Source organism: Melospiza melodia, chromosome 2 (assembly GCF_035770615.1).
Source record: "Melospiza melodia melodia isolate bMelMel2 chromosome 2, bMelMel2.pri, whole genome shotgun sequence".
Lineage (NCBI taxonomy): Eukaryota > Metazoa > Chordata > Aves > Passeriformes > Passerellidae > Melospiza > Melospiza melodia.
Genome location: NC_086195.1, coordinates 7,205,936 through 7,327,831, shown reverse-complemented (window position 1 = coordinate 7,327,831; position 121,896 = coordinate 7,205,936). Strand labels below are relative to the sequence as shown.

Here is a 121,896-nt window from a genome sequence, read left to right as displayed (position 1 = left end):
GTGTCACTTGACAAAAGGGGGAATTCTTAACCATCAGCAACAGGTAGTTAACAAAAACGACAGGGGATTACAACAACAAACAGTTAGAACTCCACCCTGGCAGCAACTGGCCCAACCTGTGAACTGTGCAACCTTTTAAAAAAATGGGCAGCTTTTCTACTCATAACATCTGCAATACTGAATTTTGAGGTGTGATCTGCCAGGATCTGACCCAGTCCTGGGACCTGGCTGATGCAGCTGAAGCATGTGGGCTATCCTGAAACAAGTCAGGGATTTTGAGTGCAAGGGTAGGAATGCAGAAAAGCAATCGCCCTTTCCCAGAAAGTAAAGCCAAACCCTGTTCCCACAGGAAATCCTGCTCCTCTGTTTCACAGAAATCAATGGTGAAAGTGTTGGGGCCTCTGGAGTGACAGCTCAGGTCCTTCATGATTGTTTGCCTTCAAAAAGGAATTTTGCTTCATTAGGATGCTGAGTCTTTCTAATTCACATACTTGATTTGCTTCGGCTCTTGTGTTGTCTTCATTCCGTGCCTGACAACAGGGAGTCAAAGGGGCTAACAGGGAGTCAAAGGGGCATCTCTGAACCTGCTGGGATGCTGTGAAACTTTACTGGGGAGAGTTTAAATGGATTCTCGAGAATTGGCTGGGGGGAGAGAGTTCATGGGATATTACAAGTGTGATGTGTGGGCTGAGAGGAGGCAGGCACATTCCCGATGGAGTGCCCTCTCTGTTTGATACCATTGTTATGGAAAATTGAAACTTGAGGAAGGCCAGTGAAATGGAAACGCCAGGAAGCCTAAGAGAGACCGTTTGCTCACTCCTTACCAGGCCCTGCAGAACAAAATGTCTGAGTTTCTGCCTTTTGGAGCTTTCCCGGGGTCCCGAAAGCCAAACTCCCTCGTAGGTGTAAAGGTCAGGAATCCAGCAGCAGGGAGGTGAGAGACACGAATCCCAGCAGTCACTTGAGATGCTTACTCTGGAAACAAACTCTCACAACAAAAGTGGCTGGAACAGGAGACCTGATGCAATGGCAAAACAGATGAAAACTGCGTGCTCCATCCCAGGGTGAGGTACCCACTGGGAGAGGGAGTGCAGGAGCAGTGGCTCTGTGTGTTCCTCCAGCTTTTCACAACCACTTCAACCCAGATGGTGAGGGAGAAAAATAAAAACTTCCTGCATTTTGATGAGTTTGAGCAATATGATTTTAACAACACAGGGAGAAATGTCTTCCAGCAGCAAAGCAGGACACCAGATAGAGGTTGTGGTTCCTTGCACATGAATTTGCTAAGCAGAACAGTGCCTTACAAACTGCAAAATGAAGTTCTTTTGGACAAAGTGCTCATTTTTTATTGAAAATAGTTAAATTAGTCACTACACCCAGTCCCAAATGGAAAGAGGCTTGAGCTACAAACACTCTGCTTGTATAGAAATGTCCAGGTGAATTTCCTAAAATTCATTTAGCTGTCAAAAAAAAAACAACCAAAAAACAACCAAATAAAACCCCCAAAAAAACCAGCACCAGAGAGGTTCAAAAACTATGGACTCTAGGCACTTCAGTGAGGATTTTCCTTCAAAATAATAATAAATGTAATAAAAATAATAGTAGAAAAAGTACACCGAAACCCAACTCTAGAGAAGATTTTGTTCCTGTTTCTCCCGAGGGAGAGGCAGGGTGAGGACACCACCAGGCAATGCAATCCCTTCATGTAAATGATTTCCAACGGGAGCTCCTGCCCTTGCCTGCAGACAAAAGCAGAATGCATCACTGTTGCCAGACCACCTGGGACACGGGGAGGAGAGAAAATTTCCAGATGGGTTTTAAGACAATTCATTTATATTTATATAGCCAAAATAAATGTTGGGGTTTTTTTTCTGCGATAGCATTTCCCTTTGCTCTATCCAGACCACCAAGAGAAGAGGGAGGCACAGAATTTCTATTGCATTAATAGTCCTGGTGTTTACAGTTTTGGCTTTTATGAACTTGTGGGAGCTGTTTATTGAGTCATAAACTCTACTAATGGGAATATTATCTCTAAATTATAAAAGTACTATCGTATTTGGGTTAGTTAAAAGAAAGGCTTAGAACAGATACACACTTACAGTACATCTCAATTACCAACATGATCCCATAATGGGAATTTAATTGCTAATTGCTGGCTTATATTGTAGAAGAACTGCAATAACAACACACAATATATAGCCTATAAACATGTCCAGATAGTTCTATATCACCTCCTTTCACTGCTACCTTCTTATATGGTTGGGGGGGGGGGGTTATTACAATGATTTAATTCCTAAATCCCTCAAATTAGGGATTTCTCTTTGTTAGGAAATCATTTCCAGCAGGGCTTTGTGTGACAGATTTTAGCAAGCTGCCTGTATACACTTGGGTGGCTTTGAACAAACAGGACAGCCTTATGCACACGCTTAAATACTTGGCTAAATTAGATTCTCAGAGAGCTCTAACAAAAGAAATTGTCGTTCCATTTAAATCAACCCAGATACTCCTGTTTACCCAGCTGGGGTGAAGCTTGAGCAATACCCACCAGGCAGAGTCAAGCCCAAGCACAGTCAGATCCACCTGATAAACACAGCACTGAATCTGCTCCTCCTGAGCTCCAGAATATCCCAGGAGAGGCATCCTGTGCACGCTGGGTGTGGACTCCTGGTCTCATGGACTTGTGGTTCCATGGTCTCATGGACTCTGCCCCCTCCACCCTGCCCAGCCCAGACTATCCACAGCTGTCCATCCTACACATCAGCCGCAACTGCCCATGGGCAGGGAGCAGCCTGGTCTCCCTGCCTGGCCTCAGAGCTCCTCTGACAATGCCAGTGGACCCCAAGGGTGGCACTCACTCCCCCAGCAGCGATGCAAACATCTGCATTTAGCTGGTTGTTCCAATCACGAGAGATCTCTGCAGCCAGGTTGTGTAACTTGTGGTTTATTGCAAAGGGCCCGGGGGCAGGGCCCTGCTGGGAGCTGCCAGCCACAGCTCAGAGCAGGCCCCAGAGAAGAGAGGGGCAGAGAGGGTGAGAGGGTGAGAGCGTAAGGAATTAAAAAAGGTAAGAGCGTAAAAGGGTAAGAGAGCGAGGTTCCTGTTACAATGCAACAAATCTTCTTCTGTGTTGAATATTCTAATTCTCACTAACCAATCTAGTACAAGATACAAATCCCATAGCATTTACATACAGCCTATAAGAATCATTACATTACCATGCTGTGTTATATTTTAAACCCTAAAAACTCCTCTTTGGGCCTCTTCTGCCAAGCTGTAGGGTCTGCTCTGACCCTTGGACCTGCCTGCAAGCAGAGGGTATTGTCTAATCAAAAGGGGATTACCTTCAGCTGGCCACACCATTGTTTTCCCATTGTTCAGTAACTAAGGGATCTCAAAGCTTGCTTTCATTTCAGTCTTGCTTATAGTTTCCATATTCTCAAAATGTTTTGCCAGACAATCATATTTATAAGGCTTTCCTGTTTCATCTTCCCCAACACCCTTCAGTTGGTGCAGAGGGATGGGCAGGGATATCAGGCATCCCCTGAATATTCCTGTGGGATAGTCACTGTCCAGAGGTGCTGATTTCCCTTCCATCAGCAGTGAGGGATCCAGAGAGCAAGGGCAGATGCAGACACTGCCCTGCCAGCATCTGAGGGCAGGGGACATGAGTGTCACCCAGAGACATTCTAATTTGGGGGTGGCCTTGTCCCTCCTGCAGCATGGCAGCTCTGCAAAGGGTCTTCCTCTTGTCCTCCAAGGCAATGCCATCCTGACAGATTTGCTTTGGAAGTGGGAGTTTCTCCAGTGCTGTCAGGTGATACAGTGAATTTTGTGCTGCTGCGGATCATCCCACCACGCTGCTTGCCAGGGATCTGCATCAGATTTCGGGCAGGTTTGTGAATCAGCTCCTTTACTTCTCTTTGTTCATAGTTCTAAATATGAAACTATCCTGATGAAAGAGGAGAGCAGAGAGGACAGATGGCTGGGGTGAAGGGCAGATGAGGATAGCTCGTTCATTTGTGTGCAATACATACCAGAAGAAACTTCCAGATGATTCAGAAATGACCAGAGAAATGTGCAGAGGAAGAATTCATTTAATCAATCCAAAACCTTAATATATTATAGCTGTATTAACTTCCTAAATCTTGATTATGCTTCCTAGTTTTAAACATTGGAAACTGGCAAGGATGCGGATGTTCCCCCACACATCTCTCTGGCTTCCTTGACTATTGCCCAAATCAGGAGTGCTGCTTTTTACTGGGTCTGAGTCACTCCCCCAAACAAACTACAAGAAGAAATTGATTTAGAGCAAAGAATAACTTTTAAAAATTTTTTTCCAGATAATTTTCTCTTAAATGTTATCTATACTGCCCTCTAAAACCTAAAAATTATCTGAGCTCAGATTGTGATACTTTTTTCCTCCTGATGTTGTAAATTCTTCACAAACAAGCCACTATTCTGTCTTTCTCATTGCACTGCAGCTTGATGAGTAAATGGCCTTGAAGAGGAATAAATTCTGCAAGTAATTATACAATAGTTTAGTTACTGAGGGTACAGGACATTATTGCTTAAAGAACTGATGCTTCCCTCCATGACACTGTACCACAAAATGTTAACAACTGGAAAATTCTTCTATCAGTTTCAAGTCTCAACCCACAGAAACACTTAGAAGGGCCCAGCAAGCTCACACCTGGTGAATTACTGCTAATGATACAAGGATTGCTGTTCTCTGAATGCAGTCAAGTGACTGAAAACATCCAGTATTTTGGTTATTGTGGAATTAGGATCCCTGCAGCTTTCCCACAGCAAGTTTTCCTTTGGGAGGCAGAGATGTCTCCTGGGCTAAAAGGACAAAACAGAGAGAGCAAACACAGGAGCCAACTGAGCCCAAACTTTTTCCATTAAATAGGATGAACTCACACCAGCACATGAGAAACAAATGCAGGACGATTTTCATCCTTTCATTTATGCAGATGAACATCTCTGCCTGATGTTGGTGCAAGTGGCTCTGCCTGGAAAAATACAGTAGCTGGCTGTATGATGAAAAAATATTTGCCTGGTGAGGAACACCCATGTCTTGCCTGTTGCCACATTTCTCTTCACAGAGAAAAGCAAGGAACAACTCTTCCCAAGGATTTCTGAGATTCACATTCTCTGAACCTCAGCGAAAGGGAAAACACCATTCTTATCACTTGCTGTGCCTGTGTTGTGCCAAAGTAGAATGCAACATGGAGATTGTTTATCCAAAGTGAGGATGTTTTGTTTGTGTGTGTGTGTGTTGGGACTGCCGGGTGACAGCCACGAGATTCTGTGCAGTGTGAGCAGCTGTGTGCAGGGTTGAGTGCTTGGCAGATTCAGTTTTAGATGTATAGAATAATATAGTATAATAAAGTAATTAATTGGCCTTCTGATATCCATGGAGTCAGATGCTTCGTTCTCTCTCCCTCAGCAACGTCAGAGTCACCATTGATTTGCAATATCTTGCCCACAGCAGATGCCCCACGTCCGAGGGAACTCAACTGCAGGTGACAGCCCAGGCACTCTGAGCCAACCTGTTTGCAGCCATTTCCTTCCCAGCAGCAGCAGCTATCCCAGAGAACTTGGAGCCTCCTCTTCCCAAATGCCGGGCTGAGGAAGCAAACATTAACACTGAGCACACAAGGGGGTGAGCGGGGCTGTAACGTGAATCCCTGAGCTCCTGCCGGGCCAGGGCAGATATTTGAGGAAAGGAGATACCCCTGGCTGCCCTGCAGAGATCCAGGGCTGAGATTAATGGCAACTGTGGGGGCTGCCCTCCCCTGTGCCAGGCGTGCTTTAAAGCCGTGGCCTCCTGCCATCCCGAAACATAACCCTGTGGTATTGTCTTCATTCAGGCCCCTCATCAGCAATGTGAAAAGAGAGAAGAAGCTGGTGGCAGGATTAGAGGAGAGGTTGAAATATTCTGGGCAGCATATGCTGTAAGTCACATTATACAAAGAGGATTATTGGGCTGTTCGTTGGCCAGGGCTTTCCATTCTGGAAGCAGTGCTGCTTGTCAGAGAGAAAACCTGGTGAAAAGTGTTTATAGCATGCTGGACCACAGTGTATGACACACTGAGCACAGTGACAAGCAATGAAAATATTTTTCAGGCCCTGTCTGGCCTCTCCTAGGAGATTGTTTTGTGTTTGTCAGGGTTATGCAAGATGCATGGGAAAAAGGGAAAACCAGAAGTGAGACCAATAATTCAGAATGGTGTCACAAACCTCCTAAAATTACCATCATTAGATGAACCCATCTCAACCTTAAAACTGAGTACATCAGTCCTGGAAGGCAGTTTGAGACCCTCATTGTTTTAGAAGTGAGAAACACCTTCTGTTGTTCAGGTTTAATTTATTCATGGCAAATTATACCCATTTTTTCCTTAAGACTACCTGTGTTCTTACCTGAACCAGATAATTTTCTTCACCTGGCAAAAATGTATTTACAGAGAGAAAGGATATTGATTCAATCTGAGCCTTCATTTTAATACACTAAATAAATTATGCTCCTTCAGACACCTTTCTTCTCTCCATTCTCTTGGTCACCTCTCCAGCTCTTCTCTGCACTGGTTCCAGTTTACAGTCCCTTTTCTTGACCATGACCAGACAAGACCAAACCATGACTGAATAGATCTATGAACATGGTTCCACATTAAATTATAAAATATTATATTTCTTGAACTGTTTTTTCTTTAAAAAATGCTCCTTTTGTCTCATACACATAAAGAGAAAAAAACTAAAGGGAATTTATCTTCTCTACAAGCTACTGGAGAGGTTTTCAATGTTCAGAGTCTCCTCTTCTTAGAAACCCTCAGCTGTACATGATTTCCACAACTGAAAAAAGTCCTTCTGAAGTCCTGGGAACATTAAAAATTTACAAGGAAAACTGCATTCATTTAGAATCAATCTCAGGCTTGGTGGCATGTCATAAAAATATCCAGCTTTCACCAAAAGACAAATTTATGTTTTGGATCCTGACACTGTCCCTGTGGTCAGATATATTTTGTCATATAAGGAACCATTTTCCTCTTTTGAATCAAAAAGCAATTCATAGTCTTTTCTACAACTTGGAGCACTTTAGTTTTTGCCTTTTTCATTTTGAGCCTCTGGATACAGAGACTCTTAGCCCATTTTATTGCTACCCCTCCTCAGCAGCCACATTGTAATTATGCCTTGTCTCAAGACGTTTTTTGCTGCAAAAAAAGGCAAAGAGCTTTCAAAAGATTTATATTTTGCCATATAGTAAAAAAGAATAAGAATTTCTTTTACATTATCATGCTAAGGTGTAGGAAGGTATTCCTATATGGAATCATAATTGGAAGGTGGATCTCCAATTTCCCAAAAAATTACTATTGTTTCTTCCTTAGTTTGGAGATTTAGATACATTGAATTATCATCTTTCTAAGTCAAACAATTCCTCCCCAAAACTGTAATTTCAGATTAAAGAAAAAACAGGGTTCTAAGTCTTCCCAAGCACCACAAGAGGTGCACTGGCTCACACCTCATCCCCTTCCCCAGTGGAATCTCCTGGATGAATCAGCTCCACCTTCACCTCAGCTCTTCCATTCTTCAGAGTGGGGTAATTACTCCTCTCCCAAAAGCACAAAGTAATTCCAGAGCCAGTTATGGCTTTGAGCTGTTATAAGCTTAAAAAGATACAAAAATGCTAACAGGAGCTCCATTAAGCCATGGAGAAAGAGAAGGGCATCAGTGAATTTTCAAAGAGCAAGTACATTTCTGCTGCAAGAATGCTGCACACTGGAATTGCACTGAAATCCCTTCTCTTCAGACATGTCCCACCCAAGTAAAGCTGGGTGGGACTAACCTGAGTCACATCTAGAACAAAAAGCAAGAACTGACAACTTCTGTGCCGTGCCTGCAAAACATTTGCTTCCACTTTGGAAGGCTATAATTATCTCTGATACCAGAACAGCTTTATAGTTGTGTGCAAAAGCCTTGCTGGCATTTCCTCCACAAAATAACCAACTTTGACATGAACAGCACTTGAGCATCACCAGGGGGATAGAGCAAAACCACAGATAAGAGCTGCAGAGCAAGGGAGGAAACGTGAATGGAATGGCATTATTGTGCTAACACAGTCAAACCCAATTCTGAGAGGTCATCCAACAAGGTTTGTTCTCAGAACAAAGCAGGGTCAGTCAGATTTTGCAGTGTTTGACTCAAAGATTGCTCAATACTCACAAATTCTCCATGCAACCAGGCAGATATTAGAGGATCTAACTTTAATTATGCTTGTATAAGTGTGACAGAGTGCTGTTGATTTAGAAAGAGTTCCAAAAACATACAAGTATACATCTCTGTTGGAACAAGAAATTAAATGCTGTATCTACTTTTTTCTCATTATACAAGAAATTTTTTTGGTATCTTTCTAAGTAATCTTCAGAGCTGAAGCACCACTCTTAAATCACTGCCTTGCACAAATGAGATTATTCTTCTTTGCCAAAGAGATCATCCAGAAGAGGAGGGTATCTGATCCCAGTCACAGGAGGGGATCGTGGTAGTTGGTTCCAGATATCTTCCCTCTGAAATTAGTAACCCAGAGAATATCTTAGTGTGAAATAATGAAAACAGGAATCATTACAAGCTGGTCAACATAAGATTGAATGAGCTGCTTCAATTCCACAGACAAATCTGTGAAAAATTGGGTCTTTATAAAGATATCTTCTTAAAAGATTACAACATGCACTTTCTTGAATGTTACAAAATATTTTATTCAAAATATTTTCTATTACTAGCCTTCTTGCAGATTTTTTAAATTAAATAATGCTACATTTTCTTCATTAAAATGCTTATGCTTCAAATCCATGTCTCAACCCCAAAAATCATACAAAATAATGGGATAAAGAGAAGGAATAATAAAAAAAAGCCAGCTAAACTAAACTAAAGCACAGCTCTGCTGCTGAAATTTATCTGTCAAACACAGGTACTGTAGCCTCAAAATACTGCTATTCATTCATGGTAAGTCATGCACAGAATGACAATTGAATTCTAAAGCTGAACAAGATTTAAAACTTTTCCTGTCTCTGAGTTTTTTTCCATTTCGTAGTTACCTCTCTTAATATATTAAATATTAAATTATTGCTTAAGCAATAATTCTTCTGTAAAAACAAAGAATAAGCAAGAATTCTTCCGTAAAAACAAAGAATACTCCCTCAACAAAGCCTAATCAACACCATGATTCTCAGGAGTGCTGTATAAAACATGTGGGAGGGTTTTGATTTTATCTGTACAAGACAGAAAAATTCTTCACAAAGACAAAGCAAAAATAATCAACCATGCAGAACCATGCTCTCCAAAGCAGAGCAAACCAACAGCCCTGGGCCCTCTTTAGACACCACCAACAGTCTGAGATGCTACAGAAGAAAGTCTTGGTAAGGCAGGCAGGAGTGAGGAGTCAGGAGCATAGTGCCTGGTTTAAACTATGCCATGAGTGAACTTGAATTTAAAGGAATGCTGTGTTTCTAAATTGTCTGAACACAATCAAACATATTCTGTACAACACATTGGTCAGGCGAGAAAAGCAAAATGATGTGTTGGCAGAAGTCTTTGGATTTATTTGTTACAAAGTATTTAAAATTCAGCATAATTGCCTTATGGACCTTCTATTTTAAAATGTTCCACTCAGCACAAGATGGCAAGATCAGATTAGTCTCTGCTGTTTGTTGATATTGCATTTTTTTTTACCCTGAGTAGCAGGCTGAAGACATACAAAGTTTATCCATCATCTCTTCTCTCTGTGCACGCCTACCAGAGATGTGGTGTGCTGTGTACAGGTTCCTGAGGAGTTATACAAAATGCAGAGCTATTTTCTGCATATGTCTCAGTGGAGCTTAAAGTATTTTCTGTCTACCTCAGCAAGGGAACAGATCATTTGACATGTGACAATGATATTTGTGGGGGAAGCAGTACTCATGCCCATTGCCCATGGATAAGTACATCTGCTTCCCCTTCTCTTTTATTCTTCTATAAAATGTCCCAGGGATGTGATACCTACCAGGCACCTCCTCATCCCTGTCTGACTTCTCTGCTTCACCCTAATCTCCCTATTAAAGCTATTAAAAATAATTACTTAAAGAAAACAGGTAAATACACAAACAGGAAAAAATACTGTAGTGTGTGCTGGCTAAGACAATCATGTTAAAGTTGGAGAAATTATATTGAGACATTTTTTTACCTTGGGTTGCTCCTTTTCCTCCACAAAAGCACGGACTTGATTCTCTCTCCAGTTCAGTGCATGAACAAACTTTTTATAGTCTACTTGCTTTTGGTTATCTTCAAACCTGAGAAGAATATCCATAAGATGACTCAGGGTTAAAGGGAATTTTTAACAAAATTATGTCATGTTATCTGCAGCATACTAATAATTGCATTTGGGATAATAACTTTTATACTACTTTATTCCCAAACACTGGCAAGAGTGAAAAAAAAAAGTACAAAATGTCAGGAACAGCTATATTATACATTCTTTTCCATATTCTTACACCTTATTATTGTCTCTTACAGAAGAATTCAGCTTCTTCAAGTTTGACTTCATTTCAGTTATTTTCATTTCAGTTTTGAAGCACTGCCCAACATTTCCAACACTGGTCTCACAGCTTTTGATAAACACAGAGTTGGGATGATCAGTGTATGATTCCTTTGTGTAGAAAAGAAACAGAATTACACAGGAAACCTGTGCTGTAACACAACTGACCTGCTCTACTATGACTTCTACAATCCTCTCCTAAAATAAGTAATCCTTCAAAAATGCTGTTTGCACACACCTTGGGATCAATTTACAATTGACAAACAGACAGCTCACTAATGTATCAAATAATAGCCAGATTTTAAAATCATTGGGTACCAGGTTTATGGCATTGTTCTTTATTTCTATAGATAAGTAGATATATCTGTATCAGTTGTAGCTGTCCACTAAATGCATATAGATGCTGCCAGCAGATATATATGCCAGAAGATATATGTGCTGCCAGCTAAGGTCTGCAGGTCTATAGGTACATGTGGAAAATGCTATTTCCCTCCCTCAGATTTCTAACATCTTTACCCTGCACTAATAAGCCACATGGGAATAGATTTATAAGTCACTTCATCCTTCTGCCATTGATCTGGATGAAGCAGCTTCAGAAATAGAAGTCCTCAGTTCAGCAGAGCACTGAGGTGACTCTTGGGCACCACTGTTCTTCCAGTGTCACCAGACAAATGTTGAAAGACCCTTTGGGCTGAAGCTTGAAAAGAGCAGCTGGAATGCCCTGCCATAAATCCAGCACTGGCAGATTCTGAAGGACACCTGTCTCACCCAACACCTCCCACCTGCAAAAGGGACCCAGTTTGGGGACAAAAACATGGCCTGGAAGTGTCTGTGCTTCACTGGGGTCCCTGGAGAAAAACAGACACCCAGCAAGGCTCAGTATCTCTTACCTGGTGGCAGACACCAGGTTAAACAATTCTGCCCTGCTATCTGGTGAGACAAAAACTACTGCACAGGAAACAAGTGTTGCAGAAAATCATTTTTGCCTTGTCCTTAATGAAACAGCAGTGCACAAAACACAGGCCTCAAAACCCTTCAATCACTACAGAGGGTTCTAACAAAAATTACACATGAAGGCACTTTTAGGGAGAATTTACAGCATAAACTTGGAAAACAATACTGGAGGAGAAATAGATCCGGTGACAAAAATAAACTGCAACAAACTGCAACTCATCCTTTCCTCCTCCTCCCCCCACACCTTTCATTTAATAGTCAGCAGGAAAGATAATAATGAAATATACTGAGAGCCATAAACAGAGATGGCAGAGATAAACTGGAATGTTAAGTACAGTGAGTTATGCTGAAGATGAAAGCAAAGTCAGAAAAGAATGCTACTGCTACCAGAATTAAATGAGTCTGAAACACTGCCATGAGAAACCCTCCCATGACAGCCTGCTTCTTCACCACAGTTCACATGCAAGTTAATATTTCCACAAAGCCTTACTTTTGGGGAATATATCCAATACACAAGGAAATTTCCATTCCCACTTCCAGTGGGTTCTTAGTTTCAGGTTTTTGGGGTTTTTTTGCAGGTGGCAATATGGAAGACAAACAAGTTTTGCATGAGATATAATAAGACAATCAAAAAGCTTAAATAAAAAAGCTTTTTCTCTTGGAAAAATAATGGCAGACAGATTGGTATTTCAGAACAATCAGGACAAATGATTTTTCCTTCTACTATCATGTAGTTACCTTTTGCTCATTGTGAAAAGTCAAAAGATTAATTCTACCACCAAGATGCTGAGCTGTATAAGCAGGATTTTTAAACAAAGACCAAGTGAAGGTGTAACTATTTAAACTTTCTGTTAAGGAAAGCATTGCTTCTGCTTTTGACACACATTTACAAGGAGAAAAGTCCTTTGATGTGACAGCACTAGTGAGCTGAGATGACAAGATGTGTTTGAAATTATCTATAACCAAGAATTTTAACATGGGCAGAGGAAATGGGATTCCTGAATTTCATAATTAAATAGCTACAAAAAGCATCTTAAAATACTACTCTAGGATAACCCAGAAAGAAAATAAAAAATCTACTCTTTAGATCTTTTTACTACTGTGACTTATTGTATCAATCTACTAAAAGCAGACACTAGAGATTTGGCACAGAGCACCCAGATGGACTGAGGAGATATTATCAATTTGTGCTTTATTAGGACAGAGTTGTCATACATTTCAGAGGCTGGAGTTAATAATGCTGAGACAGTGCTCTTCAGAAAAGGAAATTAGATTTGTCTTATCAAGAAGATGTGCCTAAGATAGCTTTAAACCACCCTTCTCTTCAGTTTTCCCCTGTTGCTTCACCAATGCATGGGATTTTAGACTATGAAAGTCACTGCTCCATCCCTATCACAGTTTGCAGGGCTTTTTATTTTCTTTATCATTACAGAAATAATCACACATTTCTGCTTATAAAAGTGCATTCATAATTAAATACTTTAGATAGGTGAAAAATCTGGTCAAATCACATTATGATCATTCCTGAGGATGCTTTGGTGAGTAAAAATTACTTTCTAATAACTTTTTCTTTGCCATCAAGAAATCTATACCCCAAAGATTTATGAGAAAGTTTAATGTATGTGCAGAGATTTTTAATTCCTTCATTTCAAACATTTATTAACAAGTTAATCTGATAATAACAGAGCAGAAGCATCTGCTGCTGTAACCTTAGAGAAAATGTTGGGATTCTTCAGTCTGTTTGGTACTCTCTGTGCAATACAGTTCTACAGGGACTGGATTGCCACAGGTGTACACCTAAATTGTCATAAATTGCTCATAATTAAAGGACTTAAACCAGCAAGCATAACAAGTCACTATTAAATAATAATGGCTACCATCTCCTTTTTTAAAAATTGATATTTATCCTACATTTATTCATGTCTTGAACAACTATAAATTGAACCATCAGCTCCTCAGCAAACTGAGTAACAGGAATAATTTGTCTTAAGAGATTAAAATATGAATTTAGAGCTCCTTTTAGTCACAAATGGCATAAGGAGTCTCAGGCACCAAAGGTAACAAGAAGGCAGCAGGAGAAAGATCTCCTGATCATTTCCACTGCTGCTCCAGCTACTGGACACTTGCTGTAGCAGGAAAAGAGGGTTTCATCCTGAAAGAAAAAGGTCAGCCCTAAAAAAAAAAACATTACAGGTAGGAAACCAGGTAAAAAAATTGTTACCCAGCCACAGTCCTGGGGAAAACTGAGCAGGCAGGAGTGGCCTGGCCTGGCCTGGAGGTGAATTGAGAGCTGGGATCACCACGTAGGAGCCCCTCTGTCACCAGGCACTGCTGCCTGAGAGACTGGAGATTCTCCTTCTCAGAACAAAACCTTTCAAACAGACTCCCCCCAGCAGCGCAGAGAGGTGAAAAAAGACTCAGCTACTTTTAACAGAAATTTAAAAACGTAATTTAAAAAACTAGGGACCTATAATTAACAACTGAATTAATGCAGAACAATCAATGTGTAGTGCTTGTAAACTTGTCATCCATTCTTTCTCCTCTCAATTTTCCCCTTCCTTAGCTACCAGCTGTTTATAAATCCTCCAGGGAAAGATTGCTTCTTTTTAAGTTCTTGTTAGGATCAATTTAGCATTGCAGAAAATAAAAATAACAGAAAAACCCCCTAAACTCATTACCTAAGCACTTTGCAAAATTTATTTATTAAACAAACTGTAATTGTTCATTATGCCTGCATAAATTTAAAGACATGTTTATAATGACTACTGTAGTTTTCTGGCAGAAACAACTGTGTACTGTCTCCATTTTTTAATACAATGTGATTAATTCTGTATTGTTCTGTGATTTAAAAAGTAAGTGAGAAAATGCTGATGGACAAACAAATACTTTTTAACATGCCAGCTCAGGTAAATTGGAAAAACATTCACATTGTTGGGTACCGAAATCCTACTATTTCAACATCCCACAATTAAAAATATAAATTTACACTAGATGCACAATATTAAAAGGTCTTATGAAATCCCAATTTTTGTGCTAATTCTCCCTTCACTCCATGGCAACTGAGTGGTCTTTGAGTACAGTAAACAAAGTTCTGGGTCATTTGGAGGTGACCACAAAATTAGACATATATTCCTAGTCCCATCCCATGCTTGTAATAAGTGACAGATCATTGCAGTATAATTTCCAAATGTAAATAATAAATACTTTAAGAGTACTACCTTTCAAAATGGAAAAATAGAGTCATTAAGTCCTGGAGAAAGTCTTTGCCACCTAATCTCAGATAGCAAAGCTGAATAAACACAGAGCTTCAGCCTTCAGCTATTATCTGATCACATTGTCCAGCATCATTTTATAGCTGAATGGGGTCCAGCTAGTGCATTAGCTATATATACTGATTTTGTGGGAATCAGTCCAGCAGCTTTTATTGTTCCAGTTTCTTGCTTCATAAATAAAGATTCACAGAGTAGGACCACCACCACCACTTGTTTTAGACAGAAATATCAGTGGACACAAAACTAGATGGTTCCTCATAAAAATAAAAATAAAAAAAAAAACAGAAATAAGGAAAGAATGCTGGACTACTGTTGACAAACTTGGCCCACACTGAATTGCAAACTCCCCAGGAATGAGACTGCTTTTCATTAACAATAAACCTGCCTGTTTCAGGATTCTTCAGTGTTGACGAAAACTACAGAAAGCAGAAAGAAAGGAAAAATTTAAATCTCATTAAGATGACTCACCTCTTCAATTTACAGACTATTGGAAATTAAGTCCTATTAAATAGAGTTCCAAAAAATATTTCCCTGGCTCTGCACCCTCATAACACAACAAACTTCCCAAGCAGTGCCAAGTGCACACATGATGAAGAATGTGACAATTCCTCATTACCTGCAGTGCTCTGACAGCACCTGAACTGCCACCTTTGAAGCAGCTGATGCTGTAACTTAGAGGTGCCTTACACAAGGCTCTCTGTCAAATGGAGCACTTCCCACACTGATTTCTGAGGCCCAGCTTCACACCATTCTCATTTACCTTTCTCACACAGAAATCTGTAACACAGGCTGGCCTCAGCCCCTTTAGAACTAAGGAAAATGGATGGGAATTTGGAAATGCAGCTCTGATGCAAGCTGAGAAGATAACTCCCTCCTCCACCACCTACAGAAAGAACCTACAGCAGCTGAAACCTCATCCAGCTATCATGGGTACCTTGCTAAAGTAGGGTGAAATCCAGCCCTTGATCTCCTCCCTGTGTTCTAAGCTTATCTCTAATTTTCATTATAGTGTACTGGGCTTTTTCTTTTTACCTGCCTACACTCACTCCTTAGGAAAGTACAGGTTCAGGGCACAGAAGTTTTCCCTGGTATAAATTCACAAACAACAAACATGTCCCTAGAGCCCAGGATGTGTCAGGCTTGTCTGCTTGTTATCAGAACTGAGTTAGTACATAAAGGAAAACTTCCAGTGCCTTGCTGTGCATTTATTCAAGTTCAGCCCTTAAGAAATGGACTCTGTGAGAACTCCTTGTGTAACATGGGATGTCAATTGTCGTTCAACAATTGTGTTGGGCAGCTTGATGGGAGTTCTAAAATGTCACTTGTAGATTACTGTTAAAATTCAGACATTTCTGAAGACTAACGCATGTAATTCAGTGTCAGAAGTGATGAACAGCAGCACAAGCAAGCTTTATATAAATGGATTTCACATTTCTGCCTGACAAGGGTCTTTTCATTATTTACTAAACCCAGATGCTTAATTTGCAACTCCTCCTGAAATCAAGAAGAGGACAGAAGACAGGAACAGGTCTTGTCTTCTGTCATGTTTAGATGCTTTACCTGAAAGCATCTAAACATGACAGAAGACAAGACCTGTTCCTCTTTTTAACACACTATGAAAGCACAGATAAAACATGTGATTTAAGGATTTCCCTCAAGGGAAAGAAGAAACCAACAAGCATGCATTTAAGCCTATTACTAGAAAATCTGGCCAGGAAAACCAAATTCAACAAGACATGAGTGTTCAGAACATCACAGCTTACTCTGAACTCTAATCTTTAATACAAGTGCACTAAATAGTAGCTCTTTTTACTTCTATTCCCATTAATACAGCTAGCAAAGCAATTTGTCTCAAAAAAGCTAAATGTGATATGGAAAAGTACCAAGGCCATGCTAACACTCCTTTTCCTTTTTAAAAATGGCAATAAAATATGTTTCAGGTGAGATTAACAGGAGTAGCAAACCAATTTTGTTTACTACTGATGCTGTCAACTTGATAAAGACACTTCATTTTATTCATGTTAGTGTGTTCCTTGAAACTCACATGATGTGTTTTCATAAGATTATTGTTTTTACCTCACATGTATACACAGGAACAAATAAAGCAAAAAAAAAGTGAATCTTATTGCAAATGATAAGCATCAGTAACTGACTCTGGAAAGATGAATTCCACAGAATTGTGCCAAACCCCAGATGATTTACTATGCCAGGCAAAATGAAGAGAAGTTGCTAAGATGGATGCATCTCAGTTGATTATAAATATTCTATAAATAGGAAAGTCTGTGTGTGTAGGAACAAAATCTGCATCATTAAATGATTCATATTAGATAAATGACAAATTCTGAAGATTTGTGTCTGCAGCAGATATTTAGCATTGATTTGCACCCTTGCATGTAGGTCACCCTCTCTGCCCTTAAGTTACCTGGCCAGTAAAGTTTCTAGAAGATCATCAGCAAGTGGCAACTTAAAGGATTTGAAAATAGTCCTGCAGGTCTCATTGGGCAACAATCCACACCTGTACATAAGAAAGAGAGGGGTAGAAATATACATTAGGTATTTTCCAGGTTTACTTCAAGTGAATGTTTCTGTGCATAGGAAAATGGGTGAGGAACATCATGATAGAGAAAAAGACAACAAAATTTTATGAAATTTTGCTATTACAAAGCTGAGAAACTTGAAGGCCACATTGTAGCCTTTCTCATACTGAGATCCTCAGTGATTCTCTGTGATTCTTTATCTGTGACATCAGAGAACAAAAAGGGCAAATGAGTCACATAAAGATTCATTCTTTCCTTTTTTTCCCCTTAAATCACTATTTCTCCTCTTTGATTTAGAATCCTGTGTTTTGCCCATGAGCTGGTATCTGATGTCACAGAATGCTCAGTACAGCATCTACAATACATGTACAAAATATAGAATAGGCAAATAAGCTGTCCTCTTCTTGTCTATTGTCAAGTGCTGAGAGAAGCTTAACATTACACATAATATTTTTTGGCCATAATAAATCACTTACTCAGCAACAAACAGAAAGTAGGAGGGTTTACAAGAAGAGCTTCTCAAATAACAGTTTGGGATAAAGACAGGAAACTTACTTTTCTCTGTCATTGTACAAAAACACTGTAATCAGTTGTTCAAAATTTTCAAAGGCATTTTTCTTTAGTTTTTCTTGAGCCATTGAAAGGAGGAGGAGCAGGTCTGTTTGACTGTTGTCTCTGATGCCATAGTGACGCCCAAGAGTCATAATTTCATGTTCTGAAAATCCTCCAGCAGCAACATTGACTATCCAATTTCTGTGCACAAAAGCAACAGCCTACATTAGTTTAAGTAAATAAGTTAAAACCAGTTAACAATCACTAATTTTGGATGAGGATGTCCAAATTTCCTCAGTAGCTGTTCTATACATACAAAAATGTATCCTAACCACGACTGAAGTGTTTTAGGAGAGATGCCATACAGAGAATTACACCAAATCAAAAGTTCTCCTAGCAAGAATGCAGGACAGGAGGCAGCAGCAAGAGCAGCTTACACTTGGATGCTGTAAGTAGAAAATGAGATCCTATGCAAAGAGTGGGTCTGGGATGTGCTCTCCCAAGCCTGTCTCTGCTGCTCAGACAAATTTGCCCAGCTGATTTGAAGAAAGAAAGAAGAAATTTCTTGTTCTAGAAGTTTTCCTGAGATCCATCTGATGGGACAGTGTCAGCTCCCTCAGTGTCAAATCTGGATTACTGTAACTACATTGGCTCTATGATCCCAAACATCTGCCTCTGGTGCACTCACATTCAACCAGGCTTTTTAACAAGCAAGCAGCAGCAGAGGCCTATGTGTTTCAGTCAAAATTAGATTAATTATATATAATACTTCTGGATAAACTGCACTAAGAATAAACTTCACTGTAATTGCTGGTGCAATTAGTGCTGTACCTTGTGATACCCATGAGGACACTGAATCACTGTGATTAAACTCCAATCCTTGAAAACAAATGGAAGACATTAGTAGTGATGCACAAAGTTCTGACACAAGAGCTAAATGGCTGCCTGGAGAATACTTGAATTGTTGAATTAATCTGATGAGGGATCTCTTTAACATCCACATGTGAACTGAAAGCACAGAAATTTAGGACCCTTCCAAATTTGCAAACTTTTAATAAGAACGATAGTTCTTCACTTGCTTGTGTGGTGCTGTTCAAAGAAAAGGATCATTTCATACAATAAGATTGCACTTACACAACTATTAAAGAAAGGTTAAATACTGTAGAGTGTCTACTTAGATTCAACTACTTCTTTATCCATATTAAATGACTCAGAATGATCTTTTATTTGCAGTGGCAGGAAATAAATACAAGGAAGTGACAAGCTGTTGACAGTAGCAAACTTTATTTGAGATTACACAAACTTAATGACCAAGACCTGGTCCATCTCCATCTACTCATATTATCATTATCTTGTCAGTATTATTTTTTCACTTACTGGATATTATTATTTATATTGCAGCAGCATTCAGAGATCCAGCCAAAGCTGGAGCCTCCTTCCAGCAGCCTGCAATAAACACCACTGCACACACAGAGAGGACAATGCTGCTGATAAGCCTGGCACTGCAGTGCTTGGGCTGGCAGAGCTGGGGGCTGTAGATAACATCAGCCATTTCCACAGACTGCATTTCCATACATGGCACAGAATTTTCCACTGTCAGGATTTTAAAAGTCTTTTATTTTCTCAATCCAGTCAGTGACAATCAAATCACTAAAAGCCACAGATAAAATTATTTCACTTGGGAATTAAGGAATATTTTAGGGATTGTGAGGGACTAATGAGTAAGACCCAAGACTCACAAACAGAATGACATCTAAACTCTCCCTGACCAAAAAAAAAACAAGCTCCAATAATTGTTCCCACAGCTTAGCTATCTCTTGTTTTACTTCTTTTTTTGTTCTGGAAGAATAGGACAGATTGCAATCTGAATTTATTACAGAAAGAAGTCATAATTAACTGCTCAAGAGAGCTGCTTCTCAAGCTGAATTGAAGATAGGCATCTTTGTTAGACCCACATGGTTCTTTGTCTCTAACAGCAAACAGTCTTGCCAATAGCATATGAGAAAAAACAGCCTGGATAGGGCTGTGTGATTCATCTAAGTTTTAAATATTTTTTAATTCTCTTTTTAACAAAGATTTCAATAGTTCTAATGATAGCTTGGGGGATAGCTTCAGTGTACATTATACATTTGTTTCCTGGATGAAGTAGTGAAGATTTGGGTTCTGAAAGCAGTTAAGTAAATTGTATAATCACAATTTTCTTCACCACATCATACTTATAGATGGAGTTTTACATGCAGATTATATAAAACTACATAGGTAGAAAGGAAGAAATCTGAACAGCCAAATTCAGAGCTGAGTAAAACCTCAGCTGTATTTAAGATAAGGAAAGAGGATTATCATTGAAGCTGTCACTCAGATAATTGCCTGCACTAAAAATAATCATTTGTTGTTAGTTATAGTAATCAAATGTCATGGCAGATTGAAAATAAACAGAGATGTACACAATAAGAAACTGAAAGAAAAAACATTATATTCACATAGAAGTATCTTGGAATTTTCATAGATGTAAAGAAGTGCTCGTTTTTGTCATTAAAAATGCTGCTTTCTTTCTAAAATAAAATTCACAGATAATAATGAGAACCTTTAGATTACTGGATGTAACAAACTAACAGAAACAAAACCTACTATCAGTATAGAGCACAAATGTTCAAAGGCAAATTCTTAGAGGCAGATTCTTCCTCTGGCAGTGTGAACATCCCCTGTTAGACCCCAGGCCTTCCCCCATTGGAGGGATGGGGACCCTTAAAGGGTGTTGAGACTGGCCCAGATGAGCACTGAGGCCCAGAAAACTCTGATTATTTGGGTTCCCCAGATTTCCTGCTCATGGAGAAGGCTCCTGCATTTTTTGTGGCTGAAACCAAGTCCCTCCATTCCACGTGGTCAGACATATCTCTCTCCATGTCACAGAATAGCACCACCCTAAATTAAACCACTGAGCTGTTCACAGCTGCACAGATTATGTCCATGATTAAATTTACACCCAACTGAGCCTCTTCTGGATAAAATAAAAACCTTTGTCTGCCATTTAAAAGCACAATCATCCCTTCTAAAAGTTTGCTTCCCTGATTCTATCATACAAACGTTCCAAACCTTTGAGTTGCTCTTAGTGCATGCACAAAGTTTTGCAGGTGATTATTTCATAATTTGAACTAAAACAGTATTTTCTTTATTTTTAACTAGTTACCATGTACATAAATTAAAAACCTTTTCCAGGTGCCAGGAACTTTCTCCCATTAAACATGAACTTTCAATTTTCTCTCTTCTTATTCAAGTAATAACATCTGCCCTCTTAATGCAATTAGCAATTCAAAATCTCGCTTCTGCTGAGTAAAATATCTGAGTTCAGAAATATTTTGACCAAAAGCTGCCAAAAACTGTGGCCTCTTTTAGTTTAAATCCTACCTTTAAATCACTTATTTTTCATTTCTGAATACCAGCTTGTTTTAATTTCTCACTACTTTCACTTTGAATTGCTGAAAGAACCTTCTGCTGATCTATTTCTCTTCTGAGATATTTCAGAAGCAATTCCTGCCTTGGTTAGCATTCCTATGGAGATGACATTCCATGCAATATTCATCTACTTACATGCCTTAGTTATTATGACAGTTCCTAAATACAGTGTATTACTCCTGTGAAAACCAAATGCTTCTAAGCAAAGTTTTCTCCTCTGTTTCACATATTAACCAGTACTGTGCCCACCACAGTTCATACACTCAAGTATTCTGGCTGTGGGATAAACTGAAATCAGTTTGTATTTGAACATGATTTTCTCTTTCAAGTATCTCTACATTTGCCCATTGCCATATCTGGATCATTGCCAGAATCCAGATTCTGCTCCTTTTATCTATGCTTAAATTAATACCCAAGCATTATGGTTCTCACTACTGCTTTCCTATCTTTTTGAAACATGCTTAGCACTGCCTCCTATAATTTCAATACACCTCAGTTCTGTAAAGACTGGTCTTCTTTACCAATGGTTCAAAGACTGGTCTTCTTTACCAATGGTTCAAAACCCAAACATCATTTTCAGGAGGCAATTTGAACTTTCCTACTTGAATTTCAAAGCCCCTGTTTGACTCTCAGGATGGATTTTTCTTTACCTTTCAGCATCTATATTACTGCTGACTTGTGCCCTTCTTCACAACACTCTGTGTCAGCTCCATAAAAGGCAGACAGATTTCTCTTGTGCTTTTCAGCTTACTTGAAACTATCACTTTTTTTTTTCCTGGAACATGGATTTACTTTCTTTTTCACGCATAACCTCCAAGTAAATGCAAAACAAATCTATGCCATTTCTCAGCTACTGGGCAGAAAGCATCAAAACCCAGTCATGCTTTATACATTTTGGGGGAATGTGCCTTTATTCAATATTAAAACCCCAAACCCACTGTCTTACCTGAAAGTGTCATACCCAATCACATTGGTATGCTCAGGGTCAGTAACAGCAAATGCCTTTCTGATTTCTTTGCCACGAGATTCAGTCATGCTCTTCAGTTTGTTGAAGACAGCACAAATATCAGCCATGGGGAACTTAAAAGAGCAAAGTAAGACATGGATTAATAAAGACCTGAAGCACAGGATGCCATCCAGAGGGACCTGTCCAGGCTGGAGAAATGGTCCCATGGGAATTTCAGTAAGACTATCAAGAATATAAACAATTAAACAAAAATCATCAGATCATGCATTCTCAGAAAGTTTGGTGCAGCAGCATAAAAGAAACCACTTTTGTTTGAAACATTGCATTTTTAAAGCAGAAGTAGAAACATTTAAAGTACAGTCCTAATAACTTGGTCCTCATTTTATGTTGGTGCACCTCACTGAATTCTCAAGTCATAAATTTCACCATGTTAAAGCTAATTTTTCACCACTGGCTCCAGAAAGGTCCAACAAATATTCTCATTCATTTTTGGACTACATTGTCTTACATATTCAGAAATAGCACATTGGAATTTCTTTAGGAACCAATTTTACCAATTTTATAAAAATGCTTACATGTATATTTCTTCCTAAATAGACCATTGAAATAAATTTGAACTCAGATTAAACAGAACTCAAGCACTAAGACTTTCAATCTATATTCAGATTGTTGTGTTAGTCCTCTACCAAAGATTTATTTGCTACACCCATTTTTAATATAAAACATAGAAGTATTTAGTCATTAAATTTGGGGGGACTTCAAGTATGATTATCTGCTATGTCTTTATATCTGTCATGCTCTATCTAGCTTAAAAAGCACAATGAACTGCCTGAAAACACTTTTCTCCCATTTCTTCCAACAGCAATTATTTGAAATTTGGTATGACTAGTATTGAGGACCAGGACATAAAAATCAGGCCTCAGCCCCAAATGTGCTGAAGTGTGTCTACACTTTGTAACAGTTCAAAATGCTCTAGAAAAGGGTATTTAAAGTCCCTATGGCACTGCCAGAGCAGTACAAATTGATCCAGGTTTAATTAATACATCGGCTCTTGCAGGTTTTTCTCAGAATTGGAGAAGACAATTTCTGCCTCTGCCAAAAGCCCAGGTGCAGCCCTGGCAGGCAGTGCCCTGCAAGGCAGTGGCTTGGAGCAGCTGGACCAGCAATCAAAGAGTTTTAGAGGCAGCAGCTTTTCCAGGCCCCTCTCCAAGATGTTTCTGTTTGGGGCATGAGCACAGAGCCTTCTGCTGCTCAGGCAAGGAACAGGGAGAAAAGACTGAGCAGAAGGGTTCAGAGAGCAGAGTGTTTCAGGATGGACAAAGTGTTCTGAATATTTGAGAGCCTGTTTTCTCTACATTATCAAAACAGCTATTTTTACATTTTTTTCCTAAACTACATATTCCAAACACCTTTACAGGCATTGAGTGTCCAAGCAGCATGGCAATAATTTCACCAGCTTTCCCCCTTCTCATGTAACTCCTGACATGTTTCTAGTCATAGTCTAGTTTGGTTTGGCTGCCTTGCTTAACTCAGAGGTGATTATGCTGAATTCAATGGAAGTAAAATCCCTTTCTATGTTTGTGCTGCAGCACACAGCAAAGTTAGAACAATTGATACAGTTCAGAGATGCTGAATTCCCTTCCAGTGATACCCTGTTTGAAAGAGTCCTCCCCAAACCTGAATAATACCAGTAGGACTGTGCACAAAACACCTGTTCTATTTTCCAAGCAAATCTACACTTTCTAAATAAATATTTTTTTCCCTCAAATTGAAAAGTAAACCAGAAGTGCTGAAAAGTTTTAAGCTAAGTCCTTGAAGTTACTTTCAGTAAAGGTGGCAATCAAAATGACAAGACTCTGTGATTTTTCTCTTCCTTTAACACACAAACAATACAATAAGTATAGTTTTGAAAAAGAAAACTAAAGCTTTCCAACTATCTTAGATGGTTTCAAACAAATTTTCAATATTCGCCTGCACCATGATTACCAATCAAAATTTCATCTAAATCACCATATGCCTATAGAACTGTGGTCAAAATTTCCATTAAAATTTCCATGAAAAAAATTACATACAGATTTCTTTTACCAGTTTTAGAAAACATACTGATGTGTTCTGCTGGAAGGAAATCTCTTGTCTATTCAGAAGGAAAATTATTTCTTTTCTAATTTTAGAAACAACTAAAAAATAGCCATATTTATATTGTTACCCCCTTTTTCTAAACCATCTTCCAACTCTGATCTTCTCTAGTAATTGCTGAAGTTGATGTGATTTGAGTATGTGATCCCCTGATGAACTGAGGCAAACTTGTGGAGCTCTAGTCAAAGGATGTGAGTGAAGCACCTACCTCTGGGAGAATCATTTTTTTTTTTTCCTACCAGCTGCATGAAAACCTTAATTGTGCAAAGAACCTTTCAAAATTCACTTTCAGGACATATTTTCAGTGTTGCCTCTTCACATTTTGCAGATTTTATTTTGATATTATACATTCATTCAATCTGGAGAACTAAAGTCTCATCCATTTGATCAAGGACAATCAATGCAAACAACATTCCAAAGAACATTTACCATCTAAAGATGAGCTCTGAATTTTGGAGAAAAGGTTTGGTTTTGATTCTACCAGGAGGAGAAACCATTCAGCAGGAAGGAAACACACTGGATTGCATTTTTGAGGTTTCAGCTTTGTATGTTACAGTTTAAGCTTTTAGCAGTCTTAGCATTTTACATCCACAAGCATTTTGCAGATCTTCCTCATTGTTCCAGGGAAGGCAGATGGTGCTAATCCACATTAATTTACAAAAAAAATCACCATTCCACTAAAGTGTAAAGCAGCAGAGACACCCCAGCTCCCAATTTATTGCTCTCCCCTCTGAAGGCAACAAGAAAAGACACTGTAAGCTTGAATTCCTGAATGGGATATGAATTTCTAATAATACAAGGTTTTGGCAGAAAATGTGTATGAACGCAAAAAATCAAATTAGGACATAAAATAGCCTCATCAGTAAGACTAAACTGGATGTGTCCACATCTTGAGTACTGAACACTGTTCCAGTCTCCACATCTCACAGTTACTTTGCAGGACAGACTAAAAAGGGTGAGACTCTTACCTGCACAGGATTAGGCTGAGGGGGAAGAATGTCTTAGATTTACAAAATTATAAAGGTGGTGCATAAGGTGAATGGGATCTTCCCCAAACCTCAGAACAGTATAACTGGCCTTGAAACTAGTGGGAGACTGGTTATAAACAGATAAAAGATACTTCTTTTTTCAGATATTTGTTTTTCATAGCAGGCAGTGAGCTTTTCAACCTACTGCCACAGAAAGTTGTGGAAGCTGACAGTATCTGTAGGTTCAGCAAGAGTTAGATCAGCTCAGGGACAAGAGGTTCATGAAGAGCCTCAAGAAGGAATAGGCAGGGATATCCCTTGTCACAAACCCTAATGCAGACTGAGTGGGTTCTAAGGAAAGGGAAAGGGAAAGGGAAAGGGAAAGGGAAAGGGAAAGGGAAAGGGAAAGGGAAAGGGAAAGGGAAAGGGAAAGGGAAAGGGAAAGGGAAAGGGAAAGGGAAAGGGAAAGGGAGGAAAAGGAAAAGGAAAAGGAAAAGGAAAAGGAAAAGGAAAAGGAAAAGGAAAAGGAAAAGGAAAAGGAAAAGGAAAAGGAAAAGGAAAAGGAAAAGGAAAAGGAAAAGGAAAAGGAAAAGGAAAAGGAAAAGGAAAAGGAAGGAAAAGGGAATGGACAGTAAAGAGTGGCCAAACTTGCATGCACTCCCAGCTGCCATCCCCTAAATCCATTGCTAGACAGAGGGCACTGGGCTGTGAGCCTTGGGTGAGGAAACAGGATAAATAATTCTGAAAACTATATGGATAAACCACAGTCCTGAGAGATAACAGAAATTAACAAGAGCCTGCTTCACCTCATTTGCATTCTTCTCCATGTAGTTGAACGTGTATTCATCAGCATCCACCAAAAGAAAGTTGTGACCATGGAAACAAAGTCTGGCTCCAACAAACAGATCCTGAGCCTGGTAGTATTCAGATGGCTCACTCTTAAAGAGTTCCTGCCCAGGCTTCTTAATGCGACTTCTTTCCAGGAACTTCCCACCAGCTATCCCTATGGGAGTAGAATTAAAAATAATTAATTATGGCTTTACTTGGGAAAAAAACCACACACACACAGAAAACCTGCAAGCCATCAGCAAAAAGACACCCCAAATTAGATTATTTGTATTTAAATACCACATTTTGTGCTCCAGTTTCCTGTGTCAGAACACTCTCTTCCCCTCCCTCTCACTGCTAAAAGGACTGTCTCTGCCAGTGTCCACAGCAACAGTGACATTGAGCACATTCTGTGACATGTCTCATTTGAATGCCTGCCAAACACCTTCCCTGCTTTGCTTTTCTTTCAAACAGGACAGAAATGTGCCTCTTCAAACTGTTCCCATAACCCTGTCGCCAGCCTTGGAACTGGCCCTTGAGAAAGCTAAGATCCAAACACTAAGATGCAGGCAATTAAACTGTTAAAAGCAGAAAAAGGAAAATAAAAATCACAACTTAAGAGAGCCCTGTCCTACAAAGATTGTGAATTCTAATGTATCTTAATTCTAACTTCCTTTAAAGGGCTTTTGAAATTTTTTAAAGATGTAGGAATGACATGATACTGTCTTCCACACATTGTTCTGCCAATGCAATCTACCTGTGATCTGCTCTTTGCTTTGTGAGGTGGGGATGTCACATAGTTCCTTTTCACAGTATAATGATTTTATTTGTGTCACTAGAAACTGCACAAGGTGCTCAAGGGTGGGTAAGATGCTGAAAGGAACATTTCTCTTTCCTCTATTAACTTCTGGTGTACCACAGGAACTACATTACATGTACTAAGCTTTCTGGAAAACCTTATGTCACATGTTTAGTTTCACTGGGATATGTGTCCTACAACAACTCTGGGGTTTGCTTCCTGTTGATATTTCAGCTTCCAAAAGCCAAAAATCTTCCTTTAGTAACATTTAATAGTGCCTTAATACCAGGTACTGATGCAAGTCCAGTAAAAGGCTGATGAGCAGTGTAATCAAATGGCTTTTATAGTCAAAATTATAAATGAGTGTGAAACCCAAACTACTTATTAAACCATAGTTTGGAGCAGATGTCTGTCTTAATTGCTTTATTAGCACCATAAAAGACAAAAAAACTCTCCACTATGGTAATTATCAGATCTTGCTTGAATCAAAAAACAATTCAAATCACTAATGTGACTCTAATGTTAACACATTCCTTTTCACCCAGCTATAAAAACAAATAAGAAATTTTTAGGTTATATAATCCTGGCAACTGTTTTTAATATTTAATAGGTCTCTGTAAGATTGGAAATTCACTCTTGCCTCTCTATTTCCCTGCAATTGTGCACTTATATTGGAAACCCACTTCTGTCCCATAATGGTTTTTTAAATGTTACAGGTTAATACATTACAAGTGGTATAAAGAAAAATGACTGAAAATATCTCATTAAGTTAGAGATTTTACACTGAAACCTGATAAGGAGTTTTGATAGAAATCTACAAAAGCCAGGCTCAAAGCACAAAATAAACACCACCACCAAAGACCCTATTCCATTAAGATCAGATCAGAGTTTGCAGGTGTTTGTACAGCTGTTGGCTGGGTCTTACACTGAGTAAAAAAGGGGTTGTGATCTTCTTCATGGGGAGCCAAAGTTCTCAGGCTTTGATCCCCATCTCAAGAAGTGCTTCAAGATGTCCAGCCCTGTGAATTTCATAGAGTTTCAGTGTTACTAATATTACAGTGAAGTAGTTCTCTGAAACCTTCAGGTTGCTGAAATGAGAAAACTGAGAGCAACTTACTACTTCCCCTTTAGGACTGGGATTTGAAGTATTGGGATTTGAAGCATTACTTGCCAACTTGTACCAGTTAATGTAAATAAAAAGGTAAAATTTCAGCCCTCTGAACCTGTGCACAAAAGGGATGGCCAGGTTGTAATTTTGGATGTCTTACTCCTTTTTCTTAGCCACTATTACCTGACCTCTAAAAAACCTTCCCATTCTTAACACTGAAGAAACTTATTCACTATTCCTTCAGACATGGCTAAAATGAGGGAGGGATAGTGACAGAAAAGAAATAGAAAGAAAAGGAAGGTGGGAACAAACAAACTTGTGCAGACCCAGGCCTGTCTCCAACTGCTGCTCTACCTCCTCCACCACATTCATCGCTTCTTCAATGCTGTTCTCACTAAATTCTCCAGTGGCCAGTTCTCAGCCATATCCTTTCATTTCACCTTTCTACCACCTCTAAAAGTCAGCTACTCCATCCATTTTAACAATCCAGGGAAGTTACAAGTCCACTTACAGACACATGCCTTTCATATGAGCCTTGAAGCATTTGTTACTATTAGTGGGCAAATTTGCCCATTTATTTGACCAGCAATTTTCAATGTACTCCCAGATGAAATCCCAGCACATATTCTCATTCCAAAATAAAAGGAAGGCAGGCAGCAATCTCTGGCCTGGCACTCATGCTGCTGATGGCTTGACCAGCTGACCACAGCTGATCTGCAGTGTGTGGTTTGACTCTTCTCTGGGTGCTGCAGTATAAATCTGGAGTCACAGCTATCATTACTGTGTGTTCAAGGCTCTCTGGGGCCTTGTCTGGTTGAAATGGTGCAAAGGAGATCTAGAAGTGACTGAACAGGCAGTACACATGGTTGGGGTGCAAGATTCAAACTGTTCCCTGGACTTCTTCAATTTAACAGTGCAGCTGTACCTTTAGCACCCTTTATGTCTCTGGACATAAAAAATGCCAATCAGACATGTCATTCAGTGGTGGAGAACTGAGCTGCTCTTGAGCCTCACAGCAGCATTACATATTAAATATTTGTACATAAGTGTGTGTGTGTGTTTAGCTGCAACAAAAGAAGTTGCATAAGTTTTAGGCCACTGGATCCCAGAAGTGAGTAAAGTATTGATAAGAAGACACTGCTGCCATAAAAGTGCTAAATCTTGATGCTGTAGTGGAGTAGGATTAACTGGGAATACTCATCCAAGTCCCAAGCAGGTACTCTACACCTTATCAAAACAAATCTCAGAGAATTGCTCATATTTTAGCTGGGGTTGAGGTCCCTATTTATGCACTCATAATATAGCTGGATACAAGCAGAGATGCCATCAGAGGTTCTCTGGATTGAAAAGGCACTTCTGGAGGTTAACTGCTCTGAAACTGTTGCTGAAGATGTTTAGTGGGCTTCACAGAAATACACTCATCTCTCCACCAGGGTCATGCTCAGCCAAAGCTCCCCCATCTCTCTGAACTACAGAATGACTTCCTGACATCCTTCCCACTGCTGTCTCCTTCCATCCAGCCACAAGACAGTTCAGGGAAATAAAAAGATGCTTGAAAATAACAAAACCCTTCATATCCTCAGCTGGAGGCAGCCTAAAACAGACAATAGAGGCCAAAAGAATTTAAACACAACAACATTTGGTGAGCATGCTCCAGCAATAGGATAAATGTGGTCAAGGAACCAAGAAGTAACAAAGCATTTTTTTGTCACTTCAGTACTGTCAGTTTGGCTCTTGGAATACAATTCAGTTTTGTACACAAACACACATCCAGACTCTAGCACAGGGCAATCTTCCCTCTTTAAATGCTCAGCACTCTATGATTAATGGTAAAATGTGTTAGAAAGTGTCCCAGCTGTTTGGCTTTCATGAGCTGCTTCTATACAGTGGATGCTATATAGGTTTCATAACACAGTTTTGCAAAACAAAGGATTTAGTTTTTCATTCTTGATATCTTGTATTTCCTGTCTCTATTTATCATCAGTTACAATACTATTCCTGTATGTTATCCACAACAAAAGCAAATGTTTAAAGGTCAGATTTTCAAATTAAAATGTAATAAAAGTTCTAAGGCATTACACTTGCAGTTCCCAAAGGATATTGTGAAGTACTGTCATGCAATGAACAATGTAATCCTGAGTGAAAAAGATCATGAATTACTATGACATCCAGCTAGTAGATAATAATAATACAGCAGGCCTGCTGATGTAATTCCCACTGCATTTAAAAATCCATATCCCTGCTCCTGCTCCTGCTGAGTCTGGCCACGATGCTTACTGCAAAGTCCAACCAAATGAGCAGGGGAACTGGGGCTGGTTAGAGACATTGCCACCTCTTACCTGAGTTTCTCTCTGCATATTCAAAAACAGAAATGGTGTCATCACTCAGGAAGTAGGAAATGATGAATTTACGGTCCTTGTCCACGGCGATGTCCGTGATGAGTTTGGCCGCGTAGCGCAGAATGAAGCTGTCCATGCCATACCTAAACGAGCAAAGGAGCAGGTAAGGAATCAAAAACAGAGTGTGAGGAAAGTTTTCACCCCTAAGAGATGCCTTCTCCTAAGTTTTGTAACATACATTAATTGTGTTATTACTGCACCAAGAAGGAAAATGGCATAAGATTCACTACTTTGTCAAAACCCATTTTCAGCTTAAATTAACAGAACCAGATAGAGTTGGTCAGACAGAAAGGAATAACTTTCACGGGAAAATTACTTCTCTGCCACAGGTCTGGAATTAATTTTCATTCAAGTTGAGTTGCAAATCAAGCCCAAAGTTACTTTCCAGAAAATTTTTAAAGGAAGAACACATTTAGCTATGTATATTTTCAAAGCAAATTCTGAACAGCAATTCATACAAGGATTATCTCCCACAAATTCAGGTCCACCAGATGACCTTACTAGCTAGATATTTATTAATATATAGCTAGTGTTTTAAATAACTTGCAGTGTTTGTATACACTCTATCAATACATTCCCAAGCCTTTTTTAACTGCTTTCCTCTTTTACAAAGATTCTCCAGGTGAATCTGTAACAGGAGACTTTGCTTTTGTGCTTTGGCTTCCACAACTGCTGCCTAATAAATCATTTCATAATGGAAAGTAAAGTGTTAAAGCTTTAGTAGTGCTACAGTAAACTGCATGAAATTCAGCAGATAAAAAAAAATAAGTAAGTATCAGAAAGTCAAACAAAAACAAATCTGTGTTGGTCTGCTGGATCATCCAAAATTCCTGACTAATGCCTGGACTAAGATTTCTGTCAAACTCCCACTGAACACAGCAGAGGGAAGGAGGTAGAGGATGGAAGGGTCATAATCTTTGCCTTCTCTAAAGAGAAATTTTACAGAGTTCACAGAAAATTGGAGTACCATTTTCCAGGCCTCATGCACCTGTCCCTTAAAGTCTGATGAGCTGCATACTTTGCTGAAAAAAAATTACATCCCCACATAACATTTATCTCCTTCACAAAAATACATAATTTAAAAAACTAAAGTAGTTTTTCACACAAAATACCTGTCTTTCACCAGGAATTGCCTGTAATCCTTATGGGGAGTCTGGATGACCACACTCTTACAGGAGTTCAAAGAATCTTCTTCAGTACCAAATCCATTATAAGGAGGAATAATTTTTTCTGGTTTTGGAGGTGGTGGAGTCTTATACTCAATTGGGGTGAAATCCACTGCAGCAAAGAGAGCAAGACTAATTTGTTACTGCTGTGATGAAGGCATTTTACCAAGCATTTAAACTTCCAATATGAACAGTTATTAGCCTACTTCTGTAACAGCCCACAGATCAAAGTCAAACCAGGACCCCTCCTACTGTTACAGGGTAGAAAAAGACTCCATAGAGCCAACAGCAAAATTATTTCTTCAAGGGTTTCAGGATTTCATCTATAATCTCAAAATGTTTGAAAAATATCATTAAGATACACGGGTAAAAGGAAAGACAAATACAGTTTCAAAATGGGATAAAATAGTAAATTAAAAATTCTAAATTAATTTTTCAGTTTCATCCTTTGAGACAACATGATTAAGTAAATAACTGTCCTATGAGTTTCCTGCCCTATGCTTTTGGCTAGAGGAAAATAAATACATAAATAAATAAAATTTTATTCATTACTTAAAGCAAATATATATTAAAAATCTTTGGTACACTAAAACCAATAACTTTAGCCCACAACTCACTATTATCCAGAGTTTTGGGAAGCTTTGTTTTTCCTCATTTTCCCCAGACTCAAGTCTTGTCCTGCAGAGATCAGTGGTCCTGACACAGGACAGCAGAGGCACATCTGGCCAGGGACCTGCACTCAGTTCCCACAGAGGCACCTCCCAAAAGTGCTCATTCCCTGATTGTCATTACTCCTCTCTTGGTGAAATTCTTGTCCCATTTGGCCCCTTGCTGCACCCCTGCACTGCCCTTCTGCTGCAGGACAGCTTCCAGTGTGCTCACACAAAACTTCAGAGAGGAGCTCAGTCTGCTGCTTAAATGAGGTTCATGGAAAATGGAAAGGGGAGAGGAAAATGAGGAACTTGCATATGGGAGAAAGCAAATGGGCAGATCTGAGGCAAAAGAAGACAAGAGCCACAGGAACGCAGAATAACTCAGGCTGGACAGGACCTTGGGAAGTCTGCTCAGCACAGGATCTGCCTCAGAGGAATATAAGAGATAAGAGAACAGTGTATTTCATGGACCCCATGAAATAAAGGGTTTTTTTCCTTTAAAACTTAGCTTTTCTACCCAGAACTGAAGAGAGATGGATGACCTAAACTTGTAGCATGGGTTTCAGTGCAAATAGAGGAGGGTGACAAAACTGCTGGTACTTTGAACACTGAACTGGTTTGTGATTAAAATGTTTTAGACATGGCTATATCAGGAGATCAAAGAACAACACTCATAAAATCTGACTTGCCTAACAGCAGTGTGAGTTGAAAAATAAAGCAAGCATTCAGATGTCAGAGTTTTCTTTAGCCTGAAAACAATGAGTTCTCCTTTAGCCTTTACCTCTCAGAAGAATATGGTCTGACTCAAAAAGCTGATATTTTCACCTGAATCAGTCAAAAAGAGTTTTGCAAAACCACACCAACATTCTTCTCCATAAAAACTTCATGTGCCCTTTCTGGGACTCAGAAGCAAAAAGGCCAAGCCCAAAGAAAGACCATTCAGAGATCTTCAAAGTAATTTTCACCATGAAAGAGTATGTGTGTACAAACATGCACCAAAATCACAGACTCATAGGATCATAGACTGGTTTGGGCTGGAAGGGACCTTAAAAATAATCTCATTCCAACCCCCCTTTCATGGGCAGGGACACCTTCCACCAGACCAGGTTGCTCAGAGCTCCATCCAGCCTGGCCTTGAACAACTCCAGGAAATCACAGAATCAATCAGATCATCTGAGATCATCAAGTCCAACCTATGACCAAACGCCACCTTGCCAATCAGACCATGGCACTGATTGCCATGTTCTATCTTTCCTTAAAATCCTGGTGGTGACTCCACTGCCTCCCTGGGCAGCCTATTCCCATGTGTAATCCCCCTTTCTGTGAAGAATATCTCCCTAATGTCCAACCTAAACCTCCCCTGGAGCAGCTTTAGACTATGTTCTCTCCTGCTGAGAGGAGAAGAGCCCAAACCCCACCTGGCTCCATCCTTCTTTCAGGGAGTTGTAGGGAGTGAAAAGGTCACACCCCCAGCTCCCTCAGTCACTCCTCACAGGACTTGTGCTCCAGACCCTTCCCCAGCTCTGTTGCCCTTCTCTGGACCTGCTCTGGATGGGGCACCTGAGATTTCTCAGGACAGTCTGTTCCAGTGCCTCACCCTCACAGCACAGAACTTCCATTTAATATCTAATCTCGGCCCACCCTCTTTCAGTGTGAAGCCATTCCCTCTTGTCCTGTCACTCCAGGCCCTTGTATACTCTCCATTTTTCTTGTCTGTTCTCTTCAGGTACTGAAAGGCCACATTTAGGTCACCTCAAAGCCTTCTGAACTGCCCAGTTCTCCAAGCCATTGCTTATAGGAGAGGTGCTCCTTCCCTCTGATCAGCTCGGTGCCTCCTCTAGACTCCGCAACAGGTCCATGTGCTGGGAGCCCAGGGCTGGATGCAGAGGGTGGAGCAGAGAGGCAGCATCCTCCCCTCCCCTGCTGCCCACAGTGCTTTGGATACAGCCCAGCACAGCCCTGATCTCTGGGCTGAGAGGGCACAGGGCCAGGGCACGTCCAGCCCCTCATCCACCAGCACCCCAAGTCCTTCTCTGCCTGGATACTCTGGATCTGCCCATCCCACAGCCTGGATTGATACTGGGGATTGCCCCAGCCCAAGTGCAGCACCTTGAACTTGTTCTCATTAAACCTCATGAGATTCCCATTAAACTGTATGAGATCTCCTATTGTCTAAGCACTGCTAGTGACCAAAACACCACATTTTCACAGCTGCACAGCGTGTGCTTGACACAGGCAATTCCTGATAGCATAAACAGGGAGCCTGTAGATCGGCATAGACGGAGCAGGAGGGTAAACCCCAATGCCTGCAGGTGCTGAGCACCGCAGGTAACACACAGGATCCGCCGGCGAGATTCCTGCTGGATTCTCCGCTGGATACACAATTAATTCCCGGCGAGATTCCCGCTGGATTCCAACTAAATTCCCAGCTGGATTCCCACTGAATTCCCGGCTAGATTCCCACTGAATTCCTACTTAATTCCCGGCTGGATTCCCGCTGGATTCCCACTGAATTCCCGCTGGCTTCCCCGCTGGATTCCCGCCTAGATTCCCACTGAATTCCCGGCTGGATTCCCACTAAATTCCCGGCTGGGCTCCCGCTGGATTCCCGGCTAGATCCCCACTGAATTCCCACCTAATTCCCGGCTGGATTCCCACTGAATTCCCGGCTAGATTCCCGCTGGATTCCCGCTGTCTCTCCCGCTGCATTCCCGATTCCCGCGCCGGGAGCGGCGGCTCCGCGCTCCCACAGCGCCACCCGGTGGCGGCGCGGCGGAGGCGGCGCGGGGCTGACGCTGCTCATTAGCCCGAGCGCTCGTTTTTAATTAGGGATTATGGAACGGCGGATTTTGGCTGCCACAAGCCTCGCCTCTTTGCTCAGGTGTCACAGGTCCTGCCAGAAGCACGTACCAGGTACTCTCCTCGGGGCACCAGGGCACCTGCACGGGATCCTGGCTGCAGAGGACAAGAGCTCCTGTGTTTACATGCTGGTCACAGTCTGCATATTCACACCCATGCATAAGGCATTCATTAAGAGTTGCTGAAGCATTTCCCCTTTTGTAAACTTGAGCACATGTGGGTGAAAATTAGATTTATAAACTAGAAGGAAATTGAAAATTAAGAGGAATAATATTTTGTCCCTGGAGGACGTGTTGAATGCCTCTCAAGTGAAGCTTGGAGTAAGTGAAATCCAAAGGGAAGTTCAGCCCTTATAGCCCTTTGGTTCTCATCTCAATGAACTTGTGTCATTCACAGAATCATAGAATTACTAATTTTAGAAAAGACCTCTGAGATCACCCAGCACTGTCAGGTCTACCACTAAACCATGTCCCTAAGTGCCACATCTACACATCTTTTGAACATTTCCAGAGATGGTGACTCCACTCCACTACTTTTCTGGACAGTCTGCACTAGCTTGACAACCCTTTCAGTCAAGAAATGGTTCCTAATATCCAATATAAACCTCCTCTGAGGCTTTTTCATATTGTCCTGTCACTTGTTTCCCAAGAGACAACCCTCACCTGTCTAGGTTCACTAAAGAGAAAAATACAAACATCCAGCCTTGTGTCACCTATATTTTCCAGGATTTTAAAGGACTACATATTCATATTCCCTCCCGTGACTGAGGAAATTCAGAAAGAAATTGCCATGGAGAAATACAGGTTACAAAACTAGTCAAAAACTAATTTCTGGAACTTGTGAAGAGCCAACTACACTAGCTCAAAACTCATTTCATCTTTGCTCTGCCACACAGCATTAGAGCAGAATCAGACAGACAGGTGGCACTTAGATATAAAATGCACTCTTCTCAGGGTGATCTCTGGTGTTTAAGAAAATTACCTCTGTCCAGTCTGGAAAAGGAATCAATTCTCACTTCTTCCAGGCTGTAACATTTTCAGTGTAAATTTACAGTGGGTAAAGAGTAAAGTGAAAGTCTGGGATTACAAATTTTACTTCCAGAAAGAATAGCACAGGTACTTTTGCCATGCATATTTTCATCCCTTGTTACTGCAGTGACTTGAGGGTTATTTCACCTTGTTTATCAAACATGGGCCACATACTTGTAGATTTCTCACAACTTCAAAACCTGAGTGAGATTGGAACAAGCACTGGGAACAGCAAGAAACAAAACAGCTCCAGCCACATCTTTAGCATATAAACAATTTGAAGACAGCAAAGCCTTCTTAGTAAGAAAAACTAAATTTCTCACAAAGAATTTGTTGCCAGAGAGGCAGCATTAAACCAGCTTGAATGAACTTGTCAGCTTTCAATTTCAATATATATTCTGAGATTTTGGTATAGAGTGTGAGATTACCTTCTGCCCTCATTGAAGAACTGCAGGAAAACCCTCATGTGTTAGATAAGACCATATTTCAAGGAAGAGCCAAGTGTTACATACTTTGGATTAGAATGATAACTACACTGAATATCAGGGTACAGAAGCAGGAAAGAAATTCAACTTCAGAGGAAGAGGACAGGCACCTCTGAGCAATAAAGCCAGAAACAGGAAAGAGAAAGAGGTGGTGATAACCTGGGGAGATGGCAGTAAGCATAGTGTTCTCTATACATCAGAGATGTATGACAAACAGCTGGGACTTTCTAGTGATAGTCTGATTCACAACTGAGGTAAGAAGTAAAATAAGAAGGCAAAAACCCCCATGTCTACCAAAAAAACCAACCATGTCCACCTTTTACATGCAGGAATAAAGAAAACCTAGTGCTCACAGAACTGTCCATGCAGCTGAAACATCACAGTGTCCAACCTGATTCAAAGAAAACCTCCATTTACAGTCTTACTTCTTAATGATTATTACAGTTACCTGGGGAAAAAAAGGAATCTGTACATGCACAAGTACATTTAGAAGCTGCTGCTCAGTCTCCACCACGTGTAGTGCAGAGGTTGAACACCAGAGACACTGACCTCTGCCGAGCCCAGTGAAAATTGGCAGCAGGCTGCGGTGCCCCGCGGAGGGAAAGCAGGGAAAAGCAGGGAGCCAGCTGCTCTCCCGATCTCCAGGAGCAGCTGCTGGCCAGCAGCACGGAGCCCTGCCCCGGCAGCGGGTCAGGGCCGGAGCCTGAGAAATGAGGGGGTGGGAGGGGTGGAGAGCCGGCACAGGAGAGGGATCGCAGGGTGCTCTGAAAAGCCTCAGCAGCAAGGCTTGGGAGGTGCTGGGACAGGGAGGAAAAAGCTGTAGGAAACCAGATTTTCCTGGTTTTGTTCCATCTTGAGTAATGTGTTATTTAAGAAAGAATACTTTCTACTCTGTGCTAAGATATTGTATGAAGTGAGAAGGACAAGGACCAGCTTTCCCCACTGTACATCAGCCTGTTTTCCATTTCAGCAGGGTGACCACAACACCCACGTGGCTACCGAGTCTTTTTCTCCTCCTCTGAGGCTGCACTAGCAAGTCTGGACAGATAATTCACACATTAATGCACTTTTTCTTGCATTCATAGTATTTCTAGGTGACAGTAACGTCATCAGCTTCCTACTGAAGAGCATTAGCTACATTCATCAATGGAGAAACTCTGCTTCTCACAAACATATTAAAGTAGGGAAACCCCAGATTAGAAATACATCACTTTCTTCAAGAGAAATCTAAACTACTCTTCATTCTCCTAAAAGGCAAATTCTGTGGGCAAGCAGCTTGTGCTGAAACTGCAGACTCAAAAATAAATGTCAGCTTCTCTAATGGCTTTGGCAGAAGAGTATAAATTGAAGGGGAGTAATATAAAAACACAATAACAAAACACCTGGATTGGTGCCATGAGGTGCTGAGTAGTGTGCCTTGATGTAAGAACTAATTTATCCACTTGCTTACTCTTGCTCAAGTAAATGGTCTCCCTGGACTGGAACTGCAATTAAGTCAGTTCCAGTTTTAATTGGATGGGAGTGGAATTCTGAGCACTTTGTGGGACTGAGCCCACTGAGAGTACCTTGTACATCCACAGACACACACAAAATGTGTAAATCACTAAAAGGTGAACATTCTCTAGTTCTCTCTAAAAACCTGCTTTTAAGCCAAAACCTACCCTGATTCTACTCCTGGTCCCTTCCAGTTAAAAAGTCATACCTACATTTTTTTCAATCCTTGTGGGGAAAGCAGGAAAAGAATTTTACAGCCAAGGGTGTGAATCCCTTAGCTCTAAGAAAGAATTGTCTGTGAACAAGACAGGTTGCATCAAGATGGATGGTTTTCCATGTCAGCCAGAGTCTCTGCCATCATATATCCTTAAATGTATGTGTAAAGCACTTCCCTGTTCCCCAAAGGTCTCAGCTAGAGCACATCATTGTGTGTTTTGTGTCAACAAGGCAGAGAAACTGGAGAGAGCACTGAGAAAAATTATCACAGATAGAAAAGAATGGACTATAAAGAAAGACTAAAATGTTTTCCCTTAGCAGCAAATGGCCTGGGAGGGGGGCAGGGGAGTAAGGTTTTGAATTGGAATCTTGTACAGATATGTACAAGGTTATTAAAAGAGAGTACTGAGCACTTGCTCCCCATGTCCAACAGAGATAAGAGAAAAAATTTACTCTCTCAGTTTACACAAACCAGCTTCAGAGTAGTTTTTAAGCAGCATTTTAAACTATGAGGTTAGGACAAGATACCTCAGGAGGCAAAGAAATCTCCTTTACTGCAGAACAGGAACAGACTAGACCACCTACAGTTCTCTAGAATTCTGCACATCAGCAACTTCTGCATTCCCCTAACTTGCAAACCACCTAACTTTCAACATCCAGAGACATAAGCAGTAATTACTGAGCCAGCATTAGGGAGGGGAAGGGCCTTTGCATTTGTGTGTCACTTGGTTGTTTGATCCAGGATGGTCAGCTGCATTTCATTTATTGCCTGCCCTGAGTAAGAAATCCCCACTCTCTGTTTGGGATAATTTGCTCAGACAGAGGATATTGCTGCCAAAAAGCAGCAGTGGTCTTGGCTGAAAAAATTCCCAGAGCAGAACCCCCTATTTTGCATCTCTAGAGTAAAATTTGCTATTATTACAGGTAATATCATGGTTATTGAATGTGGCTTCCTTACACACTGGCAAGATCAGGATTACTTTGGTACAGACATGCCAGGGTATTATTGAAAAAGTCCTAATGAGAAATATTTTGCCAAATAATGAATCTAGTATTAGAATGGCAATGCTACACCATTTAATTCCCACAATGCAGCAAAGATCTGATACACACGCATCTATCTGACCACAAGGTAACAGAAATAGTCTGTTCAGGTGTTTTATTTCACAGTGGCAGGGAAAGGCCACAGCAGCATTCTTCCAACCATCTCTGAATGCTCAGCTATGTTTATTGAATGAATAAACTGCCAGAAAATAACTAAGTCATTTTTGCAGGAAGATGTCCATGATGGAACCATTAGCAAGTCTGACTGGAGACACTCAAAGACAGATAAATGAAAGCCCCTATTGTTATTCATTTCCAAAATGCTTTTCCATAATGGACATAGTTGCTAAATGTTTCCAGAATTTAGTACTGAAATTTCACAAGATACACACTCTAATGGTCCAGAATACACAAAACTGCATTGTAAAAACCAATGATGTGACAGACTAAAACTGTCATGTCAGAAAATCTTATTATGTGAGGATTCTAACACCCATATAAAATGAAATTTAAGGGGGAATAATTGAGCTCATTCTACTTACCCACTTACTACATGCTCTTCATTATTTTCTGACTGCAAACAGCTATTGGAAGGGGAGGGGGAAGGAGAGAAGAAGAAATGCCAGTCTATCCATATGACTGTTTTGTCACTGTAGTTTTCAAATAGAGGCATTAGGAGCAGAAGAAATACATTATATGCTAGTTTTCAAGGGAACAATGTATAAGAAAGCCCTTCTGGATTACCTGCAAAATTACTGCTTTGCTGCTAACAGCCTACAACAGATTGTTATTGCTAAAGGTTTTAATGAACATGTTTTGTCAGTAATAAAATTTGAAGACAGCTCTGCTAAATTTGGAAGTATAGAAATGCTCATAAGGAAAGGATAATGATCACTACTTACCAATTCCATACTTTTTCCTGTAATGTTCTTTAGTGAATTCATCACAATCACAGAGTAATATTTGCCTTCCCCAAACATTAATTACTGCCCCTATTTTCAAGTCACTGTCTTTGTAAAATTCCTGATGCACTGCTCCTGTCTAATAAAAAAAGGAACATTTATACAGCAGTTTCATAAATCTCAGAATCACACAACCTTTGTTAAAGCCCAGGTCATTTAGAGTGTATGATTTAACAACCTTTGAAGTCCATTGGTAAGTGTATTTCACCCTATGTTAAGCTCCTTCACTTGTACAAATGTGGAATTTACATACAGTAAATCTCAGTAGCTCTCATTTGAGCCACTCTCCAGTGGCAACACAATTTCATAAATAACTCTCTTTGTTGCAGAGGATAACAACCATAGAAATTACAAAAGCTACAATAAAGATATTCAACATCTGGAGGCACTCAATAATTCCTGACCTGCAGAACATCCCGGATGTAATAGCCTTTGTTTCTTCCTGGCTTTGCCAACACATTGAGCAGGGTGTAATTGGTGATGGTGCCTGGATGATATGGAGCAGTGGGAGCATTCTGCAAGGAAAGAGACCAGCTCTTCAGAAATATGGGTGACAGTGAAGAAAGAGAACTCTGCTACCTTGGAACCAGCAGGTTTGTTATACACTGGCTGTTATTGTAGTATTTTCTGGGAGATTTTTTAGTGAATTCTAAGATTCTACTACCAAACCTAAAAGCCAAAAGTGTATATTCCAAAAGCCAGAATGTATATATGCCAGAAGCAGCATTCAGAATCTTACTCTCTCTCCAAGGGTAAAGTCTCCTTTCTCTTGGAAGCAAACAGAAAGCCAAGGTCAGCATACCCAAAGTACCACATCATTCTCAACATCTGCTCTAAAGGATATTATTTTGATTGGTAATAATTATAAAAACATGCAAAGGACCATCCAGGATTGGTGCTATCCACTACACAAACAGAGGAGATTCAAGTCAGCATGATTTTGTTGGCAAAGATGTGTTTTTGTTTCTGTTGTTAGTTTTAAAATTACAGAAGTAATTTATCCCAATAATATCAAACTTAATATATATTTATGTCACATTTTTTAAAATTATGAATAAACTGCTGATGCAGAGTAATCAAAATTAGTTACTTTGTCTTACCACCTCTCCTGACCCCTCAACTTTTGATTCCTCTGCTGCCATTCTCAAAATTTCCAGAGGAAAAAGCCAGTCCTTAAAATTGCAACATGAACCTCTGTGGTTGAAGGGGTCTGATATCATAGAGCCACTGCTAAATCAGCATCTCAGAATACAGGACTTACAAGGTGAGAAAAGTGTAACATTTTGCTGGTAGGTTTTTATTACAAAATCTCATGTACATCTATGGTATCACAAATAGATTATCAGTGTTAGAAGGAAAGGAGGAAAAGGCTCCCAGTATTTTATTTCATCCCTTGGCTGATGTTATTCTATCATCAGGATCTGTCAGGAGTGATCCAGAAGTGTATCCAGATCAGTAATTTTACAATCATAACAGGTTACAGAGGATACAAACCCTTTGAAGATTTCTCTGAGTGAAGCCTTCCCCATGATTAATTCCCAAGAAAGATTATTGATGGAATCCTATTGATTTTAATTGGCTTTGCTTAATGTGCCAAACCCAGAAACTCAATTTTAAGAAATCACACCAGGTTTGCTATGAAGAGACGTTACAGAATACTAAAACTGACTTTTCCAAAGGCTGCAAATATAAGTCATAGATCAAATCTGAATTCACCTCAGTTTTACAGAAGCTTATCAATATTAATTTTCTTGTCTTCCAATATTGCAGAGTTTTATTAATATAGTTACCTTAATACATTAATATAGGAGAAAGAAAATCATAAGACATGTCTGTCACTAAGTGCTCCTTTTAGTTTAAGCATGAAAAGCTTAAAAGACATTTTTCCATCACTTATTAATTTACTACACAAGTATGTGTGCAAAACCTAAATCATGCAATTATGATTAATACTCTGAAAACACTTTCTAAATATCATTACAATCTTAATACAGGATTTTCAAAACAAGGCATTCAATTTTTCTTAATTAGTGGAAGAATTTGAAATTTTCACTGCTCACCTTTGGAAGCTTGTCTCTTTTGAGGAAAAATGGAACCACATCCCGGCCTGAGTTTGGTGGTAAAATTTCTCTTATATCAATGGTGTCATCAGACAAATAATAACGGAGAACAAGTTCCCGTGGGTCAGGGAGCTTCGACTCTGGGTCATTCCACACACAAGAAAACCCCAAAACTTGTCCATCAAACTCCAGGAATTGTTTCAAAGTGTCAAAACGCTCATAAGGGTGGAAAGGATTTGTGCTCTCCAGATATCTCTGGTAAAGGAGAAATTAAAAGAATTTTAATTAATGTATTTTTAATTATTTATTTCTAGAAACAGGATTACAACTCCATGGTGCTGTCTAACCTTAGAACACAGGTTTAGGATTTTCAAATTACACCTCACCATTACAATACATGAAATACGATTTATGTCATTATCAGAGAAGTATTTACAGGGTTGCTGTGCCCTCAGGAAAAAAAAAAACATTGAAAACCATTTTGGATTGGTTTTAATCCTTGTTTTTCTTGCAACAAGGTCCTCTAGATCAGAGAATTATTAAATTATTTACAGTACAGCTCATATTTTCAAGAAACTGCCTGTGGTAATCAGATGACTAGAACGCCAAATAGCATCACTCTTCCTGATTTACTCCCTTAAAAATGATTTCTTACAGATAATGTGGTGTAAAGAATCAATTTATTCTTTTCCTTTTGGTATTTTCTGTTGTTCAACTTTAAAACATAGATTTTAAACTTTTGATTCATGCTACACAGTTGGCAGGTACTGGGTATGTTTGTTCTCCTCTCAAAACACACCCATGGGTCTGAAAAGGAACAGCAAATGTTCAATTAAAGAACTTTCCAGCTCATGTGACAATGTGCTTCCTGCAAAACCAGTAGCACTGGGTTAAACTGGGTCCCAGGATGATGATCCAGTCCAAGGACTGCATTTCTGTACTGTTAGTTCACATCTACAAATGATGACCTGAACAGAGTGTTTTTCACAAGTCCAAATCCACATGACCAAAGTGCATGAAAAGGGATGAGATAATCCTTCTCATCTACAAAATTGCTTGCAAAGAAGAATGGTGACAGACATTGATGAGACAATGTGAACTGAACTGTCTGAACAGAAAACAATGTTGACTGTAGACAACCTATATTGTTGTCTAAATTTCTCTTTATCCACTAACACACCTTCTGGCCTTAAAAATCTGTGAGAAAAGGTCCATTCTTTCAGAGCATCAAATCTTAAAATAAGGAGAGCAGAACCAAGTTATTTACCTTCCCTCCTTCCTGACCCTTGAAGATGCAACAAAAGACAGCCACAGAACAAGGTAACACCATTGTCATCCATGGAATACCATCTCCAACAATACAGGAGGAATTTCTTCATGGAAAGGGTTCTTAAGCAGTGGAAGGGGATGCCCAGGGAAGTGGTGGAGGCCCCATCCCTGGAGTTGTTCAAGGAACACATGGATGTGATATTCTGATCTGGGTGACAAGGTGGGGACTGGTCACAGGTTGGACCTGATGATCTCAGAGATCTTTTGTAACCTAAATGGTTCTGTAATTCTGTGAAATACGAGTCTAAATGGTTTACTGCACTTTCCACTGGCCTCATTTTCTATCCCATCCCATTCCTTCCTTCACACCTTCATTTTCTGGCCATGTACTAGGAGTCCAATGAAAACCAATTTAATTTTGCTCAAAGTAGCCTAGAGCAATCAAAAAAAAAATTACCTTCCACAAATGGTGGTAATTTTTTCACAGAAAAGTGAAAGCATAAGGCAGCCAGAATCTGCTAAATAACTTTTCTGGAATTTCTCAACAACTGAGAAGACATAGATTTTTGTAATTTTTGGTCTTCTGAAGCTCTTATTTCTCAAACCTTTTTTCCCTCTCCATTCTCTTTTGGGATTGATATGCCCAATTCTTGAATGTTTTGCTTGTGGTTAAAAAAAATTAAAACCAAAGTGGGTTATGCAGTATCATACAAAATGTTGACAAAGTCTGACAGTATCAAGACAACTCAGCATGTGTTTATATACACAGCTGTTACCTACAGGGGCTGAGTAAGGGAAAAGAAACCCATGGCCAGGCTGAGTCACCACAACACAGAACCAGATGTGTTACAAATGTGCTTTTCACTGGGGACTGCACAAGCCTGGCTGCATGAATGAAGAGAAATCAACTTGTTGGCCAGAGAGTGCCTCAGAGACAGGGAATTGTCCTACACATCTCAGTCACAGTCACCTTCCATTACTGCTGCTGAGGCCCACAGCAGTTTTCTCCCTGGGAGCACTGAGGATGCCACAGACACAGGGAGGATTTGCTGCTTCCAGAGGACCAGCTGGATCTGTCACAACAGGCTGCATATGGTGGGCCAACAGTCCTAACAGTCAGGTCAAGTGCCATTTGCACTCATATTAATCAAGAAAAACAGAACTGAGGGAAGCTTGTCATTTTTCACAACAGAAAACATCACTCCCATTACTATTCCCAGAGGTGAAAAAATATAAATAAAAACAAACAAATCCTGCAAAGGGGAATCCACATAGAATCTAGGAGTTGTGAGTGAGACTTCTGGAGGTGTGTGTTTGTGTACATGTGATCCCATACGTTTACAAAAGACGGAGGCAAATAAAACCTCACAAGTCTTAAAACTGCAGAACACTGGGTTCTGTATGGTAAAAGAATTTTACACATACTTTACACAAGAGCTGTTAAAAACCTCTTGGAGTAGAGATGAAAGATAACATATGAATAGAAGAAAGGAGTCTGCAGGTAGCCATGGGTGGGTTGGAACCACAATTCCAATTAGATCGTCCTTTAAACACTTTAAAAGTGTTTATCATCATTAGATTAGCTCAAGCAAAATCATAAGTAGAACATGTAAATTATAGTAGAACATGTAATAGGTACATCTTTTTTTTATGTTCATATTAATACTGAAAGGCTTATATTATTTTTCCTAATTAATTTTATTCTGTTTGAAAAGGTTTACAAACACATCAAGAGAAAATTATGTATATAGTACAACAAGGCACATACCAAAATGCTTAAATCCAAGTTTTCTCTTGGGATTTACTATGTTGAAATAGCTACTTTCTATTTGATATTAAAGAAATAATGTATGTAATGCATATAAGTAATGTGCATTGAAATCAAGTTTTATTGAAACCAAGTTTTCACCACTGCTGCCCCTCCTGACCTTTTGCCGCTCTGTGGTGTACGGGTCGTCTGGACGGCTGGCAGGAGGATTTAGTCTGATTCCTATCTTCCTCAGGAAATTTTTTGTGTACAGGTCACAATCTATAATCTTATATTTTCGGCCATAAATGGTTATTTCTGTGTTGATATTGAAATCATACATAGTATAGAACTGATCCTCATTAGGAGGTGGGAGTGGAACCAGGCCCCGTCGTAAAATAGTTCCTGGAAAACAGAGTAAATTCATGAGGTAAACAAGATTTGCTCTAAGGATCCCAACAGAACTAGGCTTAGAGAACAAAAACCTGCCTTAGAAGGGAAAAAAGTTTGATTATCAAGGGACATTGAACTGATATTGAACTGAGCTTCCTTAAGGAGCACATGGAAAGTAGAGACAAGAGAGGTGAGTTGGGCTGATTGCTGGTCTGAAGCAAAGAATCCATCTCAAAAATACAGAGCCACAACTTCACAACCAACAGTCTCACAGAAACAGTACCCAAAAGAGAAAGAATGAGAGGAGAGGAGAAAAAGGAGAGATATTTTAACTTTGACAAAGTAATCAAATACTTAAATTTTGTTATTCATAGTCCTTAAATGAAAGGACTGTTATCCTGACAGCACTGAATTTTATTACCTTTTGAAGATTAAAAGACAAGGAAACTGCCATTGGCCTATCAGTTGAAAACGCTCAAATACATTGATGAATTGGGTGATGCTTCAAAAGTACTCAGTGCTTGTGAGCAAGAGACTGGAGCATCTTTCAAATGAGGAAAGGTTGAGTCTGGAGCAGAGATGACTCGAGGTGGGGGAAATGTATCAAAGTTTACAGGGACCTGATGGGAGGGAATGAAGAAGATGGAGCCAGGCTCTTCTCCATGGTGCCCACTGGCAGGATGACAGCAAATTAAAGGACACAAAATTCCAGCTGAGCACACAAAGCCGTTTTTTTTACTGTGAGGGTGATCAAATACTGGAACAGGCTCTCCAAAAGGGTTGCAAAGTCTCCATTCTCAGAGAAACCCAAAAGGACATGGCCCTGGGCATCTGGACATCTGATTCTGCTTGGAGCAGGAGCATGGACTGGAGAATCTTAAGGTATCCCTTCCTACCTCAGTGATTTAGGGATACCACAAATATTTCAGAAATAACTTACAGGAATTTTAGAACCAACTTAAGGGGCCTGGGGAGAGAGGGGATAAAGAGAAGCAGAGCAGAAGGGAGAAAGATACCACTGTGTCTTTCTTGGTGTTTGAAGGGCCTTGTTCCAAGGTTAGCCCGTGGAAATTCTTTATTTTTCACTTTATTTCCTTGTAGACTAATTTCTATGAAATACCTTTCTTTACTACATTATCAGAGTTGCTTGTTAAGTTCTAATTCCTACAATGAAAATATATCCTTAATTTTTCAGGGGAATAAAGCAACAAAGCAGATTTACTTTATGTTCCCATTAAAATAATTATATAAGACCCATTCATCATCCTGATGTTTCACATATACTGAATCCAACATTCTGGTTACTGACCTTTGACTGTAAAATAAACTTGAACCTCCATCTGCTTAAGCATATTAAACACCTATTTAGGATGTATCCTCATGAAAGGTGTTAGAAAATGTGGGATGTAGCACATTTTAATGAGATTTAAAACTGCATTGCATTAGATTTTAAAAACCATATACTTTAAAACATTTTACCTGATTTTGGCTAATTCTTAGGTCAATCAACAGATAATGAGGTAAGTCAGAGCATGCAAATCCTCTGGAATCATCACTCTAGCTAAAATATAATGGTTGATGATTTTCTAATATGAGGTGTTTTCAGAGATTATATTCACTTCAGGTTTGGTGAATCAGTCTCAGCTTGTTTTTCATATCACTTTTAAGGGTGAAACACAAATATCCATTTTGTTCTGAGGGAGAAGAATTTCTTTCCTAATGGAAAATATCTTGTAGAGATATTATCTGTAGCAATCCTTTGCTTTTATTAGGTATCACTGTGCCTGATGTACACATGTAGAGGGTACATTTCATAATGTTGAATTCGAAATTTAATAAAACCTGATCAGCTGGGGTTAGGTCTCATCATTTTAAAATTGTTCTTCCTTCTGGAAAATAATACATTTCGCCTAGAAATTTGTTGCAAGCTGTTAAAGGAGCATCTGATTGTGCAGTTTTCAGGTTGCAAAGGATGGATTGCTGTTCCTGATGGTTCTTTGCTTGTCAGTTTATTGAGCAGGACATGCTACTTCACCACCAAGCATTGATTTAAATATTTGCATCTGGTCAGATAAGGCCCTGCTCTACTGTGCTCTTGGAAAGGGACCTGGGTACTGCTTTGCTCTGGCAGTGGTGGTGGCACTGAGCTCCCACACCATAATTTGTGGCATATCTTCTTTGCTCTTGGGGCTTTGGGTTATTTGGCAACCCCAACAGCTGCTTAAGGAGATCTCACTAGTAGTGAAGGCCTTTTGACAATGAAGCTGGGCAGAAAATGATTTGGTGTCTGCTGCTTCTCTTCTCTGAAGAAGATATTAAATGTTATCCAGAGTTTCCTCAGCACAGCTCTCTGACTCTGCACAGCTCGAGAGTGCATTAGAGAGAGGAGAGGAATGAGTAATACCTGGAGTTTGTACATGCTTTGTTTGCACAGAAAGGAGGAGAAGCCTCCACTATTCACAACAACACAAAGAATTAATCCCAATAAACAAGGAGGCTTCTTACATTCACTTATTCACCCTTCCAGAACATAGCAAGGTCATGATTTGGCCACCATCAAATACGGCAAAATCACAATTATTTCAAGGCCTTGGGGGAGGCTTAAACTCTTAGATAATCTGTTATAGTGGAGGAGCTGATGCAACTTCACTTTCCCACTTGCACTTTCCTCTCCAGCCAGCCGGCCTTGGGAACCCAGCCAGGAGGCAGCTCCACTCTCTTTTTCAGCTGGCTGACCTTGGGGAGCCAGCTGCTCCACTCTGCTCCGGCTTGCAGGGTCTGGATTGCACTGGAAGCTACTCATCCCCACAGGAACAGAAATGACCTTTTGATAAGACAGTATCAGCCAGCCACAGTCCTGTTAACTGGGAATTACATGTACAAAACACTTACAACTGCCATACATAGCCTGGCTCTCTATGGGAGAAGTTTTTTTCTTATACTGAAAGAGTAATTATCATTCTGGCTGTGGAAGAAGCATTTGAAGTTTGTCATGTGGTCAGGTTTTCTGTCCTCCTCTCCTTATCTTGACTTGGGCCTTGTGCACTGTGATTGTCCTGCTATTTCTTGCTTTGATTCTGGTTTCTCAAGTTCAAGGTCTCTGCATTTCCTCCTCAGTACAGATTTCCTCTAATGCTTCTAATATTTGCCATATAGCAAGGCAGTATCCAAAATTAAATGAAGTTTAAATTTAAGCTATTTAGTAGCAACCTTGTAAGTCCAAATTAATGTCCAAGTACAGCAGCCAGTTTCATAAAGCAGTTTTTAAAGTCACTGAAACATTTCCCACAGATCATTTACTTCGTTAGTTTGAGATTTTGATCAATGGTAAAAACATGTTTTCTCACTTTTTTTCTCTGAAGCCAATTTGTTTTAATTTTGTAAAATCATAATTCAATTTAGAAATTCTTCTAACTTCTTTGACCACTGTTCCTTCACCAGATCTTCCTGCAGTCTGTAAGCCTGTCCAAATTTCCACAAAGCCACAAGCACTACAAGGGTGCAATGGGAAACTACTGCATTTCTCCAGTCCCACCATTCAGAACATCAAAGTCTCATTTGTGGGTTATGGCACAAGCACTGGTAATCCCATGGCCTCAAGGCATTAACCAGCCAAGATAAGATCTACCCTTGATCTACCCTGTCACAGCTCTACCTTCTCTCCAAGAAGCCTCCCAAAAACAGCCATCCCAGCTGTCTGGTTTACATCTTTTTTGACAGGGCAAACATCCAAGTTAGTGTGACCAGCACCCTCTGCCTTCAACAGTTCAATTCTACTTTATCCATCACTGGTTTTTGCTGTTCCTCTACACAGCCCCTTTCCTGGCACTGCAGCTCTCAAATTCTCCACACAGACCGAGCCCATCCTGCTCCTGATGTCCTCACACATTTTTCTTCATGCACCTGTGATCTTTTGTTCAGTGCAGTTTGCCTTTTAGCAACCCATGCTCTCCTACAGCTGAACTCTCCTCTACAAATCCCTGGAATTTTAATTAACTGAAAAGTTGTATTTCAGCAGATGTGCAGAGAGCAGCAAAATGGTCAGGATCCTGAACTTCAGCTCAGTTCAGCTCCTCACCCTGTTATGACCTTTTCTGTATGATCATGGGTAAGGTTTTCATTCCTTTGTGCTTCAGTTTACCAGCTCCACAATGCAGACACTTCCACTCCTGTTGTTCTTGGGCTTAAAAATTCCCAGTTAGGATAAAAACATTTAAACAATGTAAGATAGATAGATAGATAGATAGATAGATAGATAGATAGATAGATAGATAGATAGATAGATAGATAGATAGATAGATAGATAGATAGATAGATAGATAGACAGATAGATAGAATTATATTAAAAGAGGAAATGGGACAATTCTTTATTGAAAATGGTAAGGTTAGCAGTTAATTATTTAGTATATATTTTTAAGAAATATTGGTTTTGCTTGTATTCAACAACAAATATTTAGAGCCTTTAACATAATAACTTTGTCACTGGTCTTCAGTTATGGAGCATGAAGTCAAACTCCACGTGCATTTGAGTAGAGAATCCTCTGCTGAGTGTCTCCATCACCTCTTTCACTCCACATCATATTAATTTCTAGGACAACAAGAATATTTATGTAGATGTTTATGATAAAGTATAGGCCCTGTATCTATGCATCAACTGTGAAGCCCAAGCACATTCCAAGTAGTCCTTGGGCCTTTCAACCTACAGTTTTTCTTCCTTCCTAAACACAACCAATACACAGAGCTTCTTCACCAGATAGGTACCAGTGACAAATAAATTAAGAGCACTTTGGAGATCCTGGAACATTTATTTTTAATCCCTCAGGTAAATATGTTGCATATACATATTTATCCCACATAAAGTACTCAGACAATCTCATTGAGACTTTCAAAACATCCTTGCATGGAAGACTGAGAAAATTCTTGTTTCTCTCTAATACTATTCAGTTAATTTTAGGTCCACTATCAAAGGTGATTCCAAGAATCATTAACACAAGATAGAACTGAGGAAACAAGAGGAAATTGTAGCCTTCCTGTCACCAAAAGAAAAGGATTAGACTGCCAAGAACATTGGGGCTGAAGAGGCAGCCTGCACAACTCATAGTACAAAAACAATGAAAATAACTCCTTCAAAGGAATCAGCTTTGAATTTGCTTTATCCTGCTCTAAAGAATCTGGCTTCCACCTTGTCTCTCAAAGGCATCACCTCTGACTCTCTGTACTTCCTTTGTCAGGGGACATTTCCTCTAAGCCACAAACCCCAGAAGCAGCTGCTCCCACTCTTGGGGCACACAAGTCAAGGAAAACCTAAACCAAATGATGCCTCCCACATCCTACATAGGTGTGCAGGCTGGGGGTAAGGGAACAAGCCCCAACATGATTTTCTTCACATGAAAAAGCACTTGCCCAGGTAGGAGTAGGACAAGGTTTCATTGCATTCAAAATCAGTCCCTGTTGATGAGCTTAGAAAACTTCAGGCAGGAACTACTCAACACAGGAACAGCAGCACCTGAAATACTGTTTTGAGAGATTCACAGGCAATTTATCCCAGTCCTAACAGTAACGATGCACATAACACCTTTAAATATTATCTTATTCTGTAGACAGAGAAATTGATAGCATCTGCTGACCTGGGAAAAGAATAGGGTAGTTAAATGGTCAACTTATTTTTCAAAGTTGCTGTGCTAAGAATGTATAAAATGTACAAAACATCTTTGGGGACTGGGAGGTGCATCCATCCCAAGACATCCTGCTTCTCTGGATTATATCCCTTGAAAACTTTTAATTCTGGCAACAACCCATAAACACCAAGAAGCAGCAGCTGTGTTCCCCCTGTGCAACAGGATGTTGACCGCTAGATCACATTTTCTTAATATAAACCAAGTCCAGTAACACCCCAGTAAATCAGCACAGCAAACCCTCCTCCTGAAGCCCTCAGGCTGGCCCCAGAGCAGGGCTGTGACACTGAGGCAAGGCAGCTCCTCAACTTAAAAGGCATCAAGGAAGAATTACTGTGCCAAGGGCACTTTAATCATAAAAGAGCCAAAAGCCAGAGGCACAGAAGACTCTTGTCCTCAATAATGGCAGAGACACTGCAGTAGCTCATGAACAATTACAGAGCTGCTGCCACAGAGCTCCCTGTCACTGCCAAGAGGGGAGGAGGCAGGCTCAGGAATGGAGATCTAGAACACAAATTGTTTTTGCAGGACTGACACAACACTGACAAAGACCTTACCACCTTGATTTCAAACTACCATATTAGAGAAAAAATTGTACGTTTGAGTATGGGAGAGGTTTCAGCCTTACAAAACCCACATCTTGAGAAAGGACAACAAAAGAATTCACATCATGATCTGTAACAAGAAAAGACAATTATACCTGTGCATTTACACCCCATTTTAGCTATAAGAACTCCCATTATATATCCTTTGGAATGGACCAAGACTGCAGAGAAGAGAGATATAAAGGGGAGGAAAAAAGGTGCCAATAAAAACAGATACCTTGATTTATGCCACTGTCTTTCACTACAGGCTCTGTCACTTGAATTGTATCATCTTCAAGGAAGAAATATATTTTACAGTGTCTGATTCTATACAGCTCTTGATGCTTTTCAGGCACTTCTTCTTCAAAATAGGCATCAAAACACAACACCTATTAAAAACAATAAATAAATATAAAGCAGCAAAATCTCCAACACTTTTGCAAAATAAACTTGTAAAGGTCATGAGTAACTAAAGGTATGGATTTCAGGAGGTAGATTTATTTCTCAGAAATGTAAGAACAGAAATCCACATTAAAGCACATAAATATAAAATTCTTTGCTTGGCATTTTTATTATCACAACATGTAAGCATAGATGGGACTCTAAAGTAAAGAAATAAATCAAATACAAAACTATCAGCAGGTTGCTTGGAAAATCTTCCAAACAAAGCATTTCTGATAACACAATGAGCTTCCCAGGTACTGAAGCAAATTTTAGACTGTTATTCTATGAATTATAAGAAAATACAGTGCATGATGACAGCAATGGCTTTACCATCAAGGTAAGTGGAAAGAGTTATTTTTAAGCAGATCCTGCAAGTGTTCAAATGAATGGTACTGAAGGCTATCAGAGAGAAATGACATTTTTCAGGAGGCATTTACAGCTGTGCAATGCTGGCATTTCAAAACTTCCCTGGTTCTGCAGTTCAGTGTGTGGAGAAATCACACAGAGTGTAGCAACTTCTCTTCATGGTCTCTTCTAACAGCAATAATGCAAAAAAAAAAAAAACCTTCACAGGGGAAGTGCTCACTGTGCCTCATACCTGGAACTCCCAGATCAAACTCAGGCACCATTACACAAACTTTGCACTTCTTGGTATCAGTTTTTAACCACCAACACCAATGTTAAGGGACCATGAGAGATGTATCTACTTCCTAGGGCATTATCTAGCAGGATGCCTGCTTTGGTAGTGTGTGCAGGAAGGCATTAATTAAAACAGGCTTCTATCCTGTCCCCCCAATACATTTGAGTCAAATGACTGTTAATTTATACTTAATTTTCCACACTGGTTATATTTAATAAATGCAATTACCTTTACTCTTGATTCATCAGACAACCTGAAGCATTGAAAAAAAGACAGTTTAACCATTCCCTATGTTTCAAAAAGCATCTAGCAGACCATGAGCTGGAAATGTTTGAAATCTGATAAGCTGGCTTTAATAAGCAGAACACCCTGGTTAATTGTCTGGACTCCTTTTGCTCGTGCCTTTGGGAATCTCAAAGTACCTCCTGGAGTACTCAGGAGTGCTCTGTCATCCAGAGATTTTATAACACCTCATGGACAAGAACAACCTCCTTTTCTAGAGCTGGACAGACAGAAGTAACAGCCTGCACACAGCAACAGCCACCCTGTGTCCTGCTCAGCCTTCTCAGTCACATCCCCTTCCCTCAGGCAGGGTAAGTGCAAGATGAGAATAATTCTGTTTCCAGAAATTATTTCAAAGGCTCAGATCCCACTGATTTTCAGTAACCATTGAACAGTATGACAGACACATTTTTGGCATCAACTCTCCTGCACTGTGACCCTTCACCATTAGAGAAATAAAGTTTAAATTATAATCAAATTACATAATCATTACCTGTTAAACCTCATGGCATTAGATCTTCACACAAAGGAATCTAGAAAACTCAGTTACAGTTTGTTAAACTAGTACAACATGCAAGTTTGTGAACAATGTAGAGATTTAAAAATATATTTTAAAAATTAATACTTGTCCACATTTTTAAACTGTCGATTTCACTGTTTCATGTATCAAACACAAAACACGGGACAAAACATCTGACATACAGCAGAGGCAAAACAAACTATCAACCTGCAACATCTCTTCCTCTTTCCATTTGTCTAAACACTGGTGCAAAGTGCCATTTTTGGTGACCAAATGATCCTTCCTGGCCTCCAGCTACTGCTCTGGAACGACCAGGAGCCCTGTATAAATCTCTTGAACATGCCAGGGGACATAAAAGGGCTATGATAGAACCACTGTATCCCATTCTGAACATCCTGGGCTTCAGCTGACAAGGACCAGAACTTCATTCCTCATCCAGCTGCTGGTAACCCATGAAAACACTCAAAACATGGAAACTTCTGCACCCTTTGTCCCTATTCTGCCACTCCCACTAGAATGCTCTTCAAGAGCTCTGCTTCATCACTAATTGTTCTTAATTTTGTCAATGATCTCTTCTGAGAGCAGTTGTCTCATGAGACACAGCCAGGCAAAGCAGTCTGCTTGCACAGAACTCCAAGCCCAGTCACATCTTTAATACATTGGATTTATTTCTTTCTCTGAGCACACACCTATGCCCTGGTTTATCCCATCTGAGGAGCTTGTGCAGGTTCTTTTGCACTCACACTTTATTCTCTTTACACCCTTATCAACATGCTAGTGTGTGACAAATATATGCAGCAACCAACTGAAATTTGGCAGATCAAAGCAGATGATTTGGGAAGTGTGAGGAGGGGAAGGAACAGAAGATGACTTACTTTTCATTCTGGACCAAAATTACTCTTAAAAATACTCAAAATGTAACACTTACTACCTGGAGTCTCATCTGCAGTACAGAACAACAAAGTTCCCATCCCATTCCTTAAAAAATTAAATGTTACCTATGAAAACCAAAAATAACAAATATTGAATAAACTCTGCAGCACTTTGCAAAGTGCCACAAAGTTTTCCCTGGCACCTGTGATAGTCAAATTATAAATATCATTCCAAGCCCAGGAGGCCTTGTGTGTGTACTTAATCATAGAAGAAATTAAATTTACACCTGCTTCCTATTATGCAAGTGAAACCACAAAGACAACTTCTCAGCTTACTTAATAATGAAGTTTTATGCCTGTCCTTCTTCCAGTTGCTATGGTACTACTGAAAGTTATCAGCCAAAGTGGTGAGAAAGCAGCTTACATTTCAAAAGATAAACACCCACTCAAACCTTTTTTCATTAAGTGCATTCTGCTGAGTCCCAAACTGCAGCACTGGAGGACAGAGCAGCATTCCAGGCTCTAAACTGGGGAAGCTAAATTACTTGGAGAGTGAGTGCCCTGTAACAAACTGCCATTAATACAAACACATGAGCCCTCCAGAGGCCAATTCTGAGCCTGCAGACTCCTGTCCTGGACTGTCCTGTGGATGGATTAATCAGGAATGGCCAAAGGGCAGCAAGCTCCTCTCACCAGCCAAGGCCAGGAGCTGATGCTCACTGGTGTGGGAACCCAGAACATCCCTCTGGCTGTCCAGGACACCAGGACCCCTGCCAGGGGGCTCAGGGACCCTGGCACAGAGCCCAAAACACCTGTGGGTTTGATTATGACCTGTGGAGCAAATTACCAACCTTAGATGAAGATCAGCAAGCCACAACAGTTTAGGTAGAATAATATGAAGTTATCATAGAGTGGAAAAGTAGATTTTGGGGTTTTTGGTATGGTGGTTCAGGAGGCAAGATGGAGGGAACTGGGCATGTCCAGCCTTCCTCCTTCTTCTTCTTGGCCTCCATCTTCTGCTGTGATGGTGGCACTTTTGGATTGGTTTAAAGTAGAAGCTCACTGTCTAACATAGGTGATAGGTATTGGAAAGTAATTGTAAACATTGCACATGTAGTTTTTAGTATAAAGACATAACACTGCCCTGGAGGCAGGCAGAGTGCCTGGAACTGTCCTGCTGGATGGACCTTGGCAGTACAGGAGAAAATCTTTTATATTTAAGATACAATAAGCAACCTTGAGACTGAGAAATGAAGAGCTCTGACTACTTCTTCAAGGGCCAGGCTGGGAAAAAAGACTTTCTAACATTTCTTGGGGTCACTGTGACCAGCTAGAGATCCCAACACACTGGAAGGTCCCTCTGCCTCCTACTGAACCCCTTTGATTCCACAGGCTTGGATCCAAGGCCTGAGGAGGACACACAGCCTCCAAGAAGGGAGTAGGAAAAGCAAGTCCAGGTCTGGCTGAAGCTTTAACACCTGGGCACCCTGGAGCAGGTCACAGCCAAGCCTGTTGCTCTAGGAGCAACACCAGGGATCTGAGAGGCAAAGCCAACCAAAGGCATGTGAGCTGTTCAAACCCAACATTTTCTTGTTGTAGTTCTGCTCTGCCAAAAATGAATGTGTAATTGTACTCCAATTACCTGCATGGCTTCTCTTTTAAAGCCAAAATTATGAGATTTGCCTTTCTTCTCAATATTTAAATACCATAATCATTTAGTCATGCAACATTTCTGCTATCTGCTGCATGATTCCTTTTTCTGGATCATTTTCCTTCCCTGATTGTAGGCTTTTTGCTTTAGAAATAAAACATCTCTAAGTAGAATTTAATGTGAATTTAAATATAGCAAGCAACAACACTGTGCTACAAAATTCCTGTCATCACAGGTTACAGTTATTTGATAACTCTCTAACTTAAAAGGTGACACTAAATTCTTGCAAAAAAAAAAAAGAAAAAAACAAAAAAACCCCAAAAACAAAACCAAAAAAGCAAAACCAACCAAACAAAAACAAACAAAAAAACAAGCCCTAATTTTAAATTTCTGTGTATCAGACACACAAAATTATACAATAACAAATCATACAGAAGTCCAGAAGTCAACAGGACTTTGAGCATACAAGTATGATGGGATGAGTGAATCTCAAGCATGGAGCACTCCACTGAGTTTAATGATTCCCAAGTGCCCAGACACACTTTCTCCTGGACTGAGGATTACCTTACCTTCATTCTCACCAGCTTGCCAAATAATTCCCTTATTGTCATCATTTTCACTAAAAAGAAATATGCTTCCCAACCCCTTATTTTTGTTAAATCCTGTAGGAGATGTATCCCAATACAGAAACATTTTTATAGATTGTTTTTATGTTTATATTAATTTTCCAATACATTAATATAATGAAAAAATACCCACTACCACTATTTTGTCTATCTAGGAGCTTTTTTTGCATGCACAAAATAATCTTCTGAAAATCTAATGGAATGTCATTGTTATACTCCGTCACATTGTGGCTATTCATTAAAAAATATATATATATTTCTACATACCTGCTTGTCAAATGCTATCCAAGAAGGAGGACCACTTCCTGATGCTTCAGGATGCACACTGCTGGTAATTTTCAGGGGCTGACCAGGTAAAGGTTCACCTCCTATTCCAGGTTTATCTTCAAACAGCCTCCGAACATTATTGCTGTACCCACAGATCTGTGATCTGTGGAAGTTTTCTCCCCCAATCTGTCAAAAGTGCAGAAGAAAAAGAGAAAAAAAATTTCTGTGTTTTTGTTTTTAAGTAGATGATAGCTGACCATCCAGGCAAGGAGGATTAATCATGCAAAAGTTTCTTTATATTTACTTTTAATACAGACTCTAAAAATCTGTAACAACTGGAATGCTGCAAGTGACATTTTCCAGTGGCAAATTTGCCAGTATTATAGACAAAAATGGAATAATATTCAATAATTTACCTAGGCTGAGAGACTGGACAGTAGCAGATGTTTAACCTCACACTCCTTCCCTGCAATAAGGATTGAGGTGGTAGAGAAAGAATCAAATCACCTCAAGAACTGCTGTAAAAGGTAAAGGGGAAAGGCCTTTCCTACAGCTCTCCAGAGGACAAATGGAAACAGCTCAGCAGCACTGAGAGAACAGCCTGCTCTCCTTGTTCATGTCAAAGATCTGATTTACACTTGCATCCCTGAGTGCAAATAAATTCCTCTGCACTAGTGAATACACTTGAATTTTGAGAGGCTGGACCTGAATCAAAAGGCAGATATTCATTTCATCTGGGAGTATTTCAAAAAAAGGTCTCTGTAGTGATTCCTCTGTATTGTTACTAATTTTTCAGGCAATTAAAGATGGAGTGCTTAAAAATATAAGAACAACCAACAGCAAAGAAAACCATCTTGCCCACTCAAATTTCTTGGCTGGGGCTGGAGCCAGTCTTCAGTGACACAGAAAAGCTTCTGGGCTGACACAAATATCACTCCTGTCCCTGGGAATGTCCCTCCTCAGAAGCTGCCTGCTTTGCTGGGCTTGGGCAGCAAGCCCCTAATGACCCCACACAGCAGACTTGTACAAGAGGACAGGGAAATAGGAAATGCCAATAGAAAACTCCACTTCCTCCCGTGAGCAACAATCCTGACTTGTTAGCTCCTCTCACTCTGCTATTCTTCCCTTTCTTGCCCTCTCAAATCCTCAAAATACTTTATCTGGGGAAGCAGAGAGGGGCCACTGCACCCTGGCATGCCCATAAAGAGGAGAGAGGCCATCAGAGCTGTGCCCTCCCTCATCCTGGGGCTGGGGGAACATGAGGGAAGATCAGGCTCAAATGGGAACTGATGTTATGGCTGAGAAAAGCCAAGGTAGAGGAAAAGGTTGGACAGCAAAATTTTTCACAGCAGCACCAGAGCAGCATGTCAGTCAAGCAGCAGGGGGACAAAATTGCCTCCCCACTGTATTTGGAAGACTGGGCATCACTGATTATCACATGCATTTGTGTAAACCACGACTCCCCCAAAAGGTGTAGACAGTTCTAAGTTAGCATCATAAATCAAAAAATGGTACAAATAATCCTTTTTCATGATGGCAACGTTCAAGTGATCCAAGATAACACAACACACACCCAGCAGAGCAGTTCTGGGAACAAGTGCAAGCAGTGAAGCAGCAAAACCTGAGAGTACTCAAGCAGTAATTTCATTCTGCCAGTATGAAAGAGTCAGGAATTGAAAGGCAGGGAAGCAGCCTCATGGCACAGAATTATCAACACCAGCCTGCAGGAACTCTGCACATTGGGGTCACAGGCTGAACTGTTCACCTGCCTCCAGGTGCTCCAAATCCAATGGCACAGAACAGAGAGTGCTGACACAAACAGCCCAATCACTGCTTTAGCTGAACCTTGCTTAAAATCCTTTTGCACACCACTTTGGCAAGGACAGCAGTATGAAAAACTATACTTACTATTTTTACAAATCATTATTTTTAATACCATGATAATCAATGCCTATACCCTTGCTTAGGTTAAAAAAAGCTGAGCTAGCCAGTGCCATTTGAAACAGTTATTGCAAAGGAATAAGGTTCACATACTGGGGTCAGAAACAATCAGAGCTATGAGAGCTCACCCCCAAAGAAGATACTTTAAAGGTAAGCAGTATTTTGAACAAAGGTGGATAAAAGAGCATGCAGGAAGTATCATAATTTAAAGAATTATATAAAGGAAACAGAAAATTTCTCCTCAAGATATAACTCAAGAACAAGAGTTACTGAATAAAAGAGAAAATCAACAAAAGGAAATGCTTATATGCAGACTAGGAGTTCATGGGGCATTGCTCAAGCCAGGAATTTAACCACTCCCATTTGCAGGAATGATGCCCAAAATTAAATATTTTATATCAGCACAGATTTGTGAGCTGTGACATAAAATGCCACACTTCAGTGGCCATCCCACCTCTCCCACAAGAAGTGAGGACAGCTGCTCTCCTGGATCTGGAGCAGCCAGGCACTGACAGGGGCTGGCACATCCTTGGTAGCACATCTGCACACTTGGGATGGTTTCCTCTCTCTCCTTTGGGTGCTACTGAACTTCCCTTTGTTCTTTTGCTTCTTTTAAAAATAATTTTGTTCCTCTGCAAGCTGAGAAAGAGCTGGGGAGAAGTCAGGAAGGAAGGGAGCTTTCTGCATTTATCACTTCAAATGCACAATAACTACAGCCAAGCTGAATTTTAAAAGGGGATTTTCTAGGCAGAAACATCTGATTTATACTGAAGGTGCTACAGAACAGATTCACTTTTTGGTACAGCAACTATTTAATTATTTTCCCTCTATTACCAGAGCATGTGTTAGGGAGAAAGGCACAGTTAGCAAAGCACAGTGAGGGTGGCAGTTTTCCTGAGCAAAGGAAAGCTTTTTCATGTCCTCAAAACTTCTAGAAGCATTTGATGTTCACATGTCTTTGGGGTTTAGCAGCAAAAATATGGCAAAGTGTTCATCAAAGTAATCCAGGAATGATCCTGCTGGAATTTCCAGAATTTAGGGCTAAAATCACAACATCCTTAAAATTTTACATGAAAAATACATGATGAAACAGCTTTAATTTTGCTAAGAATCTTTTGTGTCATTCCTGTAACTTTTTAGGGTTTGACAAAAAGACTATTTTAGATTCCTAATCACATAATTACCTATCCCCTTCTTCCAAAAAACACCTAGATCCATAGACAAAACCATCTCTTCTCAAAATCTGTGCAATTATTTCTTAAAAAAAAAAAAAAAACAACAAAAACAGAACAATAACAAAAATAGAAAGTTTAAACAAAGATTACCTATCCCCTTCTTCCAAAAAGCACCTAGATCCATAGACAAAACCATCTCTTCTAAAGCACCTAGATCCATAGACAAAACCATCTCTTCTCAAAATCTGTGCAATTATTTCTTAAAAAAAAAACAAAAAAAAACCAAAAAAAAACAAAAACAGAACAACAATAACAAAAATAGAAAGTTTAAACAAAGATTAGTTAAAATTGAGGATTGCAAAAGGAGAAAAATCACATTTGGGAAACTTCAGCTAAAGAACTCAGACCACATCTGGCCTAAAATAGTGACAGAGCACCATGCCACCTCCACATTGAATGACTTCTAACAGAAAGCTTTCAGAGAGCAGGGCAAGAGCTTGAATGTGTGTGCTGTGCTAATGCAGCTCAACTGAGCAGGCTGTGGATCTGCTGAACAAAGCTGGGCATTTTCTGTGTGCTGAGCCTGAAAAGTATTGAGGCTCCACTCAGCAGTGACTAATACAAAGGTCAGGGCTCTGCACTCTCAGCCCCTGCAGCCCTTGGGGGACGCTGCTGCCTCGTGCTCACTCTGGAATGGAGTCACAGCAAACTCCCCAGGGAGCTGCACATTCCAGCTGAAACAAAGCTGGAAACCTTCCAGCACAGGAGCTGCAGTGGTGGGAGAGCCCTCAGTGAGCTCTCAGAAGCCACTGAGAGAGAGTTTCTAACTCGGTCCCACAGGGAGCCATGGCAGGAGTGGCAGCACAGTTCTGTACCCAGCATCCATCTGTAATTCCCACCTTGAGAACAGCAGCTGCACCCTGGATGTCCTGCCCAAATCCTGCATCAGGAGGAACTGTGGCACTTCTGAATTATTCTAGGCTGCTGATAAAGTCTGCTTCAGCTCAGTGATGGAAATAAATGCAAATGCTACACACCGTACCAGTCGAATTCATGTGACTGATTTCCAACTCTTTTATCACCCCCTGCTTGCTGCAGAGGTCTCAGGATGTTCAGGGTTAAGTGGAAATGGAAAAGGAGGAACACCCTAAGACATTGTTGCCAGCAGCTCTGGTGCCACTCTAAAAACATCACAAAGCAAGCTGCATCAACACCAATTCCAAGCTGCTGCAATAAACAGGGAAGATGTGGAATTTCTGCTGCACCACTGAAGTTTGCAACAGAACTTTTTCAGTTTTTTAAGGATGTAGTTTCTCCCTGAGATCTATAAACTTATTGTCTGATTCTCTAAGAAATGCCATGGAGTGTGGATCAGTACAGAAAAAGGCACGGATCTGTTGCTGCAGGTCCAGAGGAGCTCCAGAAAAATTAGCAGGAGGCTGCAGAACCTCTCCTGTAAGGACAGGCTGAGAGAGTTGGGGTTATTAAGCATCCAGAGAGACCTTACTGTGACTTTTCTTTAAGGGGGAGTATAAAAATAAAAGGGACAGAGTTTTTAGCAGAGCCTGCTGCAACAGAACAAGGGGTTGTAGCTTTAAGTGAAAAGAGAGCTGGTGCAGGCTGGGTATAAGGAGGAAATTTTTTACAATGAGGGTGGTGAAACACTGGGACAGGCTGCCCAGAGAGATGGTGGATGCCCCATTCCTGGAAATATCCAAGGTCAGGTTGCCCTGAGTGACCTGATCTAGCAGAAGGTGTTCTGCTCATGGCCTGGATGACCTTTAAAGGTCTCTTCCAGCCCCAACCATTCTGTGATTCTGGCCTGCTCTTACTGCCTGGGAGAAGACAACAGAAGGATAAAGGAAAGCCCCAAAATGCAGCCACAAGGGGCAGCTACAGGAAGATTCAGGTTTGGGGGTCATGAACAGACAGATCTGGGGGAGCAGGGCTGAGGGGCAGGAGGTAGTGGAAGGAATTCAGGGAGAGATGGCCAGAGAAAGAAAGAAGAGCAGACACAATTGCTTATAAAGAGGTTGGGAAATGTTCTTGGTCAAGAAAAACTAATGTCCTGTTTTGTGGGTTACAGAGCAGCAGAAAATATTTCAGGCAGGAAACACAGAGCCACAGCAGCACAGCTGAGGGCAACTCCACGGTGCTGCAATGAACAAGGAAGATGTGGAATTTCTGCTGTGCCACTAAAGTTTGCAACAGAACTTTTTGCAGTTTTTCAAGGATGTAGTTCCCCCTGAGATCTATAAACTTATTGTCTGATTCTCTAAGAAATGCCAAGGAGAATTGTAGCACAGAATTTTCTCTCTGAGAGGGATTTCAAACATCAGGCAAGAGAATGCACTGGTCAGCCAGCACTTGGCAAATGTGACCCACATGAATACAGGTTTGTCACCCTCCTCCTCAGCTGCTGACACAGGCAAGGACATCAATCCACTGTCAGAAGGAGCAGCTGCCTTTGAGAGCAGGAGGCAGATGAGGAGCACTAATAAAGGCAGTACTTGTGATGTAACCAGTGCCAGACCTGACTCAGTCCAGGCTCCAAATGCACAAACTTTTTCTTGCAGTAATGAAGCAAACATTTTATATGCTGTGTTTCCACCATGTGCTAAAATACCTGTATTGTTAGATTTCCTCATCACCCACAAACAAAAAACACAGACACTGCTGATGAGCAGCTGATCTTTGAACTTCTGTTTTAAAAGAGGTGGAGGGTTGGTTTGTTTTTTTGGGTTTTTTTTATGAATGGACTTCTGTGTACACAAACTACTGTAATTTTGATTTTGAACACTACCTGAAAGCTCTGATTTTCTGGAAGCAGCCCAGCCACCTTTTTAAACACATCCAAGGCAGATAGAATACATCTACTCTCCTTCCATGCCCTTTGTGGGTCTACAGATGAGGCAGGTGGAAGCATCAGGAGCAGAGACAAGAGAATTTCACTAGGAGCTTGAGCAGCAATGAGCAGAATTAATACCCACACAGCAGTCTCGTAGAAGAGGACAGGGAAATAGGAAATGCCAATAGAAAACTCCACTTCCTTCCATGAGCAGCAATCCTGACTTGTTAGCTCCTCTCACTCTGCTATCCTTCCCTTTCTTGCCCTCTCAGATCCTCAAAATACTTTATCTGGAACAACTTTATAGGAACAACCATCCCCTGTTCCCTGTGCATCCTTCTTCAGGGAATGCTTTGCCACTGTTGTTTCTGTGCAATAAGAGGCATTGGTGCTGATGCTCACAGTCCTGACAGGTGGAAACACTTTCTTCCTTCTCAATTTATCTATAGCAGTGACACCTTTTTTTCTCCTTTAAATATGTTATTTTCAGCTTCTCATTTGTGGAGGTGAGCTGTCATTATTAACTCCACTGTTTCAAGGACTGACAAAAAGAGCAATCTGGAGCCCTCACAAGGGTCTAGCCATGGTTTTATAATGTTGTCTTGTGGCACTTTGTGACAGCTTTCACACCTTTAGTTTTCATAACATACTCACTGCATGCACCTCAGCATGGGGAGTTCAACACTGTAATTCTTCCCAAACACGTGAAGTTAAATTAAACCAATTAAGTTAAATTGAAGTTTGGAGAACAACAAAGCCACAGATATCCCTGAGCTGAGCTATTCTGCTTCCAGTCAGCAGGTACCAATGGCACACACCTATTCCAGTGCTGCTGATACACCCACCTCTAGAGTGGCACACACAACCAATCCTCAACAAAACAAATCTCAACTCAGCAAGAGACTGAGTATTCACCACCAGACCTTTTTTAAACCCCTTCTAAAACAACAGCATCAAGCTGTTTCCAGGGAAGAAGATGCCTGTGATCCTCACAGGCTGTGCTTGCAAGAGGTCCTGTGTTTGCACACTTGTGCAGTGCTGACACACAGTGAGGCTGAGAGTCCACATAATTCTACACAATTTCATGCTCCCTGTACCTGGGCAGCTTTGTGTCTACCTGCCTGGTGTCTATCACAGAATCATAGAAAGGCCTGTGCTGTTAGAGATCTTAGAGATCATTCAGCTCCAACCCCCTTTTCATGGCTAGGGACACCTTCCTCTAGGGCAGATTGCTCAGAGCTGCACCTGACCTGGCCTTGAACACTTCCAGCAGTGGGGTACTGACATGTTCTGTGGGCAGCCTTGGCCACAACATGTCTACAGCATGAAGATGACAGATTCTCTTCCAGGTATTTTAACACTATTAACAACATTAAAATACACTGTTTAATTTGCCTCCTGAAGGCACGAGCTAGAGTGCTGTGCATGAATTCTGCCTTACCCCCTGCACTGCTTCACATTAGCGTGTGTTCAATGAATTCCTAGCTACCCTTGATGAAAAATTTTGAAGTAGTGATGGCAGCCTTCTCTTTTGTTTGTGATAAAATAACCATCTTGTCTATTTTGCCTGCATTTATAGTATTGGCAACCCTGAAACAGCACATCAGCATTTCTGTCACTGTCCTCTCTTGAAAAGCCTTTTTGGTTACTTATATAGATGGTATCTCTCTCTCCCTATTTTGTTCTGTTAGAGTTGTTAGAGCTCAAACTGCCCCAAAGCAATTGCCAGATCACAGAATCAGTGAGGATGGAAAAGATCTCTGAGATCAATGAGTCAAACCTGTGACTGACCATCACCCTGTCACCCAGCCCATGGCCCTGAGTGCCACATCCAGGATCAGCACTGTGTCACCCAGCCCATGGCGCTGACTGCCAGGTCCAGGATCAGCACTGTGTCAGCCAGACCAGGGCACTGAGTGCCACATCCAGGATCACCACGGTGTCACCCAGCCCATGGCCCTGAGTGCCAGGTCCAGGATCAGCACTGTGTCACCCAGCCCATGGCCCTGAGTGCCAGAGCCAGGATCAGCACTGTGTCAGCCAGACCAGGGCACTGAGTGCCACATACAGGATCAGCACGGTGTCACCCAGCCCATGGCCCTGAGTGCCACGTCCAGGATCACCATGGTGTCACCCAGCCCATGGCCCTGAGTGCCACATTCAGCCTTTCCTTGAACAACTCCAGGGACGGTAACTGCACCACCTCCCCGGGCCCACCCCGATGTCTAATCAGCCTTTCTGTGCAGAAACTCCTGCTGGTGTGCAGCCTAAACCTGCCCTGGCGCAGCTCTGGCCTCATCTCTCTTGTCCTGCCGCACCTCACCCTCACCCGCCGCTGAGGCCGGGGGAGCTCAGCGCACCCAGGGGCGCCTCCCCCTGCGGGGCCGGCAGGAACGGCCCCGCCACACCCGGCACCGCCTCCAGCGCGGCCCCCGCGGCCCCGGGGCAGGGCAGGAGGGCGGGCGGGAGGCGGCCCGGGCGGTCACTCACGTTGCGGCGGCGGGAGAAGCCGGGCAGCAGCGGCAGCGCCATGGCCGCCCCTCAACCGCCTCCACCGCTGCGCGGAGACCGCGCGCCGCTGACGTCATGCGGCCGTGATGTCACGGGGCGGGGCCAGGCGCGCGGCGACGGCGGGGGCTCATCCCGAGCCCTCACGCCGAGCCCTCATATCGAGCCCTCATATCGAACCCTCATCCCGAACCCTCACCCCAAACAGTTCATCCCGAGCCCTCATGCCAAACCCTCATATCGAATCCTCATCCCGAACGGCTCCATCCCGAACCCTCATCCCGAACGGCTCCATCCTGAACCCTCATCCCGAGCCCTGATCCCGAACCTTCATCCCGAACCGCTCATCCCGAACCGCTCATACTGAACTGCTCCATCCCGAACGGCTCCATCCCGAACCCTCATCCCGAACGGCTCCGTCCTGAACCCTCATCCCAAACTGCTCCGTCCCGAACGGCTCCATCCCGAACCGCTCCATCCCGAACCGCTCATCCCAAGCCCTCATCCCGAACCTTCATCCCAAACCCTCATCCCGACCCGCTCCATCCCGACCCGCTCGTCCTGAACTCTCATCCCGAACCGCTCATCCCGAACCCTCATCCCAAACAGTTCATCCCGACCCCTCATCCCGAACCCTCATCCAGAACCACTCTGTCCTGAACCGCTTATCTCAAACCCTCATCCCGAACGGCTCCATCCCGAACCGCTCCATCCCGACCCGCTCGTCCTGAACTCTCATCCCGAACTGCTCCATCCCAAACCGCTCCATCCCGAATTGCACCATCCCGAACCACTCATACTGAACCCTGATCCCGAACTGCTCATACTGAACCCTCATCCTGAACCCTCATCCCAAACCCTCATCCTGAACCCTTATCCCGGGATATGGCCCAGGGAGATGCAGGCAGGTCCCGGCTTTCCTCCACAAAAGCCCCACCAATTGCCAGGGGTGCCTCAGGGTGGGCCCAGAGTCAGCAGCAGCAAAGTAGATATACATCCATTCCTATTTATATATAGAATTAATATGTATGTATAATTATCAATTCTATATAATTAATATGTATAATATTAATAATATTAATTAATATGTATAGAAATATATCTAAATATTATATGTATATATAATTTATATAGTTTTTATTATAAATAAAACCACATTAAGTATACATGTATCATAATATATTAAGTATATGTATAACATTAACATATATGTATATAATATTTATTACACATCATTATTTACCGAATGCTTAATTAACATCATATCCAACAGTAGCATACACTAAATCAATTTTTTCAATTTTTCAGGATTAATGGCCATTTTGACAATAAGAAATTTAGAGAAAAGGAGGCTCAAGGGTGACCTTATGGTGCCCCACACTCCCTGACAGGAGGCTGTGGCCAGGTAGGGGTCAGGCTCCTCTCCCAGGGAACAAGTGACAGGAGGAGAGGACGTGGTCTAAAGCTTAAATCTCCAGGGGAGATTTAAGTTGGACATCAAGAGGAATTTTTTCATGGAAAAGGTGATTAGATGTTGGAATGGGCTGCCCAGGGAGGTGGTGCAGTCACCATCCCTGGAGGTGTGTAAGGAAAGGCTGGATGTGGGACTCGGGGCCATGGGCTGGGTGACACCATGGTGATCCTGGATGTGGCATTGAGGCCGTGGGCTGGGTGACACCATGGTGATCCTGGATGTGGCACTCAGTGCCATGGGCTGGGTGACACCATGGTGATCCTGGATGTGGCACTTGGGGCCATGGGCTGGGTGACACCATGGTGATCCTGGATGTGGCACTGGGGCCGTGGGCTGGGTGACACAGTGCTGATCCTGGATGTGGCATGGGGGTCATGGGCTGGGTGACACTATGGTGATCCTGGATGTGGCACTCAGGGCCATGAGCTGGGTGACACCATGGTGATCCTGGATGTGGCACTCGGGGCCATGGGCTGGGTGACACCATGGTGATCCTGGATGTGGCACTCGGGGTCATGGGCTGGGTGACACTATGGTGATCCTGGATGTGGCACTCAGGGCCATGAGCTGGGTGACACCATGGTGATCCTGGATGTGGCACTCAGGGCCGTGGGCTGGGTGACACGGTGGAGTTTGGTCACAAGTCAGACTCAGTCTCAGAGATCTTTTCCAGCCTAAGGGATTCTGTGAAAATTTACCTCCCCTGGCAAGGAGCAGTGACTCCACTGGACATGGACACCCTCAAATACCTCTGGAACTGGGGTCACAGATGGGACAAATCCCACCACATTTGGCATTTTCTGCACCAATTAATTGTTAATGTTTTTCATTTTGTGACTTTTACACAGCACATTTTACTCTGGGGCCCTGTCAGGCAAGGGGGGAGGGGGAGGTGGGATGTTTTTACAGCTTTTTGTTTGGTTTTTTGCATTTTAGCCCACTGGGATAGGGAAACTGGGTCAGTGGGTTTCCACCTTCTGGTTTCCCAGCGCTGTACCACACATCTGCATTTGCATTTAGTATGGAAAGGTAAACACTTAAAATATATTTTAATTGAAAATTAGAGAAACCATCATTTTAATCACATTCATTTCATACAGTGGGCGGCATTACACAGAAATTTAAATTTCAAACAGAAAATACAGTGAGAGTTTCTCACGGATGGCTGGTGGGGGGAAGGGTTGTTGTTCTTTAATGGAAGTAACATTTTCCTTGTTAATAAGGGAAGATGCATTCCAGATCACTTCCAAAGCCAGTTCTAGAGAACAGCAACCATGCTATGTTCTGTTCCTCCATTTTACATAAAGCTGTTAATTAATATGTGTTTTTTAAATTAGACTGCTTTTTACAGAAAAAAATTAGTTTATGGATAAAATAGCTTAAACCAAAATATCCCAGTTCTGATCTGCCATCACCCTGTCTCAGAGGAGCTGTACTTCAGCTGCTGAATGTCCTTATTCTCATGGATTGGAGTGGGTCTCCCCTGCCATATTTCGTACTCTGTGATGCATCAGACCATGAAATTCCCATAATGTGTCATCCCTCCTCCCCCAAGCAGAGGCTCGTGGAACAGCATGGGAGATGTGCTCAGTCTGAGCAAGCCTGGGAGAGACTCCCCATGCAGTCCCCAGGGAGCATTTGTGCAGAATTCACTCTCTGAATTGGAATTTCGCCAAAAATGTTCCAATTTCCAAAACTGTCATTTATGGGGAAATTATTTTGGGGTTGTTGTGTTCTTTTGGGGTTTTTTTGCCAGATGTTTGAAAAGGAAGGGAAGGGGGAAGGGAGGGAAGGGAGGGAAGGGAGGGAGGGAGGGAGGGAGGGAGGGAGGGAGGGAGGAAGGAAGGAAGGAAGGAAGGAAGGAAGGAAGGAAGGAAGGAAGGAAGGAAGGAAGGAAGGAAGGAAGGAAGGAAGGAAGGAAGGAAGGAAGGAAGGAAGGAAGGAAGGAAGGAAGGAAGGAAGGAAGGAAGGAAGGAAGGAAGGAAGGAAGGAAGGAAGGAAGGAAGGAAGGAAGGAAGGAAGGAAGGAAGGAAGGAAGGAAGGAAGGAAGGAAGGAAGGAAGGAAGGAAGGAAGGAAGGAAGGAATTGGTATCTCCTGTTTAGTTTTTGTGGCTCATTGCATAACAGGGTGGTTGAAGTGTCTTAATATTCCCTCTGATATCAATAATAAACTGTTATTCCAAGGTTTCAGGCAGTAGGGGCAGAGGCTGCATGTGAAAAGCTTGCAAAGGAAGATCAGTGAAATGCAGAGTATCAGTAGAGTCCAGTGCATTTCCAGCAGAAAATCCTGTGAATTGTCCCTAAACCCTCAGGTCAAATCTTTCTGCACTTCTGCCTCCCCCAGTAAAGAATCCACAGGAGGCTGTGGAGATGGGGAACATCTTCCTTGTGCACCAAACCACCACTGCAATTTGATGTTTTCTACCAGTCTTCAATTATTTTGTTTTCTTTCAAATGAGAAAAAAAAAAATAGTGTAATCTACTTTAGAACACAATTGCTTCTTTCTGCATTACCTTCTCTTTGGGGTTTCTCTCACATGTTTATCTGTTTTGTTCCTTGCTGTATTCACTCAGTAGTACAAACTGAGTGAAAACAAATTAATTTTAATGCCTTTTCTAGGAAAAATGAAAGTACTCCAGGAAAACCAATTTTGATAAAAGCTTTTTATTAAATGAAGATTGTTAATGACAACAGTAAGCAGTTGGCAGTGGTAAATTAACCATGTGTTCTGACTACTCTGCAGATGATAGTGGTGGATGTACATAGGACTGCATTAGTTGTGCAGTTCAAAGGAGAGAGAAAGCAGGAGGGGAGCTAAAGCTGGGGAAAACATGGAAAATGCTGTCTTTGTGATAAAAAGACAGCTATTATAGTCTCTTTGTGTTGAGATTGAATTTTACTGGCAAACTTGAAATAAGTAGGGGAGTACAAATTGTAAAGTGAGCCACTCAAAACTTTCCAAAGAGGCTTAATTAAAAAAAATATATATTGGCTTTCACTCTGACCAAGTGCTGCAGGCTCTAGGCTTAATCCATTTGTCTGAGTGGAAGGCCAGGTCAGACCAAGTTCTGTCAGTTTAGAGCAGGAAAATTTAGAAAAACAGAGGAAACCAGGAAGGTTAGACTAAAATCAACATAATTTAGTGTTGCTTGTCTGTGGAGACGTCTCTGCTTCTGTCATATGTGTGACTTATCCTCTTCCTGGGACTGGTTTTACAGGCCAGGTTAAGGCTGGGCTGCCCAAAATCAGATTGTTCCCAAGCTTCCCAGTTGAAAGTGAATTATGACCCTGCATGGATCATCATACAACACAGCAAAACCTGAACCATGGCATACACTTAATTAGGTACCAGAAATTAAGAATGGAAAATTACCACATATTAATACCCTTTTCCTTAGGCCTGTCTTAGAAAAATATTGAATGCTGTAAGAGGCATTGCAGAAGTCAGGGAGGGGATTGGATTAGGGGAATCAAACACTGCCTGTGGCCAGCTCATGCTAGGGGAAGGAGAGCAAACTCCAATGTGGGTCAGCTGCTACCTTCAGTGAACAGCCCTAGAAATACTGATTCTTTGTTTTCCTGTCTTCTATCACCTCCTCCATTTTGTTTTTACCAGGCAATGAACATGTAGCCCATGAAGATAATTCTTCATGGCCAGAAAACAGTGCTGTGATCACAACTATGGAATGCTCCAGACAACTCACACAGGGAAAATCCAGCACCTTTGTGGCCATGGATCTGTGCTGGGCATGAACCACAGGGATACCTGGAGCATCATTCCTGCAGCTGCCTCCTGCCCTGGGCAGGCAAAGTGAGAAGGGTGAATTTCCACATCTCATGGCCTGGAGCCTTTTCCTCCTGGCAATGCCATGGGGGAGAGGAGACCAAAAACCAGTTAGAGCCATTTGGGTCTCACTAGAAGGTTTCCTTAGCTGGAATGAGCTTTCTATGGGCAATTTGTCCAATTCAGCCTGTTCTACTGAGGCACATTTTCACATGAGCCCCTCAGTGAGATTCTCAGCATCGTTCTGGGTCGCTATGACCCCAAGAAATGTTAGAAAGTCTCTTTTCCCAGCCCAAGTGCTTGAAGAAGGAGTTGGAGCTCTTTAGTTCTTGGTCTCAAGGTTGTTTGTTGCATGTTATCTATAAAATTCTTTCTCCTGCCCTGCCGAGGTCCATCCAGCAGGACAGTTCCAGGCACTCTCCCTGCCCCCAGGGCAGTGTTATGTCTTTATACTAAAAACTACATGTACAATGTTTACAATTACTTTCCAATACCTATCACCTATGTTAGACAGTGAGCTTCTACTTTAAACCAATACAAAAGTGCCAACACCACAGCAGAAGATGGAGGCCAAGAAGAAGAAGGAGAAAGGCTGGACATGCCCAGTTCCCTCCATCTTGCCTCCTGAACCCCCATACCAAAAACCCCAAAATCTACTTTTCCACCCTATGATAACTTCACTATTTTTCTACCTAAACTGTTGTGGCTTGCTGATCTTCATATAAGGTTGGTAATTTGCTCCATGGGTCATAATCAAACCCACAGGTGTTCTGGGCTCTGTGCCAGGGCTTCTGAGCCCTCTGTCAGAGGTCTTGGCCATCCTGGACAGCCAGAGGGATGTCCTGGGTTCTCACATGAGATGGGCCATGCCCTTTGGGGACAGAGGTATTGGGCAGGGATGAGGGATGCAAGCACAGTATCCCACAGGTGCTGCCTGGCACAGCCTGGATGTGAGGGGCCCTGCACAGGCTGGTTTTCCTGTCCCTGTGCCCCCATCCCACAAACTCCTCAGCCTCTGGAAACTTGACAGAAGAAGTGCTGTGTCTCACAGAACAAGCTCAGTGGGCAAGTTCCGCTTTGCTGAGCCTGTTTTTGAAGTGTTTTGAAGTTCCTACTCATCTGATACCCAGCTCCTTTACATAAGGTGTGAGCTTCTCAGGGGATATTTGCAATCAGCCTGACTTCCGTGTCATGGGAGTCAGGAGACTGTGAGGGGCCACTTCCCTAAGTCCCCCACACTTCTGAAAGTACAGAAAAAGAGAAATATTCTGGGCCTGGTAGATACCTTTGAGTAGCCCCCGCTGCATTTATTCAGTGAGATCTGCATCAGGGAGTAGCTGTTCAGTTCCTCTTCACCCTCCTTATGGGGGCTGATTTGAGATGCAGGCACACTGGTAAAATGAACCTGACAGAAAAGCCTCTAATTTAATTCAGAGCAGAATGCAGATTTTTTTTTCCCCTCTCAATTAAGCTATAGACATGCATTTAACACAGCATGCAGTTTTAAATGGGAAGAGTTGGAAGAACTTGTAAGTAAGACACCTAACAGTGATGGGAATGAAGTATGAGCTTGGCAGTCAAAGTTCAGCTGAGGCCTCCCAGCTGTGTGTCACCTCTGCAAGAGCCTAGCAGCCTTCCTCCCTGCAGATAGCATCACTTCTAGGGTGAGGAAAACTCACTTGGGAGCACACAGCCCCCGGGCAGGGAGGCACAGTGGCTCTCACAGCCCAGACAGTGCCATGGGAGTCAGGGAAATGCTGCTGTCACTCAGGGGCAGCACCCAGACCCTGTCACACCCTGCAGAAGGGATGGGGAGCTGCTCTCATGGGGACAATAAAGGAAGGGGGCAGCTATTACCCTCTTGACTGGACTTATTTTCCTTCCTTCACTCCTGACCTGTTTGGCATGTTAATGGGACTGAGCTTATGCAGGTCAAACATTTCCTGGCTTTCCTCTCACGCTGCTTTTCTGACAAAAACGAGGGGTTTGGCTCAGCAGAAGTGCTAACACACCTTCCCTCCTTTCCACCAGGGTGTAACTTGCCAGTAGCCTGACTCTCCATTAAGAAAACTCTCTCATCCAGCCAAGGAGGCACTTCAAGCCCTAAGAAACCCCAGCCCTGGCTCTGCTCAGCCAGACTTACCAGTCTGCTCCCTTCTGCCTAGGAAAATTCTGTCAGCATTTCCCCAAGTCTTGCAAGTTGCCTTGAGGATACGCTGTCAGCTGAGGCTGCATGACTGATCAATTCCTCCCTCTTCTCCCATCCTCCATTTCCAAGCTTCATCTTTGTAGCTGATGGATAAAACAACAACAACAAAAAAAAAAACCCACCAGCCATATTTAAAATTCCCATGGCAATAAATAGATAGATGGATAGATTACAGTCAATTACCAGAAACTGCTATTGATCAAGGCTGGTTTAGAATTATACCCACTTTCACGATCAAGCTTACAGTACAATTTGCCCTGCATTCATCATCTGTTTCAATCAAAATGAGAGGGGAGGAAATGACACTTATTTTAAATAAAAAGCTTTCAAGTTATTCTTGCAGGCTGCTTTGAGGATCTAGGACAGATCAAAGCTGCTCTGAGAATTCATCCATTCTCCTTCAGATATGATAGCTCATTGTCCATAGGAAAAAAAATTAAGGCAGTGTAAGTTATCAAAGCAGCAAGTGGATTTTGGGTTTCCAAGAAGTGGTCTCAAAATTGGTGAAGCCTGCCAGGATAATAGCAGAGCAGGAGTGACAGCAATCCCCTCTGTCACAGAGACCAAGATATTGGCAATTGCAGGCACTACACCAGAAATGGTTTCTTAATCAAGCTCTGTCTCAATGGCACCTGGGTCATCTGTATGGATCAAAAGCCTTGGTCAATACCAGCTTCCCCAGAGTGCCCGACATTGGTCAATTATGAATGGGTTAGGAACTGAGGTTTACCCCAAACCTAATTCCTTTGCTGATTAGGACTTTATTCTAACTTCCAGCCTAAGGGCGCTCTTAGGAAACAGATCCTTTTGATCCTTGTTTTGGCATTGTCTTTTGAATAATATATCTTTTTTTTTTTGCCATCCAATGCCTTCTCCTTACATAATGGTAGATAACAATCACATCTCCCTTCAGCTTTTGGCCAAGTTTAGTGAAGCAGACTTTTTGGCACGCTGCCTGTGTGATAGTTCATGTTTCTCCTGAACTCCCAACTCTGCTTTTTTCTCTGCCTGTTCCAGTCCGAGTTCGTCTTCCTTGAATAAAAAGCAGCAATGCACAATAACCTAAAAGAACTCTCTCTCACCAATGTGCTGCACTGCTCCAGTTACTCTCATCTCTGCTTTCCTCTGCTATGTCTTCTCAATATTTCTTTTTCTTTTCAATATTTCCTTCCCCTGCCTTCCTGCTTCCTTAGGTTTGTGATTCCTCCTGGCCCTTCTCATTCCCACTTGTTCTGCTTCTTTTCTTCACTGCTGCTTTTCTCATAGAAGGCCAAAATAAGTGAGAAAAGTGTCGGGTCCTCCTTTCCAAACCTGTTGATTGAACGTGCTGAAGAATAAGTGATCTGCAGGGAATAGGATTTATTGGGCTGTTAGCTTGAATGGAGACGTCTGGCTCAGCCTGCCGAGTCTCTGAGCACAATTTCTCTCTGCATGGCTCCACTGCTGCTCTTCCCCTCTCTAAATGCACTTTGAAGGGCTTTGCTTTTGTATCAGTGTGTGAGGAGTATGGGTAAGACCTAATTTCAGGCATGGGAGAAGCAGACTTCACTATATATCAGAGGTGGTTTCATGCCCTTATAATACATTTTTCAAGGCAACTGATCCTGATGCTTCATGGCTAACTTGGCTTCCATCCACTGAAATCCAAGCTGCTGTCCTGGTGGGGCTTTGTCTCTTTGTTTGGAGGCAACCTGTGATAGCACAGAAAGAAATTTCTTCACCTGGAGTTCATTCTGAGCTTGTGATTAATATCAGTTCTTTTGATGAACAAGATACCTATTTTGCTGTTTCTGCCTTACAGATGGGCCAAACTCCAGATTCTGTCAATGAAAGGATAACGAAGAGAGAAGAAACCCTTCTGCCAGGCCAGATGTTTGCTGGTCACTAGCACATTCCACACCACGGCAAGACCATATTTATTTTTGTGTGCTAAATGCTGTGGCAAGGTTACTCCACAAATAAATAAATAAATGAGTAGAGATTTAATATTTAAGAGAATTTCAACTGGAACAAAAACTACCGTTAAAGTTGAGACTGTAGCAGCCTCGACAGTGTCCCTTTAAATTACACTTAATAAATAGCAGGGAGCTGAAGTGTTCTGTGGTTGTGCATATATTTGTAACAAATGGTTGCACAAATATTTGGCTCCTAACGATGAACTAACTGGTATGACATTTGCCAGGGAAAATTAATTACTTTAACGTGTGTTGTATAAAATATGAGATAATCATGTAATGTATGTGTGTGCTGTAGAGTGTTGCTGAGTGACTAAGTTATTACCAAAGGAAATTTATGAGAAACAAACAAGAAACACTCAGAGATGCTGTAAATGTCATGCTATGCTCAAGGGCCTTTTGCGGCTGAATAATTTTTATGTGGATGAGGAGGACGGAATCATGCTGTGAAAAATCAAGTTAGAATGAGTTAATCTTTGTATTTGCACATAATTTTATTGGTATTTAATGTAGCTGTGATGTTTCTGTTTCAAATTGTAGGGACAGTTCATAGTGAAGATGACAAGATCGAATCAGACTGAGCTGAGTGATCTCAGCATCAAATTTTGAGCGGTCTATGTTCAAGAAGAAAAGCTGCCTATTAAAGAAAAGGGAAATAAAGTGGTCCTGATAGTCAAGTCATGGCTGCTGGTTTGTGCAAAATTTTACTGCCTAATTTATGTGACTTTTTGGAAGGGTGAAGTAATCTCCCTTAGAGGTCTTGCTTGGGAAGAGGCACTCGCTGCTCTGTGCAGCTCTGAAGCAGGGAAGGGTCAGGGGCTGCCAGGGCTCTGCCCTCCCCTCCCACCAGGATGCTCTGCAGGGTCTGCATGAGGCTGTGGGCAGCAGGGAGAAGTGGAAAGCAGTGAACTGAACTGGAGAAATAGGAGCTGGCGAGGGAAAAGCAGACACACACATCCCCTCTCAGACAGGGAGTGTGGAGCGTGGTAAACCTGATCTCTAAATGTTAGCAGGAAATAATGCAGTGAAAATCACATCCATTACATTCTGCCTCTTACCCCTAACTAAAGAATTCAGAGAGGGGAGACTCTTGAGCAGATAACACAGTCATTTGACAAAAATATAAAACCTCAACAAAGAAACAGAGCTAATTGGTTTGAGGGGGTCTTTAACCACCCTCCTAGTTCTGAGAGACATGATAAAGTAGGGCACAGCCCTTGGTGGGTGTCACCAGCATTTTGCCAGGCAGCAGCACAGAAAGCAACTTCCCAGGTGGGGATCCTGGAGGGGAGAGGAATAACTTGGGAATGTGAAAGTGAAGGACAATGTCAGTGAGAGTTACAGGATTTGTAAGCCCCAGGGAATGTGGGGAGGATAACACCAACCTCAAGGCAAAGGGCTTGGAGGCAGCAGACTTGATACGGAGGATAAATTCCTGTGGGAATCAAATCCATGGAAGAAAGGAGTTCCAGAAGGAATTGATGGTTCATTAAAAGTAAGTAAATAAATAAATAAACAAATACTGTAGCGGCAGAATCGCAAAATATCCCAGTGTGTAAAAAGGATAGGAAATGCAGTCGGAGATATCTGTGAAATCACAAGCTCTTCTATGATCTCTAGTGCAAGAAGGGAGAGTACAGAACATAGAAACTAGGTCAGATAGCTAAAAATGAATGTAAAAAAATAGCTCAGCATGAGCATACAGAGACAAAATCAGAAAGCACAAAATAAAATACTTTTCATATTCTTTGCTTATACTAATAAGGCACTTTCAGGGTATTTTTTTAGTAACAAAAAGGGAAAACAAGGGAAGAATTACTCCATGGGTAGGAAAATCAGCAGATGATGCTGAGAAACTCAGAAAGCTTAGTGGCTTTTTTAAAGAAGACTAGAAGGGACAAATCTAGTGCTTCTGTTAAAAGAGGCAGGGAATTGTAGAGCCAGGGAATTAGAAACAATAGGGTCAGTGGGATGTTGCAAATGAGTGTGTGCATTGTTTCTCACCCAGGATATCTTGGTGTGCCCCTGCAGTTACAGCCTGGCAGCAGCCTGGAAAGGTGAGGGGATGGATGGCCTTTCACTCATGGCTATCTGGCTCATCAAGGTGCACATTCAGGCTTCTCCCTGTGTCCCCTTTGCCTTCTGTTCATCTGGCAGCTGTGTTCTCACTCAGAACTGGCTGAGGAGATCACAGGAATATCCAGAGGGTGGGATGTTTTGTCTCTGGAGGTAGCTGGGCCAGACATGGTGGGAAGAAGCACAGAATCTGTGTGAGGAGGTACCCAGTGATTAAACTGTTTGTTGGTGAAAGAAGGGCAAATGAGAGAGCCCAGCTTCAACATCAAGTGAAGCTGTGATCTGACATGCAGCAACACCAGCCCTGGGGCTGCTCCAGCCCTTCCAGCACAGCTGCTGGGTGTCCCATCAGCTGAGGAGAGGACGATATTTTCTTTAATCCTGCAAGGCTGTCAAGGCAGTGAAGTTTCATCCCCTCATTGTGTGGAACAGCCTTCCTCTCTTCTCAGCCCCTGCCTCTGTGTCACTGGGGAGTTCTGCTGTCTTACTATTAAAAAGTCAGAAGTGCCAGGTCTGCCTGCTCTTGGTTTTCTCAGCTTGTACAGTTCTGAATGCTCCCTGGGTAAATCAGCTTCCTTAGTTTTCATTTGGGTTTTTTTTTTTTCCCAACTTCTCTCACAATTGTCTGGAATCATGCCTTACATTTCTGTGTCTTGATAGAGAAAGGGCTGCCTCTGTTTGAAGGAGAAACCCTGGTTATTCTGGAGGGGTGCTGGAGGAGAGTCACCTACCCTGAGATCCTTGAAATATCTCCTAGGAGAGAGCCGGAGCCCATTCCTGTCTGCAGAGAGATCTGAGTAAGCTCCTTAAGCTAAATCAGCTCTTCTGAGCAGGTCTCTGCAGAGCATTAGGCTGACCAGAACCAGACCCACAGTTCCAGGAGAATCACTAAACCTTCATGGCACTGAAATGTCACAACATTGAACCTGTTCTCTATTCCACTCCAGATATCCCCCAACATCCTGTTTGGGATTTCACCACTGGTTTACACTGAGCTTCCAGGTGAATTTCCCAATCTTTCCCTGACTTTGCTGTCTGTGGTTTAGGACCAAGCACTGTGCAGAGAGCTTCAGGTCACTCCATCTGCTGGACATGATTTTGCATAGATGAGAACCAACTCAGCTTTATTGTCCCACTGTTTTCATGCTCAGACTGGACAAAACTTCTGGGAATTCTTTTCTCTCCATTGGCCCAGCCTAAGCCAGATAACTTTGTCTCACCTTCAAATGTTGCTTCCCCACCTCTTTCTAGATCACAGTGAGATACTGCAAATGCCACTCATTGTTTTATACAATTCATTGGCATACAAGTACAGGCTCTAAAAAAAACAAAACTGAAAAAAACATTCCAATTACAAATATAGCAGATGCCAGGATTAAAGGTTCTTATGGCATTGTGATTTAGTGATTTAAATCCCTCTGTGCAACAATAGAGATTTTAGTCAAGGGTATATAAGGGCATTCCTGGGTTATGTCTTTCAGTGCTGCATGATTCCCATCGTTAGGAAGTTTTCTGTATTTGCTGTCCTAAATCTTCTTTACTTCAAAGCTGATTTGTTCTTGTTCTTGTTTTGATGGACATGATGAGCAAGTGATGATAATCCTCTTTATAACAACCTTGTACCTACTGGAAGACTGGGAGACAGATTTTCTGAGAACCTGATTTCAGCTTTAAAATAACTCTTCCAAATTATTTTGCTTTTGTACCACTTGACCACAAAATAGGCAGTTTTCATAAAAGAAAGAGACAGGAATGACCATTTGAAAACCATCTCTATCCCTCTGCAGCACAGGTTTAGCCCTTTGGAGGTAACCTGTCAGACATAAAATTGGTACTCTCATTTACCAGTGCCATGTGCAATCTGTAAATTCTTTCAGTGATATAAAGGTTTGCAATTTTGTTCCAATAAAAATGTTGGGAGACTTTAACTGTCTGGTGCCTCTGATCCCCTACTGAACTTGCAATGGCCTAAGTCACTGATTGCTGAGCCAAGGAAAGTTACATTAGGTAATCTGAGTAATAACACCACAGACTTCCTACTTCTTACAATGCTGGAAATTAGGAAAAGCAGCGGAGATAAACAGCAAACCCAAAATACACTGATTTTGGAATCACTCAGGAGCATTTTCTCATTGTGGTGGGACTGAAGCTGCCACTTCAGCTGTGTGTGCCTGGCTCTGGGTGTGTCTTCTCCTCTCTTCAGAAAGAAACTCCTTGCACAAAGCACCTTTTGCCTTCTCTGAAGAATGGAGCCTGCTTTTCAAGGAACAGGAGCCCCCTCTGACATCCAGGATCAGTCAGCACTGCTGCTCCTCCATGAGAAGGGCTGGCAGGCTTTGAAAGGCTGTGTAGCACCTGGGGATGCCTCACACCACCATTCCAGATTAGATAATGGCTCTGGGGAGACCAATTCCATCACTGCTCCCTGTCCTGAAGGGGATCAAGGAAGAAGCAAGGAGAAAACAAGGCTGTGAGTGTCTCCCAGTGCTGAGCAGGCTGGAAGAAACCCAGCCCCAAAACTGAGAATAACACATGCTGCACAGGAATGGTATCACTTTCAGCAACTTGAAGAAATACTTGTGCTCAAGTTTCACTAAGCAAACACCAGCGTTGCATGTCACACAGCTCCTGAGGAGCAGCAAAATGATGGGTAACAGCTGTGGGCATTGCCTTGTCACCCCCAAGTCAATAAGAATCAGGGCAGTGCCCATCTGTGTGACCTGAGGAGTAAACCATGGTTTTACAGGCTTGGAGGTCTTTCCCAAAATCCCCACACCATAACACAGGCTTGGTTGTCTTTCCCCAAATCCCCACACCATAACACCACACCAAGAACCCAAGGCCCAGCTCTGGCACAGCACAGCTGTGTAACCTCGAGTCAGGCTCTGAAAAACCCCCAAAAATTCTCTGCACAGATGAGAGAGGTACAGCTACAGAGGTGGGAAAGATGAGAGCAATTTAGGGTGAAGCTCAAGGATTCAAGAGGGAAAACACCTGCAGGGAAACATATTGAATCCTTTAAAATAACAACAGTAAAAAGGTGAGGCAGTTTGGGGACTGGTCCCCAAATTAGGAAAATTAAGGATTATTAGAAATTAGGAAAATTAGAAATTAGACATGATCAGGTTGTGTTTTTGGTGTTACCTCCCATTGTATAACCAGATTTTTTTGGGATGCCTGTTGTCCCTTGAGGTAAATCTGCTCTGAGCTCCTGATGTCCCTGCCAGCCTCAGGGGTTCTGCAAAAAAAAACCAGGGGTATGGCTGTGTCTTGTCCATGTTCCATGGTGTGGAAAACCAGGAATTGACCTTGACACCTCGAGGCGAAGCAGGGACTCAGATGGGTCACAGAGCACAAAGCCCAGGGGATGGTGCCTGCTTGGACACACAGGTCAATTCCATGATGCCTTTAACTTTCCTGAGTGCTGAAACTCAACCAAAGATGAGCTTGGACATCCAAGCTGGCACAGCAGGTGCTGAGCAGAGCAGAGGGGTGATGGAGGATGAGCTGGTGCCCATGGGGAGCTGGGGAGGAGGGCAGTAGGGCAGGGCCTGCCCAAGGTCCCAGCTCGAGGTGTCCTGTCAAGGGTGGCCTTGGCAGCTCTGTGGCCTCTGCAGTGCAGTCCCATCGTGTCCCCCAGGCTGGGGAACCACACGAGGATTGCAGGGTCTCTGAGGGTTTCACCTGAACCACACGAGGATTGCAGGATTGTCACAGACACATTTTATGAAAAATCCTTTCCTTGAGATTTTTTCTCCTGAGAAGCTGAGAGGCCTCAGGAGCAAAATGTAAACAATGATTATCTGCTGCTGTGGAATGCAACAGGTGCATCTGGGATTGGTCTCATGTTGGATGTTTCTGATTAATGGCCAGTCACAGTCAGATGGCTCAGACTCTGTGTCTGAGCCACAAGCCTTTGTTATCATTCTTTCTTTTTCTATTCTTAGCTAGTCTTCTGATGAAATCCTTTCTTCTATTCTTTTAGTATAGTTTTAATGTAATATATATCATAAAATAATAAATCAGCCTTCTGAAACATGGAGTCAGATCCTCATCTCTTCCCTCATCCTCGGACCCCTGTGAACACGGTCACACAGGACCTGTGTGGAACCACACCAGGACTGCAGGATCTGTGGGGGTTTCACTGAACCACACCAGGACTGCAGGATCTCTGAGGGTCTCTCAGCCCCCTGCAGGGATGGTCCTGTCCCTCTGACACCTGTGGGGTCTGGGCCTGCACAAGGCCTGCAGAAGGAGCCCCTCAGGCAGGGGCTGTGTCAGTGCACTGGGCAGGGTGGCTGCTGCAGCTGGGGTGACTTTGTGTCCCTGAAGGCTGCTCTCATTGTCCCCGTGGGGATTATTCTGCTCAGGCTGCTGCTCCCACAGCTCCTGCCTCTCTGGTTTGCTCTGGCCAGCCCAGTCAGGGTGTGCTGCTGTGCTGGGCACTGTGGAAGCACTCTGGGAAGCATCTTTTCCACCCTTTCCTTGGCATCTTCTGGCAGCTGATTCCTCCTGCCAGCTGGACAGGGACTGGTTTATCCAAACCCTTTCTGCAGAGGCTGCTCCGCTCAAAAGGTTCAGATTTTCCCATCCCATTTCCTCATTTCCTTATTTTCCCCTTGAACAGAGCTCCCTGTGGTGCTCCCCAAGCAAGGAGCTGAATGCAGCCGTAGGAGAAGGTAAATCAAAGACCCTTACAGCTTGTGACCTTCCTCCTGCCTGCTCTCATTCCTTCAGCCCTTCTTCATCTCAGGCTGCTCCAGGCTGGGAGGAGGATGAGCCTGGGCTGTCAGTCCATGCCCTGCCACCCTCACCATGGGCATGGCCCACAGCTCCAGCCCCTGGATGGATGGGGATAACAAGATCTTGCTCCTCTGGGCAACACAGGGTTCACACAGCCCACAACATCAAGCAGAGAAGTTTGCCTTTTATTTTATTTTGTTTTATTTTATTTTATTTTAAATTTTATTTTACTTTTTTTATTATTATTATTGGCAGCAGTTAAACCATATTATAAAGGAATTGTGTTTCTTTCTAAAACGCATCAAGCATTCCAAAGGTGTGGAGACCAAAAAACATGTGGGTAGGTATAGCTTATGAAGGATTTTTATTCCTCTCCCTTCTTATTCAGCCTGTGGATGAGAAAATGCAGAGTTCACATATTTACAGAGCTTTGCAAAAGTATTTTGTTTTATTTTTATTGTCAGCAGTTACACTATATTATAAAGGATTTGTGTTTCTTTCTAAAATGCATCAAGCAATCCAAAAGTGTGGAGACCAAAAGAAGGTGTGGGTAGGTACAGCATATGAAGGATTTGTATTCCTCTCCCTACTTATTCAACATGTGGATGAGAAAATGCATAGTTCACATATTTACAGAGCTTTGCAAAAGGTTACCAGTCACTTCCTCTCTAATGTCCCTAATGTAGGGAAAAACACCATTTGAAATTGTAGGAATGTCAGAAACCCTTTGCAAAAGTAAATCATAAGCATACCATTGCTCTTCTCCTATTGTCAAGAAAGGATTTGCACTGAGAAATCCTATTAATAGGGATTATTTGCATAAATCTTTTGTGCAGCAGACTCCAAATAATTTGTATTAAATACTTCTCCTGTGGCATGTATGCTAAAATGGTGTCTTTTTAATAATATATTCATGTTGTCACTTACAAATCTACACAGCCATGACTCACCAGTGTCTGGTTCCTCCTGGGGTCAAGTGCAGTCAAGCTTAGAGATCTGTAAATGCCCAAACTTCACTAAACACTCACCAGTCCTCAGTAATTCCCATTCCAGTAAGTTATCACAACTGTCCCACCAAAGCTTTCCAGCATCTCCCACTCCCTTTACAATCCTGGGATGTGATTTATTACTCCAGTCTGGGTGCTCGGAGAACTTTTTAATAGTACTAATTGCCTTATTATCCACTCCAGTGCCAGAGTAAAACCTTTTGACATTTTCCTTCCTTCCCTGAGGAAAACAAATCCCAGTTCCTGGGATATTGCCTTCTGCTCCCTTTGTGATTACTGGGGCGAGGAATTCCTCCAGGCCCTTTGCCTTATCAGCCTCATCTGTCACCAAGTTCCCATTCCCATCTCTCTTGGTGCTCCCTAATCACTTTGCATCTTCCATTATTCTGTGTTATTTTTTCCCATCTCCTCTTATTTTTTTTTTTGCTTCCAGTGTCAATCTTCATCACATATTCTATTCCTTATTTTCTATCGATGTGTTTTTTTCACATCAGGCTCTGTGATACTTACCTTGCCCCAGTTTACTATTTTTAAATTAGTGTAGGAGTGCCTATTGAAAAAAAAAAAAAAAGAAAGAAATGCTTTTTTCTGGTTGTTCCATATTTAAGAATTTGCTGCAACAGCTCCAAGCAAACCACACACGTGCACAAATTCCTGTGTGTCAGCTACCAGAGGATCTTAATTTTCTAAAAGCAAAACTAATACCATCAAAATACCTGGCAGGTCTCTAACATTTCCAATGCTGAGAAAATAAATAAGTGGGGTTTTTTCTTTCTTTTTAAAGTGAAAACCTGGAATTAATTGCAGTGCCACACCCCCTCAGCATCTATTTTTCCTGCTGTGTGTGAACAGTAAGAAGAGAGTGGCCACAGAAAATGTTTCTGTTGCATGTTCAGATGTGAAGGAGCACAAGGCTAAACCCAGGAGAAGGATGGAGATGAAAACACCTGATGTTCCCAGGAGAGAAGCACTGGAGCTCTCTGCTCACAGCAGGATGGTCGGGCAGCATCCAGGGCTGTGTTAGGTCAGCTTTGTTCACTCAAATCCTGTAAATCCCTGAGGAGGGAGCACCCACAGCCTCCCTGGGTGAGCTGTCCACTGCTGCACCACCTTCCTGCTGGAAGATCTTTTCCTGATGTCCAGTGTGACCTTCCCAAGCCACAGCTCTTGTGGCTGCTGCCCCTTCTTGGGAAGGATTTGGCTCCATCACCTTTGTGGCTGTGGCTGCCTCAGATTCACCCTGAGCCTTCCCTTCCCCAGCTGAACAACCTCAGCTCCCCTGGTAGCCCTGATGCTTTAGACCCCCCCAGAAAAACACCCTTAGTTGTTTTTCTCTGGACCCTTTCTTCTTTCTCAGCCTCTCTCCCGAACTGGAGGGCCCAAATCCATTCATGGTATTGCAGGTGAGGTCCACCAGGGCTGAGTACAAACAGGCAGATAAATTTCCATAACTGCTGACCATGCTCCTCCTGAGGCACCTCAGCCTGGGTTTTGTGTCATCTGCAGTGACTCCAGGGTTCCTTCAAATGCCAGGTCCACACTAACCCCCAGGCCTTCCCCAGCAGAGCTGCTACTCCTGGTACCTCTGCCTATGGGGTTCAAAAGGCCAAGGAAAAATGGGGATTGTTCAGCTTGGAAAAGAGAAGGCTTTGGGGTGACCTTATTGAGGTTTCCCATAAAGGAGGCCTATGGAAAAGTGTGAGTCTGTTTGGAGGGGCATGGAGGAGCAGGACAAGGGGGAATGGCTTCAAACTGGCAGAGAGCAGGTTTAGATCAGAGCTTAGGAGGATTCTTCCCTGTGAGGGTGGTGAGGCCCTGGCAGAGTTTACCCAAAGAAGGTTTTGGATGTCCCATCCCTGGGAGTGTCCAAGGCCAGGCTGGATGGAGCTCTGAGCAACCTGGGCTGGTGGAAGGTGTCCCTGCCCATGGCAGGAGGTTGGAATGAGATGAACTTTAAGATCCCCTCCACCCCAAACCATTCTGTGAGTCTGTGATTCCCAGTAAGGCAGATTTGCCACAGAGCATGGACATAAGCAGGATACAGGGCACCCAGCCTGACACCCACATTCTGACAGACAAATTCCTCTTCTTGTGCCTTGCCCTTGACTCCCTCACCGTGAGCACTCCCAGGTTCCCTGATTCTGTGCAGACTGCCCAGGGGTCTCAAACCTAACCAGAGATTCCTGTAAAAACATAAAAAGAGGAGAGACTTGTGCATCCCTTCCCTGGTTTGTTCTACCTGGGCTTTCACATACAAACCAGTGAGTCACTGAGGCACGTGCCTGGCTGTACTTGCACACACAGCCTCAAAACAAATCTAAAGAACCCACATGCAATTCAGATTTTAAGTTTGAAAACTAGATCTCATATGTCATATATTTATATTCCACATAAATAGAAAAAATATTATGTTGAACAAAGGCATCTTCTCAATGTTTTTAAACAATTATACATTGTTATAAGAGCATTAAGAATATAAGAGTCCCTGATTGCTGTTAATTTTCCTTCTTCCTTTTTATTAGCCCAAGTGGATTTTGAAATACAATTTGGCAGCTCTAGATTTTCAAACATTCTTTTCATACATCTGTAGGGCTTTCTTACATTTACAGATTAATTCAGATGTATTTTGGCTTAGATTTCTGTCTCAGCAACATGTAGGCTATCAAGGCATTTGATTACCTCACTGGAGAGGATTTGAAATCTGTAAATAAAAATCTGAAATTTGGCTGTAGTAGGAGTTTGGTGTCTGTTAAGCACACAAGAAAACAGAATAATCTCTACTCCATCATTAATACTTCAAGAAAATAATTACAAATTACGAATCATGCTAAATACATTGGTCCTAATTCTCCAGGTCCCATGAGTGTGTAATGGCAAGTGTTTGAATGCCTCTTGTTGTGACAAAAGTTCAAATTATCCATGTTAAATGGGAATCATATAGTTCAATACTCAATTCTCTGTGTGGTTTAACATTTTCTAGTAAGTATTTTTTTAAAATATACAGTCCACATGTGCAGAAATAGGTTTTTTAACAGATTAGGGCTAGGAGGACTTGAATTTGTGTGGTTTGGTGGTGAAATCAAAACGGCCTTATCAAGGACTGAATGTGTAACAATATATTCCAGTTCCCGGGTAAGCATCCTACCAAATGGACAGCAAAATATCCTGGCTGTAACCCCTGCTTTCCTTTCTTCCTGTTGGAGCATTCCCACCTCAAGCAGCTCATTCAGCTGTTCACAAATGACTTCAGGAAACTTTGAGGTGACCAGACCCAAGTTCCTGTCCATGCTCCATGAACAGTGGGATACATCCACACCCCAGAATGTGTCAGGGTTATCTCATGCCAAAACACCTTATGGTTTGGGAGGCAGGGCACTGGTCTGGGAAGAAGGAGAGGTTTCCCAGAAATAGGTAACAGAATGTGGCCTCCAGCTTCCCTGAGCTAAGCCAGAGGCTGAGCTGTTGGGAAGTCCCACAGCTGAGCTGATTTGGGGCATTTATTCCCAACTTCCCCTCATTTTGAAGCACTGCATTTCCTTTTCCACAGCTCAGTGTACGATGTGGTGCTCTGTTCCTGGGAGCTGTGGAAACAACAGAAGGCAGGCAAAACTACAGCAGGGAGGCAGGAACACAGACTGCTCGAGGAGCTGTGAAAAGGGGAGAGGCTGAGGGAGGCAGAAACCTCTGAGTGCAGAATCCATGGACTGTGCAAATTTGTACCACTGCACTGGTTTATCCAAGCTATGAGGTGGAGTCAGCCTAGGTCCAGCAAGATTTCCTAGTCCAAGCCTGGCCCCAGCTGTGCTGGAGTTTGCTGTGCTGTGTCCAGCCCAGGCTGTGAGCACAAAATCCCATCTTACACCTCTGTGCCACGTCCTGTGGCACTCCAAGATTTAAATGCCTCCAAGCTTCAGTGTGGGACCAAACACAACCAAGGGTTCAGCACCAGATGTTTTGTGCACACTCACCCCATGATTATCTTAATTAAAATTGGCTTCTGGTCTTACAGGTCCTGATGAATGTCAGCTGAGTCACTTCCCAAAGCGCCCCAAGGTAACACCATCTCTCCCACACGTCCCAGTCCTGGGATGTCACCACACTGCATCAGACCTTCAGCAAGGGAGAATGGCACCTCCTTCCCCTGGAAGGTTTGACTCTTATCCTTCCCCACCACCATGCACAGTCCTAGGGTGAATAAACCTTTTTTCTTTTTTTTTCTTTCTTTTTCTTTTTTTTGTGCCCAATCTCCCTTCCAAAATGTCATGTTGTTCTAGTTTGGGTGAGCATTATTTTTTTCCACTATCACCTACAGACCCCAGGGAGCTGCACACCATAAAAATTTGATTTTTTTTACTGTAATTTTTTGAGATTTCCACCAATTTTCAAAAGGTTAGGGGGAGGTATTACTGGTGTTTTTTCACATTACTGAATTCACAGTAATTTATGGAGTCTGCACAGGCAGAATTACTGAATTACAGTCCTGACTCCTGCATTTTACTGTTTGCCTCTCCCCCTCTTAAGCCCTCATGACAAATGCACTTGAATCTGGGAGACAGCTCTATCTTTTAACTCCAACATTTTAATTTTCAGTCTGGCTGCTGAAGCAGAAACAGCCTTCAAAGTTTTAGCCAAACTCTGGCCTCTTAAAATTCAGTAATAAGATCATGCTGGCATCTCACCTTAAATTAAAATGTACTGCCCAATGCTTCTTTCACTAAAAATAAATAATTTCAGGAAATACATCATCACATTAAGGTAACAGTAAACAAATAGATGATTTATTAGCCATCTCTGCCCAAATGCAGTATTTAATAAGCTTTCAAAAGCTGTTCACTAGAGGGATATATGCCATGCCTTCCTCAATCATTAGCTTAGCATTCAACTTTGAAAAGTGGCTGCCAAGTTAGGGGAAAAATTTATACAGGTCTGTAGAGGGAAGAGGTAGGATCAGCTGGAATTTTATCATGAACTGCACCAAACTATGGCCAGAGGAATCTAAAGTGGTTCTTCTCCACCTTTAGATATAACTGAGATTCTTGCAATGTTGCCCCATCTTTCCCTGATGAAGGGCTCGTCCTTGATCTCAGTAGCACACAACAGAAATGAATTCCACAGACCCACTGGGCACCATGGAAAGCTGTTTGCCACTGCCAGGTCCATGTTCTCCACCTGTCAGTTCTTCAGCTATACAATAAAACCCATAGAAATGCTGACTCAGCCTTTCATTAATTGAAGCGTTTCTAATCAGCTTTCTAAAACTGATCTCCCCCCCCCCCACCCTGCAAAAATGCTCTCCAAAAATTTTTATTTCATGTTTTTCCTTTAGAATCATGGAACCATAGAATGGTTTAGGTTGGAAGAGACCTTAAAGATCATCCAGTTTCAACCCCCCAGCCTCAAGCAGGGGCACCTTCCACTGTCCCAGGCTGCTCCAAGCCCTGTCCCACCTGGCCTGGGGCACTCCCAGGGATCCAGGGGCAGCCACAGCTCCTCTGTGCCAGGGCCTCACCAGCCTTTCTCCTCTGAATCTTCTTAGCCTGGATTGTTCTTTGTCAGAGAGGGCAAGAGTAACTCTGAAATCATCCCAGAGAAGGCTTTATCCCCAGAAACCAAATATTCCCAATGGGGTTACACTCCATTCTGTTCCCAACCCCACCAACATCCATGTTTTGACTGTACCTTTGCAGAGCATTCCCTCACATAGGTGAGACTGGTCTGAGCTGGCACATTAAACAATCTCAGGTGTTTGCAAGAAAAGCTGCTCTTACCTTGGTGCTTTACCTCAGCTGCCACTGCACCACCACCTCACCCTGGCAGCTGTGTCCCCTCTGCCTCAGCAGCCCAAGGAACTGCATCAGCAGGTCCTGCTGTGCCAGCAGCCACTCTCCTTCTCCAGTCAGCACTCCAGGACATGAAGCCAATCCCAGCACAAACCACCAATGTTCACCTTTCCAATAACACCATTTCTCCTTGCCTTCTTAGAGTCCCTCAGACAATTTTACATTATGTCTCTTAAGGCTTAAAAAATGAAATCTAACTCAAAAAATAAAACTATGGAAGCCTCAAATGTATTTCAATCAATTCCTGATCCATTGATTGAAAATCTCAGATGATGCCAATAGAAGAGCAGAACAACTTTCCTCTGCAGAAATCAGCCTTGCACCCTACTAATACTTTTGGTTTTAATTCTACTTCTAACAATTAAGTAAATTCCTTGGTCACATGAGCAGCCTTTTTAACAAGCTCACTGAAGGATGCTCCCTTGAAATCCTTTCACAAAGTGCACCAGAAATGCACATTTACAGGTTCATGGTACTGAAGTGGTCACTACACCCCCAAAGCCCTTCAGGACACCCAGCTCATTCCAGTCAGGGTGGATGACTCATGTCAGTTGGCTTCAGTACCCTCTGGACGTGCCAAAAACCCATGAGCTTCATCAGCAGAAAAAAGCTGACTGGTTGTACCTTCCCATTATTCTTTGGGCTGAACATCAGAGCAGAGGTTTTCATATTTTAACATTTTCATCTTTCTTTCTTTTACTCTAAATCCCAGACAACCCAGCAGACACATTCCTCCTTGGGCTTCCCATTTCCAATAAACTGCAACTGTGCTTATATAACTTCAGATAGTTACTTTAAAACAAAATATTTAGGATCCATGGTCATGCATGTGCCTTGGGTTTAGTTTGGGGGTGTGTGTGCTAAGATTTATTTTCCAAAGTCTTAACCAGGCTTGATGAAACCCTTAAAGCTCAGAGATTTGCAGGACATGCTTCATACCTTACTCACCTTGGCCACAAGCACACCACAAACATGAGGTCAACATGTAATAAAAACCTCTGGAGCCCAGGGATGCACAAATCTAAATATTTACAAGGTTAGTATGTCCAACATCCCATGTCCTCTGCATCCAAGCTCATACCCATCCATCCATCCATCCATCCATCCATCCATCCATCCATCCATCCATCCATCCATCCATCCATCCATCCATCCATCCATCCATCCATCCATCCACTGCTACTGAACCACTATTGCTGTTCAGAGAACAGAACAGCAACCCAACAGAACCCTGGTGGGAGAGATTCCAGTTCACATTCACCTGCTGCTACAGTAAAATCCAGAGAAATCAGGGCAGAGCAAACTCTTCCTTGGGTAGGAATTTCTGAAATGTTCAAGTCTGAAATGCATCAAAATGCACTGTTTGGATTATCAGCTTCTTGAGAATAACTTGGTAACAAATCACTAAAACCACCTTAAAAACCAGGTCCCTGCAGGCTAAAATTGAGAGACTTTCTTATTTTTTATGTACACAAAGGCCAAAGTTAATTTTCACCTTTAATAAGCTCATGATTCTTTGTTATTTAATACTCTGTAAAAAGGTATTACAGATTATTGCAGTGACTTCTAAAGAAGATGGACAGCCAAGAGGCTGAAACCACAATATCATATACAGTGTGTAGTCATTGATACTACCTACTACAGCATGAAGAAAAATACTTTTTAAATAAACAGTATTTAACTGAAAACATAAAAATGGAGCTTTCATTCTTATAGTATGGTTACACAGCTATATTCCAAGAATAACATTTTAAAAAATGCTAGATCTTGAAAGGCCATAGATAAAAAGAGACATGATGAGGATGAACCAGTTTTGCCCAGAAACGCTATAAATGAGCACACTGCACAGTTTTTCAGCAAATCCTAGTTTTACCAAGCCTCAAGAGGCAAAAGCCTGAAATGTAAAAGCTCCCAAGTTGTCTAGCTAGTCCTCCTGTGTTGCTCTGGCAGGCCCAGTGAGCCACACTGCTGGCAGACAGCGTGTCACAAGTGATCCTGGCTGACACGGATCCCATCGGGAAGAGACGCCCGGCTCCTTACGATGCCAGCCCCAACAAAAAGCCTCCAACAAAGCCACTGGACACCACGATGTTCTGCTTGATAAACTCTGTTGACTGAGAAGAAAAAGGATATTCATAAAGTTAATTGTGTCTGATGCTATTATTTAATATTTATCACAACAACAAGAACACTGGACTTGTGGAGAAAGGTGCAGGGGGAAGCGATGTGACTAAAACCATATAAAAATAGGTGGCACCAAGGTACTGCAAACGGATTCTCAGCTGTTTTTAAATATTTTCACTGTATTTTAATATTTAATATTAATTTTTAATATTTTAATATTTTAAAACACAGTGAACCTTAAAAAGGAAAAATACAGAGGAATTATTACAGCAATTTCATGCCAATACCACTCTTGTTTTGATTAAAGTAAGACATGTTTTACAAACTACCTTGTCAAAAAAAGCCTGAGCATCACCATGACTTCAACTGCAATCACATAGTAATTGCTTAGAAGAAAAAATACTGCTTTTTGGAAGATCATTGGAAAAGCCAGTTTCCTAACAACTTAATCCTAGGAAAAACCACTTTTGCATGATGACATGGGTGTAGAGTATTTCATGAAGTAGCAGCACAGAGTATAACACCTTTTATCAAATGTGCCATTTCATAAACCCTCTCCTTCAAACACTCAGACTGGTAACTAAGACACAGTTACAAGAAAGTCATATAATCTGAGAGGAAAAAAACAAAGGAAAACCAAAAGCTCCATCCTATTCCACCCATTTCTGCAGGGCAATAGTTAAGGAGAGGCTGAGCTATTTAAGGTACAGAAGCAGCAAGAAAACCCTCAAATCTTGATCTTTCAGTTCATATTCACATTAAAATTTCAGGAAATTTTTATTCAATCTATATGCAACTCCATACAGACTAAATGTGAGATGTCAAAACTCATTAATTACAGAACACCAGTGTGGCTGCTGTTTCACTGGCTGCAGCACATTCACAGTCAGGATTCTCAGTTATTCAGAATGAAACTTAGATTGCATGCATGGAACATGAAAAATATGTAAAAACAGTCTTTAAAAAAACCCCAAACAGCCACAAAATTGATGAAATGGAAGTCTTCAAATGACAGGGTGAAACAGCCCCAGTGACACTGATCAGTATCACAGCCACCTCTTCTCAACATAGTAGGCAACTGGCAGATTCTGCAGCCAGATATTGTCCAAAATGTATAAAAGTGAGATAAAAATCACAACTCCTGTTACAAAATAGCTACAGCTTTTCTGCAGAAAAGTCATTCTTGCCCAGACAAGTAATTTTATTATCAGGAGTCTAAGATTTGGATTTTGTCTTCGTAGTTACCATGTTTTACCCACACCATCCTGAACTTGTTACCATGTCATGACCTTACTGCCTTTGTCACCTGCCAAGAACAAATTCGTGTGTCATTTTTAACAGTGACCAAACCAGAAAGCTGAATGAATAAAAGACAGCACAATCTGATAACTTTAAATCAATTATAAAACCAAACTATTTTTGACCAGTCCCAGTTTTGCATCTGCATTTTCCACTCATTATCACCTGCAGTGAAGGTAAGAAAATCTGACTGGTAAAAAGGAGTTTATCACCTCAGACTCACCTCTTCAATGAGAGTGTTGATTTCAGGAGCTGCTTTATTTGCACGCTTTTTTAACTGTTTCTTTGCTTTGTTTACATCTTTTTCAACTCTCTTCCAGTCAACTTGTACATACCCACTATGACTAGCAATCTAGGGAAATAAAGGCAGTTAGTACAGCTGCAATTCACATTTCATGAGTCAAAATACATTGTTTTGGTGCCTATAAAATAGTTTTATTTGTACTTATTACAGATACAGGAAAAGACATTCTTCCAATTTCAGCAGGCTCTCTGCTTCAAACCTTTCCTCAGTGACTGCAGTTCAAATTAGAACAAGCAGTGGCAAAGTTCAAGAGGAGACTCTTGTTAATTTGACCAGTTCTCTGTTTTTTAGTTACAAAAGCTTTGCAATGTTTTTCCTTCAGCATTTACTGTTACTTTACTTGTAAGAAAAATACATTCATAGGACAACAATGAAAAAACTCTTTTGTTTCAGCTTCTTTCAGTTTTGTAGAATTCTGATTTGTGGCAGAGTATCCAGGGCTAATTAAAATCATCATTAGAAACACTGAAAACTCTATTTTATCCTACACAATTTAAACTGTCCAACAACAACAAAAAATGTACTCATTACAAGAGAATTCTCACCCTTCTTACAAAACAAAACCATTAAGTATAAAAATAACACAGCCTGAGAACAGCACAAGTTCTGTAAAATCAGAAAAATGAATACATTTGAGGAGACTGGTTCATACCAATTTAAACATAAACTTCCAAATTTTTTAGCCTGTCTGACCCAAACCTTTGCCTTGTTTCTTTTACTAATTTTGATTGGTGAATGTTCTAGAAAACAGTTAAACAACTCATTATTTGGGGAAAAAAAAAGGAGAAGAAAATCAAAATTAAGGATTACTGGTTATTTTAACTGTTAGGACAAATAGCAATAAACACTAAACTGACATATAAATGATTATTATGCAAAAACTCTCTGTAAAGTGTGAGATTTCTCAGGTACTTCTCAAGGTCACATGTGGGTGGGAAATCCACCCAATTACCCAACAGCCTTGTATGCAAACTGCCCAGTTGGTAAACATAAGTCACAGACAGTGAACTTTTGTGGAACAGATATTTAAATATACAATTTATTAGGTTTAGCCTAAATACAAAATTTATTATGTTTACTTTCACATCACCTACAGGCTCTGATGTTTGACTTTCACATGGATCTTTCTACCAAATAACTGAAATTAGCCCATCAAGCTTGTACTACAACTGCCACAGTAACTAAGCAACCTATCTCACCACAAAGTGAGGATTTCATAATCCAGAAAATAATAAAATTAAACCAGTGCCAGACAGATTTTGTCTGAATTCAAACCAAAACTTCTATAGAAGATCACCTCTGCAAGAAAGTCAACTTCAGTTTCCACCTTTGCAGAATTAAAAACCCAATTCACTGGACAAATGCAAGATGAACTTGGTATATTTTAAACTCTCTTTTACTTTATGCTTCCAAATGCAATTAATAACAAATTAATTGACTTTGCCTGTCTATAAAGCCATTTATTCACATGGGCACTAGTGCCAGGCAGGGACAGCTCATTAAGGGCTGTCTGTAAAGCATGAAAGCAAAAAATCTGTTTGAAAACTGTACTGGCTGCACATCCAGCCACTGGATGACATAGCAGGCAAAGAGAAACAGCTGCACATTGTGGCAATTGTTATTCTGTGAATTTAACATGACCACAAGAATTTCAAAAAGGCCCCAGCATTGAATTGGTGCCTTCTCAGTCACACAACTGAAAATTAAATGTGACTGATCTACTCAGTCCAACACAATGTAAGAAATGCTAATGTATCTGCTTGCTTGTAAAATGCAAATGGCTCTTGGAAGAAACATTTCATTAAGACAACTTTAATTAGCTCAGTTATCCAGAGAGCACAAAGATGAGGCAGAAGTTTTTAATTAAGATCTGTTTGGAACTACTGCAGAGCTTACACTTGTATCAAAACCAGACATCTTTTCTCCCTGAACTTTGTAGCCCTGAAATAAGAGTTTCCAAATTCTACTTATTGAGTGTTTATAAAATAAGCAACAGAGGGTAATGTTTTGAATATGAATTTTAACTGAGAAGAAAAAAACCCTGTACTTTGGCAGTGACAGAACCTCTGTCATATCTACTTTGGCTGCAACCCCACTAATTACATAATTTCATATAGAAGTGCAGAAATAATACCCCTGAACTCAAATGCTGAAAAAGTAGATTTCAACTTTTAGACTCCAATGTATCATAAAAATCTGCTTGCTTATAACAGCAAATTTACATAATGCAAATTCTCAAAATTTACTATTTTTTTTAAACTCAAGTCCTACAACATCCAAGTAAAATAACAATAACCCATTATCATATCCATATTTGGATATATTAAGGGGTCATACAGGTCTATACATATTAATTGCACATATTATTAAAGGGACCTGTGGGGGTGGATTTTGGGGTTATACATTAATTTCTCTATATATGATAATAGAATAATAGATATATTATATACTTATCTATATATTCATAGTCCATTATTTGTTCAAGACCTTCCAAAAGTGTTGAAAAAATAACAGAATTTTTTTCAAAAAGGCAATTGAAGAAATACATCAGTGCAGGAACACTAAAAATGTGTTATCTTTCTTTAATCAAGGAAAACTGAGAATTTTCAAGGGCAGACCTCATTTTGGGGGTGACACTGGAGAGGCACACAGGTACTTTGTTATTGTGAAACACTAACATGAATAATGAGCAGAAAAATGGTTTGGAGCAAAAAATTGGTACAGCAAAATGGGATATAAGAATTTTAATTTTTTTCAAGGCAAAATTGAATATCCCATTGAAAAGTGGGATATTCAACACAAAACTGAATCCAGCTCTTCCTCACTAAGCCCCCAGCCTCAGAAGCAGGTTGGGCCTTCCCTGGGAGTGTCACTGGGATGTCACACTGGGGTGCAAATGGTCCTTAAGGTCCCTTCCAAGCCAACCCATGCTTGGAACCCTTGATCATCATGGTGCACTGTACAAGATAAAGCCAAGGACATCTCAGAGTTTATTCTGTTCCTTGTGCTGTTTTCACATATTTACCTTTCCTAAATTAGAACATAATTGAATAAAGAATTCAATTTAATTCATCAATGGCATATTAATGGACTGAGGAAAAATGTGTTAGTGAAAGCACAAATAACAGAATAAAAATCCAATTTCATTATTAAATAATAGACAATGCAGGACAGAAAAAGCTGTAATTTGTATGCTCACTGCAGAGCAAAAGACAGTGAAACTGCTCTTGAGGATTTAGGATTTTAAAAATAAGAACAATTATTTTTAACCAATTCATTCCAGTAGAACCAAGAGTACTTGAGTTTGTACCTCCTACTCCAGGATTGTACCAAACTGTGCTGTATAAATGAGAAGTTACACAAGGAAAATCCCTCACTTGCTATGAGAATTGCACTATATTTCCTTAATACAGTGCCTGGATACTGCCATTATACCAGCATATTTGAATAACTACTTCTACTTCACAAAAAAAGCATAGTTGATAATCAAATAAGAATGAATTAAATTAAGGGGTGGAAATATTCACCACAAAGATGTGATAACAGATGATTATTTTGAAAAATTGTGCAAATTTCATATAATTTTTATTCTTTTTCTCCAACTACTTTTCATATAATCTGTATTAAGACTATAGCTCTAAACCACTTACAAAAACATGAAAATTTTTTTTTGCTTCCTGTACAAACTGACACTGAATGTATTGCTTTCAGTTTCCTACTACATTTCTTGAGATGAAGTCATCACCCACTGAAGAAAAAAATGTGTTTTTTAAATTTTAAGACTGAAATGTTTCACTGAATGGGCTTTAGCCAATAATCTTGCCTTCTGTAGTTATTATTCTTGTTCTAGCATGTAATTATAATGTCAATATTGCAATCAGCAGCTGAAATGAAATCTGCAACTTCAGAGAAATTTACAGATAAAAAGGAACTTTCTAGTAATGTGCTGAAATACCCTTCTGCCCACTCAGGGGAAGCACTGAACACGTATTCATAGAATCAGGATGTGTGATCTTTAAATGAAAAAATTAAAGACTACAGAAATGTAATTACACCATAGAATTTATGACTCAGCCTTAAAATGCAAAATGTTTTGAATTAAAAGAGAGACCAAGGCATTTACTTCATTTCCTTTCAAGAGAATCTGATCTTACTTAAGATATAGACAATCCAATCAAAACACTTAACTCATATTTCCTCTTGGATAATGCTCCTTCTTGGATGCAGTGTAAATGACATCAACCAAGAAATCAGACACTGAACCACATGGCAAATCTATTGCATGGACAGGAATACCTGCAGTGTATTCCCCAAACTTCAGAGATTTCAAGGAGAAATCCTGCACAAGTGATGTGTTTTATTCCCTTTCCATTCTCCCTTTCCTACAGGTCTCAGCTTTAACTTTGCAGCTCCCTGTGGTCAGGAGCACTGAGGAAGGCACCTGCAGCAATCTGCTGCCCCCACCCTGGCTGCCTCTGTCTGGCAGCTCTTCAGTCACACTGATAAGAGAATTATCATTAATAGAATTAAGATCAATGATATACAAAACATGGGAAGAGGAAAAAACCAAACCAGCCCCCAAACCAGTGGGGACCATGATGATGGAGGAAATATCACACAACAGCAACACTGCAATGTATTACACAGCAGCAGGTACCACCCCACCCTTGCTGATCAGTGCTTGACTGCACCAGCCCTACAATCAAAATAAATAAAAGCAGGACATGCCTTTCAGAAACCCTCCAGGGTGATGATGGAAAGAAAAAATATATTTTTAACCTCCTCTCTCAAGAAATTGTCTATCATTGAGCCTAAGTAGCACCAATCTATATCACCTAGAACAATCTGAGGAAAAATGAGAAGCTCACAGGTATTAAGGCATGAGAAATTCCAGTAAAATCCTGGCATCTTACAGAAGGACACATGAAATTCTCCTTCACTTAAAGTTTCATCTAATTTAAAAGTTTTTTGGAAATATATCCTCCCGTAATCACAGTATCTGATGAAAAATGCAAATGATCATGCCAGATAACATAATTAAAAACTTCAGAACCTGAAAGCCAGCAGAGAGGGGAATGCAATGAAGCTGTGAAAATTCAGCCAGGCTTTAGAGATTCAATAGATAAAACAGAAAAACACAGCTCATCCTGGGACCAGAACAAGCTTTCCAGGCAACTGCCAAAGCAGCCTAAAGCTGTGATAAAATTCTCAAACCAATGTAAAACAAACACATTTTAAATTCTCCCTAACCATAGGTTTACAGACAGTTCCTCTCATCTGGCAACATCAAATCACACACAGAACCTCAGCTTCTGCACAGAAGTTCTCTTGTCTTACAACAAACTATTTCACAGGACAGAGCAGATTCTGATTTACCACTGAGTTTTAGAAATGTCTCTTTTATACATTTGTACACAATATTCCAGCTCAAATGCAAGGTTTTGAGTGGTAAGAGTAAAAAGATGAAGTAGATAAGAAGCCTTCCTAATTAAATGTTACCCAACAGCTGTGTTTTTCCTATTGTTTAGTAAATAACATTTGCCAACTTACAAAGCATGAAATGCTACATACTTGAAGCAGGAGAAAGCCACCACCTACTGCAGTTGCTGCAAGCTTTCCGACCTTCTGGAACAAAAATCCCGCACACCTAAGGGGAACAAAACAAAAAAAACCCAGTCTGATGAAGTTTTCTGCAGAACAATGCCACACCACACAATTCCTGACTGCAACTATCACCATGATTTCATTTCAAAAGCAAGTGTATCGTTTCATATTTACAGATTTAAAAATCAAGGCTATTTAATGGAAGCAATATTCAATTAACAATTTCTAAAGCAAGACAATGTAATGGTTGCTTGTTCCTGGCTGTCTGATGGTCTCTTTAAAGTAAGCTTGAGATCTCTAGATCTTACTGCTATTAAATGCAGCATGTTAATAAAGCACAGCATAATTACATAACAGTGCTGCTGTAACTGTTCCCAAGTGGAATGGAAATCCATGATGCCATAATTTATACTAACTGCACAACTCAGAACTGGAAGATCTCAGAAAAGCAGCACAGCCCTACCACAAGAGTTGAATCAGCCAGGGCACTCTGCTGGGACATGGTGTTAAGTCTGTTTTTAATGGATCAAGGCAACCAGAAAATTACCTTGTTCTCAGTCTCCAACCCCTCCCTCATCAGCTGGAGAGCAGCACAGATATTGATATTGCAGAACACAAAGATAAGGCAGGAAAGGGGCCCCTGGAGGTCACCTGGGCCTGTCCCCTTCCCAAAAGTGCTGCAGAGCCCAATCCAGTCCCAAAGCCCCATCAGGCTGCCAAGAGCCCTGACTCAGACATGAATCCCAAGGCTGATGGTTCCACAGCTTCCCTGGCAATTCCAGGGTGTCTAAACACTGGCCCACACACAGAGGGGAATTTTCCCCCTGCATATAAATAGTGAATTCTTATTTATATACATCAGTAGGCACCCAGAGAGATGTGCATCTACAGATACTGAAATGTGCATTTTCCACATCATTCAATAAGCCAGTTTTTATGGATGCCAGATGAACTATTCCCTAGAAACTTCTGAGTTTACATATACACATGTAACTTTTAAAAATAATTTTAAGGCTACAGAAGCAAATTAAAAACTCTGACTGAAAGCTAAACCCACTTCACAAAGCTGTATTGAGCCTGGGTACTACAATCTCATTTTTAGTATATTTCATCTTCCAATTCTTGCACAATCCCTCTTCAAAAGTCACTGTGCTACCATAATGGTGTTTTTCAATGAATTTACAGTTTTTCAGTGTACTGGAATGGACAAACACCATCCAAATACCTCTGAAAAATAACAAATATCTTTGCTGCTCAGGCTGTGACCACATTTTCCAGTTTAAGTTCTCATCTTTACTGTCTAGCTTTCACCATGAATTATTCTAGTATAACTAGGCTATGTTAACTATCAGTTAACCTCAGAGCAAACTGTGAATTCATTCAACAAGGCTGCAGCTCCATTTAGAAGAAAAAACAGTCTCCAGGAAATGGGGCTCTTAATTAAAAGCATATTTTGTCAACCTTTTTTCCTCCCTTCATTTCTTTCACCTGTAAAATATGTCTCAGCCATAATATAACTAAGTTTCTAAATCTAGACTAGTAAGGAAATAAGCTTTTCCATACAAACTAAAAGCTACATGCATTTTCCATTTATTTCTTGTCATTTTAGAGCTCTGACATTTTCCCAAATCCTTTCCACAGTAACTACGATGAGTTCCCTTGGATAACTGATGTTCCACCACTATTAAAAACCACTTCACAACGATGAGTCAGAGCAACAAGCTAAAAATTGTTCGCACACGAATAATCTCGATCAATGCTAAAGGAAATCCCATTAAACACAAATTTATCTGCTCCAAATACCCTTGGAAATGGATCTTGTAACAAAGTTATGGAAAGGGAAGCTCCCTCACCAGCCAGTCACACCTCCCATGACAATCTGGGTGGCCACAGAGTATTTCTCTACAATGGGCCCCGAGCTGCGGCCGAACAAGCGGTTCCACCAGTGGTGACGCCGAGCGTATTCCGTCAAATCCAGCACTTCGTAGGAGTCATCGTCACTGTCGTGCTCTGGCAAAGAAAAAGCAATTTTAAAAAGCTGTTTTCTCAGTTGTGGAGTAAATTAATGATTGATGTGAAAAGCCCAGACTCTGGTTTGGGCACTAACTGGGTAATTCAATGGTGTAAATTGTAGTGTGCAAGCTACCCGTGGTCCAGCAGCTCCCAGAACAAAGGGTTTGGGGATGCTGTGCCATCACCAAGGAAAGGTGCACAAGGTTATAGCAGTGTATAGTCAATAAAATCCAGTGTATAATCAATAAAATCCAGTGTATAATCAATAAAATCCATGACTGGCACTACAAAGGTGAACCAGAATCCCCCACCTGTGCAAGTAACAGGAACCAAGAGGCATCAGATGAAACTACCAGGTAGCTCGTTCAACACAAAGAGAAAAACCCAACAAAAACAAGAACCAAAGGGACAGAAAACACTTAGAAAGATGAAGAACTTGTGGCCCAGTGCTCTCCTCAGAGGACCAGGCATCAGCATTTGAGACTTCTGTCCCTTTTCCACAAGTGAAACGGATGATGCTGGGACTTCAGTTAAGTTCCATGTTCACAGGACAATTCTGCCAATGTTTCCAAAACAGGCATCACACAACTTCAAATTAATGATCCTCAACACCCTGTATACCTGAACATCAGAGGAAAGAGATGGGTCTAGATTTTTAAAGAAACATATTTTAAAAGTGTATCACATTCTGTGACATACACACATGAACGGAAGGCCACTTAGTTTAAATATATTTAAGGTTAAATCTAAATTCAGCAATACTGGTTGGACACTCCAGAAAATAGGAGCAGTTAAATTATGACTTAAAGTAAGACTGTAGATATAAACATTTTATTAGAATTTTGACAGCTTTTTAACTTGTACTAACAGTATGGGTAAAAATTTCAAAGACTGCAAGAAGTACACATGTAGGTGTGCATTATTTCCCTTTATTACCACATGTTTTTGAGTACTAAATAATAAATAGCGAAATCCACAATGTTAAAATGTTGTTATTGAGTGTTCTTTCTTTGAGGTATTGAGGACAACATATTTAACTTCTTTAGATGGAGAATATTAAAACACTGTCAAGAACAGCTACATTAATTCTGCCTTTAAATTATTATTATTTAAACCAAAACTCGTGTACACAAGTATAACACGCTCTGTGGCAAATAACACTGCCAGAGCGTTTTCTACTGATAAAAGATACTCCCTGCATGCGGCAAATGATGTTCTGGACACGGCCCAAGCACATCGAACTGTGCCAGTGCCGAGAGGCGCCGCACGGCGAGGCCACAGCGATGCCCCGGGAGCCCCGCACGGTGAAGGATGCGGCGGCCATGGGGGCTGGGGGCTCCCGCTTCCCGTCCCGCTTCACCCCGGCACCTCCGGCTGCGCGGCCCCGCGCTCGGCCAGCACTCGTTCTGCCTGCCCAGAAGGGGTTTCGGTGGTTAAACCCGGCAAGGAGATTCAGCCCCGGTGATGCCGGGGGTGCCGATGCGCCGGGCCGCGCGGTGAAGGGGAGAACACGCAACGGACTGGGGAGGCGCAGAGCCCGGGCCCTCCCTCCCCGCCCCCGGGACGCAGCGCGGGCAGCGGGAGGGGGCTGCCCGCCGCCCCCGAGAGGAGGAAGGGCGCCCGCCGCGCCGCCTCCTCCCCGCTCCCGTCAGGAAGGGGCCAGCACTGACCTGAGGCGGAGCGGGGCCGCCGCGCCGCCATGTTGGCCGGGGCTGGGGCGGCTGGCGGCCTCCCCGCTGCGCCCCCAGCGGCCGCGCGCGCCCCGCCCCAACGCGGTGCCGCCCCCTCGCGGCCGCTCCACGCATGCGCCTCCCGCCCCCTCCCCACCGCGGTGTCCCTGGCGGGAGAGCCGAGGGGAGGGGGTGCGTGCTGCGCGTTTGGGAATCGCGGGGAGGCCCGAGCTGGAAGGGACCCGCCGGGATCATTGAGTCCAGCTGCCTGCCCTGCGCAGGACACCGGAATACTCCAACCATGTGCCTGAGAGTTACCCCAGCGCTTCTTGAGCTCCGTCAGGCAGCTGTGACCGCTGCCCGGGGTAGCCTGTTCCATGCCCACCCACCCTCTGAGGGAAGAACCTTTTCCTAATACCCAACCTAAACCTGCCCTGACACAACTTCAGGCCATTCCCTCGGGTCCTGCCACTACCCCCACACAGCAGAGATCAGTGCCTGCCACTCCTGTTCCCCTCACAAGAAGCTGTGACTGCCCTGAGGTCTCCCCTCAGTCTCCTCCAGGCTGAACAGACCAAGCGCCCTCAGCCGCCCCTCACACGGCTTCCCCTCAAGGCCCTTCAGCATCTTCGTTGCCTTCTTTTGGCTTCCCATCAATATTTCAATATGTTTCTTGCATTGTGGTGCCCAAAACTGCACACAATATTCAAACCTGTGCCGTGAGGGGCTCATTGATCCCAGCGATGAGGATAAGAACCCCAAAACCTTCCAAATATCTCCAGCTGTGTGTGAGAACAGAGCACTGGCTGCAGGCATGGCTGGACAGCAGCTGCATGCCACGAGCCCCATAAAAATTATTAACCAGAAAAAAAACAAACACAAGGCCCCCTCAAAGTACAAAGGTTAAAGCCAATGTGAGCTGTGAAACATTGGAAAAAATTAAATTTGAGCCCTGGTGTGCTCCCTCCAATGCATTGGTGGGGTTTTGATGGGCTAAAAGCCACATAATTGTATTTTCTTGCTTTTTTTCAATTGTATGCAGCCATAACATAGAGGTGGCTGACACAGTAAGTGCACCTTCAGGAGTGTTATCACAATGTGAATGAAGAAAGCATCAGTGAACATAATTTATAAATAATAAAATTGAAAACAAATTATTTAAAAGTGTTTACAACCTCTCTCTCACTTGGACTCTTACACTGCCAATACTCAAGACAGGCAATTATAATGGAAAAAATCCACTTTTCCCCATGTCATAAGGCTATTTTTATGGAGTAAGTATTTAGAATTTTAATTAAACCCCTTAATTACACCAGCCTTTACAGACATACCAAAAAAGGAGAAAACGTATCTTCCACAAGAAGGTCCTTCTTTAGTCTGCTCTGAAACTGAAATTAGCATATAAAACTTGAAATTAGTGTATAAAGTGCTTGTTTGCTTATTAAATTATTTTTATTACAAACATTTGCTGTTGTCATAAGCAGGTGACAGCATGCCAGACAGAACTAGTAATATATTGCTTTCTCTAAGATTTTCAATAGATATATTCATGTATGGAACACAGATTTGTCTCTTATGATTTGTTTTGACAAACACTGTGCATCTTGGGAGTTTTCTTGTTTAAGCATAAAATTGGTGGGTTTGTTATTCACTTCCCAGTCAGTAACAAAGTGTTTATTGACTCTTCCCAGTCAGATGCCAGTAAGGTAAGAGAGGTGACCAGAAAGTTTTGCTCAGGTTGTGTGAACCTGGCTATTTTTGTGCCTTTTGTAGCTCGAATTCTTAATATTTGGCTGCTTCCCTATTTTTAACTATGATCAGTTAAAAATAGCAGCACTTCTCAGATGACTTTCCCTGTGTCTGTACAAACAATTATATTAATTTCCTTTCGGATCAGAGAGGTTTGTGTAATTAGCACTTTTAAAAGATTAACATTAGAAGCCGCATTGTGTTCTACATAGGACTTTTGTTTGCCTCCTTTTGCACCCCTCTTGCCAAGTCAGGGCGGTGTGGCAAGTGACAAGGAAGGAGTTTAGGAAAGACCCAGTTTTTGGCAGATTTTAGGCTTGTGGTATCTCAGTTCTGGGATCAGGGTGCACCCCTTGCCCAAGACAAGACATTTCCCAGTGGGTTCCAGTTGTGTAGGATGCAGTGGTGCTCCCAGCCTGCTCGTGGTGCTGTGAGTGAGCCTGGTGTCTGCCCAGGATCTGCAGGCACTGCCTGAGGGGTTGGCTCAATGCTTGCGCAGAAAATGCCATCAGGATTGTTCTTGCTTCCAGCAAAATCCGTACCCTGTGCAGAGACAGCAAAACTCGTGGCTCCAGAGACCAAGAATAACTGGGAGAGCTTTTACCAGCCCCACTGTGATGTATAAAATTCCCCAAGCCCATTCAAATCTCATGCACACTGATGCCTCCTTCAAGCTTTTCATGGCAGATTCTGACAGATTTTCCAAGGAAAGATGGACAGTTTAAACTCAGGCCACATTTTGGCTTCACCCTTAAAGGTTCTTCAGGAACAAAATGTTTTCCTGTATCATCAGAAGCACTGATGATTGCACAGAAAAATTGCTCTCTTTGCTCTATAAGCCCTGGCTACGAGTTCAGGCTGTGCAGCCACCCTCTGTCCTTGTACCTGTGACAAGCAGATTCACTGTCACAGCTTGCAAAGGAACATACATGGCACACACATACCTTACAAATGATAAAAAACTCCACAATAAGCAACAAAAACACCAAAAACCAGAAGAGAATCCCTCAATCTTCAAATGCCTATTTGACTCTAATCATGGCAGCTTCTTTGTGCTGCTGACCAGAACTCCAAACTGGGACACACATCCTTTAATTTTTTACCATCTTGCGTGATTAATTATAAAAACTAAAGGCAACACACACTGCCAGCCATCTCACTAGGCCTTACTTATGAGTGAAACTTGTGTTCTCCACAGGTTTAACCTGGTAAATGCAGTCAGAATAACCTGGCAATAAAGGCATTGGAGCAAATGGATGATTCCTTTTTAAAAACCTGAGTGGACATGCTGTTAGTCAAAGCTCAGTTGGCTGGAAAAAGGCAGAGAAATGTCTGGGAAGGAATTTGGGTTCCAAGTCCATCAAGATCCTGGGCAAGGGCTGTTGTGGGGCAATAACAACTCTTAATGCACTAGGAAGTTCCATGACTTCCTAACAAAGAGCAGTGCAAGGGCAGGCACTGGTCTCTGAGGTGACCAGGGACAGGACCTGAGGTAATGCCATGAAGTTGTGTCAGGGGAGCTTTAGTTTGGGTGTCAGGAAAAGATTTTTCTTCCCTCAGAGGGTGGTTGGGCACTGGAGCAGGCTCCCCAGGGCTGTGGTCCCAGCTCCAAGCCTGACAGTGCTCAAGAAGCATTTGAATGCTTCATATGGTTGGATTCTTGTGGATGAGCCAGGAGCTAAACTTTGATGATCCTTGTGGGTCCATTCCACCTCAGGATATTCCATGATTCTGTGATGTTAAAATGAAGATAATCCTCCCTGTAATTATGATGTTAACAAATACATCCTTGTGTCTCCTGCCATCTGCATGTGAGGTTTTGGATGACTTGCTTGTATTGCTTGTCTTCAACCTTCCGTTGTCACTTTTCTTTGTAAAATGTTTGTTGTGAGGTTTAACAAAATTTAGTTGTGAGAGTTTTTTCTTGTTTGTGAACATCATTAAATTCTGCTTTTCGGTTTTGTAGTACTCTAACTCGATAATAGCCTCCTTTATCTTAGAATCACAGGATAATTTTGATTGTAAAAGAGCTTTAACATTATCAAGCTCAGCCATAAATCTTAATTCATTTATCTTAATGAAATTTAAGTTATAAATTCCCAGCATAATCTATGTATGAGTGGAGGAGAAAGGGGCAGAAAAAGATACTTCTGTTGTCTCCATTAACTAACAGGAGTTTAAATTGTCTCTTGCTGAAGAATTCAACTGATACAAAAAGAAAAACCAAGTTTAGTGTGCTGTGGGAGGTGTTTAAAGTTGTAATAACCAAATAAATCACCCAGGTAAGGTGCACTGGATCCACAGCACCTGCATTTTACTTATTAAAAAAACTGATGGTTAGTGTCAGGTCAGGCTGCAGCAGGACACGTTCCCATGACCCTAGCCTGGAAAAGTAAGGAAATAAAAATTAAAAGTTAAGAGGGGGGATTGGTCTTTTGTGTTAGTTTTGTTTACTATATTGTTAATAATGCAAGCTGATTATCCATTAATCTTTTGATCTCAGCTCTGATGTGTTACCAGGCTTGGGCTGCAGCACGGAGCTCTGACCGTGACCTCCTGCTATTGTGTGAATCCCATGCCTGCACTGGGATGGTCGGCGTGCCGTGCCCGTGGAAAAACGCTGGGATCACGGCCAGAGGGGAGCCAGGGAGCCAAGCTTGGAGCAGAGCATCCCTGGGGCAGAGCTGAGCCCATCATTCCTTCAGGATCTCCCCTGGAGGCAGCCAGAGCTCCAGCGATGGCAGCAGAATGCAGAGGAGATGACTGCAGTGGCTCAGGAAGGTTCATCTTGCACCGTCAAAATGCTTAATAAAAACTGGAGCGTTCAGCTAAATTTGAGGCTTCGTGTGATTGCCCAGGCAAATAAAGGGCAGTGAGGGGAACTGAATCTTAGGAAGTCTTGCAAGGGTCTGGAAGGTTGTCTTCAATCTGATACAAGTGTTTCTCTGTTGTTATATTCTTGTTTAAAACTTTTCTCCACATGTAAAGTGACTTTTTTTTTTTTTTTTTTTTTTAATGAAAGGGTTCTGCCAAGTCTGTGTTCTTAATTTGCTGTTTTCTTATAAGTAAAACATAACAGATTTTAAATTATCTGGAGGTAACCTTTTGTTTACTGTATGTCCGTATGATAAAATTTCAGAAAAGTGTGCTGACTGTAGTACTGCATTATTTTAGGGAAGTTCTTTAAACAGCTTTGAGCTGTGAGCATGAATGTAATGATATATTTTGATTTCAAGTTCTCTTTCAGAGATAAATATCCAATTCCCTTGGTAAATCCTGTAGGTGTTCTGGAGTTCCCTGCTACTGTCACTCAAGTACTCGGACAAACCAGCAGAGAGTGAGAACAGACTGATAGTCTGGCAGTCTGTCTTGCCAAGCAAATGTAAGGAATTACTTTTTAGAGGAGCTGTGATGATGAATCAATCATACACACCACTTCCACAGCTAACAGATGTTCCTATTTTCTGTAGCATAAGTGAACATAAACAATGAAAAGAAAAATGAAACTTCTTTTCCATGGCTTTTTACAAAGTTAAGGGTAACTGGGTAATAACTGGGCAGGGCAGATTTAGAAAAATCCACCCTGAAAAAGTTGAAGACCCTCCAGAAATACCATCTAGGAGGTGAAGAGCCCAAAGAATTTCAGATTTTTCTGTTTGTGAAGCCCTGCACCAAGAAAAGGTTAAAAATCCTAAACTGAAGGGAAACATGGTAATAATGTTTTCCATTTTCTTGCAAGAAACAAAAAGCAATACAGAACAGTAATGAGTAAACACTAGACAGTACACAAAGAGAAAGGATAATTACTGTGAGTCATCAGTGCTGGCAAGGAAAACCTTTGATCAGATGCTGCTGTGCCAATCACAGGTAGCCTTCACTGAAACACCTGGCTGCTCTCAGGTCACCTCAAGCTTATGAAGAGCCCTCCTACAGCTTCTTCTTCCGTGCTCCCTGGTTTTGGCTGGAATAAAACCAAACACATTTCCCCCAGATCACTGAAAACTTGCCAAGACAGTCAAACACGAGACTCCCAGAGTACAGGGCTGCTTCCAACTGCCCCGTTCCCCACGGCTGTATCCCCTTCCTAGATGGAGATCTCAGAATAACATCTCTCTGGCCAAAGGACTAGCTTGCTTTAGTGACCCTGAGATCAGGGGAACTGCATTTGTTTCCAAGGGTAATTCTCCTGCAAAGACTGAGGCCCCTGGCAACTGGGGAGACAGCCTGACAAGCTAGAGAGGCATTCCTTATTGTATTTGTGTGCAGTAACTGTAATTCGTCACCAAGACTTTCCCTAACTTTACAGAGGCAATGCCAAACAAAATTTAAATAATTTCTTTATAACAAAGCTTGTCTTGAAAGATTGCCCAAAGGATCAGACTCTCATTCAGTTACCTTTCAAAACTCAATAATAATGAAATAACTGTATCCAAGTATTGTTTCCAGTAGCACTGCTAATTTTTCCAGGTTTTAAATACTCAAATCTTGATTTCTCATAAAATACTAATGCAGCTTGACAAAAATTGAAAGCAGCCATCGCCCCTGATAAAAGACAGATGACGTTCAGCTTTTCCTCCTGGTTTTGTCCAATGTTTGTTTCTGTGGAAGTATTGTACCCACTGTGACTCATCACCACTGACCACCTTCCAGTGCCTACAGTCTCTACAAGGACTTGATAATGATTTTTGCAGAGTGAGAGCTGCACCCTCCTAAAGAAGACCAAGCCCTACTCTGCAGAGCTTTCAGTGCATGGCAAGACAGAGGCTGAAGCTGTTTGGGACACAGTTCAGAGTTAATCATCTGTAGAAGCAGCAATCCTGACTCTGACTGAACCTGAAAATGGTATTGGTAGGGATTAGAGGAGGAAATCTAGTTTGTCTTCCTGTCATTAACTCAATGAGCAAGACATACAGGCTGTATCCACAGAAGTTTTTGTGCCATACATTCCCTGGCACTGACACCATCTGCCCAATCCCCCAGGCTGCAGCAACAGTGACAGAGAGGTGGCAGTGGCTCCAGTCCAGCCATTGGTGTTTGAATGCTGTTCTCACTGAGTCTCATCCAGAATTCCTCACAGGAGGAGGAGAAGTGTCGGATATTTGCTTGGTCTGCTGTCCAGCTGGAATCTAAACAAGCATGTAGAGTTCTCTAGTCTGGTCTGGTCTTGTAGTCACAAACCACAGATTCACTCAGAAGAGGGCAAGCAAAGCCAAAAGACCAAAATGCAGCCAGGGTGACTTCTTGGAAGAATCTCCCCATGTTCATTTTTTAAATTGTTTCTTACTGAGGGCTCTTTCTGGGTATTTGTCAGATAGAGCATTAGAAACTGTAGTGGTAGGACAAGGAGTAATGGGTTCAGATTGAAAGAGACAAAATTTGGGTTACGTATGCAGAAGAAATTCTTTACTGTGAGGCTGGTGAGGCCCTGGCAAAGGTTGCCCAGAGAAGTTGTGGATACCCCATCCCTGGGAGTGTTCAAGGCCAGGATGGATGGAGCTCTTAGCAACCTGGTCTGGTGCAAGGTGTCCTGCTTATGGCAGTGTTTTGGATCTTTAAGGTCTCTTCCAACCCAAACCATTGTATGGCAAGCCCCATTTTGAACATGGAACTTGTTTGCTCCCTGTTTATTGCACACCTGTTTATTGCTTGTGTTTCCAGGGAGTTGTGTGGAGCTTGCACTGGCAGCTGCTGACAGCCAAATGCTAACAGCTTCCAGTGCTCAGCCACACGTGAGCTGCACAGGACATGCAGGAGGACTGACCTGTGGTTGCCTGGCAGAGGGGGAGGTTATGGAGGAGTAGTTCTTAGACACAGTCTCCAACACCTGCATAAAAAGATGCAGGAAGCAGAGAGATGGGCATCCTGATCCAAAGGAGGAGGGGAGTCCTTTTGTTCATGTACATTTCTATATGTTATGTGGGGTAAGATCAGGAGTGACAGAACTCAAAACCTTTCTGTGTCCATTTACCTCAACTTTGCCATTTTTAAAGACATGGATGCTTTCAGGGCTGCCCCATGGTGAGAGAGCATGGATGCTTTTGTTGTCAGGGTCTTTTCTGTGTCAGCGTTAAGCTCCAGAGGCCAAGACAGGTGTGCTTTGGGACTCTGCCTCTCTGAGGTGGTGCTCACTTGTCACCACAGAGCTGCTCCAAAAAAGGAACAGTGGTCTATGAATCTCAAAATCCTTCACACTCATGTGGTCAGCACTCACAGCATCCTGCAGAGAGAACTGCAGCAGAGATGCACATCAGGGGAACAGAGGAACTTCTTCACTGAAAGGGTTGGAATGGGCTGCCCAGGGAAGTGGTGGAGTCACCGTCCCTTGTTCAAGAAACAACTGGATGTGACACTCGCTGCTCTGGGCTGGGTGCCAAGGTGGTGATGGTCAAAGGTTGGACTCAATTATCTCAGAGGTCTTTTCCAATCTCACTAATTCTGTGATCCACAGGGGCCTCCCTCCAGAGTTACCAGGAAGGTGGTGAAACCAGGAAGGATGTTCTGATAACAATCACTAATGGAGATGTACTTCTTACTTTCTAATGACATATCACTGAAGTTAAAAAGTAAACTGGTGAGGGAATGATAAAGCTGGGCATCAGCAGCTCCATATTTGTGAAATACAACTTCACAGCACATTGTCTATAAACTTTGTTTTGCAGTGTTTGTTTTATGGTTTTGATTATTTATATTTTGCATATTTTATGTGCATTCTGCATCCCATAGGCAATTTCTGCATTCAGTTCAGCTTTTTTTTTTTCCCTTCTGATTGATCAGGACCAGTAAGTAACCTTTAGAAAATTTGTTTGTTCTATTTGTTCCTGTCTTCTTCCTAAATGTTTGATGAGTGGGTGATTTGTTTGTGCTGTCATTACGAAAACCATATGTTGATGTGGTCTTATGGGGGAGTGTTTTTATTATTTTAAGAGTTCAGCTAAGGATGTTTCCAAAGGAGTCATAATTGCTCTTCTAAGTACAAAGGCTGAACAATGACTGGCTTACAAATAATGCCAAAAATCTGCTCAGCTCAGTCTAATTATTTCAAAGACTAAAATCTGTTTCTCAGAAATGTCTTCTTTCCGCAGTCTGAACTTTTTAATACACTAAGAAATGTATATTTCTGGAAGTTCTTTATGGTTCATAGTCCCTTGGGGCAAGGAAGAGTATCCAATTTTTCATGTATATCTCAATGTATGCGAAAACTTTAAGGCTGCCCCTGTCTTGATGTGAAATTTATTGTGCCCCAGCATAACCAGTGCTGGGGGTTTGGCTGTCCTTTTCATGGCTGTGATCAAAACTGGAGGGAAGTTCCTGCTGGGAGACTGGTCCTGTGCTGGTGCCATCTGCTCAGTGCTCCTGGGAACACCTTGTGAGGCTGTTTGGTGTCACAGATGAGCAGGACACAAGGGCCTGACATGGGTGCTCTCAATCTTCTCCATAAATATGAGATTCCCACTGACACCTCGGGGACTGCATGAACTACAAGGAATGCACCATGAGTGTAATGGCAGTAAAATGATCCCAAAATTGGCTGGTCTGTAAGGCGCTAGGTACTATCCTGGGAAAAGGAGAATCTCTGGAAGTGCCTCAGTGCCCAGTAAAGGCAGCTAAAGAGGGAAGTATATAGTAGAGGTCCACCTATATATCTTAATCTAAAATATTAAATAACAACTATTATTCAGTGCTGCAGGAATAAAGAAAATGAAGAGTGGAAAATAGCTGTGCAGCTGGCCAAGACCTTGAAAAGGACAGGCTCTTCAAAACAGTTTTCAGAAAAACAATTTCAAACCTCCCTGCTGCAAAGCCTCCTACACAGCCCTTGCAGAGAACCTTTCAGAGGAGAACTTTAAACAAAAGAGCAAAATTGTGTGGCCATGTTTTGAGAGCAGCAATGTGGCAAATAAATGCCACTCATTTATAGGTGCACAGCAGCCAAAATCAGTTACTGATAAAGCTGATTTCTGGTGGGTTGCAAGGAAAAATTAACAAGAGGGGAAAATAGAAAATAATAATTCTGCAGTGAGGGACAACATGACATGCTAAGTCTCATGCTAATGCACTTTGAAAACATATGTGTGTATATGAAATTTAAATGTTTCATTAAGCATGCATATATTATATAAATACCATTAGGTTGTAGATATTACCTGAGATAAATGTGCATGGACTTCAATTTTTTGTCTGTATGTGTGTATATATATATAGTAAGATCTGTGTTATTAGATTATTGGCAAAATGAATTGTTTATTTTTCTCCATAATCCAGCAAAATTACAGAGGAAGTTGGCCCAGTGGTCAAAGCTGTCCCGGTGTTATTTTGTCTCAGACCTGCTACGTTGTGTAAGGTGGGGTCTCTATGCTTTACATGCTTAGAGACCAGTGGTTTTAGCATATTAATAATATATAACCTCAAATCCATAGTGATCAGGGCTATCTGAATACCTTAGATGGACTAACTGGGAGGGCTTTAGAACTAGATGGTTTTTAAAGTCCCTTTTGACCCAAATCATTCCAGTTTTATAAAAATAGTAATAGGTAATCTTTTTTGTGAAGGATTCTTTTATGGAATTTCTTGCTCCATGTTTCCCAGCCTCCAGAAATATCTTGTGCTGATCATTGACTTTAAGAATATCATGATCAGGAGATCCTGAGGGTCTGGAAGGTGATGTGAATGAAAACTGTCACAGTTCTTGGCTGAGGAATAGGAAGTTGTGTGTCACTATAGGACACGAAAGAACAGAAGCGCACACCACTGCTCTCAAGATAAAGAAGAAAAGGGAAGTTTATTTTCTGACTCATTTATAACATTTATAGTTTTCCAAAGTGACAGTGGATTGGAGGGTGACAGTGCCACCTCTCCAATGACACTGGGCAAACCAACAGTCCATCAAATTTCTCCTCCTCCATAAAAGAATGCAAAACAATGAGTTATTTACAGAAAGTGTGTGCGAAAGTTTACTACAAGAATGTCAACATCAGAGGGCTTAGAAAATCTTAAAAAATCAGGATGACAGTTGTGTTGCTGGCTTTTCTTTGCTTTTGATCCAGGTTCATCATGGTAAGGTGCTGTAGCCTTTAAAAAATGTCTCAGGCCAGGCTGGGGTGTTCTGACATCACCTCAGTTCACTGCAGAGATCTGATGGGAAGCCTCTGTCTGCAGAGCACCAGACCAGGTCTCTGTGCTGCCAGGGGTGGGTTCGGCCTCGCTGAGGTGGTGCCTGAACCTCCGGGGCTGCGCTGGCTTCCAACACTTCTCTGGAGCTCCCTGGCCCTTCCTCATGCCAGAGCTGCCTCTTGCATTGCCACTCTGCTAGCCAAAAGCCATTCTGCCCACAAACCATATGTAGTGCAGGAAAGCACATCGGGAAAAGACCCAGCCCCATTCCTGTGCCTTAGGTTTGCAGTTTCTGGAATTTCTCAGACCCCTCAGCCTGTGGTGTGAGCAAGGACAGCCCAGCACTGCTAATGGGCTGCAACCAACACACTCACAGCCTGGACTTTTCCAACATATTTTCCCTGCTTCACAATTCAGAACCATCCCACGTTACTATTTTGCTTTGGAAATTATGATAAAAATAATTCCTTTTTTAGAGTTCAATGAAAAATGGATTCATTCAAACTTACCTGAATTTAGGGGAACAAATGCCATCATTCCCTGCCTTATGGAGGCTGTAGGTTACCAACCAAGGGATAGGCATAAGAGAGAGCTGGAGGGGAGGACTGAGAAGCAGGTTTTTATTTTCTTTTTTTTCCACCAGGCATATCTTAAAGCTCTCCTTGCTCAGCTTGATATGGGGTGCCCTGGCATTTCTAGCTCCAGCTGCCAGCTCTAACAGTGTCACTCATATTTGTTAGATAAACCAAAGAGCAGAGTCGTGTCCCTTATCTGGCTGTGCCATAGCACAAAGACAAGCAACTTTAAAGAGAAAAAACCCCACAATGTTGAGCTCATTGCAGGATATTTTCTTGTTGGATATTCCCTGTGTTTCCTTTGGGGCTGTAGTAGCCAGACCAGCCAACTTGAGATACTGCTGAGCATTGTTAATCTAAAGCAGTGGATCACACTTATGAAAATAGAGTGTTTTCATAAAGGAAAATACTATTTTCTGTTTGCTGTAGGCTGTGTTTGTGCCATGACCAGTGGAAAGCACTATTGTAGCAACTCTGGTATAACACTGCCCCTGAGTTTGCTGCCTGGCTCCACATCCCCATTGTGGTGGAAGCCAACAGGATGGATGGAATGGTGGCTTCCCCAAAGCTGAGCTGCAGCCAAACCCTAGGGCAAACTTCTGTTTTAGCTCCTAGACAGAAACCCACCCACCAGTTTTCTTTGGGAAGAACAGGAATTCAAATGTTGGTTTGGCCTGAAAATTGTTCTGGCTACCCTGAAGGCAAAGGGAAGGTGATTCTGCAAAGCCACAAGAAGCAAGTACTTAAATTCACAAATCATTTCTCTGATTTAAAATGCTAATTTTTATCTAACATTTTCCCTACTCCAAAACCACATCGGGTTTCAGTTACATTTCCTTTGAAACCAGAAAGCGATCAAGCTGAAAGGCAATAAAAGGAACTCAAATTACATTTTTCTTCCTTCCTTGTGCCTTTCCCTGCCTCCCCACATGTTAGAGGGGGAAAACTGGATGTTGCTATCACACAAATTTGGAGGCAGGAGCAAATGGTGCAGGATGCCATCAGGGAATCAGTATATTTAGCAGAGGAGGGGTATCTCTGAAGAACTTCTTAGCTAGAGCTCCTTGCAGATGGCTTGTGGCAGGGGTGGAAAAGCTGCCAGGTGCTGCTGAGTTTTACTGAGCTCTCTGAAGACGTGGCAGAGAGAGCCCTTGGACTGTGTCTGCCCCATGCAGTCCGTGCCCCAGGTGGATTAAAACCCTGAATTGCACAAAGGGGTGACAAAGGGAAGTGACAAAGGGGTGACAAAGGGAAGGCAGCAGCTGCTCAGGGTACTCTGGGCAGAGGCAGGGCTGGGACTGCCAAGAGACCGAGGGATGGTTTCACAACCCATTTGTCAAGAGGGATAATTCGGAGCTAATCCGTATCTGAGATGCTGCCTTCGTGCCACTAGGAGGGAGATAAAATCCCTCTGTTCCTGCAGTCTGCTATCTTAAAGGAGAGAAAATCAAGTTCCTCTTTGTCTCAGGAGCAGAAGAAATGCCACTATCCTCCATGGAGGCAGGGGTGTACACTCAGTCTGAAGGGTCTGCTGGTGTTTTGATGCTGAATGTTCTCCCAGCTTGCATTGTCACTTTCACATTTGCAACACAAATATGAAATATTGCCCACATTGTCCTGGTAGTGTTTGCCCATGCTTTGTGAAATTGTGTGTGGCTACAGATTACACAGAACAGAGGGAATATGGGCCTGCTCCTGGCAGGATTCATTCATTGCTCTTTAATGGGATTTTATTGGTTTGTAATGAAATGCGATGAATTAATCACAGCTCAATTATACTTACAAATACATTGCTGTATTTTAATGTGTGCGTGCATGTTGGTCTGTTTTTAATTACCCAGAAAATGTGAAGTTAGCATAGTGAGATCAAAGAATTCAAATTTGTCCCTCAGTGAACAACGTCACAGGCTCACCACACAAAGGCGGGCTGGGAACGAGCATAAAGGAGCAGCGAGCTGGGGACTTCCCATCTTGGCAAGGATGAGGACTGGCAAATGCAAGAGGCCAGACAATCTGATGAAAAGCTGATCCTTATTCTCCCTTCCTGTTTTTCACTCCCACATCTCCCTTTTTCAGCCTGAAATTCACTCTGCGAGCCCCTGCCTTGCCACTCTGTCAGGAGAGGGGTGGGGGGTCCTGAGCTTCATCCTCACCTGCTGGGGAGTCCAGCTTTGGGTTCAGGCACCTCTCTGTCCTTCCAGCTGGTTCAGATTAATCCCAGGGTCCTCTTTCTTTTTTTTAATCTATCTGTATCAGTACTACTGGATAGCCCAGTTTGCTTTTGGGCTTGCCTACTGGGAATGTCAAGTGAGGATAAAATGAAACTGTGGGTAGATAAAACATAAGGAGGTTTCTACAGTGAAATATGATATGTATTAAAATCAACTCATTCATTAGCACTCACATTGTGAATTTATTAAACATTCTTAGTTAACAAACAGGGTTCCTAGTTCAATGTCTAGTGTTGCAAATAGCTGATTTCTGTTTACAAAATAAATTGCATCTTTTACTGAATAAAGAAACAATTTCATATGGATTTTTAATTCTTTCCAGCTAAGTCCACAAAACAGTCCTCTGGTGCCTTACCTTGCACATGGAGCAGCCAGTCTGCTCTGAGGATGTGTGTTCACTAAAGGGCCTCCTTGTACAAACTCTGCTTAACACATTATATCACCGTTTTCACTTCTGCAAAGTAATTTCTGCTCACATTAGAAGAATCAGAATAACATTTCATAGAGCTTCCTTAAATTCTTTACTCACACTGAGATTCCTGGACAGTGTCTGTGTCTAGCACTTGGCTGTGGTTAAAGTAGCTCAAGCAATAACAATACTGAAAGAATGAATGGGAATGCTCTGTTGGACTTGACCCTACACCCAGCTCCTCTGACCAGACCAAAACATCTTCTAGCCTGGCTTCCAATGGACATTAGAACAACTCAACCATAAAGGGGAAAAGAAGGGATTATTTAAGAAAGCGGTGAAATTAGAAAGCCAAAATGTTTCTGCTCTTCAGGTGAAAGAAATTGAAGCAGGCAGCAAAGTCCAGTAGAGGAGCAGGAGAGGGGAAGGAATGGGAGCATGATGTGATCCAGGGAGGCAGGAGCATCCAGGGGCTGCAGCTGGGCACCTTGGGATGCTGGGGGCAGGAGGGGCACGCAGCCACTGAGCCCACTGGCACCATGTAGATCAAAACCTGCAAGCACCTGCTCTGAGCTGGAAGATTTCTGCAGTTTCTTACTCATTATTAGAACAGACACAGAGCTGTTTTTCTAAATATAGAAAAACATACAGTAGAAATTACTACAAAGCACTCTCGATTACTTGGGTATAAATAAAGCAAGTCATGTTCCACTTTTTAGTGCAAATGCTATTTACAGCACCAGAGCCTGTGCTAATTTTCACAGTTACACAACACGCTACTGTTCCATGGAGTCAATAGGACTTTGGAAGTGAAAATGAGGAAAGGTCTCAATCACAGCAAAATATTAAATGGCTACAGGCAACTGTTGTGAAATCAGAAAAAGTATATTTATACTACACATAAAACTGAGCTTTTTTTATTATGCCAGTCAAAGAAATTAAGTGCAAATAGATCCTTTGGAAGGCAGGGGTAATAATTAAGATTTACACTGTAGTTAGGCTGTTTATTTCTAAAGTATTAAGTACAATTCTTCAATGTCTTAGGCCGGCATTTGATTGATCTTACAACTGTAAAACATTCTGGTTTCTAAGCTACCAAACCACTTTTGTTGTTGTTTTTGTTTTGGTTTGGGGTTTTTTTGTTAACTTCCATTTATTTTTATTTGGGAAAAAAGAATATTTTGCAGCACTCTGGGCATTATATCAATTTCTTTCATAGTGATCCTAGAGCAAGCTCTATACTAATGACATCTGAATTAAAAACAACAGAGCAAAAGATTTTTCACTCATAACCTCCCAGCAGAAAAATAGATCAATAATCCAGAATTACTTGTCTCCTTCATAATTCCCTATATAAAATAACTACTTTATGCTTGATGTAAGAATAAGATGACAAATCCTGGCTTTTGTGGAAAGCAGCTGTTTGCTAAATCCATCTTCAACTCACTGCAAATGAAAATGTCATCTGTAAAGGTCTCTCATTTTTTTAGGATAATTCATCACAGTGATTAGGCACCTCCTGAAGCAAGACCTTATCGACTCCTGGTTTGGAAGAGTTAATTCACTGCGCTGCAAACTGATGTGAAATGAAAGAGTTGCTGGGAAAGAAAGTTTTGGCTTTGATATGGAAAACGAGCAGAACGAAACTGAGACATCAAAAAGAGCTTTTTATAGAAAACACTCTGTAAAGCTGAATCAGAATCACAGAATCAGTTAGGTTGGAAAAGACCTCTGAGATCATCGAGTCCAACCTGTGACCAGTCACCACTGTGTCACCCAGACCATGGCACTGAGTGCCACATCCAGTCTTTGCTTGAGCACCTCCAGGAATGGTGACTCCCCCTCCTACCTGGGCAGCCCATTCTGATGTCTAACCACCCTTTCTGTGAAGAAATTCTTCCTAAAGTCCAACCTAAACCTCCCCTGGCACAGCTTTGGACTGTGTCCTCTCCTCCTGTTGCTGTTTGCCTGGGAGAAGAGACCAAACCCTGGCCACAGCCTCCTGCCAGGGAATTATAGAGATGGATGAGGTTCCCCCTGAGCCTCCTTTTCTTGTGCTCCAGACCCTTTTCCAGCTCTAGTTCCAGTCTCTGGACATGCTCCAGCCCCTCAATGTCCCTCCTGAATTGAGGGGCCCAGAACTGGACACAGGATTTGAGGTGTGGCCTCACCAGTGCTCTGTGCAGGGGACAATCACTGCCATGGCCCTGCTGGCCTCACTATTGGTGACACAGGCCAGGTGCCCTTGGCCTCCTTGGCCACTGGACACGCCTGGCAGAAGTTCTGCTCCAGTGTCCCTGGTCACTCTGCTCAGCAGGAGCATTGGCTGATGCCTGTTTGGTGCTTCTGACACCTGCTCCAACTGAGCAGCATCAGGGTGGGAAATAGTGAAGGTGAGAAGAAAATTCCTGTTTGTGAAAAGCCCCAGCACACATCAACACCACCAGATGTTACTGCTGAGCCCTGCTCCTTGCCTTCCTCCCAGTGAGTGCTCAACACACAAAATGTGCACAGGCAGGGCTGCATCCCTCAGGCCCTGGGGTAGCAAAGAGAATGCAGCTCTGAGTGGGAACAATGACTGATTAAAAGTGCTGCCACTTCCTTCCTCCGGGAGGTAAAGGGGTAAGCTCGGCCTCCAAACATTTTTTTTCTGGTAGATTTGGATTTCCAGAGATTGAAACTCTTGTAGTCAATCTCCCCATATGTAGAGCCTTTAAAGTGAACTGAAATAGATGGCAGAACTGAAAAAAGAGACTGACACAGTAAATCACAATGATTTATGAGCATTTAGGTATATGGGAAAATTTACTCATTCCCATTTATTTAAAAATAAATACATTACTTATTTATAGTCTTCATTCTCATGCAGCAGAGAGTGCTCTGGGGTTTTCTTGACAAATTGAAGTCATTGGATTTTACCAATTACAGGGTCAAATCCCTCTATCCCTTGCATGGCTGTACATGCAGTTTCAGAAGGATGAAGTGCAGATTTTAGATTTTAAAGCCTTATTTTATTAGTCATCCTAATACATCCAACCAATACAAAATGAATCACTGATTTTTCCATGTCTCTTCCTATTTAGTTTAAATGTTCAAAGGAATGCTTTATGCTGCCATGTAGACATCAGTAACTAAATGTTTGCTAATAATTAGCCTGAATCTTATATTTTTAAGTTTCATAAATATCCTTTCATTTTATTTAATGAGTTGCCCTTCCTGATGCAGCAAGGCTTAACTTACATATTTCAATTGTGCATCAGTCTGGAATATTTAAAGCAGCAGAAGCATGTAGTATGCAGAAGCTTATGGCAAATTTTGGGAATGGGATAACCAGGAAGCAAAATAAACATCATCAATATTCCCTTCTTTTGCTGACAATTTTAGTCCCTGAAACTGTAAACACATAATGTCAAACCTTGGGATCCAAATCTTAGGGAGCTTACTAACTCCATGCCACTCCTCCAGAGACTGCTAATTAGGATACTAATAATAATTAGTAACAATTTCATGTTTGGGTGTTTTTTAAAAATATCTTTCTGATTAAATCACGACTTTTAACCTCCCCATCAGTTTTCTGATCTTTTGTAAATCCCCTAGTTATTTTTCTGTTAATGAGATGAAACTGAAATTGTATTTCAAATGTGATCACAAAAGTGAAAACAAGGCAATGCAGGCTGCTCTCGTGGGTCATTTCTGCTGCTCATTGGTTTGGGTTGGTTTTGGTTTTTGTCTTTTTTGGTTTTTTTTGGTTTTTTTTTTTTTGTATACACTTGTCTGATGCTGCTTCCAGGTTTCATCCAGCATTTCTGTCATCCAGGCTTGTCCTCCCCTGGAGCAGCTCTGTCCTGGATCACATCACCTTAGCAGGACCATGTCACACCTGCCCAGGAGTGCTGCAATTTCTTCTTTTCAGCCTGCATTTGCATTATTGCATTCCTCTGGTGATTGCATGTCAGAATTCATGTTAATTCTGGTAATTCATGATAATAATCAGCTTCCTTCCTTATTTCCTAAATGACTTATCAGTTTCCTGCTTTTGAAATAATTACAGAAGTAGCTGGGCAAAGGGTGCATGGCTGGGAATACAAATTCCATGCAAAGCTATTTGTCAATTAAATAAAAGTCTGAACTGCAAAAGTCCTCAGAAAGTCTGCAGGCAGACAGTCCAACTTAATAAAGCAGCAAAAGAACATTTCAACTGCCAAAACTCCTCCAGAAACCTTGGATGGAAATATAATTTGGAATTACAGACATGTACTATAAAGAGAAAATAACACAGAGTGTGTTATTATAATAGGAAGGAAACAATAAAGAATTTATTAAAATTCTTGAGATAAAGAAATTTTCAGTCAGAACTCCAGTTCTGGTCTTCACCCTACAAAATCTGTTTTGTATTACTTAGCTGAGAATGGAGAATGAATTTATTCTGTTTTAATTAAATAATCTACAGGCATTTAGAACCATTATTAATTTATGTTTGGATGAAAGTAACAGTGAGATTTTGAAACCTCTGAAAACAAATTAAAGATATAAGGTTCATATATTTGCATGATTACTTTGATTTATGGGGATAAAACCAGGATTTTCACCCCCTGGTCACAACAGTAGAAAGCTACTTACCATTGTACAGTTCATTATTTGGTTTTTTATTGTTTTGTATTTGATTTTGCAAATTTGGATGTGGCACAAAAAATTAACAAGACACATGAACAGAAAGGCCAGACTATTTTACTAGACATAGTAGCAAAAGAAAAACAAATTGTTTCATAGACGATCCTGTAAATGTTTATTTGCAGGCATGACAACAACCAAGAAATTGATAAAATGTTTAAAAAATCTGCATTGTTGACTAATTAACAGTAAAAATACTTGGGGGTTTTGGGTACTTCCAAGTCCTGCAGTGATGTGTTGGGTCTGTTGGTGATCCCCAGCCCTGCCTGAAACCTTCTGCACTGCCCATGCTCATCTGAACAGCAGCACTCAGCTAACAACTGCTCCCAGTTCATCCCATCTTCCTCCTAATCCTGCTCAAGCTTTTATGCTTTCAACACAATTTCCTTTAGCCTTTTCCAGCCACATTTCTGTTGGGGAGATGTAATATTATGCCTTTACATTTCCTCCACAAGACCTGTTTGTTTTGGTTTTCATGGAATAAAATCCCTCAGCGGCGGTGCCTTCTGTGTTCTCACTGTATTGCATTCAAATCCCGTGCATGCTGATTCACACCTTGGAGCCTGCACTTTGTCAGCAGCAGCTGACACTGTCTGCCCCACTAATTATCACCAGGATTGCTTCCTTCCTGTGATACCTTCAGGTGGGTCAGCAAACTGCTCCTGTTTTCTGCACAGCCCTGTGATCACAGAACCACACAGTTCTTTGGGTTGGCAGGGACCTTAAAGACCCTCCAGTTCCAAACCACTGCCACGAGCAGGGACACCTTCCACCATCCCAGCTTGCTCAGAGCCCTGTCCAGCCTGGACTTGAACATTTCCAGGGATGGGCACACACAGCTTCCCTCTGCCAAGGCCTCACTACCCTCACAGTAAAGAATTTCGTGCTAAATCCACTCCTTTTCAGTTTGAAGCCATTCCCCCATCCTGTCACTCCAGACCCCTGTAAAAGCCCCTCTCCAGCTCTCTGTAGGCTCTGCTCAGGCACTGGAAGGGCTTTAAGGTCTCCCTGGGGCCTTCTCCAGGCTGAACAGCCCCTGCTCTCCCAGCCCCTGTCACAGCAGAGGTGTTGCAGCCCTCTGGCCAGCTCCATGACCCTCCTCT

At 41.8% G+C, this 121,896-nt stretch overlaps 2 protein-coding genes across 2 annotated transcripts; both read right to left on the bottom strand.

Annotated features, from left to right (window-relative positions):
* Positions 1-8,244: 8,244 nt before the first annotated feature.
* EFHC2 (EF-hand domain containing 2) lies at positions 8,245-65,996 on the bottom strand. Its single transcript, XM_063150378.1, has 15 exons — positions 65,927-65,996; positions 57,473-57,658; positions 52,409-52,559; positions 45,700-45,923; positions 42,503-42,757; positions 40,847-40,957; positions 40,383-40,521; positions 31,648-31,813; positions 30,476-30,618; positions 26,208-26,404; positions 22,277-22,410; positions 17,881-18,078; positions 17,211-17,303; positions 10,212-10,317; positions 8,245-8,559 (listed from the first exon to the last, which is right to left on the bottom strand). The coding sequence occupies exons 1-15, from the start codon at positions 65,966-65,968 to the stop codon at positions 8,464-8,466; spliced, it is 2,241 nt and encodes a 746-aa protein (XP_063006448.1). The 5' UTR covers positions 65,969-65,996; the 3' UTR covers positions 8,245-8,463.
* A 24,516-nt stretch (positions 65,997-90,512) lies between these two features.
* FUNDC1 (FUN14 domain containing 1) lies at positions 90,513-102,129 on the bottom strand. Its single transcript, XM_063181738.1, has 5 exons — positions 102,048-102,129; positions 100,218-100,374; positions 98,332-98,407; positions 92,680-92,808; positions 90,513-91,147 (listed from the first exon to the last, which is right to left on the bottom strand). Exons 1-5 carry the CDS (start codon positions 102,076-102,078, stop codon positions 91,070-91,072), a joined length of 471 nt encoding a protein of 156 aa, XP_063037808.1. The 5' UTR covers positions 102,079-102,129; the 3' UTR covers positions 90,513-91,069.
* Positions 102,130-121,896: the final 19,767 nt, after the last annotated feature.

What these genes read in the sequence shown, in the direction of transcription:
- EFHC2 (XM_063150378.1), bottom strand. Translation starts at nt 65,968, where the DNA reads ATGGCGCTGCCGCTGCTGCCCGGCTTCTCCCGCCGCCGCAAC. An exon ending in GGATAGCATTTGACAAGCAG is followed by an intron (nt 52,560 to 57,472) that starts GTATGTAGAAAT and finishes TGTTTTTAATAG; the next exon opens with GTGTTGTGTTTTGATGCCTA. An exon ending in TTGTACAATGACAGAGAAAA is followed by an intron (nt 17,304 to 17,880) that starts GTAAGTTTCCTG and finishes TCTTATGTACAG; the next exon opens with GTGTGGATTGTTGCCCAATG.
- FUNDC1 (XM_063181738.1), bottom strand. Translation starts at nt 102,078, where the DNA reads ATGGCGGCGCGGCGGCCCCGCTCCGCCTCAG. An exon ending in GCGGCCCCGCTCCGCCTCAG is followed by an intron (nt 100,375 to 102,047) that starts GTCAGTGCTGGC and finishes TTTCTTTGCCAG; the next exon opens with AGCACGACAGTGACGATGAC. An exon ending in GTGGCTTTCTCCTGCTTCAA is followed by an intron (nt 92,809 to 98,331) that starts GTATGTAGCATT and finishes TTATTTCCCTAG; the next exon opens with ATTGCTAGTCATAGTGGGTA.